Source organism: Lepisma saccharinum, unplaced genomic scaffold (assembly GCF_977018435.1).
Source record: "Lepisma saccharinum unplaced genomic scaffold, izLepSacc3.1 HAP1_SCAFFOLD_274, whole genome shotgun sequence".
Lineage (NCBI taxonomy): Eukaryota > Metazoa > Arthropoda > Insecta > Zygentoma > Lepismatidae > Lepisma > Lepisma saccharinum.
The window spans coordinates 19,780-163,958 of NW_028143028.1; positions in this window are offsets into that span (position 1 = coordinate 19,780).

Genomic DNA, 144,179 nt, shown 5'->3' on the forward strand with positions numbered 1-144,179 from the left:
TTAGGAGGAACAGCAGTGTTAAGTAAACGATCTCAGCTCGATCCCCAGGGAGGACCAAAAAATACTAAACAAACAAATTTAAAAAAAAATAAAATCCCAAAACAAGAAACTGACATCCCGGGAGCTTCCCTTCTGGAGATTTTTAATTTACTTAAGAAAGTTTATCTGATCAAATTAGATCAAATAAATGAATCACCGCTGGAAGCCAGTGGACTCCCTGGGAGTTGAGCTCGGGACTGAGATTAGAATTACAATTTAAGATTATAATTTAACAACATCTAATATATGTATGTTCATTGCGTTCAATTAACTTACACAAGTTGTACGCTTAGCATGCTTAAACATATTCTATTTTCTTATGTAATATTAATATGTTCATATTTCTTGTACTTTAAACATATATAATTTTAACAGGTGAAGGTAATAAAGGGATATTTTTAGTTTCATAAACATTAATCACTCCCGTTACATTGATGAAATAATTAAATAATAATGTAATAAAACAAAAAGTTCTTATAATTTAGTCATTTACGTTTTCTAAATTATAAGGTTATATGATGTTAATCTTATACTTGGAACAAATTGAAAAATTTTAACACCGCCAGTACCAGTCTAAAATAGTTAAATATACAATATGATATCAGACTTGATTTTCGTTGATATGACCCCTGGTAGTGAGACGGTCGTGATAGGATGCCATTTTATTTTAATTACGCTACACGTTATCCTATTTTTGTCATTTCCAACGAACTCGATGCAGGATACATAATGCACGGCCCTTAGAATAATGTAGAGACGCAACGAAAATAAAGCATCGTTCTTCACACGGACATTGCTCCTTGTCCGTCGTGATCCCTTGTCCCCTCCCTGGAATGCAGACGCTGCACTCTTGCATGGACGTGTGACAGATCAGCAGTTGTGCACGCGGCGGTAACTACCCTAAAGAATTCAATTACAAATACAAATATCACACTCCAAAATTTTGAATTTTATCTCTTCTTTCTTATTGAATGAATAGCAATCAGTGTGGGCGCAGGATGCGGCCTTTCTTTGGGCTCCCTGCTCTGGAATGCCAGACTGGGGTTCTGGACTTGTGAGTTGGGTTCTGTGGGTTTGATGAGGAAAATCATCTTGTATATCAAACCGCTCTGGAATGCCGGAACGGAATCCACTGCGACTCCAAGATTATGCATGCTTGTCTCACTGCCAGGGAAACGTTCTCGAGAATGTTATTGAAGACGTTCTTCATGATGTTGTTAAAATAATATTATTAATATTGTTATGTAATGTAATGTCACTCACGAGGTTCATGTCATCTGTTCTGGATCCAAGAAAAAAAATAATATCACATAAAGTATTGTATACATCAATTATATCATGTATATATTCCTTGTATAGCATTACAATTTATTATTATTATACCTATTTTAAAATGCAAATAGTAATAAATAGAAGAAATAAAGTCGGGGGAACCGTCAAATTCGGAGCAACTGACGTCCTGGTATATTCTTAGGAACCAGGATAATAAGACCATACCCCCGAATGTAGGAGGGAGAAGGCGGGCTTACTTCGGGGGTTCCCCCCCTTATTACATGTATTGACTAGCTGTATATTTGTGTATGATTGTTGTTTATAGTTGATAATTGTCTAAATTATATGATAATGCAAATTCAGTATGTAATGTAATAATGTAATAAAGGGAATTATTATTATTATTAGTAGTAGTATTCCCTAGCTTTCGTCCGGTACACATGCTCGCAAGGTAGGTGGGAAGCAGGGAAGCGACCAGTCCAGAGCGATTGTGAAGCAGAGCAGCCTTTAGAACGATGTGCGCGCAGCACCTCCTCCAGCGAGTTCGTGACTCTCGGCACCACCACTGTTGTCTCGTTCAATGCTCCCCACTTCCCTTGCCAGTATATAAGTCCCAGTAAGACTTAGCAAGAGCTGGAGTGTTGTTTTTCAATCTATATGGAATTTAAAATTTTAACGTTGAATTGTGTCTCAACTATAGTGAACAAATGAATATGTTAGACTCAGAATCAAAGACTACTGTAGCATCGAAAGTTCAAGTTCTCCAATATTAACATGTTGCAGAGGACGGTCAAACAAAAACTTACAGATCTTTTTAAAGCCAAGAATTTCCGTTTGTTTACATCTCCATGATGGTTAGAATCCAGTTTTGAACACTTTGTCAAGTCCCGACTACTTCTTCTGCACATAAATTGTATCAAAACTCACTTTTACAACTTATTTATTTATTCATAGATGTCGAGATCCAATCTAAGAAAATCGTGAGTTGCATTGGTGATTTAAAAATATACTCTACCTCAGTTCCTTTAGAATATTCCTTTTTGAACGTCGGACTCTTTCAAAATATGTGTTTTGTCAGTGAAAGAAAAATTGGATCTTTATCAAAATTCTTTACTTTTACTTTTTCCGGGAGAGTCCACCGCTATATCTTAATTGATGGAATGTATGGTAGGAATTTCAAACCACGAAAGGCAAGTGCAACTCAGGATCCCTTCAGAAGTGCTATTCCTGGATGAATTTATGATATATGCTTTTCCATGCAAATGTGCAGCGTATGCCTATGCAAATATGTTTTTCCATACGTTAAGAGAATTCTGGCTTGCTGCTGTTAACAACCAAGATATATTCCTATTCTTCATCCAATTTGAATCATATTCCAATGCCCATCAGATGTTTAATATCAAAAGATACGTTTGTCGCATAAAAGAGAGTAGCATTTCAACAGACCTCGAATTAAAACCCTGTAGAAAAGTTTGCATATTTCTTCTACGTCCAAATAATTATTCTGGAGATTTTTTCTCTCGTATTTGTCTTATTGATTGATTTCTGCAGCTAACTTTGTAAAATACAAAGGAAGCATACCGTACTAAAAAAATCCACAGGACGACCTTCAAGATGCAAATAAAACTATGTGAATATCACTTACGATTTTCAAGTAATTGATGATGAAATTTAGAGTTGCCATAGCTTAGGAACACCATATTAGCCAGCTACCAAGTTACAGACTGGTTCTTCCTGCATTACAAAATCCATGACAGTTACTCATTTCCGGAGTAGAAACATTAATTCATCCACTGCTTACCTGATATTCAGAACAAATAACAAGAATATTTTTTATCGTGTATCGTAACATATGAAGGTCACCCTTAAGTAAACGAAAAAGCATGTTCTTTCATTGATAATATTAACGTCAAACACGCAAGGTAACAAGTATTAGATTGGATAAAACTTGGCATGAGTAATGTATTTCCGTGTCAAACAATGACGGATGTCCTGCTAAGAAAGGTGGGCTGGGCAAACTTCACGAGGAAGAGATGCAAGACACTAGTTGTAATGCGGGGTTGCTGATAGGCAATAGTCTACCCTAGCTGAAAACAGTCACAGACAAACAGCGGTAAGATTGGCAGGAAAACTAGGCGGCTACTTATCGGGTGGCATGTTTCATTAGTAAATGATGTACAATTTCTGTTAAGATCATCTGACGTGGCGAAGTAGAACCGCCATTAAATAAGCTTAACTACGGTAATACGAAACTTTAGACTAAGCGACAATTATCTAAAGGAAGGAAAATTCCAACAGAACACAGAGAAATCTGATTCACATTTGGTCCTCCAAAGTGACGGGGCTTAAGTATCGGTCAGCACCCTCTTCTTGAAAAACACATCTCACTTAGGAAGCTCAAACGAAAGTAAACAGCTAGACTATTTTAAGACAAGTAAGATGAGTCAAAAGGACTACATATCTGTTATGTTGGAAACTACAAGGTTACTACAATATTTCAGCATATAAAAATGCAGGAAATAAAAATAATAAATGAAGAAAAAAATACATGTTACAGCATTATAAGAAATTCCATGGCAAATGGCAGGAAATCTAAAGAAAAAATAATTGATTATTTAGTTTACTATGGCTACCAAGCAAACGCAAAAGTTAGGAACTTGTTTCCTCGTATTAAAAGATTCAGAAAGGAGCACATTGAATGGAAATCAAAATCACGTGTTATTTACGATATTATACTAGAAAATATTTATGGTCCAACAGAATATAATGAATAAGATCAAAATGACCAGTTTTACTACGAATTGTAAGGGGTATTAGACAAAACCCCAAACTATGACGTCTTATCATTAGATGATTTCAATGCGAAGGTAGGTTATGAGAAAATATACTTGGAAGAAGGAAACAAATTTACACTTCATTCAGTATCAAATTGTAAGATAAATCCAGTAGACTTTATAAAATTCCATCAAGATGATAGAAATTTAATAAATCAAAATTCAGAAAAATATGATAAAAGGTATCTCATCACACAATTTCAACACTAAGAATCCATAAATGAAGGCTAACATTCCCTCATAAATTCACCACTAACTAAATATACCAATTAATGGTAATTGGAAGCACAAATAAATTAATACAATATGTCAGAGCAATAAGAGGTTCCAACTCTGATACAGTCCATTACGTAGTAAACGTAAAAGAAAGAGTAACTAAAATCCATTTAATTAAGCCAAAGAATAAAAGATTGAACAACTGTAACTTACCAGACAGAGGTAAAATATGTAAAAGTCAGAAAATATTTACTAGAAATTATACTAAGAAAATTAGGTTTCATTTGATTTTTTTTTTATTTTACTTCTGTGCCTCTTGGCTAATTTGCAAAGATGAGGATGAGTTATTAAGTGATTAAATTGATGAATGGACATTCAGAAACAAAGATGCCCGAGCTGGATTAGAACCCGGAACCCTTGGCGTCGCCAAGCCACCACTCAGCCACAGGGTCCGGCTACTAAGAAAATTGAAGACATTGAGAAGACGTCAAGTCTAATTCACGTCCAATAAAGTACAGCATGAGAAGCAAAGTAAACCATTTGATATGAGTCATCAAAAATTAGAAATTAATTCTGGGATGAAGATTATGCAGAAACGAAATAGCGTATTTAAGACATATACGTTAAAAAGAGCTAGAGCAGTAAATATTATTATTGTTTAAAAAGTTAACAAGACATATTTTCTCAGAAAACCACAGACGAAATAATTGTTGTAATATAAAGCAAATTAAATAATGAAGACAAGAAGGTAAAATGTCTAAAAAAAAATTATTTTTTTTTTCATTTTTAAAAAAATGCAACATCACAAATAATAATAATATTTATTGGAAACTTTTTAAAACGGTTTCCATCTCATCCTGAACCGTGAAATGAAGGATTTGGAAATCATTAAAAGTCTTGAAATCAATGAGGAAGAGAGAGATATAGTCCCAACTAATCACGAAGATAAAGAAGAAAGGAGTGCGTGGCTCAGTCGGTAACGCGTCTGACTACCATGTTCAAGGTCCCGGGTTCGATCCCCTGCCGGTTCAAATCTGGGAACTTTTCTAACGGTGGAAGCGGCCCCGGCGCCAACCCAGCGTCGAATAACATGGGTACCTGGGGTAAACTCTGTAAAGTCGGTCAGGGGCGTGATGCTGATCACATCACCCTCACTCACGACCGGATCAAGAAAGTGTGGGGCGTTACCCCCACACCCCCTATACGCCTTCATGGCGTGGTGCTATGCACAGGGGAACACTTTACCTTTATAAAGAAGAAAATAATTAAATTGATGCCGATGATCGAGTAATATTATTGAAGACCTCAAACGCAAACAAGGCAGGTATGTTTCATAATCCTTCTCGCGTATTTAAGAAGTGACTTACCTCGCATACCTGGATAATGGCGGATTCATAGAAGTTCTCGAAGTTCCATTCTGTAGAAGACAATGCCTTCGTATGGATCACAGTTATTCGTAAATTCGGTAGTCATATGTCATGGCGGGATAGTCAAGAGTCAGGCGGTTTGTCACTTACGAATGTCGAAAGTGAAGCGTTTATATGGGAGGAAAGGCAATTGCCTACGGTCAGGGAAAGAGTTGACGAGTGGATATTTTTAGATGAGGTATCCCCCTAAGAGAGGGAGGTTGTTTGTGGGTTAATTAATTTCGAGGTATCTAACATTATGGAGGGAGGTTGGAGTGGATTGTTTGATTGCGAGGTAGGAATGCCCCTGGAGGTAGAGGTGGGTTTTAACTGCTTAATTGCAAGAAAGTGTGGGGAACAGGGGTTACTGCTCCGTTGAAAAGAGATGGAAAATTCTATTAGGAATGTAAGGTAAGGTATTTAGAGTTTGCACAGAAGATCTGGAAGATCTAGAAGTTCTCTGGACTCATCTAAGCGAAGTTTAGTGAAGTTGCGGCATCTTATGGACTCTGCGGGCTGGCTATATCTCGCCGATGGTGTGTACCGTAGGGTTTGGATGGTGTGGCTGAATTGCCCAGAATTTTTGACGTTCTCTTATCACATTTTCGAACAGTTGTTCCACGTCCAAGTCCTCGTGGATCTGAGCGTTGGAGGTTCACCTGTCAGCTCCGTAGATGAACAGAAGAGCCCTGTTTTGGAACCTCTGAAGCACCTTGATGTTGAGGGGGGGGAACGCCCCTAAAATAGCTCCCGGGGATGAGTGGTGCCCGACCTAGGTCAACCGTCAACGGTACCGAAAGCGCATACCTCACCTCTGACACTAATGCACTCTCCAAGCACATTATTGCCTCCTGTTTGGTCTCTTGCGTAGGTACAATCTTCCCTCGGAATAGATTTAGTCAAGCCGGATTTCTCCCTTGGGGAAACCTTCATTCCATCCAGACGTGCACTAGTATGCAAATCTACCTACGTGGGACATCGAATATTAACTAAATCTGGTTTCAACCCTACGGAAAGAGGATTTTTATCAGACGGCGAAAATTAGACAGACAGAAAAAATACAAGATACCAAAAAGAGAAATGGAAGAGAATCTCCCAAGGAAAAAATCTGCAAGCAGACACAACCTCGGATGTCTTGGAATAACAGCTTCATCTAGATTCTTGTGTGTGAAAAAAAAACACGTTGAAGGGGGGGAAGCACACACCCTATGGGTTCCTATCCTTACTTGGGAGGATGGAGTAGGGAATTGGAAGGTCATGAAGGTAACGCCCGATGGCTGTCTGCAAATCTGTATGTTAGTTAGACCAACTCATTCGGATTTACAACCTTGTTTGAAAAACAAATAGCGAAAATGTATTTTGAAGTAAGGCCAAAAAAAGGCGCATCGGAACTTAACTCACGGAGACGTCTGTGTGAAAGGGAGGAGAATACGTTGCTTGGGATGTCTGTCCGTTTGAGAAAACTCGTCTGTTTCTACGGGCATTGTTACTTTTGCTCCGGATCGGGATTGGCTTTACTTGCCTCAGGGGCGAGTGGCTTTTCGTCAACCTATGTCCGTGACCGATGCCAGTTGGCTGTCTGATTTCTGTCCCCTTGCGAGGTATCGGTAGTAACCACACCATTGGTTGGTGTGGCTGCACTGCTACAGCGGGGTGCCAACCGCAAGCGTCACCGCGTGCCCCCAATGTGACACGGAAATTTTGTGTAATTTTGAATTTGGCTGTGCGATTAGTTGTTACCGTTAGTATCCACGCACGTGCTAACCCCGTTCCCGCAAAAAAGTTAAGACAAGGGGCCGCCGAAATTCCACGATGCTCGACTGCCCCGATTTCCGCCTGTTCGTACCTCCCGTCCTGGAATATCGGTGTTCTCGCTGCCTGCTGTCTGGTACTAGATTCAGTCATGTTCTCTATGAATTTCTGCTGTGCCGAAAAGTCCTTCCCCAAATTTAGATAGAGAGCATGTCCAACGCCGGTGCTCGGAGCCACCAGTACCTCGGCGTCGCAGCATGATGTTGGATAATAAACCTTTTCGCGAGCAAGGTCTCATCTCCAGGAAGCTATCAACTCGCAGCAAACCACTGCACGTAGTGACCTGTTCAGTGAAATGAGTCATGTGCAAAATAGGCAATAATTAGGCTGGAGAGTTGAATAAGCTAACCGATCTCTAATTACGCAAACGTATTGCAGCTTGATGTTGGTCTGTTGGGTGACGTCATATGTATTTGGTGTGGGAGTGGTCCGGTGAAGGTGGCGGGCCAATCAGGTTGCGTTTTATCCGACGTCCGCGCTCCCAGTCGACTATCGCTAACCGAGCTGTGTCCTGTCATCCTTTAACTCGAATACTTTGGGCTCGTTGAGCTTTTTGTGTACACCTCATCCAGTGTGGACAGCGGAGAAGTCGACGTAAGGATTTTCCAGACGCCATGGAAAAAATACAAGCTAAACGTTCAATTTGTTTTTCCTGACAAGGAAAACACCGGCTCTACCTCCACCTTTGAGCCTGAGATGCCTACTCCCCATGCGGGAGCCGCTTCCATTGATAATTCTGAAGAAGAGATGATCGATAAACTGACAATTCTGCAAAGAGAAACCATCCATAGTCGAGATCTTCAGACACGGACGATTCAGTCATCCCCAGCTCTGAGGGATTTCAACTGCCTAAGAAGACTTTTAGGGGGAAAAGGACCCCCCAACGGGTTAATTGGGCCGACCATCTTTAACAAGTTAGATAACAACTTTCCTGCAGAAAAGGACACAGATAAGATGTAGACGACCTCCCGTAAAGATGTTCCACCAGCAGTCAGACGACCTCCATGTTTCCTTTACGACGTGGAAAACAAATATACAACGGTGGCCAAGATAGTGCACCACCTCAAAGCGAGTCCCACAATCATACAAACAACAACTTGTTTTACTATTCAATGCAACATCAGCTAGGATTTTGAATGTTGTTGTTGTTGAGTTGGTGTTATAAGTCCACTTTATGCACAGTAAGGCTAATCGGGATTGGACCTACAGTTTAAAGTGGGATCCGAACCACTTGTGACCCCACCGGGTATCGAACCCGGGACCCCTTGATTACAAGGCAATGACACTACCACTGCGCCATGGGGGAGGCCCTAGCGAGGATTTCAACTCAGTCATAGCATGCTGCGTCTTTAACCACATCCAGATGGCCTACGGGCTTCCGAAACGAAAACGTACAGTCAAAGGTGTCATTGGGGGACTTTCTGTGGACACGCCCATCGCCGACATCCAGAGGGAGCTTACATCCTCGGGATTTAATGTCAAACGCATCAATATCCTTTCTCGAAGGGCTCGAGGCAATGTCAGAAGGCCCATGCTGCTGTTCCTCGTCTCTCTCTCCTGAGAGGAAAATCGGAAAGACTTTTCCAAGTTAACGGACATCGGTATCTTCAAGGTCACTTTGGAACCTTACCGTACGACCATCATACTGCAATGTTACCGTTGTCAACATCTGGGACACTCTTCAGACACTTGCCAAGCCACCGCTGCGTGAAATGTGCAGGGGAGCATCTATCAGCCTTCTGGAAGAAGAGGGGAGACAAGCATCCACCCGTTTGTGCCTGTGTGGAGGCGACCACCCAGCCAGTTGCCGATGTTGTCCGGTTTTTAAGGCAATGAAGTCAGCCAGAAACGTTCAGAAGTCCTCCCAGACATCTACATTGCAAACACTCCAGCAGCGTAGAAAAGACACTCTCCTGTTCCATCTCCAGATGACTTTGGTAAACTGACAAAGAGGGACGGAAAGACTATCCAGGGAATTCAACGACGGGAAGATCCACCCTCAGCTGACCGGGTAACACTTTACTATCCCAGAGGCAGATTTCTTCAAATTTACAGGAGAAAGTACTTTCGCAAATCATTTTCTGTAGCGTTGTTGATGTTCGGGAATATAGTTTTGATCCATTTTATGCGAATGCATGTGGTTTTCTACGAAAATCTATTTCCTACGCGATTTTGCTGCTGTTGCCATTTACTTTCTGCACGAGAGCACAATACGCTCTCGTATTGTCCGTATATGCTAAATTAAACAAAAGGAGTGCTAATGGAAACTAACCTAACAGGCCTAACCTGACCTAGTAGGCATACCTCATTACCGTGATGGTTCGTGGGGCTATCGTGAATTTTTGGGCTAACGTCAATGGTTTTTGGGGCTACCCGTGGATGGTTTTTTGGAAATAAGAAACAAGAAATATACATTATTTTCGTTAGAAATTCATTATTTCAACTAAAGAAATGTAATGGTTTTTGGGGCTACCCCTGGATGGTTTGTTGGAAATAAGGAACAAGAAATATACATTATTTTCGTTAGAAATTCATTATTTCACCTAAAGAAATGTTCCGCAATGCAGAATAGTACGTTAGCAATGTAAAAAATTGCGAAAGAAATCATTGATAGGTGTCTCCGGTATAGTAAAGTAGTACCGCTGACCGTCCTACCGTCAGCCATCAGCAAGGCACTTCCTCCTCCAACTACGGGAAAATCGAAACTGCACAATCTTTTTAGCAGAAAGGTCAACCACTGACAACCAGAAACGTGAAGGAGCGGCAACCCATCAATAAGTACTCTCCATAGCTGCCGGTAATCTTTCCTGACCGTGGCAGCAGTACACCACAGCGAGAACCAGCTCCTCGAAGGGAGGGTAGGAAGACAACACCTGCCCAAAATCTGCCAACCACCGGAGGACTGGGGACTGGATCTCCAATCACTCATCACTTTCCATCAAAGTGATTTCTTCAAGAAGTACCTGCCAATACTCAAAGAAGTACTAAGTCGTGTTGCTGCCGCGCCTGAAGGTCGTGGAATATAACTGCCATGGTCGAGTTTCTTCTCCAACTGCTGACTCACGGCGATCAATAGACGAACGACGCTTCATCAACAGATAAACACTTGCGCCTGGAACGAAAACGGACTATGGAATCAACGTCTTCTTTTGAGACAATTCTTGAACGATAGATGCTCCCCTGCACATCGTCATCATTTCGATCAATGAAACTCACCTAACCAACAAAATGCAGCTAAAACTACCAAACTACAACATCTACAGACAAGATAGAACCACGACTACCAAAGGAGGACTTGTCTTCCTGGTCAAGGCAGATATCCCGTCCAAGCAAATCACAGTCAACAACCTTCAACAACTTGAAGCCATAGCAGTGGAGATTTTCACGCCTCAATCAAGCTTCAATGTCGTCGCGGAATATATCAGAGCAACTGCCAAGTTGCAGGAGATGACTTCCGGACCATCTTCGACCTGGGTCCCAAAGTTGTCATTGGAGCGACCTCAACGCCAAGCATCCACTTTGGTATTCTCGAGTCAACAACCCTAGAGGAGATGCTCTTCTTCAGCTATCCAGACAACTCAACTTCACCGTTCAGGCACCGAGAGAGCCAACCTTCTTTCCGATGGCAAATGGTCTCCAAGATGTTCTAGATGTCGTAGTTACCAGATGACTCCTGTTTCAGTAGCAACCTATTGTCATAAACGCTCTGGACTCTGATCATGGCCCAATCATCTTTCGTCTCCATCATAAGCTCCTGACATCGCAGCGATCAACACGCAAAGATCCGACTACAGACTTAGACTTATAGAGAACTCTCCTGAACGACAACATCGACCTTTGAGACCATATTCGCAGTCCAACGGAGATCGAAAGAGCCGTACATCGCCTCACTGCAGCTATTACCACTACTAGCAGAGCAGCTACTACATTTCACACTCCGAAAGAACATCGAGCAGCCACAGATCCACGGCTCAACGTGCTGATACGCACAAAAAGATGGGCTCGTCGTAGATTTCAGACCACGAGATTCCAGGAGTATTGTCGTCTTCTGAATTTGACTTCTCGGAAGATACACAGACAATTAAATCGTGATACCATCCAAAAGTGGGACAACGCAATCACAAAGGCAGAATAACATCCTGAACGCTTCTTGACAATCTTCAGGAATCTACAAGGCAAACGGACATGTCCCAGGAGCCCAGTCTTGCACACTGTAATGGGAATGACATTCGAACCTCCTAGACAAGCAGAGGAATTCGCCATCAGTTAAGAGCAGCAGATGTCACCGGACGCAGAACCATAGAGGAAGTAGAGTTATGGGCAGAGGATTACTTCAATCACCTGATTATTATTCCAAACGCCTCTCTTCACTCCTCGACAAGTGGGGACATTCATATCCCAGACAAAAAATTCGTTAGGCAAGACAAGGTATAGTTCTATTAGCAAAAATATTAATTTTTTTTTTAATTTATGCTAATGGAACCTAACCTAACACGCCTAACCTAACCTCGTAGGCATTCCTCGTCTCGTAGGCATTCCTCGTCTGACGTCAATACAGAAGGTAGCAAAATTGTTGTGCGTAAAGGAAGATCATTAACGAATTAGGAAAGAAAGATGGTTCCGAATTGCTTTGTATAGACAATCACCGTGGTAAATTGCAAGGTTATTTTACAAGTTTTACACGTAAATGTACAATTTTAAGAAGTGACCGCCAAATATGAACTACAGATATGTCATCAGGACACCGAAATTAGTAAGTAGGCGAAATTTTATAGAAATTGGAGAGTGGTCCGGTATTGTAAACTCATGCCCAAAATTATACATGCCCCAGACGTACGTTCTCGTTCGACTGCAGGACGAGAGAACTCCAAAGCTCCAATCTCCCTCAGGGAAAGTGCCGGTCGTCGGCTACCCGCTGGCATCAAGCTTGGTACACGAAAACCTTCGACACTGAGGTATTTTCTTTTCAGGATTGCCTAAGTTAACGAGAAACTCAGCGAAAGAACGATTTGTCCATCGAAATTTTCTTAAAATGCCGGATGTCCTTCTTAGGGTAGAAAGCACACGTCGCTCAACGGCAAAAACGGCTCTTTTAATGACCAAAAAGCCGAAATATCCTAAGTTCTTTAGGGAAAAAAGAAAAATGATACCAAGTGCAACTGACGATAGAGTTTTCAACCCCTCCTTCTCAGGGGGGTATCTCTAAAACCGACAGCCGAAAGCTCAACCTTAGGAGAAAGGAGTGCGTGGACCTGGGCAAAGAAGCGGATGCTGAGTAAAGGGACAGAGGATAGCAAATGCTGATCAAACCAACGGGAAGGTGGCCCTCTATGTAGCCGCCATCCTCCCAAGAAAGTCTGCCGGGAGGTTGTGTCGCCCAGTAGCACTCCCGCACTGCTGTGCGCTCTTGGGCGTAGTGAAGCCATGTCTTTCCGTGTCACATTGGGGGCACGCGGTGACGCTTGCGGTTGGCACCCCGCTGTAGCAGTGCAGCCACACCAACCAATGGTGTGGTTACTACCGATACCTAGCAAGGGGACAGAAATCAGACAGCCAACTGGCATCGGTCACGGACATAGGTTGACGAGAAGCCACTCGGCCCTGAGGCAAGTAAAGCCAATCCCGATCCGGAGCAAAAGTAACAATTCCCGTAGAAACAGACGAGTTTTCTCAAACGGACAGACATCCCAAGCAACGTCTTCTCCTCCCTTTCACACAGACGTCTCCGTTAGTTAAGTTCCGATGCACCTTTTTTTGGCCTTACTTCAAAATACATTTTCGCTATTTGTTTTTCAAACAAGGTTGTAAATCCGAATGAATTGGTCCAACTAACATACAGATTTGCAGACAGCCATCGGGCGTTACCTTCATGACCTTCCAATTCCCTACTCCATCCTCCCAAGTAAGGATAGGAACCCATAGGGTGTGTGCTTCCCCCCTTCAACGTGTTTTTTTTCACACACAATAATCTAGATGAAGCTGTTATTCCAAGACATCAGAGGTTTTGTCTGCTTGCAGATTTTTTCCTCGGGAGCTTCTCTTCCATTTCTCTTTTTTGTCTCTTTTTTTTTTCTGTCTGTCCAATTTTCGCCGTCTGGTAAAAATCCTCTTCCCATAAGGTTGAAACCAGATTTAGTTAATATTCGATGTCCCACGTAGGTAGATTTGCATACTAGTGCATGCCTGCATGGAATGCAGGTTTCCCCAATTAAGAAATCCGTCTTGACTAAATCTATTCCGAGGAAAAGATTGTACCTAGGCAAAAGACAAAACATGAGGGTATAATGTGCTTGAAGAGAGCATTATTGTCCCAGGTTAGGTATGCACCTTTCGGTACGGTTGCCGGTTGACCTAGGTCGGGCACCACTCATCACCGCGAGCTCTTTACGGGGTGTTTTTTTGGGGGGTCCTGTCCAGTCACAGTTCGGGAAAAAGGACAACCTCAACAAGGACACAGGACACCACTCACCCCCGCGAGACCCTTGGGGGCGTGATTTTTCCTTTATTTTATTTTCCCTCCACTTAATTCCCTGAAGATGAGAGTGAAGTTAGCTCTCGAAAGCTCGCAAACCTTTCTGATATCACCTGGTTGATTGCTCGAGAAAACCTCTTCAATATTCGTCTCCAGTAAAGATTCAAGAATTGTTTCACTATAATTTGTGTATTTCAAAATATGGTCCTCAAGATTTATTAGAAAGTCCAGATAGGAATTAGCGGGGGATTTACAGAAAACAGATATTTTTTTTGCTTTTCTTATTAGTTGTTGCTATTGAATTAATTTATGTAAATTATCTAAATAACTTCCTTGAAACGAAAAGTATGTAGCCAGTAAATAATTTATAAAATGTCAGAATAATACTATATCGTGTATCTTTACAATATTTGAGCACGTGCATATAAAAAGTTGCTTTCTCAAAGTTCCGAATAAGTTTTTTAATGTATTTCACATACTCGTATATTGCGAAGCTGGCAGTTTGTAGGTTAACGAATTTGTAATAAGTTGTAATATATACAGCTTGTAATGATACACTTGTATGTTGAATTACATCTACTACATACGTGCTGTATAAAGAAACAAACTGTAGCAGTACTAAGTGAGGTGAGTGTACCCAGCTTATGGTTTTTATCAAAGTACAGACATAAATAATTGCAAAATATTATAAGACCTACTCAGATATGGTTGCGAAAGCACTAACTTCTCTCACTTCCGTAGTACGAACTGACAGTTTCAAAGTGTTTTTTTATATTGAGGAACGCAATTTGAACGTGCGAGAGCACACATTGTAGCCGAAAGTCACGTCGTTGAACGCGGTGTCTAACCGTGTAAAAAGCGTGGAGGAGAGACTTCGGGACTTTGAGAACCGCCTGCGGGACGTCGCCGGACAGCAGACACCCCTTGGTAGCACCGACACCGGAGTCCAGCCGGCGTTGCAAGATCTGAGCGCGGCCTTCCTAGATTTCAAAAAGGAGGCCGAGGAAACGCTGAAATCCGTGAAGTTGGACATCGTGGCTCTCAAGAGATCTTCGAACGAGATCGCCATGAAGATCGACGATCTGGAGATGTACTTCAGGAGGAACTGCCTCCTGTTGCACGGCATTCCCGAAACGACCGGCGAGAAGACGGACGAGCTCGTTCTTCAAGTGATCCGGAAGAACCTGAATATGCAGGACATCAGCATCGATCACATTGAACGTTCCCACCGCATCGGTCCCCAGAGGAGAACTTTGGCGGACGCTGTGAAATCCGGGAAGAGGCCCATCATCTTCCGCCTCTGCAGTTACGGCCGCTCGACATCAGGTGATGCAGAGGGCAAAGGACCAAAACGGTCCTAGGAACGTCTGGACCCAGGATGGAAGGATAATTATACTTCGTAACGACGATTATAAAATCTCGGTCACGACGATGGAGGACTTGCAAATCATCGGGTGAACGTAGAGGGGATAGGACAGCCTGCCTGATATATGGACATGAAAAAGCGCAGCGTCCATTTTGAAAATTGTGTTGTATATACATTGTGCAAGTTTCTTTTCTACATATATTTCTTATTTTTTGTGTTTCCGTGTTAGTGTATATGTTTATCTGTGTGTGTGTGTGCTTAAGTGTGTTGCAATGGGTTTTCAGTGTTCTGCAAACATCATCTCTTCTGCCGCCTTGGTAAGGAGACTTATAATTACTTACATAGCATGCCTTTCTGGATCATCCAATAAATTGATATCCAACTCTCTGCGATGGCTGGAACCGGTAATTTGGTCACTGTAAATTTGGCAACGCCCCCATCCAGCCCATTTGCGGAACTCCGAGACTTGTCCCTCTCCCCAGGAAGTGTGACCGACCCCTCCCCACCCCCTTCACGGCAGACGATTGTAAACTTTTTCCCCAAACACAGGTCAACTTTCGCCCCCGGAAACCTCAATATAGCACACATAAATGACCAGAGCGCTCTCAAACATTTCTTCGAGATTCAAAATATATTTTCCACGCTCGAACATATCGATGCTCATTTAATATCCGAAACGTGGCTGCAAGAGTCCCTCTCGAGCGATATGGTGCATGTGGGGGGATTTAAACTCTTTAGGAGAGACATGTTCTGAAAAAGGGGCGGGAAAGTAGCAATATATCTAAGGGAAGACATTAACGCAAAATAAATAGGAGAATCTCACGGAGAATATAACTATTCTCCTGAATTCCTCATACTCGAAGTCACCGTAAGACAACAAAAGGTTCTTTTGTCGGTAGTGTACCGACCTCCTTGCACTTCCCTCGTTAACATCGAAAATAAAATCGGGAATTTCTTGCCCAACTATGAACATTCGATAATTTTGGGGGACTTTAATATCGATCTCTGCTGCACAAAGAAAGAAGTCACGTCGCTCCGGGACGCGGTGTCTGCTCTGAACCTTTCCATCTGTCCTCTCGACCCAACTCACCACACTCCAACCTCTGAATCGTGGATCGACTTAATTCTCGTTTCCAGCCCATCACGCGTAGTAAGTCACGGGCAAACTCCAGTACCCGGAATCTCTTACCATGACATGATATTTTTATCTTATGAGCTGCGCGTTCCCAAGTACAAAGCCAAACTTGTATGTTACAGAGACATTAAAAACATAAACGATGCGCAATTATCTGCCGACGCAGCCATTCTCCCATGGCACTTAATCAGCATGTTTCCCACTCTCGACCAACAGGTGAATCTCCTAAACACTTTCATTCTCCGGCTGTATGACAAGCACGCCCCGGTGAAAAAGAAACGCGTCTCTTTCCCCCCTTGTCCGTGGTTGACGGACGACCTGCGGCAGCTCATGGCAGCCAGGGATCGAGCCTACGGCAAACATCGGAGGGACGTAAAGCGCGGCCAGTCGGCAAGTGGCAATTTGGAAAGTTTCATGGCCGGTTCGCTCAACACGCGTTAAATTTTAAAGAAGCGTTAAATCAAGTTAACGCCACATTAGCACATTGAGGCATTTCTCCAACCTTCGTTAAGGCTAACAGACCTCTAATGTCGTCGTTAAATCTAAAGGCACTCTTTTGCTTCATTAAAGTGCTCAACAGCGCGTTGTGTTGTGTCGGAAATAAGATGGCGATATTGGGTATGCCTGCTGTTGTGTTGAAAGGTTATCCCAAACCGATTTGAACACATTATTTGCATACCATCGCAAAACATACACTAGTTCGATTTCTTTCTACGGCAAAAATAATTTTCCCATTTCGTATTTCATATTATAAATTCGTACTGCAAATCAGAAATCACATGTAAGTTAAATGAGAAATATTGTATCAATGTACTTTTTAAAGTTTTGTCAATAATTGCATCGTGATCATCACACATTATTCAAATTTTATTAATTTTGCCTGTCGAGCCAAAAATATATGCTTATAGTTAATGATACGAACTTGATGTTTTTAAAATGCATATTGGGCTTCCACCTTCAATGCACTGTAACCATAAACACAAAATATCGCATGACTTTAAAAAATAATGTAACCTCCTTTACATATTTCAATTTGTATAAGGTGAAGTTATTCACCAAAATATTCGGTGTCGTCGTCTACGCCGTTTTCCAGTGGTTCACATAGAAAATGGAGAAAATCGTGGTTTCTTGTGTTTATGCTTATGTCTGCTTATAACTACCATTCCAATTTTATGTTGTTATTTAAACTGAAAAATGTCAGAAAACGTAAGAGATAAAATTAAAATGAAGCAACTGTCCTAGAAATAGGCAATACACGTCCTGTACTCTCATTTAATGTAAAATAAATTTGTGACATTACACAATGTAGCCTGCAATCTTTCATAGTAGGGAATTGTTCTTTCGAACTTTTCAAATTATTATCCACCTACTCCAATTAACATAATGGAAAAAAATGATTTTGCAGTGACGAGAATGCTCGACACAAATGTTCATCATTCTATATTCTGAATCACAAGCGGCTAGGGACAGCTGTAGCAAACTGGAGATGCTAAAACCACCAAACCTGACCTGTCTAACCTAACCAAGTACAGAAATAAAGAAAACCTGCCTAACCTATTTACTTATTTAGCTCGTAGCTGTACGTAAGTACTGTAGAATAAAACATGTTGTTTAATATAACGTGAGTCTTAATATTATCACATTATATATGCAGTATATTGAAAATGGGCTGACATATAACGGTGCAAATGGAAATTAAATCGTATTCATAACAAACTAAAAGAGCACAAAAATTGAAAAAAATAATCACCCGTTACATGTACGAGGTACATTTACGAACGACTACCATCTCATCATGTAATATAGCTTACATATGTTGTTTCATTAAGAAAAAAAGCTTGAGGTCCTAAGCAGTTTCAGGTATATAGTTTCGTGCATGGACATTGTAACATTTTGACATTGTGCAGTGACATAAAACACACTACCATCCATTCGGAAATTATCCTTGTACATACGTACAAGTGGTAATGATATTGTCTGAGTGCACTTGTTATATTTTTTACGAGTTATGATAAATTAAATGTGAAATATCATATTAATCAACCGTTCCATGTATAAGGTACATTTTCTGAATGACTACAATTTCATCACATAATGAATAACCAAACATATTGTAAAGAACCGTACTACACATGTATGTTTCATTAAGGAAAAAATCTTCAGGTCCTAAGCAGTTTAAAGGTGTTGTCGTTTCGTGCATGGAAATTGTAAGAGTATACATATTTGTTTGAAAAACACACTACCATCCATTCCGGAAAGTTTTCCTTGTACATAGCTACAAGTGGTAATGGTACTGTCTAACAGTGCACTTTTTTTTACCAGTTATGATAAATCAAATGTAAAATATATTAATCAACCGTTCCATGTACAAGGTACATTTTCTGAATGACTACAATTTCATCACATAATGAATAACCAAACACATTGTAGAGAACCGTGCTACACATGTATGTTTCATTAAGGAAAAAAGCTTCAGGTCCTAAGCAGTTTAAAGGTGTTGTCGTTTCGTGCATGGAAATTGTAAGAGTATACATATTTGTTTGAAAAACACACTACCATCCATTCGGAAATTTTTCCTTGTACATATGTACAAGTTGTAATGGTACTGTCTAACAGTGCACTTGTTTTTTGTTTTGTTTACCAGTTATGATAAATCAAATGAAAAATATATTAATCAACCGTTCCATGTACAAGGTACATTTTCTGAATGACTACAATTTCATCACATAATGAATAATCAAACATAATGTAAAGTACCGTACTACACATGTATGTTTCATTAAGAAAAAAGCTTAATCCTAAGCTGTTTCTGGTAATGTAGTTTCGTGCGTGGACATTGTAAAAGTATGCATATCTGTTTGTAAAACACACTACCACGCATTCGGAAATTATTCTTTGCACGGTACGTTCGTACAAGTGGTGAGGATACTGTCTAACAGTGTACTTGTCCTTTTTACCATTTATGATAAATCAAATATAAAATATCGTATTGTATTATATATATATTTTTTTTCTTTGAAAAATATTTGTACGAAACAAACACAACCATTCAGAAACGTCCCTTGTACATATGCATGAACGGTAATCATACTGGTAAACATTTTACGTGCCTTCTTTTTTTGTCAGTGATTATATGGAAACAGTAGATTTCTTGTTTGCAATGTCACATTCACATCAATGCCAATAGAAGTGACTTGCAATATTTACATATTATTTAATTGCCACGGCACAGTAAGTTAAGTTATGCATGGTGTACATTTCGTGAAATGTTCTCTTTTGTTGAGGAAAATTATTATAGCAAACACACGTTCATTTCCAACTTAAGGCCTCTTTTGCAATGCCATTAAATATAATTAAATTTATCAAACTTCAAACAGATTACCCTAACCTAGAACAGTAGTTTTTATTTATATATTTATGATCTTTTATTGGCAGTCGGTAGACACTCATTTAAATCTAACTTACGAAATTACAATGTAACTGTTAATGCTAATACATAACATTTTCGGTGTGCGGACGTAAATACCTAACTAACATTCATTTCTTAAACATATATTTATGTGTTACACATTACTTTATTTATTTTTGTTCCTGGGATTTCATACAAAAAAGCCCAAATTCGCTTACGCACAGTCTACTGTCCACGGTGCAACCAATGCATTTCTCGTATCAAAGTATGAGAATAGCAAGGCATCAAAGCAAAACGTCTCTAACATGTCGTTAGTTAACGGGCCTATAAAATCGCTTGAGCGAACATTAGAAGTTTAACAGGCTGCTAAGATTTTAGTGATGCGTTAACTATCAACTCGTTAAGAACGTTTTAAAGATGGTTGAGCGAACCGGGCATCAGAATATTACGATATCGCTGTAACCAAGAGGTCAGGAAAGCAAAGCGTCGATTCGCGAACGATCTTCTAAATTATGAGAAAAAGTCGGATGTTATTTGGAAAAAACTGAAAACTTTAGGTGTTGGTAAACAAAAAAGGAACGATCAATTAAACTTCTCCATAGAAACGTTGAACGAATATTTCAGCGAAGTTCAAACACTCGACAATAATGTAAGAGAAGAGACAATACGAACGATTTCAAACACCGTTCACAGCTCAGCACCTAAATTTTTCTTCTCGCCCATTCGGCCAGAACACGTTCAGTCAGCTCTCAATAAAATATATTGATTGATTGATTGATTGATTTGTTATTTTAAGTCCACTTTATGCACAGTAAGGCTAATTGGGACTGGACCTACAGTTTAAAGTGGGATTCGAACCACTTGTGCCTCCACCGGGTATCGAACCCGGGACCCCTTGATTACAAGGCGACGACGCTACCACTGCGCCATCGGGGAGGCTTTCAATAAAATATAATCCACCGCTCTGGGAATAGACGAAATCTCTGTTTTAATGATTAAAAAAAATATCCAGTATGTTCTCGTTCGTATAAAAGGCATTTTTAATTTCTCCCTGTCCTTCGGCATATTCCCGTCTATTTGGAAACTGGCTATGGTTCGCCCTTTGCCGAAAACAAACAAAGTTCTCAGCCTCGGCGACCACCGGCCAATAAGTATTCTTCCGGCTCTGTCCAAAGGTATCGAACACGTAGTCAGTAACCAAACGCGTAATATCTTATCACGAAACAATCTAATGAATCCCCTGCAATCGGGATTCCGGTGCAACCATAGCAACTGCACAGCCCTCATCAACGTGACGGACGACATAAGACACGCCATGGACATTAAAGAAGTAACTATTCTTGTATTTCTGGACTTTAGTAAAGCTTTTCAGACTATTGACCACGACATTCTGCTATCAAAGATATACTTCCTGTACAACTTCTCTGACCCAACCGTAGCTTGGTTCCGTTCGTATATTAATGAACGCCAACAATGCGTCTTCAACTCTGGTGAGAAATCGTCGTGGCGATCAATCAGCGCCGGTGTCCACCACGGACACTCCTCTTCTCTCTGTACATTAATCATATTCCTGACGCACTCGAACACTGCAAATATCTTATCTATGCAGATGATGTTCAGCAGTATTTGTCCTTTACTCCAAAGAATATTGAAAATTCAATTCGCGATATAAATTAAGATCTGAAAAAAAAACAATACTTGGTCAGCTAATCATGGGCTACTGATTAATCCCTTCAAAAACCCAACCTATTATTATATGTTCACAAAAAATGCTTTCCGCGTTTGAAATTTCGTCTCTCCCGCCCATAATGGTGTTAGGGAAAGCTATTAAATTAAGTAAAACAGCCAAAAATCTGGGCGTAATGTTTAATCAGCATCTCTCATGGTCAGATCACGTAAATTTAATTAGTAAAAGAGCCTTGACTGCATTACACGTGCTTGTTCGGCTTAAACATTTTCTACTCGTTAGCACTAAAATCAAACTGGTTGAAGCACTTGTTTTTCCACACTTCGATTACTGCGATTCCGAGCTACCAGATGATCTCCCTCAACGTCTTCAACGAGTACAAAACACCTGCGTCCGCTTTATTTTCGATCTGAAATATAGGGACCATTTATCCGTTTTCTTCACAAAGCTAAATTTGCTCAAATTAATTGATCGGCGAAAGGTACACAACCTCGCCCTTCTCTATAGGGCAATCAGTTGGAAGGAACCGGCTTATCTCTCGAGCAGATTCTCAATGTTTTCCGAATCACACAGCCTTGGCAACAGATCGCGAGGGAGAAATCAACTACTCATCCCCCTTCATAACTCAAATTTTTATTCAAATTCTTTCACCGTTTCTACTTCTCGTCTTTGGAACTCAGTGCCCCTCGAAATCTGGAACTTATCTTCAAAATATGTCTTTAAGATGAAATTAGAACATTTATTTATTGGGAAAAAAATACTTAGCACATTATATTGTAGTGATAAATTGAATACAGTTAAGCGCAGAAAAACCCTGAAAACCCTTATTCACCTTAATATTTCAAACCCTGACTACCGTCATGAATATGTGATTGTTTGTGTGTGTGTATGTGTATGTGTGGGTGTGTGTTTTGTTGTATGCTCGTGAGTATAGGTTAGGTTTTTATTCCCGTATGTATATTTTCTTATCATTTTTTTTGAAATTTTTTCTTTGTAACTTTATATTTCGCTTTCTATATTTTAATATTTACCTTTCTATGTAATGGTTTAAATTTTGTTGTAAACATGGTTAAGTGGTAAAAAAGGCTACATAGCCTTAACTTCGCCATGATAAACAAGACGCAATAAATAAATAAATAAACATGATGTGTTTTCTGCCTCGTTTCGAAGACGCAGACTGCAATTATATTTGCAATTTATATATTAGAAAATTCTGAACTAGCTCTATGCCGAATCAAGTTTGTTATAAAAAGCAGTCAAACCTCTATACTGAAGAGAAACAAAAATCTCCGGCAGATGAATATTCTTGAGCTACTTCGGTGACGTTTAGTAATCAACACATGATCTCTCGTGTTCGGGACAAGAGTTCCGAACTGGACAAAGGTGTCATTGGGTCTTTCGTTCTCGTATTTACTATTTGCCTGAAAGTTCAGCAAAATTACGTACAATGAGAGGAATAGAAATTCACAAGAATCTTCCCGGAAGTTCATTTAGATGCCAGAATTACGCATGTTTGCTACAAAACGTTGTTTCCAGGGTGAACTAAAAGTTGACATTTCGGTGCCTTCCGAAAATGTTAATCTTACATTTCAGTGTTGATATCAAGTTGGTACAATGAATGATAAATATGTACAATTTATGACGTGTACTCAATGGTTTCCTTTTCATTATATTTTTTCACGTTCCATTATAAGAATGCAAAGCAAAGAAACAAAATGAGAAAACGAATTCCCACACATGAAAAGCGAGTAAATTTCGAGGATTTGGCGATAACTCCGAGACCAGTACAAGAGCTGTTGGTCACGAGTTTGTAGTGGATGATCGCTTAGTGTGGAGAGCTGTCCATGACGAAGGACTTCACCCATATCACTATCAGAGGGAGCATCAACGGGTCTACAAGATTTTGGTAATCGAGTTGGAATTGTTACTTGGTTTTTAGATCAATATGCACTATTGCCCGACTTTCCATCAAGAATCCTTTTCACTGACGAGGCAATGTTCACGCCGGAAGGCATGTTTAACACGCACAATAGCCATATGTAGGCAAGAAGAAGTCCTTACTTAATATTCGCACATGGGCATCAATGTGTTGGCAGGCATCATTGACAACCATTTAGTTGGTCCCTATTTGCTGCCTGATCTTGTAAATGGTGATATATATCGTGTGCTTCTTCACCATACCTTGCCTGAGCTCCTTGAGGAAGTTCCGTTAAACATTCGACAGATAATGTGGTTACAGCACGACGGTGTACCTTTCAGAAATATTTTCAGTGCGTTGGATTGGTCGCGAAGGCATGGATGTTTGTGAGTGTCTATTTATTAATTTCATCACGCCATCACTCATCCCCATCTTCGCAAATTAGCCAAAAGTGGCACAAAAAGGGAAGTAAACTAATGCAAATCAATCAATCAATCAATCAATCAATCATTAAATTTAGAGAGACTTGAGACGAACACGATTAGCAATAACGCTAGCACAGATAAGAATAGTTTTCAAATACGTATATTGTAATAAGTCTGTGTGTTCGAAACGAGGCAGCAAACACATCATGTTTACATTTGTTCGTTCGTGGATTTCCCCTATCTCACGTGTCCCTTACAATAGTTGATATTGCATGATACAAGAAACACTCCGTGCTGATGTGGTTATCACATCTCGCTACGGCGCCAGATGTCTCGTGTTTAAATCCTGGACTAAACATTAGTAAAAAAGGAAAAAAAGTAAAGTGCTCCCCTGTGCTTAGCACGACGCCATGAAGGCGTATAGGGGGTGTGGGGGTAACGTCCCACACTTTCTTGATTAGGTCGTGATTGGGTGGTATGGTCAGCATCACGCCCCTGACCGTCTTTACCCCCCCAGGTACCCATGTTATTCGACGCTGGGTGGGCGCCGGGGCCGCTTCCAACGTTAGAAAAGTTCCCGGATTTGAACCGGCCGGGGATCGAACCCGGGACCTTTAGCATGGTAGTCAGACGCGTTACCGACTTTTTTTTAAAAAAAACTTTTATTTTATCAGCATATATACAAAATAGATCTGCTTTCTTACATAAATTCTGTTAAAAGTATGGTATAGAATTTTTAACATAGTAAGTAATATAGTAAGAGTCTATCTAATACAAGATTTTTGGCGTAAACATGCAGTTGTACCTGTAATACAAATATACGTTTCTTCTTATATAAAATACCTGTTTACACTTTCTCACCACAAGAATACAATTATTGTTGTCTAAACAACACTGAGGTAGTTTCCAAAATACTCATACATTTTTGGATATTGTAGCATTTTCCGTCTGGTTCTTTTTAAATACTGTGTGAACAAAATGCTATTGCTCTCATACTTTTTACAAAATACATAATATATTGTATTAGCTATTAACCAAATTACTGCATTGTTTTTCTTTTCTGGAAAATATTTGAAATCTGGTCTTGTACACATCGACGGTTGAAAGTACTGGGGTGCTGTTCGACATATTTGTCCTAGATATGTCGTTAGACATTGCCAAATTCCCTGTGCTCCATTACATGTTACTATTCTATGTTCAGTGGTGTCTATCTCTCCACATATGTGTGCATTTATTAGTTGTTAGCCTATTGATATTATGTAAGCGTTCATTAGTTGGTATAATATCATGAATTACTTAATTTGTACCAAACACTATACACTGATGTATCCAGAAATTTCTTATTTAAATTTTTCCAAATATTTTGCCATCTGTTATTGGGATTTTTTTTTCAATGCAGAGAGTCGGTATCTGCAACTGTTTGTGAAACAGTGTATATAAGTATTGAGAGAGTTTTACATCATCACCTTTTGGCGGAAGCACCACATAACTGAATTCTTGCATCAAACTTCGTAGATATATCGTAATATAATTAAGCCTTGTTTCCATATTGAAACCAATAAGTTGCTGACCAAGGCAGTTTATTAAGGTAAAAACACTTAACACGTAACGTTTCGACCCTGTATCAGGGTCTTCCTCAGACGAAGAACTAAACTAAAATGATGAAATAAACTACACACAGAAATATTTCATACACATAGCAGGGTCACAAGCCACACAACAACAAATCAAAATTGACAGTCCTTATCTAGGAAGATTTCTACAAAGGAATTAAACATATCACCTCCTGACAGTTGTTGACTAATGGGTCTACTACACTGACAGGTGATTGGCAGGTCAAGATCAGCAAGAGTCTAAGAACCACCTGCTCACCACTCCCCCACCTCTCCTGCCTTTCTGGTTATGGGTGAATACCTCCTCCTCTGGTCTTCTTCTTTTCTCTTCTTTCTTCCTTCTTCATACTTCTTTTTTCCTTCATTCCTTTTCTTCATCCTTTCAACTTTCTCTAACACACTCTTCCATTCCTTGTTTATCTTGAGCCCTCCATTCCAATTCATGATGTCTTCTCCTTTCTTTTCTATTTCTTTGGCCTCCTTCCATTTTCTCACTAGTTCTCTCTTCTCTTTTCCTATTCGCTAGCCGAATCCCATTCAACTTCATGTCCTGTTTCTCTAGTGTGTTTGAATATGGCATACCTGTCTCTCTTCAATCTCACATCATCCATGTGTTGCTTTAACCTGTCTTTAAGTCTCTTCTTCGTTTCCCCTATATATACACTTTCACATCCTCTGCACTTCACCTCGTAGATAACCCCTTCCTCTTCCTCCTCTCTCTTTTCTTCATTCTTCTTGCTGGCTATACTTAAAATAGTGCGTCCTCCCTTCCTGTAAGTTCTTATACCCACTTTCCTCAGCACTTTGCATATCTTCTCTGTGGAATCGCCCATACTTCTTATACCAAACCATCTCTCTTTTCCTAGATAAGGACTGTCAATTTGATTTGTTGTTGTGTGGCTTGTGACCCTGCTATGTGTATGAAATCTTTCTGTGTGTAGTTTATTTCATCATTTTAGTTTAGTTCTTCGTCTGAGGAAGACCCTGATACAGGGTCGAAACGTTACGTGTTAAGTGTTTTTACCTTAATAAACTGCCTTGGTCAGCAACTTATTGGTTTCAATATGGAAACAAGGCTTAATTATATTACGATATATCTACGAAGTTTGATGTAAGAATTCAGTTATGTGGTGCTTCCGCCAAAAGGTGATGATGTAAAACTCTCTCAATACTTATATACACTGTTTCACAAACAGTTGCAGATACCGACTCTCTGCATTGAAAAAAAAATTCCCAATAACAGATGACAAAATATTTGGAAAAATTTAAATAAGAAATTTCTGGATACATCAGTGTATAGTGTTTGGTACAATACTCGTGGAACAATACTTGGTCAGCTAATCATGGGCTACTGATTAATCCCTTCAAAAACCCAACCTATTATTATATGTTCACAAAAAATGCTTTCCGCGTTTGAAATTTCGTCTCTCCCGCCCATAATGGTGTTAGGGAAAGCTATTAAATTAAGTAAAACAGCCAAAAATCTGGGCTTAATGTTTAATCAGCATCTCTCATGGTCAGATCACGTAAATTTAATTAGTAAAAGAGCCTTGACTGCATTACACGTGCTTGTTCGGCTTAAACATTTTCTACTCGTTAGCACTAAAATCAAACTGGTTGAAGCACTTGTTCTTCCACACTTCGATTACTGCGATTCCGAGCTACCAGATGATCTCCCTCAACGTCTTCAACGAGTACAAAACACCTGCGTCCGCTTTATTTTCGATCTGAAATATAGGGACCATTTATCCGTTTTCTTCACAAAGCTAAATTTGCTCAAATTAATTGATCGGCGAAAGGTACACAACCTCGCCCTTCTCTATAGGGCAATCAGTTGGAAGGAACCGGCTTATCTCTCGAGCAGATTCTCAATGTTTTCCGAATCACACAGCCTTGGCAACAGATCGCGAGGGAGAAATCAACTACTCATCCCCCTTCATAACTCAAATTTTTATTCAAATTCTTTCACCGTTTCTACTTCTCGTCTTTGGAACTCAGTGCCCTTCGAAATCTGGAACTTATCTTCAAAATATGTCTTTAAGAAGAAATTAGAACATTCATTTATTGGAAAAAAAATACTTAGCACATTATATTGTAGTGATAAATTGAATACAGTTAAGCGCAGAAAAACCCTGAAAACCCTTATTCACCTTAATATTTCAAACCCTGACTACCGTCATGAATATGTGATTGTTTGTGTGTGTGTATGTGTATGTGTGGGTGTGTGTTTTGTTGTATGCTCGTGAGTATAGGTTAGGTTTTTATTCCCGTATGTATTTTTTCTTATCATTTTTTTGTAATTTTTTTCTTTGTAACTTTATATTTCGCTTTCTATATTTTAATATTTACCTTTCTATGTAATGGTTTAAATTTTGTTGTAAACATGGTTAAGTGGTAAAAAAGGCTACATAGCCTTAACTTCGCCATGATAAACAAGACGCAATGAATAAATAAATAAACATGATGTGTTTTCTGCCTCGTTTCGAAGACGCAGACTGCAATTATATTTGCAATTTATATATTAGAAAATTCTGAACTAGCTCTATGCCGAATCAAGTTTGTTATAAAAAGCAGTCAAACCTCTATACTGAAGAGAAACAAAAATCTCCGGCAGATGAATATTCTTGAGCTACTTCGGTGACGTTTAGTAATCAACACATGATCTCTCGTGTTCGGGACAAGAGTTCCGAACTGGACAAAGGTGTCATTGGGTCTTTCGTTCTCGTATTTACTATTTGCCTGAAAGTTCAGCAAAATTACGTACAATGAGAGGAATAGAAATTCACAAGAATCTTCCCGGAAGTTCATTTAGATGCCAGAATTACGCATGTTTGCTACAAAACGTTGTTTCCAGGGTGAACTAAAAGTTGACATTTCGGTGCCTTCCGAAAATGTTAATCTTACATTTCAGTGTTGATATCAAGTTGGTACAATGAATGATAAATATGTACAATTTATGACGTGTACTCAATGGTTTCCTTTTCATTATATTTTTTCACGTTCCATTATAAGAATGCAAAGCAAAGAAACAAAATGAGAAAACGAATTCCCACACATGAAAAGCGAGTAAATTTCGAGGATTTGGCGATAACTCCGAGACCAGTACAAGAGCTGTTGGTCACGAGTTTGTAGTGGATGATCGCTTAGTGTGGAGAGCTGTCCATGACGAAGGACTTCACCCATATCACTATCAGAGGGAGCATCAACGGGTCTACAAGATTTTGGTAATCGAGTTGGAATTGTAACTTGGTTTTTAGATCAATATGCACTATTGCCCGACTTTCCATCAAGAATCCTTTTCACTGACGAGGCAATGTTCACGCCGGAAGGCATGTTTAACACGCACAATAGCCATATGTAGGCAAGAAGAAGTCCTTACTTAATATTCGCACATGGGCATCAATGTGTTGGCAGGCATCATTGACAACCATTTAGTTGGTCCCTATTTGCTGCCTGATCTTGTAAATGGTGATATATATCGTGTGCTTCTTCACCATACCTTGCCTGAGCTCCTTGAGGAAGTTCCGTTAAACATTCGACAGATAATGTGGTTACAGCACGACGGTGTACCTTTCAGAAATATTTTCAGTGCGTTGGATTGGTCGCGAAGGCATGGATGTTTGTGAGTGTCTATTTATCAATTTCATCACGCCATCACTCATCCCCATCTTCGCAAATTAGCCAAAAGTGGCACAAAAAGGGAAGTAAACTAATGCAAATCAATCAATCAATCAATCATTAAATTTAAAGAGACTCGAGACGAACACGATTAGCAATAACGCTAGCACAGATAAGAATAGTTTTCAAATACGTATATTGTAATAAGTCTGTGTGTTCGAAACAAGGCAGCAAACACATCATGTTTACATTTGTTCGTTCGTGGATTTCCCCTATCTCACGTGTCCCTTACAATAGTTGATATTGCACGATACAAGAAACACTCCGTGCTGATGTGGTTATCACATCTCGCTACGGCGCCAGATGTCTCGTGTTTAAATCCTGGACTAGACATTAGTAAAAAAGGAAAAAAAGTAAAGTGCTCCCCTGTGCTTAGCACGACGCCATGAAGGCGTATAGGGGGTGTGGGGGTAACGTCCCACACTTTCTTGATTAGGTCGTGATTGGGTGGTATGGTCAGCATCACGCCCCTGACCGTCTTTACCCCCCCAGGTACCCATGTTATTCGACGCTGGGTGGGCGCCGGGGCCGCTTCCAACGTTAGAAAAGTTCCCGGATTTGAACCGGCCGGGGATCGAACCCGGGACCTTTAGCATGGTAGTCAGACGCGTTACCGACTTTTTTTTAAAAAAAACTTTTATTTTATCAGCATATATACAAAATAGATCTGCTTTCTTACATAAATTCTGTTAAAAGTATTGTATAGAATTTTTAACATAGTAAGTAATATAGTAAGAGTCTATCTAATACAAGATTTTTGGCGTAAACATGCAGTTGTACCTGTAATACAAATATACGTTTCTTCTTATATAAAATACCTGTTTACACTTTCTCACCACAAGAATACAATTATTGTTGTCTAAACAACACTGAGGTAGTTTCCAAAATACTCATACATTTTTGGATATTGTAGCATTTTCCGTCTGGTTCTTTTTAAATACTGTGTGAACAAAATGCTATTGCTCTCATACATTTTACAAAATACATAATATATTGTATTAGCTATTAACCAAATTACTGCATTGTTTTTCTTTTCTGGAAAATATTTGAAATCTGGTCTTGTACACATCGACGGTTGAAAGTACTGGGGTGCTGTTCGACATATTTGTCCTAGATATGTCGTTAGACATTGCCAAATTCCCTGTGCTCCATTACATGTTACTATTCTATGTTCAGTGGTGTCTATCTCTCCACATATGTGTGCATTTATTAGTTGTTAGTCTATTGATATTATGTAAGCGTTCATTAGTTGGTATAATATCATGAATTACTTAATTTGTACCAAACACTATACACTGATGTATCCAGAAATTTCTTATTTAAATTTTTCCAAATATTTTGCCATCTGTTATTGGGATTTTTTTTTTCAATGCAGAGAGTCGGTATCTGCAACTGTTTGTGAAACAGTGTATATAAGTATTGAGAGAGTTTTACATCATCACCTTTTGGCGGAAGCACCACATAACTGAATTCTTGCATCAAACTTCGTAGATATATCGTAATATAATTAAGCCTTGTTTCCATATTGAAACCAATAAGTTGCTGACCAAGGCAGTTTATTAAGGTAAAAACACTTAACACGTAACGTTTCGACCCTGTATCAGGGTCTTCCTCAGACGAAGAACTAAACTAAAATGATGAAATAAACTACACACAGAAAGATTTCATACACATAGCAGGGTCACAAGCCACACAACAACAAATCAAAATTGACAGTCCTTATCTAGGAAGATTTCTACAAAGGAATTAAACATATCACCTCCTGACAGTTGTTGACTAATGGGTCTACTACACTGACAGGTGATTGGCAGGTCAAGATCAGCAAGAGTCTAAGAACCACCTGCTCACCACTCCCCCACCTCTCCTGCCTTTCTGGTTATGGGTGAATACCTCCTCCTCTGGTCTTCTTCTTTTCTCTTCTTTCTTCCTTCTTCATACTTCTTTTTTCCTTCATTCCTTTTCTTCATCCTTTCAACTTTCTCTAACACACTCTTCCATTCCTTGTTTATCTTGAGCCCTCCATTCCAATTCATGATGTCTTCTCCTTTCTTTTCTATTTCTTTGGCCTCCTTCCATTTTCTCACTAGTTCTCTCTTCTCTTTTCCTATTCGCCTAGCCGAATCCCATTCAACTTCATGTCCTGTTTCTCTAGTGTGTTTGAATATGGCATACCTGTCTCTCTTCAATCTCACATCATCCATGTGTTGCTTTAACCTGTCTTTAAGTCTCTTCTTCGTTTCCCCTATATATACACTTTCACATCCTCTGCACTTCACCTCGTAGATAACCCCTTCCTCTTCCTCCTCTCTCTTTTCTTCATTCTTCTTGCTGGCTATACTTAAAATAGTGCGTCCTCCCTTCCTGTAAGTTCTTATACCCACTTTCCTCAGCACTTTGCATATCTTCTCTGTGGAATCGCCCATACTTCTTATACCAAACCATCTCTCTTTTCCTAGATAAGGACTGTCAATTTGATTTGTTGTTGTGTGGCTTGTGACCCTGCTATGTGTATGAAATCTTTCTGTGTGTAGTTTATTTCATCATTTTAGTTTAGTTCTTCGTCTGAGGAAGACCCTGATACAGGGTCGAAACGTTACGTGTTAAGTGTTTTTACCTTAATAAACTGCCTTGGTCAGCAACTTATTGGTTTCAATATGGAAACAAGGCTTAATTATATTACGATATATCTACGAAGTTTGATGTAAGAATTCAGTTATGTGGTGCTTCCGCCAAAAGGTGATGATGTAAAACTCTCTCAATACTTATATACACTGTTTCACAAACAGTTGCAGATACCGACTCTCTGCATTGAAAAAAAAATTCCCAATAACAGATGGCAAAATATTTGGAAAAATTTAAATAAGAAATTTCTGGATACATCAGTGTATAGTGTTTGGTACAATACTCGTGGAACAATACTTGGTCAGCTAATCATGGGCTACTGATTAATCCCTTCAAAAACCCAACCTATTATTATATGTTCACAAAAAATGCTTTCCGCGTTTGAAATTTCGTCTCTCCCGCCCATAATGGTGTTAGGGAAAGCTATTAAATTAAGTAAAACAGCCAAAAATCTGGGCGTAATGTTTAATCAGCATCTCTCATGGTCAGATCACGTAAATTTAATTAGTAAAAGAGCCTTGACTGCATTACACGTGCTTGTTCGGCTTAAACATTTTCTACTCGTTAGCACTAAAATCAAACTGGTTGAAGCACTTGTTTTTCCACACTTCGATTACTGCGATTCCGAGCTACCAGATGATCTCCCTCAACGTCTTCAACGAGTACAAAACACCTGCGTCCGCTTTATTTTCGATCTGAAATATAGGGACCATTTATCCGTTTTCTTCACAAAGCTAAATTTGCTCAAATTAATTGATCGGCGAAAGGTACACAACCTCGCCCTTCTCTATAGGGCAATCAGTTGGAAGGAACCGGCTTATCTCTCGAGCAGATTCTCAATGTTTTCCGAATCACACAGCCTTGGCAACAGATCGCGAGGGAGAACTCAACTACTCATCCCCCTTCATAACTCAAATTTTTATTCAAATTCTTTCACCGTTTCTACTTCTCGTCTTTGGAACTCAGTGCCCCTCGAAATCTGGAACTTATCTTCAAAATATGTCTTTAAGAAGAAATTAGAACATTTATTTATTGGGAAAAAAATACTTAGCACATTATATTGTAGTGATAAATTGAATACAGTTAAGCGCAGAAAAACCCTGAAAACCCTTATTCACCTTAATATTTCAAACCCTGACTACCGTCATGAATATGTGATTGTTTGTGTGTGTGTATGTGTATGTGTGGGTGTGTGTTTTGTTGTATGCTCGTGAGTATAGGTTAGGTTTTTATTCCCGTATGTATTTTTTCTTATCATTTTTTTGTAATTTTTTTCTTTGTAACTTTATATTTCGCTTTCTATATTTTAATATTTACCTTTCTATGTAATGGTTTAAATTTTGTTGTAAACATGGTTAAGTGGTAAAAAAGGCTACATAGCCTTAACTTCGCCATGATAAACAAGACGCAATGAATAAATAAATAAACATGATGTGTTTTCTGCCTCGTTTCGAAGACGCAGACTGCAATTATATTTGCAATTTATATATTAGAAAATTCTGAACTAGCTCTATGCCGAATCAAGTTTGTTATAAAAAGCAGTCAAACCTCTATACTGAAGAGAAACAAAAATCTCCGGCAGATGAATATTCTTGAGCTACTTCGGTGACGTTTAGTAATCAACACATGATCTCTCGTGTTCGGGACAAGAGTTCCGAACTGGACAAAGGTGTCATTGGGTCTTTCGTTCTCGTATTTACTATTTGCCTGAAAGTTCAGCAAAATTACGTACAATGAGAGGAATAGAAATTCACAAGAATCTTCCCGGAAGTTCATTTAGATGCCAGAATTACGCATGTTTGCTACAAAACGTTGTTTCCAGGGTGAACTAAAAGTTGACATTTCGGTGCCTTCCGAAAATGTTAATCTTACATTTCAGTGTTGATATCAAGTTGGTACAATGAATGATAAATATGTACAATTTATGACGTGTACTCAATGGTTTCCTTTTCATTATATTTTTTCACGTTCCATTATAAGAATGCAAAGCAAAGAAACAAAATGAGAAAACGAATTCCCACACATGAAAAGCGAGTAAATTTCGAGGATTTGGCGATAACTCCGAGACCAGTACAAGAGCTGTTGGTCACGAGTTTGTAGTGGATGATCGCTTAGTGTGGAGAGCTGTCCATGACGAAGGACTTCACCCATATCACTATCAGAGGGAGCATCAACGGGTCTACAAGATTTTGGTAATCGAGTTGGAATTGTTACTTGGTTTTTAGATCAATATGCACTATTGCCCGACTTTCCATCAAGAATCCTTTTCACTGACGAGGCAATGTTCACGCCGGAAGGCATGTTTAACACGCACAATAGCCATATGTAGGCAAGAAGAAGTCCTTACTTAATATTCGCACATGGGCATCAATGTGTTGGCAGGCATCATTGACAACCATTTAGTTGGTCCCTATTTGCTGCCTGATCTTGTAAATGGTGATATATATCGTGTGCTTCTTCACCATACCTTGCCTGAGCTCCTTGAGGAAGTTCCGTTAAACATTCGACAGATAATGTGGTTACAGCACGACGGTGTACCTTTCAGAAATATTTTCAGTGCGTTGGATTGGTCGCGAAGGCATGGATGTTTGTGAGTGTCTATTTATTAATTTCATCACGCCATCACTCATCCCCATCTTCGCAAATTAGCCAAAAGTGGCACAAAAAGGGAAGTAAACTAATGCAAATCAATCAATCAATCAATCAATCAATCATTAAATTTAGAGAGACTTGAGACGAACACGATTAGCAATAACGCTAGCACAGATAAGAATAGTTTTCAAATACGTATATTGTAATAAGTCTGTGTGTTCGAAACGAGGCAGCAAACACATCATGTTTACATTTGTTCGTTCGTGGATTTCCCCTATCTCACGTGTCCCTTACAATAGTTGATATTGCATGATACAAGAAACACTCCGTGCTGATGTGGTTATCACATCTCGCTACGGCGCCAGATGTCTCGTGATTAAATCCTGGACTAGACATTAGTAAAAAAGGAAAAAAAAGTAAAGAGCTCCCCTGTGCTTAGCACGACGCCATGAAGGCGTATAGGGGGTGTGGGGGTAACGTCCCACACTTTCTTGATTAGGTCGTGATTGGGTGGTATGGTCAGCATCACGCCCCTGACCGTCTTTACCCCCCCAGGTACCCATGTTATTCGACGCTGGGTGGGCGCCGGGGCCGCTTCCAACGTTAGAAAAGTTCCCGGATTTGAACCGGCCGGGGATCGAACCCGGGACCTTTAGCATGGTAGTCAGACGCGTTACCGACTTTTTTTTAAAAAAAACTTTTATTTTATCAGCATATATACAAAATAGATCTGCTTTCTTACATAAATTCTGTTAAAAGTATTGTATAGAATTTTTAACATAGTAAGTAATATAGTAAGAGTCTATCTAATACAAGATTTTTGGCGTAAACATGCAGTTGTACCTGTAATACAAATATACGTTTCTTCTTATATAAAATACCTGTTTACACTTTCTCACCACAAGAATACAATTATTGTTGTCTAAACAACACTGAGGTAGTTTCCAAAATACTCATACATTTTTGGATATTGTAGCATTTTCCGTCTGGTTCTTTTTAAATACTGTGTGAACAAAATGCTATTGCTCTCATACATTTTACAAAATACATAATATATTGTATTAGCTATTAACCAAATTACTGCATTGTTTTTCTTTTCTGGAAAATATTTGAAATCTGGTCTTGTACACATCGACGGTTGAAAGTACTGGGGTGCTGTTCGACATATTTGTCCTAGATATGTCGTTAGACATTGCCAAATTCCCTGTGCTCCATTACATGTTACTATTCTATGTTCAGTGGTGTCTATCTCTCCACATATGTGTGCATTTATTAGTTGTTAGTCTATTGATATTATGTAAGCGTTCATTAGTTGGTATAATATCATGAATTACTTAATTTGTACCAAACACTATACACTGATGTATCCAGAAATTTCTTATTTAAATTTTTCCAAATATTTTGCCATCTGTTATTGGGAATTTTTTTTTCAATGCAGAGAGTCGGTATCTGCAACTGTTTGTGAAACAGTGTATATAAGTATTGAGAGAGTTTTACATCATCACCTTTTGGCGGAAGCACCACATAACTGAATTCTTGCATCAAACTTCGTAGATATATCGTAATATAATTAAGCCTTGTTTCCATATTGAAACCAATAAGTTGCTGACCAAGGCAGTTTATTAAGGTAAAAACACTTAACACGTAACGTTTCGACCCTGTATCAGGGTCTTCCTCAGACGAAGAACTAAACTAAAATGATGAAATAAACTACACACAGAAAGATTTCATACACATAGCAGGGTCACAAGCCACACAACAACAAATCAAAATTGACAGTCCTTATCTAGGAAGATTTCTACAAAGGAATTAAACATATCACCTCCTGACAGTTGTTGACTAATGGGTCTACTACACTGACAGGTGATTGGCAGGTCAAGATCAGCAAGAGTCTAAGAACCACCTGCTCACCACTCCCCCACCTCTCCTGCCTTTCTGGTTATGGGTGAATACCTCCTCCTCTGGTCTTCTTCTTTTCTCTTCTTTCTTCCTTCTTCATACTTCTTTTTTCCTTCATTCCTTTTCTTCATCCTTTCAACTTTCTCTAACACACTCTTCCATTCCTTGTTTATCTTGAGCCCTCCATTCCAATTCATGATGTCTTCTCCTTTCTTTTCTATTTCTTTGGCCTCCTTCCATTTTCTCACTAGTTCTCTCTTCTCTTTTCCTATTCGCCTAGCCGAATCCCATTCAACTTCATGTCCTGTTTCTCTAGTGTGTTTGAATATGGCATTCCTGTCTCTCTTCAATCTCACATCTTCCATGTGTTGCTTTAACCTGTCTTTAAGTCTCTTCTTCGTTTCCCCTATATATACACTTTCACATCCTCTGCACTTCACCTCGTAGATAACCCCTTCCTCTTCCTCCTCTCTCTTTTCTTCATTCTTCTTGCTGGCTATACTTAAAATAGTGCGTCCTCCCTTCCTGTAAGTTCTTATACCCACTTTCCTCAGCACTTTGCATATCTTCTCTATGGCATCGCCCATACTTCTTATACCAAACCATCTCTCTTTTTCTTTTTCTTCCTTCTCTTCCAGTCCTCTCTCTTTTATCTCTTTCCTTCTTCTGTTGATGTTGTGTCTGTCTTTCTTTTCATAGCCATTCTCTTCTAGTTGTTCCCACAGGCTATTAATCTTGGTTTCTTCTTCCCCTTTCTCTGTGCATATCTTCTTTATTCGGTCTTCCATATTCCTTATAAAATTACGTTTAATTCCATCACCCACATCACTTCGTTTGTGGCAGTACACTCCTGTCGAACACTTCTTTTGATACCATGTAGCCACTATCCCCATTCCTCTCTTCTTTTTCATCTCAATATCCAAGAAATTTAATGTTCCTTCCTGTTCCGTTTCGAGCTCAAGGAATATCCCTGCTTTCTCATCTTCTACTTCTTTAACAAGCTTACTCAGCTGCCTTTTTGTTCCTTTCCATATCCCAAAACAATCATCCACATATCTACAAAATAGACTTAACTTATCTCCTCCTTTCACTATCACTTCCTTCTCCCATTCATTCATAACTAATTCCGCCAGCACAGGGCTCAAGCAAGAGCCTATATTTAGACCTTCACTAATCTTGATGATTTTACTCCCCACTCTGCTGTAGCTATTGTCCCAAATGGTTTCCAGCGCTTGTACCACTCTCTCACTATCCCATTCTCCTATAATGCTTTTCCCAACTTTTTTCCTCACTATATACACTACGTGTCCCCTTTTGATGCTCGGGAACACGAACACAGAGAAAGGGGAAGAAGAAACCAAGATTAATAGCCGGTGGGAACAACTAGAAGAGAATGGCTATGAAAAGAAAGACAGACACAACATCAACAGAAGAAGGAAAGAGATAAAAGAGAGAGGACTGGAAGAGAAGGAAGAAAAAGAAAAAGAGAGATGGTTTGGTATAAGAAGTATGGGCGATGCCACAGAGAAGATATGCAAAGTGCTGAGGAAAGTGGGTATAAGAACTTACAGGAAGGGAGGACGCACTATTTTAAGTATAGCCAGCAAGAAGAATGAAGAAAAGAGAGAGGAGGAAGAGGAAGGGGTTATCTACGAGGTGAAGTGCAGAGGATGTGAAAGTGTATATATAGGGGAAACGAAGAAGAGACTTAAAGACAGGTTAAAGCAACACATGGAAGATGTGAGATTGAAGAGAGACAGGAATGCCATATTCAAACACACTAGAGAAACAGGACATGAAGTTGAATGGGATTCGGCTAGGCGAATAGGAAAAGAGAAGAGAGAACTAGTGAGAAAATGGAAGGAGGCCAAAGAAATTGAAAAGAAAGGAGAAGACATCATGAATTGGAATGGAGGGCTCAAGATAAACAAGGAATGGAAGAGTGTGTTAGAGAAAGTTGAAAGGATGAAGAAAAGGAATGAAGGAAAAAAGAAGTATGAAGAAGGAAGAAAGAAGAGAAAAGAAGAAGACCAGAGGAGGAGGTATTCACCCATAACCAGAAAGGCAGGAGAGGTGGGGGAGTGGTGAGCAGGTGGTTCTTAGACTCTTGCTGATCTTGACCTGCCAATCACCTGTCAGTGTAGTAGACCCATTAGTCAACAACTGTCAGGAGGTGATATGTTTAATTCCTTTGTAGAAATCTTCCTAGATAAGGACTGTCAATTTTGATTTGTTGTTGTGTGGCTTGTGACCCTGCTATGTGTATGAAATCTTTCTGTGTGTAGTTTATTTCATCATTTTAGTTTAGTTCTTCGTCTGAGGAAGACCCTGATACAGGGTCGAAACGTTACGTGTTAAGTGTTTTTACCTTAATAAACTGCCTTGGTCAGCAACTTATTGGTAGATATATCGGTCCTTTTTTCAATCTGCGTAGATCTGGCGGATTTTGGGGTGGAAATTCCTCCGTCCATACCTGAATCCATAATGATGTAATGGAGTCTTCAATGCCATAGAGCGTATAGGATCTTGCCAGGAATAGGGATTTGCATTTGATCTCAATATTTGTGAGCTCCAATCCTCCTTTTAGTTTCATTTGCCATAGATTTGATAGTGGTATTCGAAAAAAATGTCCATACCAGATAAACCAACCAATTGCTAAATTCATTATTCTGAGGTATTTTTGATTGATTGGGATCACTTGGGCCGTATAGTTTATTTTACTAAACATGTATGTTTGCAAAAACCACACCCGTTGTATCATGTTCAACTGTCTGCTGCGCATTTGATAACATTGTATGCGCATGTCTCTCGCTATGTTTTGCCAATTGGATTCTAACATTTGTTCCTCGTCCTTGTGAAAAATTATTCCTAATATTTTAATTTCCTGTACATATGGTATCCCTACATCTGGATATTTTTGAGCCCATGTGCCAAAGGGTAGCGCCTTTGATTTTTCAACATTTATTTTGGCCCCACTAGCAAGGCAGTATATATGTATCGCTGTCATCATTTTTTGCATTTGCTCGTTTGTGGTGATACAAGCAGATAGATCATCTGCAAAAGCAAACACTTGGTTTTCTTTAAAGGTGTGTATCGCGTCAGGAGTAGTTTTCCTGGTATATTGCAGCAAAGGAACCAGGGTAAAAGCAAACAAGAGCATACTTAGTGGATAGCCTTGCCGAATTGATCTTGTTATATTTATTGGAGACGGCAGGAATCCATTGACCATTATCCGAGGTATTGCTTGTTGATAGAAACCTTTCAAAATATGAATAAATTTCTCACTGAATCCATATGCCTTTAGTACCTCAAACAGGTAGTCATGCGACACTAAATCAAACGCTTTTTTGAAATCAAAAGCAAGCACACATGCATCAAGTTTCTGCACCATATAATAGGATATCAGATCGCGAATCCCTCCAACTGCACTGAATATGTTATGCTTTTTGCCAATGCATGTTTGTTTCTCACTGAGTATCCGTGGAAAAACTAACTTTAACCTATTTGCTAAGATCTTTGCCATTAATTTATAGTCACAATTTAGTAATGTTATTGGTATGTAGTATTCTACTTGTTTTGCGTGTGATTTTTTCGGTATCAATATGATGATACCTTCATTTTGAACAACTTTTCTATTTTTAAAGGCATCTTGTATGATTTTGATTAGTTCATATTTTATAATCTCAAAAAACTGTAAATGGGGCCTCCCCGATGGCGCAGTGGTAGCGTCCTCGCCTTGTAATCAAGGGGTCCCGGGTTCGATACCCGGTGGAGGCACAAGTGGTTCGGATTCCACTTTAAACTGTAGGTCCAGTCCCGATTAGCCTTACTGTGCATAAAGTGGACTTAAAACACCAACTCAAACCAAACCAAAAAACTGTAAATAAAACTTGTAACCAATACCATCTTTTCCTGGTGCTCCTTTAAGTTTGCATGTTCGTAACGCTTCATATACTTCTTCTATTGTTACTTCAGTATCTAAAAGTTGTCTATCCTCTTCTTGTAAACCATTGTTTAGCGAATTCAGTGTGGTCTCTCTTGCTTCTGCTTCCCCCTCCCCGGTCTGATAAAGCTCCCCATAATAGTCATAAAATGTCCGCATGATTCGTGGCTGACACACATGCGAATCTCCACCTGAATCCACAAGATTCTCGATCATGAGTGTCTTTTGTTGTTTTTGCATTTGTACATAGTGATACATCGAAGCTCTTTCATCTTGAATTAAATTTTTGGAATTGGTTCTTATTGCTATGCCTTCCATTTGTTGCCTCTGGAGTGTTAAGATTTTGGCTTTATACTGCTCTATGGCTTGGTAATTTTTGGTGACATCTCTCCCTTGACATACCTCGTTCAAACACTGGTAATAAAAGTTGATCAATCCGTTTCTGTCTTTTGCATTTTCTTTTCCATACCAGCAAAAAAGTTTTTAATTTTGGTTTTACATATCGAACCCACCAGCCATTATGATTACTGTAATACTTTTGTTGTTTACACCAGTCGACCCATTTTTGTGCAAATATTTCAGTGATATGTGGAAGCTCTAATAACTGTATATTTAGCTTCCAATATGAAGGACCCCTGACTAGTTTTGTTTCTTCCAGGTTTATTGCCATTTTTACTGCCATATGATCAGTAAAGGGCGCTGGCAATGCTTCTATGGATGTTATATTTTTTATTTGATCTGTATTTGTATATAACCTATCGATTCTCAATCCAGATTTATTATTAAAATATGTAAATATTATATCCTGTCTCTTCTGTAACCAAACATCTTTCAAATGCAATTCTTCAATTAATATTGCAAGGGCTGGACTCTTTTGATAAGCTCCTAAACAATCGCTGGGATTTAATACCTGATTAAAATCACCCCCAAGTATTATTTTAGATTCATTTAACGGTAGCAAATATAAAATGTCCTGATTATAAAATTGTTCACGTGACTGTCTATTTTGATTGCCTGATGGGGCATAAATATTCACAATAGTATAGTTGGTACTTTGAAAGCTAATGCCTCTCCCATCTACTAACGTTTTTTACATTATTAATGGTTAGGCCGTTTCTAACAAGTGTTGCTGTCCCACGGCCATTGATACCAATATTAACTATGGCGTCGTAACCATATATTGATGGAAAGTCACACATACAAACTTCCTGCAAAAACAATACGTCTATGGAGTGTACCCGTACAAATTCTTCTAACATTTTACATTTTACAGGCGAAAAGATTCCATTAATATTAATAGTACATATTCTGGTGGTATATACCATTAATAAATGAATAATGTAGCACACAATTAATAGTACTTTCCGATCGTCCCTCATAGATTTGAAAAAAAATATACAAATAACAAATGAAATTTCCCTTTTTAGGGTTTACTTATTCTGTTCATTACTCTATTCATACCTCCTACCTCTCTCACTGATCTCCTCTTCGCTACTGTGTTCTCGCTACCTTTCGAAGTATTCTTCGTCCGTTTTTTTTTGCACCCATCTGCTGAGACGTTTTCCACTTTGACACTGAAGTGGCACTTCCGTCACTTTCTTCTTCTGTATTAAATTCACTTTCAAACTCACAGTGATTTCAAAGGTCCCTTGTCCTCCTCTTTTGGGACGTGTTCCTTTGCCGCTGGGATGGGAGGAAGATCAGCTGAGTTCCCTTCGTCCTGCATCTGGGCATCCTGAGTAGTAGTATTGATGATATTAAGAGCGCACTTAAAGCGTACAAATAAAGAGCTCATATGATTAAACAGCCCGATTTGGCTACACTTAAAACAATGTCAAGAGGGGCATATACCCCAATTCTTCAAGTGTGATATGCTCTTAATCCCAAGAACCCTGAATCCTAGTGTACAAATGAAGAGCTCATATGCCCGATTTGGCTACACTTAAAACAATGTCAAGAGGGGCATATACCCCAATCGGCCATGTGTGTACATATTTAAATCTAAAGAATTTTGAGCCCTAGTGTACAAATGAAGAATCATACAGTGTACATATGAAGAGCTCATATGATTAAACAGCCCGATTTGGCTACACTTAAAACAATGTCAAGAGGGGCATATACCCCAATCGGCCATGTGTACATATTTAAATCTAAAGAATTTTGAGCTCTAGTGTACAAATGAAGAACCCCCCCTCAGATTGATTCGGCCAAGTGTGCAAAGGCTGAATCTCTCAGTTTGTTGTCCATAAACTTGTCAAAAATATGCCCCTCTTGATATTGTTTTGGCTACACCTAAAACTAAGCCAAAAATGCTCATAAAAGCCACCCTCACCCACCCATACCCACTTATATTTACTTCCGGTCCGGTAATATGCAGAGACTTTCTAGAATTGCTCTGTGACTCTCTCATTTCTTACATCATAAACATATGATTTTTCACCTATAAGAATAACACTACATATGGTGTCATCAGGGAGTGTATCGTGGAATTCACAGATAATTTTAATGTTTGTCCTGTCATTAACCACAACTTGTTTCCTTTTTGAAGTGTTGATGACAAACATGGGTCTCTGTGCTTTGAATTCATCTGGTGAGTAATACATGTCAGTATTGCCAGTAGTGACCCTTTTGTATGCTGTAAATGCTTCATATAATTTAGAAAATCATCCTTGGACATGTTTAAATTATAATTTTCTCTAGGAAACACCTCATTTCTGCCATTTTTAAGATATATGTTCTTGATGTTGCAGTTATCAAATTTACTTGAATTTTTTTCCTGACTATTGTGTCTTCCAGTCTGAAACAGTACCACCACAAAATCTGGCATGTCATATTGTATACTGGAGAATGAATTTGTAGCATCAAACTCATAACCCCAATCGGCCATGTGTGTACATATTTAAATCTAAAGAATTTTGAGCCCTAGTGTACAAATGAAGAATCATACAGCGTACAAATGAAGAGCTCATATGATTAAACAGCCCGATTTGGCAACACTTAAAACAATGTCAAGAGGGGCATATACCCCAATCGGCCATGTGTACATATTTAAATCTAAAGAATTTTGAGCTCTAGTGTACAAATGAAGAACCCCCCCTCAGATTGATTCGGCCAAGTGTGCAAAGGCTGAATCTCTCAGTTTGTTGTCCATAAACTTGTCAAAAATATACCCCTCTTGATATTGTTTTGACTACACCTAAAACTAAGCCAAAATACTCATATTCTCATGCTCTACAACTTACAGATCAATACAATAGAGGATTACTTGGACAGGGTCAGGCTGCAAATTGAAGTTTCATGTTCTTTCTAATCTTTGATCAGTTTCATGTCCCGGCCAGCAATAAATTATGTACGCCTGGGCGATTTTATATGGTAGCATGCATGAGATAGAATCTACACAGCTAAAAGGGGGAATTATTGATATGTCTGTGTTTTTTCAGGGAAAATTCCCTTTGCATGATAGCATGTATGGGCCTGCATGCCATTGACTCCAATTCACTGGAAGAGCATAAAACTTCAATTAATATTTCTGTATAATAGAAGGAAATTCTTAGTAAAAAAACATTACCCTTTTGCATGTTGTCATGTATGCCTGAACCCAATTCAGGTTTTGCCTTGTTCTGATAATATATACACGAGTGAGACTTACAGAATATTCATTGCACAGTTCAAAATCCAATGTTGACTGTATTTAGCTGATATAGAGCTCATAAATCCTGGGTTCTGATACTCAATAGAATGTGGACATAGTCTCATGGCTTATATGCTTTATAATCAAAAGCTTCTGGAATTGAGGCCACCCATGTGGAAGTGTTAATATTGCTGCCATGTAAACAAGAGCTCTGGGTTTGAAACCTGGTAAAATGTGTAGGCCTCCTCATGGAGAAGTGTTAATATTGCTGCCTTGTAAACAAGAGCTCTAGGTTTGAGGCCTGATAAAATGTATAAGATTGAAATACATGTGGCAGAATAATATCCCCACACGTGAGATTTTGAGAATATTCACTGCTAGCTGATAAACAGCTGAGGTTTGAAACCTGGTAAAGTGTGTTGTACAACAGCATAATAGAGCAAAATTATTTTATATTGGGGATCACCAGAGCCTAGTTACTGCTGTTGTCTGGGTATAAAAGCATCAGCTCAGCCACTAACTGCTGTTATAATTGTTTTGGCATATTGTCCATAGTTCTGTTTTTTTGGACCAAGAAATTTTATATAAATAAACAATAAAAATGCCAAACTTGAAATATTGCAATCAATGCAATAAAAATATATCTAGTTCTAATTGGGCTAGGCACCGGTTTAATTGTGACCGTAAGAAATGCAGAAAGGCTACTAAATTGTGCCCAAGATGCCATAAAATATTAAGCAAGGCATATTACAAAAGGCATAAGTGTACTTGTTATGTACAGTCATCAACATTGCCCCCACAACAATCTTCATCTGGTCTGAAAAGGAAGCATGAAACACCTGTTAATGCTAGAGCAGCAAAGCAGCCACGCTATGAACCCATCCATAGCAGTTTTGCTGGCCAACTTAGGGATCACTGTTTTGTATCAGAGCCAAGATGTGACATTGAAATTTTTTTGAACAGTATAAATCCTGATGTGCAGGCAATTCTAAATGCACAAAATGGCTTTTATAAGCTTTCCCTGAAATTGTTTACACAATATAAGAAACCAAATGGCACAAAATTTACACAGCCCCACATAACAGAAACTGTAGCTGTATATTCAAATGCAAATTTAGACAAAATAATAAGCAGTTTGACAGATCAATTGAATATTAAAAACTCTGAGTTTGAAGCAAAAGAATCAGGATGGAGCCTATGCGGATCTCCACACAAGCTCTACGTTAATATTTCTGAATTCAGCCCATTACAAGGTTCCACATATGTGCCTTTACCTGCCAATATTAAAAACAAAAAAGCCGTGGTTAACATAAAAAATAATGATGAGAAATGTTTTCTGTGGTGTATTTTAGCTGCTTTGTATCCAGTTTTAAGGGATCCTCAGAGAATAACTTATTATAAAAAACATGAACATGATTTTGATGATGCTATGGAGGGCTTAGAATATCCAATGTCTGTTCAGAATATTGATAAATTTGAAAAAAAGGCCAAGGATATCAATGGTAAACAATTATCTATTAATGTTTTTATTTGTTCTACTGGCCGTGGCAATTGCTTGATAGCACTTCTCAGAATCAGTACACTTGATGATGATTCCGCTGTTCCGATTGATCTGCTCTTAATTGAAGGGGATGACACACACCATTACACTCTGATACACAGTCTTGAAGCTTTAGTAAGAAAACAACTTGACAAATTTAATAGAATATTTAAGTTGTGCCGAAGATGTTTAACTGTATTTGATGGTCAAAAAATGGTAAATGGGGTTCGTGAATGTAACACAGAAATTGCAAAAAACAAGTTAATTGAACATTTAAAATACTGTGGCAATCATAAACCTGTTCATATGGTGATGCCTAATCCAAGTGAAAATGCCAAATTCAAAAAATTTGAAGCCTTGTTGGAACACCCAGCATATATAGTCTGTGATTTTGAATCAAACCTCAAACCCCTTGCATTATGCAGCCCAGATCCTGATGAATCTTCAATTACATCATACCAGCTACATAAACCTTCTAGTTTTTATTATGTTGTTGTACAGGATGGTGTTGTTAGTGAAGAATATTTATACATGGGACCAGATGCCATCAAAGAATTTGCACATAGAATAGAAAATGAATGCCATAACATAGCATCTAATATCTTATTAAAATCAAAACCTATGTTGCCTTTAACAGAGAAACAGATATAAGATTTTAACAATGCAGAAAAATGGCCGGTATGTGATTCTGAATTTTCAGATACAAATATCAAGGTGAAACACCATTATCATACAGATGGTAAATTCAAAATGGCCCTGTATAATAGCTGTAATATTAAAATCCAGACACCAAAATTTGTCCCCATATTTTGCCATGGTGCATCCAATTACGATTTTCATCATTTGATCAAGTACGAGGGGTTTGACAAGCAGAATTTAAATATTTTAGCATAAAATAATCAGAAATATATTGCTATTAGCAAGATAATTAAAGTTAATGGTGTTCCAATTCACTTAAGATTTCTTGATTCCTACAGAATTCTGTCTGCTAGCCTGGCTACACTGGCCAGTCAATTATCTGATGATCAATTCAAAATCACATGTGCTATGTTTCCAAATCAGGACCTGAAATTAATTAGGCGGAAGGGTGTATATCCATATGATTATGTTACAGATTTTTCTAAATTTGATGAGTGTTCTCTGCCACCACAACAAGAGTTCTACAGCAAAATCAGAGCATCTGGAATTACTGATGAAGATTATCACCATGCCCAGTTGATGTGGAACAATTTAAAATGCCAGACATTTGGTGATTATCACAAGGCATATTTAAAACTTGATGTCACTCTCTTAGCTGATATACTTCAGGCATTTAGAAAATCTTACATGGAAAATTATAAGCTGGACCCAATGTATTTTTACAGTGCACCAGGCCTAGCATGGTCTGCAATGTTTTTAAACACTAAAATGCAATTGGATCTGATCCAGGATCAGGATATGTATCTGTTTATGGAGCAATGTATAAGAGGGGGCATGGTGCAATGTTCTCAGAGATATGCCAGAGCCAACAACAAATATATATTAATGATTATGATCCAGCCCTGCCATCAAATTTTATACTGTATGTAGATGCCAACAGCCTCTATGGTTATGCTATGATGGATAAATTGCCATATGCAGGGCTTGAGTGGGTTGAAGATTTCAATATTGAAGATCTTCAGGATTTTGATGACAGTGACTATGGCCATTTCTTAGAAGTTGATCTGACAATTCCTGATGATTTACACAACACATTTTCTGATCTGCCCCCAATTCCTGAGGTTAAGTGTTCACGTGGCTCTAAACAGAAGATATTGATGATGCCTCTAGAGCCAAAACAGGATTATGTCATATATTAGAAAAACCTCCAGTTCCTAATGAATCATGGTGTTCAAGTGACCAAAGTTGGCAAAGTTTTGAGGTTCAGGCACTCAAGATGGTTGAAACCATATATTGATACAAACACAGAGCTTCGAACATCTGCAATGAGCCAATTTGATAAAACCTTGTTTAAATTAATGGTTAATTCTGTGTATGGCAAAACCATAGAAAATGTCAGAAAACATACTGATGTTAAAATAATTACTGACCCCAGCCTGAGCAAAAAAATGATTGCAAAGCCTAATTTCAATTATAGAAGGATTTATGATGAAAATATGGCACTCTTCAACATGAAAAAAAACAAAGATTAAGTTTGATAAGCCTATTTATGTAGGGGCTGTGATATTGGAATTGGCCAAATTACACATGCTGGATCTCTATTATAATGTGTTGAAGCCTATTTATAGTGATTGTGTAAAACTGATGTACATGGACACAGATAGCTTTATTCTTGATATTCAGACAGAAGATGTCTATCAAGATATGTCACAGCCTGCATTGCTTGAATATTTTGATACCAGTGAACATAGGAAGATTCAACCCCACAACAAAAAGGTGCCTGGCAAGTTAAAAGATGAGACACTTGGTGATGTTATTGTGGCATTTGCTGGATTAAGGGCCAAGATGTACAGCTTTGAAACATGTAGTGGTGTTGTTGCCAAAAAGGCCAAGGGTATTGGCAGAGTAACTGTTGACAAAGAGCTTGAATTTGAAGATTATGAAGATTGTCTCAAAACCCAGAGTTCAATCAGAACATCAGAATGCAGAATTCTGAGTAAAGATCACTTGTTGACTACAAATGTTGTAAGAAAAGTGGCCCTGGACCCACATAATGATAAGAGATGCATTTTGTCATGTGGCATACACACTCTACCATGGGGTCATTGTGATTTGAAAAATGGCAACAATGCCCAATTACAGAGCATGGTTTGAAATAAATAAACATGCCTATGAACTTATTTGGGTTCAAAAAACAGGCTATTATGGACCTGCCAACACCAGCACCCTCTCCTGATATAATATCTAAACTAAGTGCTTTGTTAGTCATTCATCTGAACAGCATACTTACAGATGTTGATGATAAAACAGGTAAAACATTGTACATATTTAACAATAATTTAAATCATTACCAATTACCTGTATGTGGTCAATTACAATTTATTTCAACCCCCAAGGGTAATGTCAAGATTTCAATAGTGAGAAGTATTTATGGAATTAAGCACTCAAACATGGTTTCTGGCACTGTATATACTGTTTCTGCTGGTGATTGTTTATATATTGAGGTCCCAGGATCCTATGTCAAGCTTATATATTTTTTATAGAATTAATATTTAGATATTCAATAATAAATAACCACTAAAACGAAAAATGCCAAATGATATATTTGGCCATACAAGGCATGAAGATCACAGTGATGAGATTCTTATGCTTGATGTCAGAGTCAAAAAATTAAGAAGTGATTTACAAGCTTTACAAACCACATTCAATGCCGGTCTTCAACTAGAAATTACAAATATACAATCACAATGCATGGACCCTCTTCTTAAAATTGACTCAGAACTCAAAGTGCTGCTTGAGAAATATACTGACCTGGCAACATTGGATAATTTTCAACGTTTAGAGGAGGCTGTAGCAGCTCTTCAAGCCAAATTTAAGACTCAGGCTACAAACTCTGAGCAATTGAAACAACAATTGGAAGAGCAGATTAATAATGTCCAGGCACAGCTCCAAACAATTGTCAAAAGCATAAAATCACAAGAAGATTTTGATCTAGTGGTTTCCACTCTCAAAGAACAGATTCAATCACCGGAGATTCCTAATCTGGGCCCTCTAAACAATGCCATAGCTGAGGTTAAAGAAAAAATTGAGACACTTGAAAATTTTATGAACAACTTGCCATCTTCTGATGCTTTGAGTGCTATAACTCGGAGTGTTGCCAACATCAAGCTGCAACTTGAAACATATGAATATTTTGGAAAAATTCAGAGTACCATAACCCATCTTGAAGGTACCATAGCAGCAGTGCAAAGTGATTTGAAAAATGTACAAGAATCTCTAGAATCCCGCTTGCTTGTTATTTTAGATACCCTTGTCTGTGTCCAGCAACATATCACAGAACTTGAAAACCTCAACACTGAATCTGAGCTATCTCATTTTCATCACTTGATCGATGATATCCAAACAAAACTTGAAATTTTACAACAATCAACACCCACTCAGGCAGACATAACCCTGCTCCAAGATGCTATGCGTGGTGTGGTTGATGCTTCTGAATTAAATGATGTGAAATTGGCACTTGAATCTTTGCAGAATACTGTATCAAATCTGCCTACATCACAGGAACTTAAAAATATTAAGAGAGCTGTGAATCGCATATTGAAATCAGAAGATATCAAGAATATCCAGACAGAGATCAAACAACTCACTCAGACAGTGGCCACTCTACCAACCAATCAACATATTAATGAACTGCATGCCCTGTTTGAGGATATCAGAAGACAAGTCCATGATCTTACTGCTCAAAATTCAAAATTGGCAGTTGTTGAAAATTTACAGCAAATTGTAGCTAATATCAAGCAACAGCTAGGGACCATGGAATCCAATCAAGCAAATGGTTTGTCTGTTTTTGCCACCCAGCTTCAAGAGATTGTGCAACAATACAAAAAACTTGTTGTTGACATAAAGATCAAGCCAGGCCATGATGATGTTGTTAGGACTATCAATGAGCACCTTGAATCTGTAACAAGTAGATTGCTTACAGCAGAAAAAGAAATAACTGGCATAATCGAGAATCCTAAGCATACAGTAATTCTTGAATTGTACAGTATCCCCAACAAAGAATATGATTCATCATTTACACCAGTTGGCAAAATATATATGCTGTCTCCTGCACAATTTTATTACCAGTTTTTTGTTGGGGCACACTCAGACCAATCAAGATCAAATATTGGCTTCAACCACAGGCACACCACTACCCTACCTTATCAATAACCAATGCTGACAACAAAGCAAAAGTCACCAGTGTAGAGTTAGAGGATTTTACAGACCCCAATACATTAGAAACATATTATGCTGAAGATGATGGCTCTCTGGAATTTTATATACAAATAGGAGACAAACTGTATTTAGAAAATCCTGTAGTATCAGCTGCTGAACACCCTATAGTTGCAATATTCTTGTTTACATATTATGTCTAGACAAATTATTATTGATGAATTACACAGACAAGCCAGACATAATTATAAGAGACTGCCAGTATTTACAAAAGGCATAGATGATTTATGGCAGTGTGACTTGGTTGAGATGGCAAGTGGACAGCTGAAAAACTTAGACAAGATCAACAAGGGCTACAAGTATCTACTTACTGTCATAGATACATTTTCAAAATTTGCCTGGTCTGTGCCACTCAAATCCAAGACTGGAAAATGTGTTACAGAAGCCTTCAGGACAATCATCAATCAGAGTGAAAAATCACCGCGCTATTTGCAAACAGATAATGGCAAAGAATTCTATAATTCTGTGTTCCAACAATTTATTAAAACCAGTCAATACAACATTACTCGAGTTACAGTGATTTCAAGGCCTCAATTGTAGAGAGATTCAACAAGACCCTAAAAAATCATATGTATAAACAATTTACACTTCAAGGTAATTATAAATGGCTTAATATTCTTCCAGAACTTCTACATAAATATAACAACTCGGTCCATTCCACAATCAACATGAAACCCACTGAGGTAACTTCATCTGATGAGCAAAAATTGATCAGTACTGTTTATTATCCTAGATACCAGCCAACAACAAGAAAAGCCAAATACAAGGTGGGTGATCAAGTAAGAATTAGCAAATATAAGCACTTATTCAAAAAAGGCTTTACAAGAAACTGGAGCACTGAATTATTTACAGTGGTTCAAATTAAACCTGGGACCCGATACACATATATAATAAAAGGTCACCGAGGAGAAATTCTCAAAGGCATGTTTTATGAAGAAGAACTCAGCAAAACTAAGCAGCCTGACACATATCTCATAGAAAAAATCATCCGCAGAAAAGGCAACAAGATACTTGTCAAATGGCGAGGACTTCCAGAACACAGCTGGATCGAGGCAGACAAAGTGATACTATGAACACCTGGGATGTTATAAAGAGACTGCCAGAGCCTGAACAGCAGAATAAAAGAAATGGAATGCTGCAGCCTGATAATATTAGATGTCTTATTGTTGGGCCATCGGCTTGTGGTAAAACTACACTAATGATTGATAACTTTTTATTGGCACCCAACTGGTTAGACTGGAAAAACAGGCACTTGTATGTCTTCTCTAAGAGCTTGGAACAATTAAAATATCAGCAGCTGATGAAGCTATATGATGGACTGGATATTGCCACTTTTGAATCAGATGTTAAGCCACTCCATTAATGTCTCGATAATTCTGTTTTTGTGTTTGATGATATTATACTGGATAATCAAAACAAGGTTAGAAACTTTTTTACACAGGGGCGGAACATAAACATTGATTGCTTCTACCTGGCACAGACTTTTTCTAAAATTCCGAAGCAGCTGATCCGAGACAACAGCAATTTTATATGTGTGTTTCATCAAGATCGTACCAACCTCAAACACATACATGATAAATATGTAGGTGGGGACTTGAGCTACAATGATTTTTCTAAGTTTTGCAGTAGGTGCTGGAATCAAGACAGTTATGGCTTTGTCACAATTGATATGACAAGGAAACCCAATAGTGGCTAATACAGAAATAAAATCAACAATTTTCTAGACATTAAAACATATATAAATAACCATGAAAAGGCCAATTATTGATGATCTTACATTAAGAGATTATCTTGTAAAAAGATTTAAAGGATATAAATCAGAGAACCGAGGAATCTATGAACAACACAAGCAAACAGAACAGCCTATTATTGATGCTATTAGTGAATTAGGTAAAAATATCAAAACTGTTACAGAGCAAAATCAAAATTTGATCACAGAGCTTGTACCTGTAGCTGCTCGGAACATATTAGGTTATCCAATCACCCCACTTTCTAGTATTCATACACCTAGTTATAGTCCTGTTGCTCCTCGAAGAATTGAAGCTACTCAGGATCCTATTGAATTGCGTCTTCTTGCTCAAAAATATTTAAGCACACCTAAAGACAACAAAGATGAGGTCTTTGGCTTATATGCTGACACAGAGCGTGATGGTAGCATCATACATAGAATTGGCAATTTCAGAGTAACATTTATGGGAGATGATCTGATTGTATATTCAGAATTTCATCTTGGATAAAGAGGTGGTTTTGTTAAATGTCCTGGCACACCTGGATTGTGGGAACTGATGACTCGGAAGAGACCTGGCAGCTATACAGATCAAGATTATGAGCATTACAAAGAAATATTAATAAAATCATATGCTCTATACCAGAACAATGATCCCACACAAAAAAGAGTCAAGTCTAGCAGTGGAGCAAAATATAACAATTTAATCAAGCCCATATGGTCACAGATCAAGACAGGTAGTGGAATCAAACAATACAACACACTGCCTATGGAATTTGTGTGGGTTGATGATGTCAGGAAACTTGTAGATAAGTTGCTGGTGATAGCTGGGGAGGAAAATGCTGGCAACCACAATTTTTACAATGAAAAGGTTGGAATTATGGACATGATAATCACCAAATTGTCTAATTTTATAGTGAATGACACTAAGGGGATTGGATATCTTATAAAAATTATTAATACTCTACCACCTAAATTTTGAAATATTTCTGAGGGGCTGGTGGTTAATGACATCATAAACAAGCTGCTATTTGAACTACATATTCCAGGCTATCAGTATTGTGGTCCAGGCACAAAACTAGATCATAGATTAAACAGAGGTGATCCTGGCGTTAATCCGCTAGATGCTGCTTGTAGAGACCATGACATAGCATACAACACACATTCTGATCTTGACAAGAGACATGTGGCAGACAAAAAATTAGAAGAGGCTGCATTTGGTAGATTTGTAAGCAAAGATGCTTCTTTAAGTGAGAGAATAGCAGCATTGGGGACCACCATAGCTATGAACACCAAACAAAAACTGGGGTGGGGGTTGTGATTATATATATAATAAACCTAGGATGAAGGCCAAGTGTGTTATGTATTAGATACCTTATGCAGGTCTAAATCTCTTAAAACTATTAATAGTCTTTTAACAAAAAAGCAGCGGAAGAAAAAAATTCTTGTCTTGCCAAGGGCCATGGAATGAAATTGTTTCTTAGTACCCCCCAATTAAAAAAAAATACAACAATCTAGAAAAAAATCACATGTGGGTGGATTTATATTTACTATCCCGGCCATCTTAGCAGCTTTGGGGGCTGTTGGGAGCTTGGCTGGGGGATCAGCTGCTATAGCAAAAACAGTAATAGATGCCAAGAAGAATAAGGCAGAATTAGATGAATTGAAGCGCCATAATCTGGCCATGGAGAAACAAGGCAAAGGTGTTAAGAGAGCCATGAATAAGTTTAAAAAAAAACAAGAACCGCTTACAAACCAAGATATTGAAGCTTTAATCAAGCCACTGGGCATCAAAAATTTTAGAGGTGTGTACATGTCTGATTCTTTACCAGAACAACCACTCAACAAAGAGTGTGGCATAGTTAATTTGTATAAGTACAAAAATCAGGGCACTCACTGGATCTGATATCTTAAATATTTAAAAGATGAGGCATTTGTGTTTGATTCATTTGGAGGTATTGCACCTGAAAATTTAGTAAAATATCTAAAACCAACTAATCTTTATTACAATAATGCCCGTGTTCAAAATTTCAAAGATGTTATTTGTGGACATCTGTGTTTATCTGTTCTTAGATATCTGTCTCAAATAAATAAACCATCAATTGAAGATTTTCAAAAGACCTTGTGGTATTTAAAACATCATGGGGGTATTCCATCTCACCAGCCAAAATTCAATATTGAAACTTAGATTACATGATGATATAGTGTATCCCAAAACAATAGCTCTCAGAGCATTTTATGGCATGTACTTGATCCCTAATATTACACACCACAACAACAAGATTCCAGTTGGTGACCAAAACATTGTCATCACTCCAGGGCAATATAATCTATCTACTCTAAATGCTCAGTTACCCAGAGGTATAGTTTTAACTCAAAATTCTGTCACTCACAGAGTAGAGATTGTATCTGCTACAGAAACAGTGGATCTGGATACTATAGGAGAGCTGTTAGGCTTTGAGAACAACACAAAACTTGAACCAGCCATCAAACACACTGCTATTAATATACCTAAATTCTTAGCCGTAGAGACTCTGAATATTCACTGTAATGTGGCCGAGGGTATGATTACCAAATCAAATGGCATAGGCACTCACAAACAAACTGGCATCATTGCAACATTCAAACCTAACTTTGAATTTATGGAGCCCATCATCTACACTCCATCACCAACATTATATTTTCCTGTGTGCCATAATAGAATAGATTACATTGAGTTGATGGTCACTAATGAAAAAGAAGAATTAGTTGACTTTGCTGGAGCCACAACAACTGCAATCATAGAAATTAATATTTAAATAAAAATACATACAAAAAAATGAAAAATATTGAGTTATGAGCTACAATCATTCCCCCCAAACAGGAGGACCTTTGCAAATTTAAATCAACCCAACACAGAGATTGAGGTTGATCTTGATGTAGGAGATGGCTTTATACACCCCCACAGAGCAGATCTATACATCAAATTTGATGTTGTAAAGCTCGATGGTACAGATTATCAGGCAAATTCAAATATAAGATTGATAGACAATTTTGTGCCAAATCTGTTCCCTGAAATTGAGATCAGAAAACATGGTGTTGTTATAAAAAGAGTAGATTACCCTGGTATTACCTCTACAGCTTTGGCCACATTAAAGTTATCCAAAACCGAGGCTTCTTACTACAAAATAGGTGGATTTGATGCTGGTGATAAAATAATATCTAAGAGCCACACTGAGCTGTTTGTTATGCGCCCGTTGCCAGGATTCTTCTCAGATTACAAAGATATTATGTGGAAGGGTGGTTTAAGAATCACATTTAGAAGAGCTGCCAATGATAATAATGCTTTGATGAGGTACAGTACATTAAACTCTACAGGGGAAGCTCTGCCTAATACCCTACCTGATGAGGGCAAGTGCCTTATTCAGACTATGGAGCTAAGAATTCCAGTAGTTGAATATGAAGCCAGCTATGCTCTTAAATACAATGCAGATATTCTAAAAAATCCACAGATTCCTCTGCAATTTACAATTTTATACATATCAATGTGTGAAGAAGCCTGCCACTGGTAGCTATTATGAGTTTGATGCTACAAATTCATTCTCCAGTATACAATATGACATGCCAGATTTTGTGGTGGTGCTGTTTCAGACTGGAAGACACAATAGTCAGGAAAAAAATTCAAGTAAATTTGATAACTGCAACATCAAGAACATATATCTTAAAAATGGCAGAAATGAGGTGTTTCCTAGAGAAAATTATAATTTAAACATGTCCAAGGATGATTTTCTTAAATTATATGAAGCATTTACAGCATACAAAAGGGTCACTACTGGCAATACTGACATGTATTACTCACCAGATGAATTCAAAGCACAGAGACCCATGTTTGTCATCAACACTTCAAAAAGGAAACAAGTTGTGGTTAATGACAGGACAAACATTAAAATTATCTGTGAATTCCACGATACACTCCCTGACGACACCATATGTAGTGTTATTCTTATAGGTGAAAAATCATATGTTTATGATGTAAGAAATGAGAGAGTCACAGAGCAATTCTAGAAAGTCTCTGCATATTACCGGACCGGAAGTAAATATAAGTGGGTGTGGGTGGGTGAGGGTGGCTTTTATGAGCATTTTTGGCTTAGTTTTAGGTGTAGCCAAAACAATATCAAGAGGGGCATATTTTTGACAAGTTTATGGACAACAAACTGAGAGATTCAGCCTTTGCACACTTGGCCGAATCAATCTGAGGGGGGGTTCTTCCTTTGTACACTAGAGCTCAAAATTCTTTAGATTTAAATATGTACACATGGCCGATTGGGGTATATGCCCCTCTTGACATTGTTTTAAGTGTAGCCAAATCGGGCTGTTTAATCATATGAGCTCTTCATTTGTACGCTGTATGATTCTTCATTTGTACACTAGGGCTCAAAATTCTTTAGATTTAAATATGTACACACACGGCCGATTGGGGTATATGCCCCTCTTGACATTGTTTTAAGTGTAGCCAAATCGGGCATATGAGCTCTTCATTTGTACACTAGGATTCAGGGTTCTTGGGATTAAGAGCATATCACACTTAAAGAATTGGGGTATATGCCCCTCTTGACATTGTTTTAAGTGTAGCCAAATCGGGCTGTTTAATCATATGAGCTCTTCATTTGTACGCTTTAAGTGCGCTCATAATATCATCAATACTACTACTATCCTGCATTTCTTCACTTTCTTTTTCGTCTTGTTTGTCTAGGTGGGAAGTTCCCGGTTGTTTTGTGTCTATCGATAATATTTTCTGGTTGTGTTCTTCCCTTGCGGTCGCCATATTTACCTGTGGTAACATTTCCACCGAGCGGATGTCACTTGGCACATTTTTTATCCCCTTATCTTTCTTTTGTTCTTTTATCACCTTTTGTAGACCTTCCGACTTGTTTTGATTATTATCTAGTTGGAACTAATTGTTCGCGTTCGAGGAACTCCCCTTTTCCACTATTGTATCACTATAATTTCTCTCTCGGTTTTTATTCACACGAAGTGTTGTTATCTGACGACTATCACATTGCCAGCTATCGTGTCCTTCTTTTCCACACGCCCTGCACGTTCTCGGCTGTCCGTCGTATATCACATGGCACTGGTGAGATTTTACTATAATGAACGACGGAATCGTTTTTTTAGTTCCATTTTCACTATTCTCACCCCGTTGTAAACTTGATATTTAAAGTTTTCTGACCACGTTTCTTTGTCTATACATTCCACCTTCCCAAATTCCGTCATTTTTTCTTTCACACAGTCATCATCTAATTCTAGTGGTACGTTAAACACTCTTACCCCTTTTCTTTCCCTCCCTGCATCACTCAAAAGCACTTTTACAGTTTCACCATTATCATAACAAAAGTTTGTTTCCGGACCACACGTCTCTAATATTCGCGTCATTATTGCTTTTCTGATACATTTTACGAAAACACATCGAAAATGCGTAGGTATTTGTATTCCCAAGATCTCATCTACGTGGGGTTGAAATTGTCCATGTATAAAGTCATGAATTTCTCGCGCCGACGGCCTCGGTGCCCCGAACGGAAAACGTATCTGGATGGTATTTTGTCTAATGATATTCATCTTTTTACTATTCTAAAGAACTTTTCCAATTCTACTTACTCGCCAGCCAACTGCACCAAACGCCACAAGCAACACGCACACGGCATATTTTGCCTAAGGGGCTTATGTCATGAAGAAAATTTATGTCAATGAGTGAGTGCGTGAGTAAGTTGTAGAATTGGGCACGGCCATCTTGAAAGTCCGGAGCCTTCAATTTGTCAAAACTGTAAACCGTGACATCAGCAGGTCGAAAATGAACGTTTGAAGTAGAAAAAATATTTTCTGTAACCAAATCATCCCGTTAACACTTTATTCACTCAATTTTATTCGCTAGTGAACTCAACGTTATTTTATTTTCTTGTTGATTAAGTAAAGCAGTATGTTATTAAATTGTTAAATATGCATTGGATTTTCTAAGGTGCATACCAGTATTTCATGCAGCTTTCCGTACTCATCGCATCTGGTGAATAATCAAATTTAATTAACATCCAGTATTGATGTCATTAAGAGTTTTAATTATCACGCAAAATTAATCGGCGACGTTCAAGAACTATAACCATGGAATAGAGGCAGACTAATTTAATTATGTTTATGCAAAGAGAAAATTCTGGACTCAAAAAGGTTTTGTGCATGAGAGATCATGTTTTAAGCAATGAAGCTTTAAAGCCATTGTTTCAAGTACAAGGATGAAACTACAACACTGAAAGAAAATTTAATTAAACTCTTAAGAATATAACACTTAAGAGTCCTAACAAAAACAGTAGACCACAAAATCACTCATTCCATCACTGCAACATCTCCGTGAAAACAACATATATATATATATATATATATATATATATATATATATATATATATATATGTGTGTGTGTGTGTGTGTGTGTGTGTGTGTGTGTGTGTGTGTGTGTGTGTGTGTGTGTGTGTGTGTGTGTGATGGTGTGTGGGTGTGTGTGTGTGTGTATTTGTTAAATATCTTCTAATGTTATTCCGAAATGCTAGTAAAGAAAATAAGGGCAAACACACACGTTATTCAAAAGCTCGATGCTGAGTATGAAATGAAATATTAGCCTTGAGTTTTCTGCTTATTTCCAGTTATTTAATCGAAAATTTCTATTTCTAATGTCACTGTATGTGTTCCAGCTGCCTCGTAATGCCAATCTTATGTCCAGATTTTCAAAAAGTAAAACAACATAGAAAACATTATGTTCATTCCATTTTTTTCGTAATTATCAACATCACTTTTGCTCTTCACCCCATATTTTTTTGTTTGATTTTTAAACCGGCTTAATATCGTTGTCAATTTTAATGACTACGGCCTCCATTGGGATAAAGAATTCCGTGGATTGGGATCTTATAAATACCATACTCGCCCATCGTCGACGTGGCCATTGACCGAGCCTTGTGCTCTCCAATGCAATACATTAGGCCACGTTGTATCCGCTCTCGCGTTATGGCTCCTCAATGCTCTTAATGATTTTGAAAAGATTTGCATGTTGTATTGGATGAAGATAAACGAATTAGTACTTTTGTTTATTTGAAAAGTTAAGAAAGTAACGTTATGTGTGTACGTGCTATAATATTGAACAAATATTCATCATAGTACTGTCTATTTTCATTATAATCAGCTGGGTAAATACTGTCAGTTTCAAAATAGTTAGTTACATGTTTTATGTGAAAGAATTCAATAGCGATACTCAATTGGAAAAGCAATATTTCCTTCTTTTGTCAATTTTATCTTTTTAAGAATTATTGTAAAATAATTATTTATTGCTATCCCCCTTAAATTCACACCTTTAATCTGTAATACAAATTCTTGGACTTATATTTCTAAAAGTGAAAACAACCTTTCTTTATTTTCCCGATCAGCCGCAGTTTCCATGTTCAACAACAAACATGGCAAACACGACAATGTAACATCTTTAAATATTTCATTAACATACATAAGATGTATGGACTCACTTTTCATATGTAAATGTCACTCTTGTCTGATGCACGTCTTCAAATTAGGAATGAATCATCTGCATTGATGATAATCGTGATGATTATAAAAATATTGGAAAGCACAAAAAAATCTAAAGTGGGTCATTCTAAAAAATGTAAGGTAGAAATGAGATGATTGCACAAAAAATTTAAAATGTTCAAAATTTGTAAAAATAATAATTTATTCTGTCCTTAAATAACTTAATCAAATGCTATATTTGGTCAAAATATTTGTTCCAAGTTCATTAGAAAATTAAAAGCCCACGGAATGGGCATAATTGTCCACGGCGTGCATATAAATGTCAGTAAAAGGGACCGACATATCCATAGAGTAGATTTTAAAGTCCTTGGAATGGATGGCTGTCCTTTTTCCTTTTTAACCATTAAATTCCCGGAAGAAAATGCAGATGTAAATTACCACTGGGGCCAATCGGACCCCATGAATTAAAAATCAATATATAACTGGATTTTTCTTCTAGGTAAAAGAGAAATATAGTAGTTAAAAACAAACTATGTTTCATAAAAAATCTTCAGTTCCGTTTCATCCATTTCGTTCTACCGATTAAACTCTCCGGCCATCTGCGGTTGTCCATTTCCATATTAATTTCAGCAAAAGTGCCCGAAAAAACAATAGGATGGCAGATGATCTAGAGCTACTTTCTCTCTTTGCAAAGCGCGAAGGTCCCACCTTTTCACTAAAAATGTTTCTACTTGGCGTTTTACCTTGAACCGCTGTATGTGGTTGGGTATAACAAATTTCAACACTTTTTGAAACATAGGGTCTGTCTTCATTACCTGATGTGCTTAGTTCATCCAATGTCTCCTGTTCATTATAATTTACAACTATACACCTATCACTGTCACTGTCACTGTCACTCCACTCCAAAATAACTTCATCAAGTGCATTGTCGTCATCTGAGGGTATGTACTCACTGTCTTCTTCAGAATCCTCACTATCCTTCCGACGACGCAACTCAGCAACTAGTTCACATGTAAGGTACTTCTGCCCTTTCCACTCATCGTCAACACACAAAAACGCTACGGAAACACAAGTTACTTCCAAACACACACTTCCGTTACGTCTTTTATATTGAATTTTGAGACTTACTTAAAGGAACAAGCCGGACCCTATGGCCGAGTGTTTAGCACACCGTGCTGCGACGACAAGAGTTCAGGGTTCGAATTCCGCTCGGGCTTGGTTGTTTGTGAATGTTCATTCATCAATTTCATAATTTCATCACTCATCCCCATCTTCGAAAATTAGCCAAGATGTACAAAAGGCGAAGTAAAATAAACTAAATCAATCAATCAATCAATTAAAGGAACAAAATTAGCACATCGTCAACTACAGTATGTATTTTACATTCACTTTGAACAGCCAAGAGACGAAAGCGAAAAACACTACAATCATGGGGTCCATTGAAAGAAAATATTAACGAAAAATAAGAAAAGTAAGGGCCTAACATGTAATTCGTGATAAATCAATACGAATCAGCCAGCAACTGTCAAAATTAGTCATGGGGTCCATTGGACCCCACTTGGAGTTTAAGGGTTAAGCAAACAAACATTTTCTGTACATAACCTTTTCCTTGGTGATTAGTAGACTTGAAATGTATTTCTTTTCAATCATCAATTTCTTTTCGATATCCGTTAGAATCTCTTTCCACGGAGTGGCCACCCACGGATGAGACATTTCTATTGTGGATATTGGTCACATGTAATGTTCCTATAGCAATTCGGATAATCTCTATTTTCCGCATTATCGGTTGTACTCTCGATCCTAAAAATACATCAACTCAGAACGTTAATATCTCTCAATTATTATGGTTAATGAAGTGGTATGTTTTCTGGCTTTGCGGTTGCGTGATTTTACCCTGATCCCGATCAGGATATAATTTGACTGTAGTTATAATATTTAACACATGTTTTCGTGTTTACATGAAGAGGGCGGAAACCTAACATGAAGGTATTCAGTGAGCTCCACTGCCATGGAGTTTTCTTATTATGTAATTAGGGACTGTGTGTTTCGTTATTATATCATTAAGTTGGTATTATTGTTATTATTTGGTACTTTCACCTACAATTAAATTAGAACAGCAATGTCATTCTACGGAAACAGTAGAATTATTTCAAGATTTGTAATAGCCGTCCAAAACATACTTCAGGCTACTATTTAGTGCTGATCAAACAAATATACATTTAGTGATATTTTAGTGACAGGTACTAATAATTCCATGCGCACTTCATACGTAAGAGATGAGTGTGTCTCATCGTTCATCATTGTTATTCATTGTAACATATAGATTCTAACATGTTAATGTAAAAGAATGAGTTCAGTTTAACCTGTATTTTCTGGCGATTTCAGTAAACAATTGAATACTAAACTTGGTGCCACAATAATTAAAACACTGTTTTCCACTTTAAACTGTGAAATGTGCCATGCTTTATAATGTGACTCGCGTACTTTCGACGTGGCCTTTGGCCACGTCTTGTACGCTCGCATGAGTAACCTTCGGCCACGTTGTGGACGCAATCACGTTATACTGTAGATGGGCTTCCTCAATGATCTTAATGACTTTGAAAATATCTGCATGTTGTATTGGATGAAGGGAAACAAGTGTATAAGATTGCTAATTTGAAAAGTTTAGAAAATAACTTTATGTGTGTACTCTAATATTGCATAAATATTCAACACATTATTGTCTATTTTCATAATAATAAACTGGGTAAATATTGTCAGTTTCAAAATAGTTAAGATATTTCATATAAACGAAATGAATGGCGACACTATGTTGGAAAAGTAGTATATACGTCTTTGTCATTTTCACATTTTTAAACGTAGTTGAAAAATAATGGTTTTCCGTCATTCCCATCAAATTCCTACCTCTCCTCTGTAATAAATTATGATGCTCATGTTTTGAATTTCCAAAAGTCTAGCATAATTCCCTTACAGTAGTTTTCGGCTTGAAAATAAACTTTCTTTAAGTTCCCTAGCAACGTCCGTTTCCATGGACACCAACAAGCACGGCATGCTCTAAAGAACTGTTTGTTAACATTTAGTTAAAACAAGCACGATGTACATATTTTCGCATTGAGTATAACAATATATACGTAATTGTATATGGGCTGAAACTCCTTATTATGTAGATGTCACCCTTGTTTGAGCCACCTTTTTCAAAGCCAGGAGTTGATTCATCTGTGTGTTGTAGATCTGTGAGAAATATAATGTATCTCGACAATTAAGAATTGAAGGAAACAATGTGTGCAAAAGAAATGCCCGTGGCAACGGTTGCTAAGGACGTGAGAAAAGGGCATTTTCACCCTTAAGGAAGGGCCGATTGAGAGATTTTTGAATTTTCTCGGCCTTTTGGGACGATTTCATGGCGGGTCGTAATCGGGCGTTTTTCGCCTCCGGGGCTTCCTTCATGGAGAACATTTATGTCAGTGAGTCAGTGAGTGAGTGGTGGGATTGGGGCTTTATATATATTGGACTCGCGTACTTTCGACGTGGCCTTTGGCCACGTCTTGTACGCTCGCATGCGTGACCTTCGGCCACGTTGTGGGCGCAATCATGTTATAGATGAGGTTCTTCATAGATCTTAATGACTTTGAAAATGTCTGCATGTTGAATTGGATGATGGGGAACATATGTATAAGTTTGAAAAGTTTAGAAAGTAACTTTATGTGTGTATGGGCTCTAATAAGGTACAAATATTCAAACTATTATTGTCTATTTTCTTAATAATGAACTGATTAAGTAATAACCGTTTCAACATAAGTAGTTCGATGTTTTGCTTAAACGAATTGAATAGCGACTAAATTGAAAATGCAATATTTACGTATTTTGTTATTTTCACATTTCTTAACGTAATTGGATAATAACTGTTTTCTGTCATTCCCCTCAAATTCCTACCTTGCCTCTGTAATAAATTTTGATGCTCGTATTTTGAAATTGGAAAAGTCTAGCATAATTTCCTTGCAGTAATTTTCGGGGTGAAAATAAACTTTCTTTAAGTTCCCTAGCAACGTCCGTTTCCATGGACAACAACAGGCACGGCAAGCTCTAAGGAATTGCATGTCATTATACCCCCTAAACATTTAGTTAAAACAAGCACGATGTAGATATTTACGCATTGAGTATAACGTAATTGTATCTGGGCTGAAACTCCTTATTATGTAGATGTCACCCTTGTTTCTGGCACCTTTTCAAAGCCAGGAGTTGATTCATCTGTGTGCTATTGATCTGTGAGAAATATAATGTATCTCGACAATTAAGAATTGAAGGAAACAATGTGTGCAAAAGAAATGCCCGTGGCAACGGTTGCTAAGGACGTGAAAAAAGGGCATTTTCACCCTTAAGGAAGGGCGAATTGAGCGATTTTTGAATTTTCTCGGTCTTTTGGGACGATTTCATGGGGGGTCGTAATCGGGCGTTTTTCGCCTCCGGGGCTTCCTTCATGGAGAACATTTATGTCAGTGAGTGAGTGAGTGGTGGGATTGGGGCTATATATATATTGGATAAACGTAAAAAGTGGCTGGTAGCCACCTAAGTAGTTCAAAGGGCGTGTAAATAGGTCACTAGTGTGCACGTTCTTACGGGCTGATGTGCGGAACGATGCGATTTCCCAACACTTTTGCTTTTGGCACTTACAACGTTTACCACTTTTAGTCCTCAATTATCAGTAGAATCTTTCCCTTATTACCATTTGTGGTTTGAGTGTTATCGAAACTCACCTCCCTCCTTGCGTTCCAATTCGGAGGTTGGGGCGATTATTTTGTTCGGTCCGATCAATAAAGAAAACTTCATTATTATATATTATCGTCTTTCGTGCGACATTTAGGTTTGTGTCAACAAACTGATTTCTTTTTCGACAAGCTGAGAGAGAATCGATAGGCTATGTTTCATGAGTCACAGTGTTTCCAATGATAAAATCTCCCGGCCATGTTCGAAGCAAATAAATAGTACCAGTAGGAATAGGCTTATTTTTCTGGCTCTTGTTCCTATCTTTTCAACCAGTTTGACTATCATATGCGTTTCGATTTTACTACACTTCCATCTTCTAAGGTCACTTATGAAGGGAGGTGGGGTTAGAGAATATCTCGATTCTCGTGTAGTTTCATTTAGTGACTCAAAAACGTTCGAACTAAAATAAACATGTATTAATATTTCCATATCTTCTTTTTTTTTCTTTCTTACTTGTTCAAGTTTCACATCGTAGGTTGTCAAGGGATGGAATTTGTGTTTACTCTTACCAACATGTGTTACTTCATCTACCTTGAGATGCTCCTTCATTAGTTACACATCTTACCAGCTTTTATTAGTCTCATAAGCATCTCACGAGTGTTTCTATAGCCAGACAAAAATAGGAAACAGAGCATATGCGTTAGTTTTCGTCAATCAATAATCTATAAGGAACCGATTACTAGTCTAGGGTAACATAGGATGAATCGGGTAAAAAAATCAAACAAGCTAAATATTTCTCATAATTTCATTAACATTTAAAATTATCTGAAATATGGGTATAAAGCCATCCTTCAAATATGACTTCCAGTAACTAATAATTTGTTCAGTTCTCTTAATTTTTTTCAATTATTTCTTTAAACTTCAGCTCTGCATGACCCTATTTACCCTTAAAATGTTGGGTATATCGGATCACATATTTTAAAATTTCTTTCTGTATGTCCTCCTCATTCCACGAAGTTTACTATTCACTTGTATATTTCAACATCCATAGGAGACAAATTAATTTAGAAAATTCTTTCCGCAAATATGGACAAATCATGCGTTGTGGATACACTGCATCAACGCCAAAGATGGCGGTAAATCTTATGATCTCTTCTACAACAACGAAATACCATGTTATGCACAAATGAATCTTAAATAATGGAACGTGGTAAAGTACAACACTAATGAATTCACATAGCCATTTTTCAAAAACAGTTTTTCTCGTCTAGTTACATGTAACAATAGTATTATTTGTAGTTTTCGTCAGGTACAAATAAAACATTTCATGGTAACTTCTACTTTCAACAGATACTACAAGTTCAAAACTTCACTGCCAGATCGAAACATTTCCTTCAGTTCTTTTGGTTGCGTGTAGGGATGGAAAATCTCAAAAGTGACCCAATTCACCCTAAATTATCCTATATGTAGATCCCTTTCATTTTTCATAAAATGCTGCTAATACAGCAGTTTTGGAAATAAAACAATTTTACCACATTTCTCTTGAAACGGTAGGGAGTCTGAAAAAAACACTGTGTTTTTCGCGTTGCCTTTGGTATATGGACACGCGTAAGACAGTCCCAGGCCCTTTATACACAGATTTGTAACAAGGAAAACTTGAATTACCTACAATCCAATATCTGATTTACTCACACGTACAAATACTCAGTTCCGTTCTGGCAGCAATTACAAAGTGCTCCCCACTAACTACAACATACCTTTCACGCTGACGAAACTTGGACACCACTCGTCACAAAACTATGTGATTGACTGAGTGGTATAATTCTGTGCTTGCTAGATGTTCAGAACCGAATAGTACCTGTAACGACCGCCATGTTAGGCACATTCCAGTCTTATATTGGCAATTATCTTATTAGTATACTTTCAAGATAGAACTTGGATTAAATTATTTATACTTAATTGTTTTCATAATTCATGTATAGATTTACGTTTTATCTTATGTTATAATATTATTCGCGTATTTCTGCAGCATTTATTCAGAATTTATAGGCAAATAATCAAATAATATATGCAACGTTTTCATGTTTTTTAAATCCAAAATGACGCAAATTTTGTTATTTAAGCACAAGTTAAATACAATTCCTCTTAATATCGATTTTTGTTCAACAGTGTACAATATTGAAGTAATTTGTCTTCGTTGTAAACTAAATCTTTATTTAATCATTTTTATGTGCAAGGGCAAATATGAATTATTTGATAAAATCAGTATATTATTTCTATATCGTTTAATATTGTAATATTATAGCAAAGTATTTTTCCCTCGTTTTCAATCAAATATCGTTTTCCTATTTGCTGTTTATGTTAGGAGTGGGGAAACCACGCTACGTGTTTTTGGCGATGTAGAAACTTCCACTTTGGCATTTTTAATTGTTGCCAACCTGATCTTTAGCTTACTATCGCTAATTAACATTGAGGTGTTATATAAATTATCAGTTTTTCTTGTGTTATTTTATGTTCTGAGTTTGTATTGTAAGTTAGAACAATCTGTTATGCTGCGCCTAGTGCTTGCGGTATCCAGTTGAGGTCTTGCTATTAACTGTGAAGGCGGTGCGTGGACTCTCGCGTTAAATAAGTTGCTTATCACTGCCTAAGAGCTTGCATGACCCAACAAAATATAATTTTTAACTTGTGCGAATCAGTATGTACGTGCGCTATTTGCGATTAAAGATTTTGGACATGTTAATCATAAAGTATTTGAATTTTATTTACTATCACGTGTCGCAATTCTGTGGTTTCCTTCCTGGAGGAATGTGGATCGCCTTAATCCCGATCCCTGGGTGAGAACTGGTGCACCCAACTGACCAGCCGGAGCAAGGAGCGGTGTGTTGCCAATTCGTATCTTCATACCCTCGAGTTACGAGTGGTGGCACGTTGCATACCCAAAACTGCACTGTAAAAAAATACACTTCTTGTGTACTGAAGGTGTTGTAAAAGTGTACTTAAAGTGTTCTAGATGTGTGCGACCCGAAATGACGAAATTTTGTACACTTGTTGCACACTTTGAGGACACATTCAAAGTTTTGTGCACTTCTTCAACGCTTTCTGTACACTTTTGTTTAAAGTAAGTCTGTACACTTCTTGTGCACTTTGTAGCACATGATTTCATTTTGTGTTGTTGGTCATATCGATTGTTATTTTATACTTTTTTGATAAATAAATACCTTATGAACATAAATCAATTTCATTATATAAAGCAGTAACACACTTGAAAGCAAGCAACATTAAACAATAACAAAATATAACTATTTTCTTCCTGGAACACATGGAAATCGCATTGCATCATGAAACTCTCAATACTTTTTTGTTTAATGTACCAATTTGATAATTGGATAAATCTCATTAAAATTGAAGAAGGAGCAAGTTGAATGTTCCGAGAAAATTAATAGATTTTCTTAAATCGAACTATTCATCTTTAAAGCACACTAAAACAGATCGTTAGCTTCGGGGGGTTGGTTGTTGTTGGAAACTTGTCATCATCATTATTATGTAAAGCCACTTACTTCGCCTTACGGAATCGGGACGATGAGGAATTTAGAATAAATTCAAATTGCGGGAGTAACCGGAACAGACAATTTAGTCCGTGAATCAGTCTGTAAGTGCTCAACGACCATTGTGTCTGTATGTTTTTGTGTGAATATAGAAAAGAAATTTGCAGCATTAAAAAGAAGAACCAACCACAGAAGAAAAGAAGCAGTGAGTATCATTTTATCTTACTCTGGAATATAATGACTTATTTGTTTTAATGTACTGAAAAGTAACTAAATTTTGGTGTAATTTCAAAATAAAATCGTGATCTAAGAAAAGCACATGTATGACACTGTCTAATGCAACTTGAGGTTGCTTAACAACAATATAGCATTCTATTCTAATATCTTTATGAAATGTTTCAGAACGTATAGTTTCTTAGCAGCCATGGAACTATTTTCGCAAGAGTCACTACGCGATTTCCTTGCTACAAAATTGCAAAATTTAGGAATAAATCAGATATTTTTATTTGTTTTTGGTTGCAGATAATGTTACTTTGTAATGGTGAAAAAATAAAATGGAAGATGGTAAAGGATACAAAAATATGAAACTACCAAATTTATATTGCCAAAATTCAAACAATTTGGTTTCCATTTCGTTTGGCGGGGATAAAAACATCCTTGGCAAGTATAACAAAAAAAAATATTGTACCCGGATCTAATCACGGCAGCCCGACCCGTAGCTAGAGGGGGACAGGAGGGAAACTGTCCCCCCTGAGACCCTTCTCTCCCCCCATATGAAAAATCAAGGAAATGTTTTTCGTGATAACAATTACGAATTAGAAGATTGAGTTAAGATTGAATGAAGGAGAACGTTACGGAAACTATTTATGCATGGACGAAGCTTGTTGATTCGAACTAATGGGAAAACTTCAACCTTTACTGAAAAGCAAGCTTTGGTGTCCTTGACTTGACCATGTGTACCGAAACTTCCAAATGTTTGGAATGCCAGGATCGTTTGGGTCAAACTGAAGGCATCTTGTATATTGAACCCACTTGCAACCCCCCAAACAAGGTCCGTTGACCTGTGTTTGCCGCTCGCTTCGGGGAAAGTTGGCCCCCAACCATTTCCACATGTGGTTCCAACGCTGACGAGAGCCGTTGTTGAGGGACAGAAAGAGACTCATTCTTCTTTGCACATTGATGTGTTACGGATTTCTTAGTGTGTTGGAGAAACTTGGAGATATTTTCTCCAGAAACGAGTTGCAAGGTAAGTTTGAGTTTATTTACCTCATCTAACATTAAGTAAAACTCTGTCATGTCACGTCAGACTGACTTTCAATTTATAGTGGCATGATGGGGCCTCGACCGAAAGGAAGTAATTCCCACCATTTGCCGACAGTGGCGAGCCCAAAGGGGGTTGGTGGGGGTTATAAGCCTCCCCTTTTGGCCCAGTATTCCTAAAAAAGGAAAATCAAATGCAGGAAAAGATGCCAAAATGAGGGCTGACTACTAAAAAATGTTTACCTAAACCCCTGCTTTCGAAAATCCTAGGCACTCCACTGTTTCCCGATACCGATACCCACCGATACCGATGCCGATACTTGTATAATTCCAGTACAAAGTAACAAAGGTTAGTTACCAAGTCATACTAACTCGTCACATCACTAGGCACGTATCTAGAAATATATAATTTGGGGAGCCAGTCCGAACCAAGTGTCTCCGAAATATAGCCTAATAATAGAAGTGTTTCTATTTAATACGTTAATAATTATTTGAAACATGAAAATTAATTAATTAGTACTTAATTTCTCCGTTGCGTATGGAGTATTGTTGTATGTAACGACAGGCTAAGAAACGGAGGAAAGACAACGTTTATACTTATTTTGTTCTTTCTATATCTTGACTAAAAAATATTGTTATTACATAAATAGTAAAAAGGCGCTATAAAATGAGAGATAAAACAGCAAATATTTATCGTCTGGCTTACGTGTAGTTAAGACCGCTAATATTTGTGTAATAACAACAGTCATGGCAAGGAAATTTATGTCAAAGAAGTAAAAAAATTGAAATTTTATGAATACCAAAAAGAATGATGGTACGTCCATTTGATGAAAAGTGAAGTTCCTAGTAATTTTTTTATGTACATTATTGTAAGTGGTGGTGTACATAAATCTTTAGAAGGGTCTCTCCGATGGTGTTGCCGTCTCCTTGTAATCAATAGACCGCAGGTTCGATACTCAGTGGAGGCACATAGGGGTTCGGGTCCAACTTTAAAATGTAGGCCCAGTCCCGATTAAATTATATTTCTTAGTACTGTCATTCGGAACCGTATGTTCCCAATATAATCTCGGCGGAAATTATTGATTGATTTATTTGGTTTATTTTACTTAGCTTTTTGTGCCACTTTTTGGCTAATTTGCGAAGATGGGGATGAGTGATGTGATGAAATTTTGAATGAACACTCCCGAACATCCATGCCCATACCGGGATTCGAACCCTGACGTCGTAGTGCGATATGCTAACCACTCCGCCACGAGGCCAGGCTTTCGGTGGAAATAAATAGCCATCATTGGCCGATACTGCGGTGGGATTTCATCCAGTGTTTCTAGGAAAATCTATGGAACTTCCTGTGCTGGTCTCCTAATCTGCCACAAGGAAGGATGAACAAACTTTTAAAAAGGACAAATGTTGAAACGAGCTGTTGCCTTTGCCCGCTCTTATAGCCACTGAAAATCTTTGGTATCGGTAAAAGAAAATCAACCGATACTCACCGATGCTGATACCCTCTGTATCGGCTCAGCCCTAGTATATACCTACACAAAATAACACATTACAATTATTACTTCCATAGTACATAGTATTTTGAAACATTGCTCCTCCCCTACATTAACAAAATACATGGATTAGAGCATTGCATCGAAAACAAGAAAGGATTTCAAGATTTCATTGAAAGTAATAATTTGATTCATTGGTTGATTGCATTCGTTACTTCTCTTTCTGCCACTTTTCGCTAATCACGAAGATGAGGATGAGTGATAATAATAATGAGTGATGAAACTGGTGTAGGGACGCTCACAAGGAACACTCATGCCCAAACCTGGATTCGAACCGGCAAACTCTCGCGTCGCTAACCACTCTGCCGAGGAGATCGGCACGTGATAATTTGGCCAAACCTATACATTTATGTATTCTTCCGTGTGCGCCTCTGTATTTTTTTTTTATGTAATATGTACCTATAGATCTTGTTCATTCTTAAGGCGGGCACTCTACATGCTGGCAAGGGAAGTGGGGAGCGGGGAAGCGACCAATCCAGCACGACAAGAAACGTAGCAGCCTTTAGAACGAGGTGCGCGTAGTACTCCCTCCCTCCCGATCATATTTCTAATTGTAAGACAATACATTGTTAGGAAGACTTCTGAGTGGAAAAGCAAACAAGTCAACAAATATTTTGCACCTGTTAAAATTATTTCTGTAGCCCGTCAATTTCAAGTTAAGTGTGTATCTCCTTTCCATGTTGTTGATATTTTCTATTCTATTTCTGTTCCTGTATGAGATGAAATTTTTGTTTGGCAACGAAAAGATGCATGAAATGAAAAAAAAACTGAAGGAACTTGAATCATTCATTGTGTCAATTTATTTGCATATTTCTGTTTTTTTTTGTTTTTTTTGTAACACAGTATTTGACATAATACATTATTAATTTTTGGATTTTTGAAAAGTAAGAGATAAGCAATGATATAATATCAAGGGCAAAACTGGAATAAATTTCTAAACGCGAAGTTTTAAATTTAAATTTATTTAGAGGCCCAAAAGTTTCTGGAGTCTGCGTTTTCCTAAGAATTATTTAAAGCCTTGCAACATAGATTCCGAACCAAAATGTGTGATCAAAAAGTCTACAAAAATCCAAGTATGCATGTTGGTAGGAATCGTTAAAAAAAAAATCTTCTTTTTCACTGAACGTCCTGAGAATAATCCAGAACGTTTCTTCAGTACCATGAAAGCTATTTGAGGTGCTCTATTTAACATTAATTTTGTGCATTTTTTAAAAAACCAGATAAACTTAATGTATTGTGCGTTTCACAAAGGTGAAGATAAGAATTTCCATTCTAACAGCACATTCTTTATATTGTGTAATAACTGTGTATATTGACCCAAAATTTGAGATTTTTATATTTTTTTATTGGAGAGGATAATACAAGTTCATGAATAGAAGAATAGCATGCATTATCTAAATTAATTGTGATTATATTTTCCTCTTTCGTGTCATTATAATTTGCTAATATTACCTTTAACTTGTTGCATTTGTCTGATACAAATAAATTATTAAAAGTAATAATTGTCTGATTAGCTATATAGCAGAGTGGCTGGGGACAGTTGGTAGGAGTCCCTTTTGGCTAAATTCTCTTTGAAATAATACTCATCAATGCAGCAAAACTTGCCAAAATACAAGTCTGGCTGCTAAATAACAAATCATCATATGGCCATATTACCCTTTCCCACTTGGTTTTGGCCTATTGTTTCCTACTCAGGGACTTCCAGAACTATTACCTTTGCTACTTTTACAAATGTTATTATTGTTGATTACATTGGCATCATCTGTCCATCAACCATGTCAAAAATATGCTGAATAAAAAAATGTCTGGTATGTTTCATGGATAATTAATGTTATTGTTTTCTTGTGCAGCAACTACAGATAATAAATGGGTTTCTGGGCCTGTGGAGAGAAATGCAACACAGAGAAGAATGCCTGCTTCTGCGATGCACAAAAAGTGAGTGTATACAAGAAACTTCCAATGTTGTTGTAGTTTGCATTAGTTAGTTGGCACTGCAAATCTAAAATGTTACAAAATTTGCCATTGAACTAATAAAACATGCCTCCCTGGTGGCTGAGCACGTGATGTTTAATTCACTGTATTTCCCCCAAGAGTCCTAATTGAATCAAATTTCTAACCATAAATTACGCTTTTTTTTTTGTTTCATCCATATTGTATAAGCATGACCACATAACAATATAGAGTAATATATGAATCTGGGAAGAAATGAACCTTAGAAGAAGTTTTCATGGACAGAAACTGCTTTTCTAAACATGGTTTTATTTTGATATATGCAAACACTTTGTGTACGTATATATTTATATATTTATAGTTGCAATTTGTACATACTTATTGGTTATTTTTCAATTATACTACAGCATTATCTTTTCACTGAGTTAGTGTTTATTACTCCCAGTGTTGTGTGTTATATATTGTAACATAAGATTATAATGAAGTTTTTTTAAAATAATTGTTGTGCATTTGAATCACACATAAGCTCTTAAACGAATTAGAGTTACGTGTAATGTTATTTATATTTTGGACTACTACTAAGCATTTTTTTGGTTGATTTTAATATAACTTAATAATCAAATAATGTTTTCTATAAGAAACCTGGCATTTATGAATGTTATATGTACATATATTTCCAGGATGTATCAACTTATCAAGGTGTTACAAAGGGTTTCGAAAAAGAAGCACCCTACCTTGCGCTGCTCATGGAGGTAAAGGAAGTGAAAGATGTGGTCCTCGTTGCAGGTTTCTTCAAAGTGAGGGACGAAGAAAATCACTCCAGCCTGCTGACATTTTTACTTGCACTTGTTGGTGCATACTACGTTCTTGAAGTAGATTACCCCAAAGCGTGCACCCCTTTCATGGAAGTGTTGGGGTTTATTTTGTTGGGACATCAATACAAAATGTCTCGGAAGGCTACAATTTTCTGCCAAAAGTTTACAGATTGGCAAAGAGTGAATGTGTAGTTTGTAGCAATGTATGTTGATTGATTTATTTGGTGTTGTAAGTCCACCTTATGCACAATAAGGCTAATTGGGACTGGACCTACAGTTCAAAGTGGAATCCGAACCACTATGTGCCTCCACAGGGTATAGAACCCGGGACCCCTTGATTACAAGGCAACGGCGCTACCACTGCGCCATCGGGAAGGCTAGCAATGTATGTGTATGTGTGTGTGTGTGGTGTGGGTGTATAAACATATAAATGGAAAATACAACCTTTGCCTTGTAAAATATCTTTTTGTATAATTTTTCTCTATTAATTTCATATAATTACTCATACGTTGTCCATTGTCAAAGGCTTCCAGTAATTTTTCAGTGCTGGGTGTATATAGTTGAAGAATGTGTTTTTTTACCTCCTCCTTGACAATGTATTTTCAATTCTGTAGCATCTCACAAAATTTAAGGTTCACAGTTGAAAGTTTTTGCTTTTTCCTCCTTCAATTGTCAAGTTAAATGTGAGTCAACTGTATTTTTATGCTAGAAACTAATTATGAGTACTGAATTGCGATATATCTCATGTATGCAAGAAGTGTTTTCAATGTGTTCTGAAAGTGTCGCTCAAGTATTTTCACAAGTGTTCCAAATGTGTAAAGTGTACCAGAAGTGATCAAAAGTAGTTTCTGCAGCACACTTCTTACACACTTTTGGGACACCTTTATATTGGAAACACTTCTTGCACACTTCCTGTACACTTCATTTGCTGCACTTTTTGTACACTTCCTGTACACTTTTGAAGCACTTCCTGTACACTTCTTGTGCACATTATTGTGTACAAGAAGTGATCAAAAGTAGTTTCTAGGAAGTGTTCCAAAAGTGTTCCAAAAGTGTATTTTTTTACAGTGTGTATATCTCCAAACTAGTTTTTGTGTCTCAGTATTTGTCCTAATCATTAGTCATAACCCTATTAAAATGTATTTTCAGTGAGGTCACAAGTTTTCATCTGTTAAAGTTATTGTTTATATCCTTAGGAATTGTAATGTAGGGAGCAAATTGAAGGACAAATATATTGATAAATTTTACTCTCAAATAAAATATGCCTCCACCACTATACATGTATATACGTACTACACAATCATGCTAACATTATCCCGGTTTCGTCTATCGTGTTTCCGTAATTGTGAATGGTATCTGGATGTCAGGTAATTAACGTCCACCTGCTTCCTCAGATACCCCTTTCACGATTTTTTTTTACGGGAAACCCCATTTCCTATGGGGATTCCCTTCCGCATAGGTCCCACAGATCTCCCACAGTGCGTTTCTGGTAGAGCGCATAAGATTCCTTTATGATTTCTTTGGAACCGCCTTTCTAACTGCCATAGTGCTCATCCTACAGAGGTGTGAACTGCACTTTACCACACTTTCTGTGGTGTCTAGCTCCGACACTGAGCATCTCTCGGAAAGCTGGAAGAGGAACATTCGTCTGTGTTTGACACGATGTATCTCTGGTTTAATTTCTGACCATCATTAAGACCTATGATACAACCTGTATATGGGCTGGGACGTCTCTGAAATATATTCTACCCTGCGCAAGAGATTATATACCTTCTCCTGTGACCTATAACAAAAATGATAGACCAGATTAAAATATCAATTTTGATGACTAAGTTTCAGTTGCAGAAGTGAGTATGGTTGGTGGACTACAATGTGATCTTCCCAGCTAGATCAGAGGGATCCGCTGACCTATGACAGGTGCGGTCCTCCATTCGTATTGGGGGTTAGGCGTAGAGCTGACAACTCTGCACTGTAAAAAGACATGTCAAGAAACAGCAATATCAGGCCATGGATGTTCCAAGCTAAAATATTCCGGAGGTAAAATTGTCCCCCGTTCGGATCTCTGGGTGGGGACTACTTTGGGATGTCCCTGGACTAAAGATAAGATCTACATTAGGAATAATGAAATTAAATTATTCACGTGGAATGTTCTGAGCCTTTACCGGCCTGGGACATTTCAGTGTACAGTTAATGAGATAGTTAAGTATAAATTAGATGTAGTAGCTGTCCATGAAGTTAGGTGGCCAGAAGAAGGGAATTGTAAAACTAAAACTTATACTTTTTTCTATGGTGGTACTGAAAATCATAATTTTGGAACAGGCTTTTTCATAAATAATAGAATTATCTCGGCTCTTAAAACAGTAGAATATATTAATGATAGAATATCATATGCAGTTTTACAGCGTAGGTGGTGTAAAACTATTTTAATAAACATACATGCACCAACGGAAGATAAAGATGATAATACTAAAGATGATTTTTATACAGAGTTAGAACAAGTCTTTGATAAATTTTCTCAGTATGATATGAAAATTCTGTTAGGTGACTGTAATGCACAGATTGGCAAAGAAGAGACATTTAAACCCACGATTGGTAAAGAAAGTCTTCATGAATTAAGTAATGATAACTTTATAAGATTGATTACTTTTGCAACCTCAAAGAATTTAATTGTGAAAAGTACCACTTTAAACATAAATATATCCATAAATATAAATGGTCTTCTCCAGATGGTAAAACTCATAATCAGATAGATCATATTCTCATTGATAAGTGAAGGCATACTAGTATAATTGACGTTCGTACACATAGAGGTGCTGACTGAGCCAGTGACCATTATTTAGTAATTGCTAAATTAAGAGAAAGACTCGCAGTGATAAATCATAAGCAAAAAAATCTAAAAGTTCCAAAATTTAATACAGGAAACTTTGCTGATGAAATAATTAAGAAAGATTACCAAATTAAACTGTCAAATAGATTTGATGTTTTGCAGGATTTAAATGATGATGAAATTATAAATGAAACAGATGTAAATAATAATTGGGAGCACACACGTAATGCAATAGAATCAGCAGCTAAAGAAAGTATAGGATACCATAAACCAAGAACAAGTAAGCCATGGTTTGATAATGAATGTCATAATCTAATAGAAGTAAGGAATCAGGCTATACTTAAATCGTTAAATAACTCTGATGATACGAATACAAGCAATTATAATAGAATAAAGCGAGAAGTTAACCTCATGTTTATAAGTAAAAAAAGAGATTACTTGAAAGACAAAATTAACGAAATTGTAACAAACAGCAAAATAAAAAATATCAGACATTTATATAAAAGTGTAAATGAATTTAGAAAGGGGTGGCAACCTAAAGTAAACTTGATAAAAGATAAAGACGGTGATTCTCTTTCTGACCCAAGCGATATTCTAAATAGATGGAAGAACTACTTTAATGACCTTTTAAATGTCCATGTAGGAGATAAATCAGAAGTGAATGAATTACACACAGCAGAACCTTTAGTTCCAGAACCTAACTTGACTAAAGTTAAAGATGCTATTAAAAGGCTAAGAATAACAAAGCACTTGGCATTTATTTAATACCAGCTGAGTTAATTAAATATGGCGGAAATTCGATAATATGAAAATTTATAATTTAATTTGTTTAATATGGAATAAAGAAGAAATCCCTCAAGACTGGAAAGAATAAATAATTGTTCCTGTGTTTAAAAAAGGTGATAAAATGAACTGCAATAATTACCGTGGAATTTCTCTAATCTCAGCAACATATGAAATATTATCTAACATTCTTTTAACAAGACTAACCCCATATGCTAATGAAATTATAAGTGTTTATCAATGTGGATTTAATCGTAACAGATCAAATACAGATCAATTTTTTCACATCAGACAGACACTTGAAAAAAGTGGGAATATAATCAAAATGTCCATCAGCTATTCATTGATTTCCGAAAAGCATATGATTCGGTCAAAAGAGATAAATTATATAATATATTAGTCGAGTTTGGAATACCTAAGAAGCTTGTTAGTATGATGAAAGTATTTACCAGTGAAACAGAAAGTAAAATTGTGTGGGTGTTAATGTGTCTGACAAATTTACAATTCATGATGAGTTAATACAAGGAAATGCATTATCTCCATTGCTTCTTAATTTTGCCAAAGAATATGTTGTTTGAAAGGTAAAAGAAACTAACGAAGGACTAAAATTAAATGGTATGACTCAGTTGTTAGCATATGCAGATGATGTAGAATTATTAGGGGATGATATAAATACAATTAAGAATAATGCTAATATATTTTTCAAACTGCTAAAGAGATAGGTTTGGAAGTTAACAAAGAGAAAACTAAATACATGCTTACAGGCTGAAACCAAGTGTTAGGTAATGATCAAAATCTAATTATTGATAACAACTCGTTTGAACCAGTTTCCAAATTCAAATACCTAGGAGTAATATTAAAAAATGAAAATTATATTAAAGAGGAAATAAAAAAGTAGTCTTAAATCAGGAAATGCATGTTACGTCTCTCTTCATAAACTTTTGTCTTCTCGTTTAATATCTAAGAAATTAAAAGTTAAAATATACAAAACAGTAATTTTGCCTGTAGTATTATATGGGTGTGAAACTTGGTTCCTTACATTGAAAGAGGAACATAAATTGAGAATATTTGAAAATAAGATCCTTAGGAAAATATTTGGACTTAAAAGGAATGAGGAGACAGGTGAGTGGAGAAGGTTACATAATTTAGAACTACTTAATTTGTGTTCATGTCGAATAATTAAATCAAGAAGACTTAGGTGGGCAGGCCATGTGGCACGAATGGGAGAGGAGAGAGGAGTTCACAGGATTCTTGTTGGGAAACATGATAGTAAGAGACCTATAGGAAGGCCAAGACGAAGATGGAGGGACAACCTTGAGATGGACCTAAAGGAAATCAGTAGAGATGGAAAAGAGTATATAGATCTTGCTCAAGATAGTGACAGATGGAAGGCCTGTGTTGCTGTAGCCATGAACCTTCGGGTTTAAGAAGGCTAGAGAGTTAGTTAGTTAGATTAAAATGTAAAATTTGACGTTAGACATAGAGGATAATTGACGTTACATTATTTTTCAATGATATCAAAGAAGAAACAAGTTACAGCTGTTTGAGGTACCGACCTATTTCTCGCTATTTAAATCCATTCAATCTCACCAAAGCTCTACTTCAAGTCAGCCTATTCCTTTCTTCAATTCTAAATCTCCATTGCGTTTGAGATGTGTACACGTTTCTTGGAAGTTGTTAGTGGTATTATTTATCTATAATATATTAATGTGACTGTAAAATTTAAAGTGTATGCAAATTCACTGAGTGAAAATATAAAGCAAGTTCGCCTCCCGTTTTCTTCCTCTTTCCTGTGCAATCGGCACTCCACATGTTTACCACCAAGAGCAATTGGCTGATTGGAAAATTGATTACAATGAAATTAGAACTCGTACCTCCGCGACGTATTCACTAACATGAATTAATGAATTGTACCTTCCTTCCCTTACCTTACATGTCTTCGGTGCATCGACGTCATCCGTCTGAGTCTGCAGGGTGAGTGCAACCGGAAATAATTTTTCAATATATTTTAGTGTGGGTTGTGGTAAATAAAGTTCACCTATTTTCAACACCTAACGAGCTCTTAGATACTTTGGAGTTTTACGTCACGACTGATTACAGTTAGCACTTATGAATAAACGTTTGCTCCACTTCCTAGTTGCAGAACGCACGAAGTGAGTGGACGCATCGATCAGGAAGACGGAGATATCTTGTAGTTAATTGTAGTATGACATTTAATGATGATGGAATTATGCTTATGGGTAGAATCATCCATTACGTTACCCTAATTACTTCTAGAGAACGGGTGAAGGTTTTATTACAAAGAGGCTACTGACAAAACATATTATTCGTAGAGATATCAGCGCCTCATTTGGTATACTTTCCCAAATAAACCAGGAAACAACGCGTCCAAGTACATGTCCTAATCAACCATTTCTACCATATCCATAAATAACGAGAACTACATAGAAATGATTATGATAAACAATGTCAGATAGCAAGCAGAGTACGGTCCAGGTTTATGTAAGCACGCATTAGGCTCTCTATATTTCCCCTATCTTAATGAAATCCCTATTATTTCTATTGTTTTGTTTTCCCTTCGGTATTCTCCTACTTCACCGAACGTGTCTTGGGATTGCCATTGCGTGTGGTGTGTTATGAAGAATACAAAGCAACTCTAAGCTGCACACTACATTATAAGAAACAATGCCCACCACAATTTGTTTCTGCTTAAAACGACACACGTGTTTCTTCCTATCCTATATCTTATTAAGCAAATAATCAAGTGATGGTTCTTTTCTAAAAATCAACGAAATAAAATAAGATACACATGAAATATTGAGTTAGTGCATTTCATATTTTTATTGTGCGTTAAAAGATGTCGGCGTGCCTGGAATTAACGAATTGTTGCCTAGTAATTGGTTTAGTTTTGATTGTTGATTACAGTACACACGCCTGCGAAGATTTTGAGGCACGAAATATTTTATATGATATCAGGCAAATCAATTGTCCTGATGTCTGATATGGTATTAGTTTCGGCATATCACATACAGATTTTGTACAATTCCACGTTTTATTGATCGTGATGACGTAGCTGTATTAGTATTAGAAGCACTGCTTGTAGACCTGACATTAGTAGAACGATATCACCAGTTGGCATGGGTTTTGATGTTTCACAGACGACAGTGGAGGGGATTGAGTTCCTAAACTGTGGGAGCAAGGTGCCAAAAATGGGGGGGGGGGACAAAGGCAGTTTTCTTTCCCTTGGTAGATAATCTTTAGCATAGTGCTTGAACAAAAGTGGCAAAAAGTGGGGGGCAACCACCCTCCTGAGTCACTGCTCACTGTTGACTATTGTCTCTCAATAATTTCAGCATGCTGATTCCAAAAATTAAATCCATTTTGACCGACCACATCTAGTTTTTCAGAACAGCAACGTGTGAAATGCCTTAATTTTACAATAAAATGTGTAGCTTCATCATTTCCCCAATAGATAGCTCCGTTAAATGGTGTTAGAATATTGGTTTTCTTCAATACAAATCCTCCAATTTTGAACTACATATGCAGATAGAATAGTGAGCGTTTAATCTATCTTCAACGTTCAGAAGACTCATTGGATTGAAAATTGTATAGGTTTTGATTAAGTAAGATTCATTTTTGAAATCCCTCATAAACATTTATTTCACAAAATGTCAAAAATTTAATGTTTTATTATGGTGGGTTGATTGATTTTACTGACGTGGAGAAAAATCCTCACGTGATGGGGAAAAAAATATGTCATTTGCGTGATCAGCAATCAAAATACTGCCAAAATAACCTGTTGGTTTGTCAACAACTGGCATTTCCCTTGTTTACATTTATTTTGTTTCCTACTGTAACATGCCTAATGGAATGGCGAACATGTAGAATTTTGATTGTGAAATTGTGAAAATTCCTGACGTGATGGGGGAAAATGGACATAATTTCCGTGATCAGATTTCAAAATACTTACAGAATCACCTTTTTGTTTGTAAACATCTGGAATTTCCCTTCAATAAATCTAATTGTTGATGCTGAGTGTTAATGAAAAATCATTAAGTCGATAAATATTTCATGTAATTATTGTAATAAATCCTTACGTGATACGGGAAAATTGTACGCAGATTCGAATTCAGCAGACCAAAATTAGGTAATAACACGTATTTACTCTTATGCCGCAAAAACATTTTTTTTTTATCTCAGGCCTGTGCTATACTAATACTAGTATGACCAATCAAGAATGTCATGAAGTTTATATGTCGCTGGTTACCAATTTTTAAATTATTTGTAATTATTTAAGGCCGTTCTAAAAGTGATTTTGCGGTAATATACCATAACAGATGGCAGCACCGTTTGTCATGGCAACCGAGTGCCATGTTGCCAGATCATAATCAAGATAAGTACATACAGGTTGCTCGATCTTGGTATTTACTGATGGAAGATGACGTCATATTGATTAGTGGAATTTAGACAAAATTCGTAGGTGTACAGCAATGTTATTGATTTTTATGAGATCAGTTAGATAATCTCATCAGAAAAAGAACGAGTATTATCAGCACAGGAAAGTAGTAAAAATCCAAAATATTCTTAAATATTGACAAAAAAATAAAAGCAATCATGTGGTTAGTTCATACAGCAAACAGAGCAAGTAAGGATAACACAATTACGTTTGAGCAACTGCTGGGTTCACTACGAGATAATAGGTGGGTTTCACCTACGTCACAAATGTTGAATTATGACTTCGAGCAGCCAAGATTGAGGCCAGTTCTTGTAAGCATACGGAATTCAAGAGGCGGGCAGAAGATACTAACTCAGACATTCATGATTTAAAACAAACTTGCTGTTGCTGGAGATGTAACGAACGCCAGATGGTCAATATACCCTTGCAAATTACAATTAAAATAGGCTGCAAATATGGCGGCTGTGCCCATCATGACGCCATATGAAACCCATCTATTGATGATACTTACCGATAACCCATTTTGTACAACACTACTTGACGACATTTCTCGCTTTGATCAGAAATCTTTACTACATTTTCTTCATAAATTTGCAGGAGGAAGTTCAATATTTCTCATAGTTGCTCATTAGTCATTCTCCAGTCATTTGCCTTTTAATTATCCTTGATTGAGATCTTTGGACTTACTATTTCTGGAGTTATGTTTCATTCTTAAAATATTTTAAAGAAATATAACAATTTTGAAAAAAAATATTACATAAGAGCCCTGGGTCCACAATAGAAGTCAGTAAAACGTGTTTGTCCTAGGAATTTGCTTGCTTACGTGTGATTGTGATCGTTAATATTACCTCACAAGTTTCTTGTTTAGACATTTCAGGTTTAGATGATTGACAAAATAGATACCATTTGACACGTTCTTTGGTCAAATGAAAATGATATAACAACCAGAGCAAATAATAAGGTCACATGAAAGATTCGAAAACATACACGTGATGCCTCTCAGGGTGTAGGTGTAATATCTCTCTTCGTTGTTCAAACCAAATAAAAATCATAGTTAGGTTTAAAGTAAGAAAAAGGAAGTCTATTTTACTTCTTCGCAAACTAAATACTTATATTTCTAACATACAATCCATGTCACTCAAAGAAACTAAACTTCTTATAATTCAACTTGATCACTCTATTTCCAAAAACCGACAAACGACACTCCTAATTGCCATGGTAACAGCCCTTACAAGATAAGTATATACAGATTAGTCACTATCCTGACATTATCAGTGATGTGTAAATTACAGAAATTAAGACTAAAGAACAATAAACATTTGCACAAGAGAAAATATAATTAATAACAATAAATATTAATGCAATGGGAAAGGACGTATCAAGGAATTTGCTTGCTTACGTGTGATGGTGATCGTTTACATTACCTCACAATTTTCTTGGGTAGACATTTCAGGTTTACATGATTTCCAAAATAGATACCATTTTCCAAGAGAAAGGCAAAGAGAGTCGATTATTTTAGAAACCACGTAATGTATTCGTTTCAGTTTCGTAATATATGTTTCCAAAGTTGTTAAATTAAAAAGAATAAAGTTACAGACATAATAGATTTTCTACAGATGTCTCTTTTAAAGAAATTGATTGATTGATTTGCTTTACTTTACTTATCTTTTTGTGCCACTTTTGGCTAATTGCGAAGATAGGGATGAGTGATGATATGATGAAATTGATGAATGGACACTCAAAAACATCCATCCCCAGGTCAGGATTCCATCCTCTGACCGCTGGCGTCGTAGCGCGATGTGCTAACCACTCCGCCACGGGGCCGGCCTTTTAAAGAAATAAAAACATTAGCCTATTGAATAAATGCTGAATTTTCAAGGGCGCCCGTAGAAAAGGAGGCCAGGGAGCACTTGCTCCTCTACGATATCTGGAAAATCTTCATGTATTTCGAATAGCGAAATTGTAGTCTAAAAACATGATCGAGGTGTGCAATGAAATACATCGAGCTATGATATCTCTTTAAAAAAAAAAGTTCATTCACAAAGTGATTGATATTCATGGAAAGGAAGCAAGTCGAATTAAGGTTGCAGTTCCATAAGCGGATTCAAGTCTGAAGTTCAACACCACGGTATATTAAAATAAATTTCAATTATTTGAATTGCGAAACAATAAGGACAAGGTAAGAAATCTTACTCTACCCCACCCAAGAGCTAGAAGTGGAAATTCCTATCTCTGGAGGATGCTTCACCCAGTTTGGGGAAAGGTGAGCTGAAGCTTGTACGGGCAATATGGAGAACATGCAGTGGGTGGTGGGATTCCCAGGCCCGGATTTCCCAGTACGCCTCATAGGCCCGGACCTAGAGCGACACTTGGGTAAGGGCGGCACGATTGTGTGTTTTAAATTTATATATAAAAAAGTTAAAGTGTTCCCCTGTGCATAGCACGACGCCATGAAGGCGTATAGGGGGTGTGGGGGTAACGCCCCACACTTTCTTGATCCGGTCGTGAGTGGGAGTGATGTGATCAGCATCACGCCCCTGACCGCCTTTACCCCTCAGGGTTTCCCCCAGGTACCCATGTTGTTCAACGCTGGGTGTGCGCCGGGGCCGCTTCCAACGTTAGAGAAGTTCCCGGATTTGAACCGGACGGGGATCGAACCCCGGACCTTTAGTATGGTAGTCAGACGCATTACCGACTGAGCCACCGCGGCAATCCGTTTTAAATTTATAAGGAATACCTAATTCTTGGATTCCCTCTTTTCTTCTCCGGACACACCAATGGAATTACTTAATGTAGTTGTATTGTATATATAAGTTAACGAAGAATATTTCTTAAAAGAGATAGGCTAGTTTACTAATTTGTTGTTTTAATTACCAACGTTGTTGCTTCGAATGTGCAGTATTGTGCTGAGCCGGGTCGGCGATTACGGCAAGAACATGGAGCCTGCCACTTGCATTTGAAAGACAACACCAGCTTGGCTGCGTTCGAAGAACGCCGTTCTTTGTTACTGCCGGCATTGGCCGCATATCAAAAACATGTGATTCGCGTTGAATTGTTGAGAATTAAACTGTCGGCGCAAGCATTATTAAAAACGTTTCGCATTGTATTATTCTACTGTTAGTTGCTCCAGAATATTATTCAAGAAGTAGGTGGTGTGTCGCGTCTCGCGAGTGTCAGTGTCCGACATGCGTTTGTTTGGGTAAGTTGAGGAGAAACAAGAAAAGCAGGAAGCATTTCTTTAGAAGGTTCCGAAGAAATGTAATCAGGAAACAAGTTAGTAAAGTTCCGTTGATGAGCCCAGTGTGTGTTCTGTCAATTCTACAGATGTTTCTCATGCATCGAACGAATCCAATGTCATATCACTTCCTTACATATTTGTATGTAACTTTCAATTAATTAATACTTGATGCAGTTAATAGTAAAATTAGTAATACAGATTTTTTCCTTCTTGATAAACGGTATGGGGGCCGGCAGAGCTTGTTTGGCCTAGTGGCGGCAAAGAGGTAAATCCAGCCCTGAGGATGCAGCGAAAATTATTATAAAAGGAGAAGATTTATAGTATTTTCGTGGGATATCATCACTCCACGTTCTCCCCACTCTGAGCACTACTGCCAACCTGAGAAAAAATCCTTTTAGCGGCGTTAGCTGATATCCAGTCCTTCAAAGAAACGAATTAATTACATATCAAATGACAACTTTTTTAAGTAACACTAGCAGCAGCTAGTTTTTTTTTAAATTAGTAACTGTAATAAACTCAGTTCATTATTTCTAATGACTAGTAACTAAATTAAGTGTTAGTTTTAAAATTGCTTTTCTGAAGTTTTTGAATGCAAACGAATTTTCTTCAGCCGGAACATCGCAATATTATAAAGCTCATGCCGGACTGAAAGAAGGATGATTATTAAAATTGTAATAATAATAATAATAATAATAATTGTTTTTTTTTATTTTTGTTTTAAGTCCACTTTACGTTCACAAAGGCTAATTGGTAACTATATCTACAATGCAAAGTTATATTTCCATCACCAAAAACCAACAACTGCACGTGGCCCTACAATATATTTTTATTAGTAAACCTACGACACGAGTACATTCACATTCAATCTCCGACAATTTTCTTGGGAATACACAACTTCTTGGTTGATCAGCATTCCTACAAAAATATATTTTTCCAAACAACAATAAAAGCCTGATCTTCATTTTTATGTAAAAGAGATTAATGTTTAAACTTTATTACCCATATATTTTTATGTATATACATATACTAATTATAGGGTTACCAGATCTCTGTAAGGGAAATGTATGATAGTAAGTCAAACTGTAGGACATAAAACATTCTCAATAAATAATACATATTTCTATAGAACATGATAGAAAGTAGTTGTAAAATGACACTTTTCAGTTTTTGAAAAAAAGGAATTTTTAATGAATTTGGATGCAAAATTTCAAAACTTGCAATCATACTAATCAATGCACCTCTTACTACATGAGTTAAGTGGTACTTCTCAGAGAAGAATTTTTTTATGAAAATTTCAGATCTAGTCAAACTATAATTAATTTAGAATCGACAGTGGAACTCTTTGAAATTATAGGGACCAGTACCAATCATTTTGCAGACTTTAATTAAAGTAATTTCTCTCGTGAGTCTGTTGTGTTGATTGTAATGAAAAATTTCTCTCAACATTTGATTTATAACCTGTAATGGCAAACAAATGTTCAGCATTTACTAGGGTTATCAGATCGCTATAAGGGAAAAGTAGGACATAATGTCCCAAAATGTAGGACTTTATGTCCAAATGTATTGCACAACATTCGCAATAAATGATACATATTTCTGTAGAGCACGATAGATAGTAAATGACGCTTTTCAGCTATTAAAAAAATGAATTCGTAATGAATTCTTAAATGCAAAATTTCAAAACCTGTTATCAGACTTAACAATGCACCTCTTACTGTATGTTTTACCTGGTACTTCTCAGAGAAGACAATTTTTCTCAAAATTTCAGTTTTAGTCAAAATATATTTATGAGAGACTGGACAGGCAAACTCTCTGAAATTTCTCTATTACCTATATGGAGTAAAATTTACACACACATCTTAAACCGTAGGATTCAGAAATGGACAGAAATACTCGACAAAATATCACCACAACAAGAGGGTTTCAGGAAAGGGTACAGAACGTTAGACAACATATTCATATTACAAACACCCGTACAGAAGAAAATAAAACAGAAGCGGGGGAAATTATACCCATGTTTCATTGATTTTGAGAAAAGCATTCGATAAAGTTCATAGACATTTTGTGGGGAAAATTGCATGAGTAGGTAATGTCCGCGCACATGATCAGAGCACTGAAAACAATATATGCGAGGGTAGAATTCGGAGTAAGATGCGATGGGAACAAGTCTCGTCAATGCAGCCTTCGCTCAGGGGACTGAAACAAGGATGCATCCTATCACCAGTGCTATTCTCACTGTTCATAGATTGGGTAGAGCTGGAAATTAAAATGGACCAGGATTCTAAACCATGTATAGGAGTGCAAAGTATACCAGTCCTTATGTATGCAGACGACATAGTCATCTTGTACGAGACAATAGAGGGTTTACAAAGGGGCGCATCAAATATAAAATGAATGTAAACATTAAAGAAAATAAAAATATATTGCTTTCAAAAATGGCTACATATTTTGCAGACAGGAGACATGGACATATGGGGGATCTAATCGAGCGGGTTAAAATCTTCACATACCTGGGGGCAACACTCTCCATGACAGGGAGCTGGACACACCACATAAGAACAAGAGAAGCTAAAACAAAATTTACGATAGAACAAGTCATAAGGACAATAAATAAGGCACCTCAAATGCCTTTCTCGGTCATTCAACACTCTATTCATCAATAATATTAGGTACAATAAACTATGGAGTAGAACTGTGGGGCTTAAGCCTCCGTCATCCGCGTCCTCATAGCAGCAAAAACGTCCCGCGCGTGGCACTCAGTGCCGCCTCATCGAAACCAACGTTACTTACGTGAATTATTAATGCAAGTCTAGGTTGAATTACACTAGCACTTACTGTAAATCCGTGGAAATATACGCGAACGCAAACATGTCCATTTCGGACAATTTTATTAGCTATTAGAAGAAAAGTAAGCAAAAATTACCGAATCTCATTCAATTACAAACTTAGACTTTTGAAGCAATTGCATCAAAATATTATTCAAAAAGTAATTCAACCTTTTCCATTTAATCAAGGCACTAGAAAGTGTATTCACCATTCACAAACATATTAAAGTATTTTCCAAAAAATTCCAACGTATTTTTCAAGACGAATTGAAATCATGCAACATATATGGGCTTAGAAAGGAACTATTTGTTTCGAAATTCTCTGTCAAAATCTTTTTGAGTCGCAGAAAAAAAAACGAATGTAAAAATTTACCAAGAAACTTACAAAATATTTTAAAAATGTACATATCTCAATTTGTTTCTCGTACTCGTAAGAAAAGACGTACTGATTCAAATATAAGGAACCGAATGTTGTCACTTTTCAATATGGTTATTTTGATTTACATTTCATATGGGTACTGCAGGTTTCTGCAAAAATAATTTTCATTCCGAATAGCTTACTGTGGTTTTATTCTTCTTATTTCCTACAAATTCATGGCTGGCGTTCTGTGATCTAAGGTAGGAAATGTCCCGCTTGCGGTACTGAGTGGATGACCGATCACTTGAGGGGTGTATAATCAACGGAAAGAACGACAGAAAAAAGGCGCCAACGCATCTATATTTTCTGGGAAATAGTCAAGATAAGTTACCTGGTGCTTTCCCAACCATTATTCAACTGGTAAGGAAAATAATTCAAAATTTTAAAAAAGAAGTCACTTAGTGCCGCCGCCCGGGTAGCGGAGGGTTAAGGGGGCAACATAATTATAGGCATATAAACATAATTTTATAAGAGAGTAATTAATGGGCGTAAGCAGAGGCACGGCCAACTGTGGAATTTTCAAGGAATGGGGGTTGAACAGAGACACGGTATAAGCACGGATGAGGGTTGTTAAATATTGGATGCGATTATCACAAGAGGGTCAAACTACGCTGAGGGGACAATGTTTGGAAATTCAGACAAGGGAGGAAAAGTTTACAGCTCGTGTCTGGAAGTGAAAAACTTGTTATATAATATCGGAATGCGTTGGGTATGGGAAGAGAGAGGAAGTGGGGAAGGGCATCCCAACTGAAATGAAATCAGAGACAGGTTACTGGACATATATAGACAAGAAATAATAGCAGACTGCCAAACAAAGACCTCAATCAGGGAACATATAAGAGTAAGAGAATGGGGAAAGCGAAATTTATCGAGGTTGTAAGAAAAAATGAAAGATTTGCGCTGGCATGGTTCAGATTAGGCGGATGGAACTACTAAGAAAGCGAAACGAAGCAGCGGAAACGATATGTTATTTGTGCGATGGGGAGGAGACGGACGAGCATATAATACTGGACTTCCCTTCTACACGTGATCTAAGGGATAAATGGCTGAAAAACTTAACAGGGAGATAGGTGATAGAAGTGCTGGACGACAGAATAGAGATAAAGGAAGCGGGGCAGAAAGTGGGAGAATGCCTGGGAGAAGTAAGAGAATGGCGGGGAAAGTTATTTGAGAAGGCAGCGAAATGAGAGATTATGCTCCAGCCGAGTAATCTTTATAGTGTAAGTATATGTGTAAAGTAAAATGTATCCGTTTATGATGAGAGTGCAGGAAAAGAGAAGTGGGGCGAGGACGAAGGAAGAAGGACTGGAAGAAGAAATGTTGAGGGAGGGGAAGAATGTGTATATAGGGGACAAAGTGAGAGACAGCGCAAAAGAAAACTAAAGGTAAGAAAATATTGTAGAAAAATATCAAAACCATGTAGTGCATACAGCCTATGGCTCGCACAAAAATAAAATAAAAAAATATTTTCTATTCTATAGTGACCAGTACCAAACGTTTTACAGACTTTATGAAAAAAAATTCTGTCGTGAGTCCGTTGTGCTGATGGTAATGAAAGTAGTCTCTGAACATTTGCATTAGTAGAGTTGGTGTTTTCTGACATTTAATACAAGGAGAATACAAATACCCTTTTTGTGATAAATCTAATTACTCGTCGAAATCAATTGGAATGTGTTTCTCCATAGCTTCTTGAATGGTAAACCCCTTCCTACTGGAGACAATAGTGTGACATAGAGGGAGATATTGGTGAAAATCCTAACACCTTGTGGTCCAACTGTGAAGTAAAATATGAGCTGATCATAAGAGAAGAAAATAGAAGAAGCCATGACAAACAATATTTATGGGTATTTTGCCTTTCAACCATATTGAATGGCTTAGTAGTTCACTGTGGATGTTTTTTCCTATTCCCGGAAAAAATCTAGTTTCGAAAATACACCATGGAAACAACATTATGCCAGCATAGACACTTCTAGGTTGAAGTCACTGACCTTACCGTTTCCTTCAGACAATGCATTTACAGGGTTGCCACTGACCTGAAAATTGTGAGATACCTGGGAAAGTCAGGGAAACCGAAGTAAGAGTGAGATGGTCATTGACAACAGAGTAGGATGTTTAAATGCGTTCAAAATCTGGAAAAGACAGGGAATTAAATGATATCTTGCTTCCCAGGATTGGTATAGGAAAACATGTTTTGGGCTTTCTTCACAACAAGTTTCCTTGGGGGCTAATATTTCACATTTAATTTTCAATTTATTTTGAACGACGTTCAACAAAGTTCATATATTTCATTAGAACTTTCAAAGTTGAAGTAGGGCTTACAACACTAATTTATTACACAGTAATCTGGGAAGTGAATTAAAAATACTTTAAGAAGTCAGGAAAGTTGATTTTTCAAACTGGGTGTGGAACCTCATCTTTCACCAAACACACGTAAGTTTCATATCGTAGGCCATTTGGTTTGTTTGCATTTAAATAAGAAAGAATGCGTATCTGTTGTAATCTATACTTGCACTGAACAGGATTTCTATTTAGTCTATCTGTATTATCATGCGTTTTTGCTCTATGACAAAAATAAATGTCAATGTCTGGTCAACCGTGAATTTTTGTCATGTGGTTACATACACATGGTCCTCCTCCGTGGCAATGCGGTTTAAGACACCTTGCTTTGGACAGCGGCTGCGGGACGGCATGGGTTCGATCCCGAGTTCAGTCTCCGGGTATAGGGCCGGTGGCAACCCACCATCGTGAGGAAATTCGGGAGCTCCGAGTGAGTGAGCGTAATCCGGTCCCGAAGTCCTACAGCTGGGTGGTTGGTCGGGCCGACCACCCGTCGACTGCAGATCTCCACGCCCCACAGTGCTCAATTCTCTCAATCTAGCTGAAAAAAAAAATCATTTTTCAAATCTTGCATTCACGGCTAACTGCTACACAGGTGTGTTAGGAAATGTCCAGGGGTAATTCTGATGATTGTTTTTCATTTGAATTTGAACCGGAAGTTATGTTTAGATGGTCATGAACCTCGTATCCCTAGGCAACACGCGCAGAGGCATTTACTTCGCGAGTGGAGTAGCTCATGTTTAGACGCGTGCCGTATTGTCATTTATTGTTCGTAACTCACTGCGTTCATTGTAGTGGTAACGTGGGTATCTCTGCTGTGTTTGTGCGGGGTGTTTGTGTAGCATATCGTAAGTATTGTTTGCAATAATGATAAGTGAAAAATGGTGCTACAAAAGTATTATGTTATTCCCTGTCAAAACTTGACGAAGGATTACAAATAAAGTACCAAATAGTACACCCGTGTAATTTGCACATGTTGCTTAACGAACTTCCCGCTTGCGTAAAAGGTTAACACTACGTGCGCGTAGGTGCGCGAGTTACAACAGCGTATAGTTTTATTGCGTAGTGCTCCCTGTTCAGGCGGGAGTTGTTTGATGTATGGCTGCAGTCTTCTCCCCAAAACAGAAGCGAAGAACTGCACAGATTTGTTGTGGATAGATTGGGGATACACGATTGTCCTCCAGAAGTCGAAGAACGGATTGTCAGTGTAAATAAACTGTAAAGGTAAAGGTAAAGTGTTCCCCTGTGCATAGCACCACGCCATGAAGGCGTATAGGGGTGTGGGGGTAACGCCCCACACTTTCTTGATCCGGTCGTGAGTGGGGGTGATGTGATCAGCATCACGCCCCTAACCGCCTTTACCCCCCAGGGTTTTCCCCAGGTACCCATGTTATTCGACGCTGGGTGGGCGCCGGGGCCGCTTCCACCGTTAGAAAAGTTCCCGGATTTGAACCGGCCGGGGATCGAACCCGGAACCTTTAGCATGGTAGTCAGACGCATTACCGACTGAGCCACCGCGGTATTTTGTGAAAATTAGGGCCCGATGGTTGAAGAGTAACAGGCATAAAGACAGATTTTTGTGAGGTAACGCACAGTGGTTCAATGATCAAATCAGTTTTCCACCAGAGGTATACGGATGTATTCCTGGTACGTCCAGTGGATTTGGTCCAGGTCGTTATACGACGTTGTTCCAGGAGAGTGGCCCAAGGACGAAGTAGTTATGGTCCCGGATATAGGCCGATAAATCAATTGATTGGAAAAGATCGATGAAAGATGAATTGATGATAAAGGGCAGTGAACAAGCAAGCATTGTTTGTTTTTGGAGAGAGGCCAGAAATGGGCGGGGTTTGAGATATGGGTGAGAGTTTTGAATGGTTGTTTGGATGAGGAGATGATGACGTCATAGGTGTTTTATGTTTTTATTGGTTGAAGAGTTTTTTGATCCCGTAACAGGAAATTCCCGAGCTTGATTTCGACAGGAAATTACTGAGTCAGTTGAATGATGAATAAAATGTTGTCTGAGAAAGGTGAAAGGTTATAGACAAGAGGTTGAGGTTTAGAAAATGCTGTGTTAATCACGTGAAAATCACGTGATAGGAAATTGTTGATTCGGGTCGATTCTGAGAATTTCCCGCCAAAATCACGTGAAAGTCACGTGACCGGAAATTCCCTGCTCGGGTTAATTTTCGAGTGAACAAGCAGGCATTATTATTATTTGGCAGGGTTCGAAAAATGTGTGGAGTATGAGATAGAGGTTAAAAGGTTATAGATAACGGATGGGGAATGTTTTACTGTTGTTTTTTATTTTATTTATTATGTATGTTTTTCGGTACAGAGGTTGATTTAGGTTTTCGAACTTAATGACACATTCAGTATAGAGGTCAACAACCTGTCTATGAGAAGCTGGGAAAATGTTGCTGACTCATTTGATTCAAAGATCGTTGTATTAATTTAAGAATACAAGAAGTATTTATTTGGACATGTTTAAGGAAAATGACGTAATAGGAAGAAGGGTATATATATGTAGACGGTATAAAAGAACGAGAGTGTGTCACAATGGCAGAGTATTGCATAACGTTTCCGGAGAAAGCTCTGAATTTCTACGAGATAAGTTACGAAGAGTTTTGGGAAGTTATAGAATCCTGCGGCGATGTCGATACCGATCGTGAGGCTGTACAGCGAGTGTTGAAACATTTCCCGTTTATGTACGTAGAACTACGTGAAGCTCCATGGTGCGGATGTTACCTGATCAATAGATCGGGAGAAGCAGTCCGTCATTCCTGCGAGACGTTGAAGGAGATAGTGGAAAGAAAAAAGTTTACGGATGGGAGAACAGGATTTCCCAGTCACAAATGTTCGTGTGAACTCATTCAGAGGAAGGATGAAGATGAGATAGCTGAAGCTTTAAAACAAAGAGTGAAAGAGTGGCTCACCGTGTTAGTGAACAGAACTATTTTGTGGTGTACTACCTGCAACCGTTCTCTACTACGTAAATTAGAAGGACATCCCTGTTTTCCAGTGGTATCTTCGAATCGTCTTGGTTTTTCCAGATCTTTGTTCGGTAGTGATGTAGAAGATACTGTGCCGGTACCGTTATCACCAATACCTGGAACCCAATCACCTATTGTATCAGATTGTTTTTCTTTGGCTGATTTATGAAAGTGTTCAGTTACCCCTGCTACCGATTTTCGGGGCATTGTAATAACTACCTATCAGTCGATTCTCGATACAAAACTTACGAAAAGTGGCCTGTAGGATTACAACAGACACCTGAAGAGTTAGTGACTGCAGGATGTTACTATTCAGGCCACGGTGATAGAGTACTGTGTTCATATTGTTTTTATGGATTTTGCGATTGGACACCGGAAGATTGTCCTGTTATAGGACATCTGGCATCAGTGCCCCATTGTAGTTTTATACGAAGTGTTGCATTACTACATTATAAGGCCTAATGTAAATATTGTGCTAATAGAGAAAACTCTGCAAAAAGAGTTATTGAAAAAAATGGAGATTCTGTAATGATTTGTAAAATCTGTTTTTTGAATGCTTGCGATATAGTGTTTCTCCCGTGCAGACATTTTGTCAGTGGTCGATCCTGTGCCTCACAACTCGATAAGTGTGCTATATGTCGTGGATCTATTAAAAATACATTGACAGTGTTTACCTGTTGAACAATGGATGTATGTTTTTTGGACGTTCAAGGTTTACGAGGAAAAGACGGTGAATTTGTGTGGAAAGAAGTCGGAATATTGAAGTCTCCTTTTGAATGTACATTTGATTATTTAGTAAAACCTCCATACGGTCTACATTTGTTAAGTGAAAAATATCGTCGTGTGAATTATTGGCTCCGTGCAAACAAACACGGACTCACCTGGGAAAATGGTTGGGTACCGTATGAGAAGTTAGGAGATCTTTTATATTCTGTACTTGTAAATGAAAATGTGTAAGTTAAAGGTACAGAAAAAGCTAAATGGCTGGAAAAATGTATCGGAGAAAAACGTATGAGTACGTTAACCGTAGATAATATTGAAGAATTTGGGTGTCCAAAATTGGAGAGTGTGAAACTTTCGGTAGAGAAAAAGAAATGTAGAGAACATAGTGAATCAAAAAATGTGAACAAAACCTGTGCAGTTGAAAATGTTTGGAAAATGTACCATTTCTACTGTAATAGAGAAAAATAAAAAATGCTTAACCTTTTTTCAAATGTTTTATTTACAATTTAATAATATACATATAAAGATATACATTTACAGTAAATATACATAATGGATAATAAAGTTATTTATAATAACAATGAATGTCCAAGATTGTGTTGAAGATATATTTCAATCATCAATTCGTTGTACCAGAGAACGTGAAAATGGCTTATCAGATTTTCCGGTACTTCTTTTCTTTCTGAAAACATATTATTTTCGATACAATGCACAAAAGTCTGTATATGTGGCTGTAATTTATGATAACGTTCGTTCATTAATTTTCTTAAGGGTGTGAAAAGTTCACAAAAAAAAAATGTAATTCCGGGGGTGTAAAAGTAAAAGCATCCGGTGAGGAATGTTGATACATGGAAATACAACGTTTTCCGAAAAAAATTACAGCACTGACAGTAACATTCCCTGTGACGAGACAATTAAATCGTCGACCTGTTTCGATGTAATTAAGTACATCAGATTTCAAAACACACAATTCTCTGATCTGTGAAGAATTAATTCGTACGGATAATCTTCCTTGTTGCAAAAACTCCCATACCAGATTGAAATGTGTTTGTTTTTCGAATCCTTCTGCTACATATTTGGTTTCTTCGGTGTTCAGTAAATATATATTTGCAAGATAAAGATCCAAGCAGACATCTATGTTGTGCAGTTCCGAGCATTCGGTTTTATTTTGGGAAGAACTGTTTTCTTGACGTATTTTTATGAAATCACAATCCTTTGTCACATCCGGTTCACTCTCGATCGGTTCAGTTTTTATAACAGGAATCTCAATTTTGGTGGGGGGCAGACGTCTACGTTTTCTGCATCTAGAAACACCATCCTTTTGAGTAATACTGTCTAGAATCTGATCATGTTTTTCCATTGTAGAATTTTTGACCGGGTCCATGATGTTTTCACTAAAGGTGTCAAGATGATACTGAGAGTGAGCAGAATCATCATACATATTTTATATAGAAATCACCTTATACACTCCCGAACTGGTTTGATGGAACGACACACTTGTGCTCCTTTAGGACACTTTGAATGCGGTAAACATTTGAAGATCTGACGAAAACGGTGTAAAATATATTCATCTTTACTGACACCCGGTGGGAATATCCGGATGATATCCCTGGTTGTGACGTGATGTGCTTTATAATAAGCATATACACAACAGTTATGTCCGCAAGTTGTAGCAAATATTCCTTGTAAGGGGGTGTTATTGTGAGTCCAGACAGAGAAATGACGGTTCAAGAATGTTATGAATTCTGGGTAATAGGGGTGGAAACCGTATGAATCAAAATATTCTGCCTTATTGTTTTCGTCGAAATAGACAGCAACCCAGTGTGTTCCTTTGGAATCGGAAGTATCCGTGTTTGCGATTATCAAAGCAGGGGCGGAGAACGTTCGAGGCAGAAGATCTCTCGGGTAAACACCACAAAAAAATTGTTTTGGTGGAACAGTTGTGAGATAAAATATGTCTGATCTGTGATGTGTTCATGTCGGATACGTTTATAATAAAGTACACAAACACGGTAGTATTTTTCTATTACGATACAGGTAGGTTTCTGTGGCAGAAAACAGGAACACACCAAATTTGTAGAGTAAAATTGTTAGGTTTATTAGTGAAGGATAACACCTCTGTCTTTTGTCACATACAAGGCCACTTCGAATTCAGCATAGAGAAGACAGGTAACATTTTCCGACAGTTGTGGAGAAAACTGCATTTTTACTCCTAAGGTACCTTGTTCCTGTAGACTGATGTGTGTATCGTTTCCTGAAAAATCTGATGTAATGTCGTAAATCAGAAAAAATGATCCGTTTTCAAACATCTTCCTTGTTATCTGATGTCCATAATTATTGTGATGGATACCTGTGCCGGAAAAGAGAGTTTGGTAGGCACGTGTTACTAAACCGCCATTTCCTCCTGTACTGATTCGTAAAGGTTCAGAAGGTGTGAGCTCTCCATTTTTTCAAGATGGAAAGAAGATAGGTTAAAACTTCTAAAGTCGAACGGATTTTTTTTACTGTCTCGGAGAAAGCTGGCAGTGGATACCATAGTAAAAAGAATGACATTCGGAAAAGGACCTTGAAAAGCATTGTCGATAGAAATCTGCTGCGTTCCTGCAACGTAAGAGTATGCCTTGATAATACTTCTTGTGAACGGGTAATGTGCAGGAGCATAAGAAAGTCCTCTGTCTATAGCCAAACTGGTGCTAGGAGTAGGAATGACGTGATTTATTTCGAGAGCAGCTTTTAAAATTTTTATTTGTACGCTAGGTGAATCTTGATCTCCCCAGATATAAAATGCATCACGTGACTTGATAAGTTCGATACGTACTTCCACACCATTGAGTAGATATTTAGGAGGATTGAAAAAATCTATGTGGAGTTTTCCCATAAGTTCCATTTCGTCTGTTACTTCCATAGGATTTCCTGATGATGGAACGTACTGGAAAAAAAATTTCGGGTGGTGAAACCTTCGTTATTGGTTGTGATTTTATCTTGGTTTCCAGGTGTGTCCAGGTAGCATAAAGCATTAGTAAGATGTGTATTTGCAGCATCGGTACCGTAATTGAGAAGTACCTCAAAAATCGATTTGTATGCATAATTGTTGTTGAATGTGTTACAGATATACCGTTGATGGCAACGTTACATTGTGAAAATATAGTATTGAGGAGATAATTTACTACCCCACAATTTCTTGTGGTTGCATTATCGGTAGGCAAAGCACTCATACGACTCCCATCTTGTTTAACCATCTCCACCTGTAAACGAAGATAAACAGATTCAAGATCCAGAAAATATGTTGCTGTAGCAGGTATGAGAAATGGTATCACGTTCTGGTTATCGATGGATGCAATAGGTTTGTAGGTAACAGTGTAGGTTTTTTCGACATTTTGTTGAAAGTGTTTTTTCCGAAAAAGATCGAACTGTGAAATCATACACGTGTTGTCCTGCATCATTGTGTAAAAATATTTTTGACTTTGATATTCTGTTTGATTTTTCTGATCCTCGAGGTTCTAACACGGGTACCTGAATGTTTTAACATCGAATGAGTAGTTTTTCTTGTAATTCTTCTTTTCATACCCGAACCTGTCACAGAATCGATTTCTCGTTGTGCTCTATAGTTTCAAATTATCTGACCTAACAATGTTATAGTGTGAAAATATAGTATTGAGGAGAGAATTATTGGGCGGCAGAGCATTCATACGACTCCCATCTTGTTTAACCATCTTCAGCTGTAAACGAAAATAGACAGGTTCGAGAAATGAAATTAGATTTTGGTTATCGAAGGAAGCAATTGGTTTGTACGGAATAGTATGTTTTTTCTGAAAGAGGTCGAACTGTAAAATAATCCAAGTGCTGTTCTGTATCATCATGTAAAAATATCTCTGACTTTGATATTTTGTCTGATTTTTCTTTTACGTGTTTTCCTAGATTTCGATGATGTATTTACGGATGTACGTTTTTCTTGATTCTCGAGGTTCTAGCACTGGTACCTGAATATTTTAACACCGAATGGGTATTTTTTCTTGCAATTCTTCTTCTTATACCCGAACCTGTGAGATAATCGATTTTTTGTTGTGCTCTAGTTTTAAGATTCTGACCAGCTTCACGTATTCGCTGACGAACAATAGTTTTCGGAGTCTGCTGAGTTGTTGCAATATCTGTAACAATATTAGCACCAGTTTTTAAAGCTTCTTTTCCGATAGCTTTTGCACCACTCCAGAGAAGAGGTTTCACCATTCTGAAAAGTCCAGCAAAAAGATAACCTAATCCTCTTCCTTTCTGAATTCTGTTAGAACGAAAAATGGGTCCGATTCCTCCATGTATTTGGGTTGTGAAATATTCTGCTTCCGAATTCATGATGACTCATTCGTTTACCAATATAGACTGAGAAAATAGCGTTATGTCGGTTTTTTAAAAGGATTTTGTTTTTTTACGAAAATGTAAAACAGCGATAGTAGGAACGGAACCTTTTCTTCAAGGTAAAAAGTTTCCTTTATGATCGTTTAAGGTAATTTCTATTGTTTCGAAAGAACTTTTATCCAGAGAAACATAGTGAATCGGATTGAATGTGTGATGATCTACAGGTATCGTACATGTGGTATCTACTTCTGAACATTGTTTTCGAGTAAGACGTAAAAGACGTATCATTTCTTCACCGACCAACTGTTGTTTTACAATATCTGAATATACAAATATGTAAGGATTTTTATCGACAACGTTATTAGATATTACGTGCGAAGAATAGATAGATTTTAATATATCATATCTAAATTTAGCATAGTCGTCTGTTAAATCTATTGGTGTTATTGTATTGTCTACAGAAGCATCGGGTTCAGGTTCGAGCATTCCTGTTTCGGACAAGTGTTTATATACGGCAGCTTTAAAATAGAATCGAAGATGAGTAGGAATAGCTACATTTGCAGGGTTGGTTTTCAGGAAAAAAATAAGATCATCTATTGTATAAGTAGCTGCAGGAAAATAAAACGGTTGATCGTTAATATATAGTGTGTTATCTGTAGAAACAGGTGACTCGAATGAACTCCATTGCGGGTCAGCCAGAAGATGCCAGAATTTGTGAAGCACAGATTTTCGTATTTCTCGATTATCGGGAAGGGAAGTTACGATCGACGAAATCAAGTCGTCAACATTTGTATATGTTCGAACAGGAAATGTTAGTTGTCCTGAATCTGTTTCCAGAACGTTATCATAAAGAGTTGAATGACATAATTCTGCTAATCCGACTGCCCACAAATCTGGAGGCAGATCGATACGTTTTGCCAATTTTACAGTAAAATGAGGTAAAGTGTTGTTTGAAAAATATTTTTCTGATGAAGACGATGGGAGGTAGATATAGAAATTATCATCCATTCTGACTGAACAAGATATATATTGAGGTTTAATTGTTTGCTATCGGTTTTAGCGATGATGCCTTGATCCATGAATCAAAACTGGAGGGATAACCCAGCCAACGAACAAGGTATTCTTAATTTTTAACTTTACCTCGTGTTTTTAAAATTTTATCAATTTTATACTCTTCGTCAGGATTCCAATATACTTTCTGAACCTCATGTTTGTAAAATGTTCCTTTTACAGGTTCACCATTTAAGTCGTCTAATATGTAAACAGGTACCGGTTGTCGTTGAACGACGGAATGAATCTTAAAAAGTTCTCGTGACCACGATTGTTAGTATCATTTTTCAAAATGTCCTTTAACAACAGAAATTCGCACAATGTCCCCAACTTTCAAATCTGAAATTGCGTGTGAGATACGGTTGTTGTGTCTATTCAGATGTTTCCACACTGTGTAAACATTAGTTTCGTTTACATCTTGAGGTGCCATTCCTATGGAACTATGAATCGCAGTATTGTAACCTTTAAGAAGTTGAGGTAAAATATCTATGTAACTTCTTGTTTGTTTTGCTGTAAAATATTTCCACATTCGTTCTTTTAACGTTCTGTTAAAACGTTCCACTATACTTGCTTTTACAGGGTGGTTAATCGCGATCGAAAAGTCTACTTGTTCATTTTTCAAAAAATTCTAGAACACAGAATTCGTAAATTCTGTTTCTTGATCTGTTTGTAATGTGGCAGGGTTTCTTTTGCTTTGTTCAAAAATGGTTCTGAAAGCTTCGGTTACAGAATTACTTGTTTTATTTCTTAGGGGTAATGCATAAGCATATTTGGAAAATACATCAATCACTGTTAGGAGATACTTAAATCCGTCGTTATGTTTTTGTATCGATGTCATATCGTTAAGATCGGCTTCCCAGAGCATATCTATGTTCCATACATTATAATGGTTTCGAGGAAACCTTTTTCGTGCACTTTTGTGAAGAGTGTATGTTTCTTGGTGTATTAACCAATTTTTTACTGTATCACGAGATATATTCCTATCTCGTACAGCTTTCCATAAACTCTCCACAGATGAAAATGAGGCACTGTGTTGAGGATCTAGCAAGAATTTTATCATGTTTTCCTTTAGGGATTCCCATGATTGGTCTCTCTGTCTACGACTTTTTCTTAAAGGAATGAGTTTGTATGCATCAGGTGTTCTCAAAAATGGTGAAGTTTTTCTGGAAACACGTAAAACAATATTTTTCTTCTATTTTTTCGCAGGTTTTAGTTTACGAGACGGACCAGGAATCTCCGTTGATGACGATGACGATGAAAAATTTAAAGATTTGGGTCCTGAAGTATTTGTTCCTGATCTTTTTCGATTAGACGTTGGGCTGTAGATTGATACTCATCAATAATATTTTCTAACTGCTGTCTTGTATTACGTGGTAATGTTTCTACCAGGTTTGGAGGAAAATACGTTGATCCTGGAGAAATACTAGAATCACCATTATCCTGGATAATAGGAATCTCTAATGGTTCTTTCGATTTTCGACTCAACCATAAATACTCATCAAATTCTTGTCTATAAAGACACAATTTTTGTCATCTGGTATATTTTTCATTTTAAAAATTTCGTTCATTTTTTTATCCAGAATAGAAAATTTTTGATTTATAGACTGTTCGGAACCACGAATACGTGTCAATTGTTCTGGTAAAAGAACAATCATTTTTTTGTAAACAGGTGTCACTTTTAATATGAAATGAGAGTTCCGAGAAGACCTGATAGTAGAGATCCTAAAAGTAGGGGTAGAAACCCTCCTCTCTGAACAAGAATTTTTCTTCGTTTTTCGATATCTACTTTAGGTTTTACAAGTCTACGTAAAACAGTTTTGTAAGGTGTTAGACGACGTTTTACAGACGGTCGAAGTTTTATATTACCTTTTAAAACATTCAGACAATATTCACTGATAAAACGGATTGTTTTTTTCGGAGCACTTTTCAATAATGTTTCACGAACTTTTGTTGGGGAATTTTTCAATATGTGCAAAAAAGGTGAATGTGTTTTAAAAGAAATATTCTGTTTAGAACGTAAGTTGGTTCGTCTCTTCCTCGTTTTCTTCATCTCGAGGTTTCAGGCATTCCTGAAGAAGATATATGGTTGAATGATCTGTATTAAAAATATCTGTTTGATATCGTAAAGGATCCGGTGTTGACTGGGAAAGATCAATATACAAATAACTGTGAGGTTCCATTGTTGCATATATATATACTTTTTCTAGTTCCTTCATGCGATGAGGTTGAAGTTGTCGTGCAAAAACAGTAAATTGGTTCATATCTCGTGGATTTTTAAATATAACAAAATGTTTTACGTTCAAAGAAATATCTCTACAATTTTTTTCTTAGTGAAAAAGATTCTGTGTTATAAAAACAAATGAAATATTTTTGTGGTGACTACCTTTCGTAAAAAGGCCTGCAACTTTTTCTCCTTCAGCAACCATCATAAGATCATCTAGCACTATAAGGGTGGGAGTTTTTCCGTTCCATGATTGCCAATTAACAATTCCTTTATGATATTCCACATCACCGATATTTTTTGGGATACTATTTTCCTGATCGTAACACCATACTATTTTTAACATGTTTTTCGACAAAAGGAAACAAAGAATTAACAAGTTTTGTTACAAAAGTGGTTTTTCCACTTCCTGATGCTCCTCAAACCATCATCGTAAAAGGATGGGTAAGTTTAGGAAACATTTTATGTTAAGCAAAAATTTTTACAGATTTGTATCCAGGATATTGACAGAAAATGACGGTTTACCATACTATTGATACATTTTATATTTATTTTGTACAAGGTTATATAATACAAGAATACAATATAAAAACACTGGAACAAAAACTTGAACTTAGGACCTATAGGTTAAAACCTATTACAATACCTATTACAGATTAGGATTACAGACATATTTATAACCTAGTCTGTACGGTATCCGAAAGGAAATGATAAATGTTGGTGGTCAAAAAAACGTTTCATTAATACTGGCTGAAACAATTTCTTTTCATTTGTACTGATAACTTGAAACTGTTTTGTTCTTCTAATTCTAAAGATATTTTCTAATGTAACGTCAGATTTTTCATTGTTCATCATATCACACAAAGTATCAAAGTTGACCAATTTTGATGTGGAAGTGTTTAAAGTGACCCCTTTAACTTTACAGATATATTGGGGTTCAGATAGAGTTTTTTTAATTTTCATACTGTAACTTTTTGGTCCTGTTGTGACAAACTCATCTCAAATTGCATCGGGACCGAAATTACTCAATTCATCGGTGAGGTCTCCTAATTTATCACCTGTTCGGGATGATATTCCATTTCAGGACTTTCTATATAAATCACCGAATCTGTATCACAAAAACATTCTCTGTCATCCAATTTTTCAAGAAGTTCATACAGTTTCAAACGAGCATGACATGTCGTAAAAGCAGCAATAGGAACGTTTACTTTTCTGTTCAGGGTGATAGCCTCTTCAACATATTTCCAGTTTACTATAACAGTATCCTGATTGATAAATATAACTCCTCCAATAATTGTATTAAGGTCAGTCATTTTATTGAGAAAATCTTTCGACTCCTTGATAATTGATGTTTGGGAAAGGTTAATCGTTTACAAAATTTGCCCCATAAAGAATTAAGACAAAGTTTAGCCAAAGAACGTTTTCCAGGATTGATCTCAATATTGTCTTCCTCCAATAGAATTCCCTCTTTGTCAAAATAGTCCTGTAGGTATTTTTGTTTATCCGTTCTGTTTTGACACCAAGTAGGCCACCCACTAGCTTCCTGTTTTATTTTCAAAAAATGTGTTGACATTCTCAGCAAACAGTCCTCCAGTTTGTGTAACAGGATTGTACATAGATGTTTCATATTTCCACACTTCCGACATCTCCAACATTCTGTAACCTAAACTACAAGCTTTACGTACTTCTGCGATAACCCAAGTTCCTGAAAGTGCACGCTGTTCATCTGAATGTTCACAAATACCTTCACATTTTAGCGTGATAGCACATTCTTTACATAATACAAACATCAGTTTTCCATTTATTTTGGAGGGTAAAACAGGGTGGAGAAGCGTTGTAGGGGGGTAGAATTGTACATTTAACAAGTCCTTCCATGTTTAAAACCTCATCGACTGGAGGAACAGAATTTCCTAAAAATATAGTAGGATGTCTTACATGATACGTACAATATTTGTTCACATAATGGTAGAAACTTGTAAAATCGTTGTATTGTAATTTCTCATTTTCCTTGATTCTGTATTAAGTTCTGACTGTTTCACCTCTTCCACCATATAAGGTATCTCTCGGATTTAAAGGAATACAGCAGACAATAGGGTGTGGAGATAAATGTCTATCGAGTTCAGGATCAGTCTTTAATATTCTACCAAAATCGCATTCCCACATTGTGACAACACGGTATCCTTCAGAACGTAAAGCTGCAAGTTTACGACATGTTGTTTCGTATCTAAAAGCTGCAGTGTTTAGCATGTCACTATTGGTTTGGTCGTCATTTTCCTGGGTGTTTTCATCTTCCGTGATACCTTTAGGATACATATCCCTGTTTGTTGATATGCATCGTCTGCAACCGTGCCAGAAGCATCCAAGCGCTTCGTACACTGTATTTGTCTTCTCATGATATCCATCTACTTTATAACGTCCTCCTAAAACATATTTTTCACGAGTACGTCCACCGTGGAGAAGTATTATGTGATTCTGTTCTTCAACATAGGTCAACCATTTCAACGCAAATTTTGACATTTTATCTGCATGATGGTAACCTCCTTTAGGAATTATTCCAATAGTGTCAGCGGGAATAAATTTATGTCTGTTAATTAATGAGCACGCTGATGCTATAGTGATACAATTTCTAAAAATATCTATTTTACATATATCCAGAAAATTCTGTCTCAGTTTCAGACATCCTTGTCTTAACAGAGTAACATCTTTAATAAAATATTGGAGTAGTTCTGTTTTGTTGTTAAAATGCATATTCTTTTTGCATTCAGTATCATACCAAGACATGAAATTTGTTTGATTTTCAATTGTTTTCATATATTCATATCCGTATGCAGAAGGAGGAGGTGTAGATTTTATGTAATTTCGATTTTTGTATGTGTTCCACAAATGCGGATAATATCCTTTCTGTACTGGTAGACCGAACAGTTTTGAAAACCCTGCAAGATTCCTCTGAACGTAGTTAAGACTGTCGATAAAGTAGAGATTTTGGTACGTCATACTGATGATTTTTGATTTTGGTTCCATCCAATATTATACGAGGTCTCATCCCTTTTTCCAACATTTTTCTCAATATAAACGTGCAATCATAACCTCGTGCATTGTGTGCACAAATAGTTATATTGGAAAACTTATGTTGCAGTTCGAGATTGGAGAGAAAATTTCTACAGGATCATCCCAGAATATTAACTGTCTTGTACCACAAACAGTACATGAAACTGTTAAATCCTCTTTGTCATGACATGCATGGCAGGCTGTCTGTACCACGATAAGATTCGGAACATGAAGAAACGTTTTTTTCTTTATCACAGTACGGAATATCAGTATAACATTCGAAATCATAAAACACAAATAGAAATTTCGAATTCTGTTTAGATTTTGGAATAGACATGTAACACATGTGATTTATAGGTTTAACATAGTTACAGACAGTACAGTATTTCATGTTACACCTATGTACTTTCTCATACGAATTATTTGTGAGAACAATTCTAAAACATCGAGGACACTGTTGGATTTCACTACATACTGTACCGTTTCGAAATAGCGTAGAAACATGATTTGTAAAACATTTCTCATTTTTGAAAATCCTGTGACATGTTTGACATGTTTTATAAACTCCTGTTTCAGGTACACATGGAGGGATTGCACGGCACATGGAACACATTTGTTTGCACTGATGAATATGTGGTTTACGAAATATAAGTTCGTTACATCCCTGACATTCCTGTTTTGCTGCAAAAGCTCCCACACGGTTCACAATAACATCGTAATGCTGTCGAGTACTGTCGTATAGAAGATATATGTATTTGTAGACGTTCTCGACCTCTCCTTCAAAAAGAATATCTTTAACATCACGAAGGTTATTGTACACAGTGATTTTATATTCTGTAAGAACTTGTTGAAATTTTTTGAGTTCAGGAATTCCACTTCCGACACACTAATTGTCTGTTAGATTTACACCTGCTTTTCGCATTAGTTCAAAAACAGGTCTAAGAAGATTTATATTTTTTTATATTGTGTATACGATGGATCTTTATCTACATAGGCTTTCCCTATAACCAGAGCTTCAGCTAAACAAAGAGGGTTTTTTTCTATTTGGTACACTGACAACACTTCTCTTCAGTGTACTTAGTATATAACTTGGTAACAATAGGCACGCTTACCGTCTCCTCCTCCTCCGACAGGTATATCAACACGGTCAGCCCGTAAAATTAGACTGTCTGTACTTGAAAATGTTTTTGCACTTTGTAGTATTTTATGTATAACAGTCCATACCATATCACTATGTAACTGATCACTTCTATGCCATCCGATATAAATATATTTTACATTTGTGTCGGATATGTTAGATAGTATTAAACCTATTTTATCTCCGTCCTTAGCATTCTTTTTCACATAGGTAAGAAGGTTTTCAACACCTTGACGAATCCAACTGTGAGGGTCAACATTTTCTGGAGGATGTGAGAAACTGAATTCCACACGTTGTCCCTTGGAACGAAATTTAGGGTATTCACGTTCCTGAATATTGTGTAACAATATATTTCCTATGTGTTCACGAGGTATTGTATCACGTTTTCTTTTCTTACCTCTTCTATGTGATTCAGAAATATTCTGAGGTGACTGTTCAACTGTCGGTAAGGGGTCCTCTCTCCAAGACGGTCCAGGTAGAGGTTCCGGGTTTGGTCTGGATACGGCATTCCTTGAAGTTCCTTGAGATGATGCAGTATCGGATGTGTGGATATTCGGTGGCGATAATGCTCCTTTTCCGAAAAGTTCGGGTGTAGTTGTTGTTGTTACTGCCCGTAGTAATTGATCATAGTCTTCAACTAAAGAGACAGTCTCCTCTTCAATTATTCTTTGTGCAATGTACGCCAGCAGTTTTCGTAACTGGTCAGCTGTTTTGTAATACCCGTTACGATATAACACTAACAATTCGTCAGCAGATAACTGTAAGTCCATGATAGGAGGATAATAGCATTCCAGAAACTACTCACGAAAGAGGGTGTCTATGTTATATACCTCAGCATCACAATACTGATTCTAACGGTTTTACTGTCTGATTTATAAGTTTCCAGGAAATGAGTAACAATCTTTCTGGTATCTACGACCCCCTTTTTGTTTTAATGATTTGTCTAACGGTTTACTGGCTGTTTTGTAAACTTTCTAGAAATGTGTAACGGTTTCCTGGTTCTTATCTATAAACAAGGTTAAACTCTTTGATAATGAAAAGATATTTCTAATAAAATAGAACAACAATTGCAGAGATCGAATTGTTTGATAACCTAAAATTTGGCAAAATTTCAGAAAACCTAAACATTTCAAACGGGCATAGTCGCGTTGCTGATCGAGTTAGCCTGAAAACCGTTACAGATTTGGAATCTGCACATCGAGACTTTTTAGTATAGTGGTCGGAAGGGGAGTCTTCGATTGGTAACAAAGGAAGTAGGATACTGTTGATCCTAGAATGATGAAACCTTTTCCAATAGAAAGTGGACTTGACTCCGAGTTCAACGACCTATCGATCATCCTTCTATCTCAATTAGGCACGAAGATATAACGATTTGAAAATTTGCAAGAAAGAAAAGTTTAAAAAAATGAAAAAATAAAAAAAAAGGTCAAAGGTCGGGGTCAAAGGTCATTCATCATTTCCTGGGGGCCCGGGCCGGCCCCGGTTTTCAACATATGTACAGGAATAACTTTACCGATGGCTCTTAACCATTTTCCAAAGTGTCCGGGCCGGCCCTGGTTTTAACATACAGCGATAACTTCACCAAACGTTGTTCATCATTTCCTGGGGGCCCGGACTGGCCCTGGTTTTCAACATACGTACAGGAATAACTTTACCGATGGCTCTTAACCATTTCCCAAAGGTTCCGGACCGGCCCTGGTTTTCAACATGCAGTGATAACTTCACCAAACGTTATTCATCCATTCCTAGGGGCCCGGGCCGGCCCTGGTTTTCAATATACATACAGAAATAACTTTACGATGGTTATTCACCATTTCCCAAGGGTCCGGACCGGCCCTGGTTTTAACATGCAGTGATAACTTTACCAAACGTTGTTCATCATTTTTTAGGGGGCCCGGGCCGGCCCAGGTTTTCAACAAATATCATTTGACACAATACCCGGTTCCATATTTTTAAAGTGTCTGTTCTGTGTAGTTTCGTAAAAGATCGACCGCAAATAACCTCCTTAGGGTTTATTCTTCTTGTAAACCTTTAACCCTCATCTCAAAACTGTTGATTACAATTTCATCCTTAACTTTTAAACATTACGTCTACCGACATATTGAAACACAGAATTATAAACACCGGAGAATGAAAAAGATTCGAGAGTTTATCGACTCCTTCATTATTTCTCAATACTCTCAAATGTAACAGAGAATCACAGTGAAATTCTTCTCGAGACTGTTAATTGCTACGTAACCTCTAACCTTTAGAATGATACATAGAGATACTTTCAGAGAACGTCAAAACAGCTCGTAAAATATGTTTCCCACTAATTTCTACGTAACCTCTATAACCTTTAGAATGTCAAAACAACTTGTAAAATATGTTTCCTGATTCCCAATTATAATTTGACCGCTAACCTTTAAAAGATACACGGAGGATGTTACAAAATTTGGATCAAACTATACCGTCAATATATATGGAATATTTATAGCAGTTTTTCTTCACATTTACCGTCTGTAGCAGAACAGAAATGGAGAACGGAAACTTGGTAAGTAATTTGCATGTTTGTCTGTTTCAAACTTATTTTATGTAGAAAGACTAATCACAACTAGACCTACAGTTTACACCGGGGTTCGAATTGCTAGGCCTCCCCGATGACTCAGTGGTAACGTCGTCGTTTTGTAATCAAGGGTCCCGGGTTCGATTCCCGTGGAGGCACATTTCGGATCCCACTTTAAACTGTAGGTCCAGTTCCGAATAGCCTTACTGTGCAAAAGTGGACTTAAAACAACCAATCAAAATCGAGGGTTCGAATTGGTGTGTATTTTTGCCGGGTGTCAAACTCGGAACCTTAATTATGAGACATGTCACCATAGTGTCACATAGACCGGACCTACAGTTTTAAATAGGATTCGAACCATTTTTATGAAATAGCACATCCGGAACTCTGATTATAAAACAGCTATGTCACCAATGTATTATGAGAAAAACGTAACTAACATACAGGTATTTCATATTAATATAAAAATAACATATTTTCTGAATATATTTTATTATAAACATTTCATATCCATCTAGTTATATTTTACAATATATACAACACCGGTCTCTGCAATTATATACATTTCATTTACTAAATCACCTATGTATTTTCTCATTTAATTTTTCTTGTGTAGACAAACGAAAATCGGACAAAAGTATTAGTGTATTAGTGGTATTAGTATTTATTTGTCCAATTTTCTTTTCTTTAACAGTTCTGACATTTTACTCTCCATCTCCTTTTCATCGTTCTTTTTTGTCTCATCCGTTTTTTGTTTCCTACTATTTTTGAAAACCTCCATCATTTCGATACATACACGAAGGGATAAATGAGATGGCACATACTGTGCCTGTTTTACATTTTCCAAAAATCCCCAAATATTGGGGACGTGTTCTTTTTTTCTGATATGTAACTAAACATTTTAGTGAGCGTATCGATTTGGACTTCCATATCACGGCAGACCTCCTCCAGGTTCTTCATCAGGTTCTCTGCTAATCCATTCTCCTCGCAGAAATCTATGTAGCATGCGATCTGTCTCTCCACTTGGCGAGCTTGGACCTTGCTCCACAGATTCCTTCGTTCCCCGGAATGTTCTGTATATTTTAGATTCCCATGCAGTACATTGAATTCAAATGGTAGAAAAGCCATATCTGAAAATATAAAGAAAATATGTTAGATATATCGCACGTACACCTTGATTACAGTTATACATTTTTGTTTTAGAACAATCGGGGGTTGGCTCTTTTAGAAGCCTTCCTTCTGTATGTGGCTAACGACGATGTGCAGGAAGAAATCCGAAACCTGCAGAGGGCATTTCGCCGGTACACGGATGGAGTGGTAGGTGTCAACGTGGAGGAGCAGGCAGCCGGTGACCGTTTAGGCGGTGAATTGGAGGGCGTCGCACAACGTTTGGTGGAAATACTCCAGGGTATCGTTATCGAGAACAACGGATTCATCGCCAGGCGGGAACAGTTTAGGAGAGAGTTGGAGGCAGAGATCGACGGGATCCAGGAAAGGTGATTTATTTTTTTTCAATTATATCTATTAAATCATCACCTCCATGTATACAAATTCCGTAATTTTCAGATTTATGTGTGAATATGAAATATTATTATTCTAACTCCCTTCTTTTTATTCAGGCTCCGTCGTATCCACGAAGAACGAGCTGCTCGGTTCTTCGGGTTGTTGCCTTAAACTCTTCTGGAACTCGTCCGGAATGGTGCTGCTGCACCCCCACCTCCTACTGCTGCTGTGCCACCCCCTCCTGCCGCTGTGCCGGTTCCTCCCGACGTTGTGCCGGTCCCTCGTGTTGCTACGCCACCGTCCCCTGCTGCTACGCCACCTTCTCCTTCTGCGGCGTCACCGTCTCGTCCTGCTACGCTTTCTATTATTGATATCACCGATGAAGAGGATGGTGATTTATAACCTATCAATAGATATAGGTAATATTTTTTCTCACCTTTTATTTTTACACGTCTTCAACTTCTGATGTATCGGTCTCCTCGATGATGTCAGGGAATTCACTGCGAGGTGGGATCACAGTTCTGGTAATCTTTTCTCCTACTTTATGAAGGCTAGAAATAAAAAAAATATTTATTTCTTACATCATCTCGTAATAATGGATTGTAACAATAATCCGATAATTCTTGCATTAACATTACAAATGGTCTCTCCGATGGCGCAGTGGTAGCGTCGTTGCCTTGTAATCATGGGGCCCCGGGTTCGATACCCGGTGGAGACACATAGTGATTCGGATCCTACTTTAAACTGTAGGTCCAGTCCCGATTAACTTTACTGTGCATAAAGCGGACTTACAACACTAAACCAATCAATCAATGGATCAATCATTCAAAACATTACAACAACGTAATAATCTTGGCGCAGTGCTGGCGTCGTTGCCTTGTAATCAAGGCCAAGGGTTCGATAACCGGTATTAACCTTACTGTGCATAAAGTGGACTTAAAACATTAAATCAATCAATCAATGTTCGGATTCTATTTTAAGGTTAATACTGTGCATAAACGGACTTCAAACACTAAACCAATCAATCAATCGATCAATCAATCAAAACATTACAACAACGTAATAATCTACCATCATATACTTACTATGATATACCTGTTAGATCACCGATAGTATCTATTCGAAACTGGCTCCAAAAGGCAGTATCTGGAAGACGACGATGGCCACACAGGGTGCTCACTGTGATGTAAAAATAAACAGATCAATCGTCCTTATATACCTCATCCTCCCTGCTTATCACGCACCTATTTTCTCTGCGCATCTTCTCGCGCAAAGCGTCCAACGCCCACGTACCCCTCCTATCCTCTTCCCACCCCGGAATACTATACACACTATCCCCTTCCGCAAATTGTACTTTTTTCTATTTACTTTATTTACTCCCTTTTTCTCCACAACTTTTTCCTTTTTCTCTTCTCCCTCCATCGGTCGTTACCCTATACGGTCGTTACCCTATACGAACCACACATACAATGACGCCACTATCGATAAACACGCACAAACATTTCCAGCTAACATACAACGAACTTTATCTCTAACCTTTACACCTTCCACAATACCTCCTTTGTTCTACCCCACTTCCATATCACCCAACAGCCAAACACTCACATCCTGATTTCGTCATTTCAAACTCTCATCTGTAACCTTTCACCTTTCTCAGGCAACACTCTCACTCACCATCCCACGCCACCATCTCCCCATACCCCACAAACCAATCAAAACCCATCCCCATATCTCAAACCCCGCCCATTTCTGGCCGAACTCCAAAACAAACAATGCTTGCTTGTTCACTGCCCTTTATCATCAATTGATCTTTCATCGATCTTTTCCAATCAATTGATTTATCGGCCTATATCCGGGACCATAACTACTGACGAAGAACAAGGCAGCTGCAGATCCAGTGTCACAGTTCACAAGATTTTAGTACACGGTGCAGACATTTTCCGTCTTGCATCCTGCCTATCGGGCAGCTGTCATAGGACGTACAGGAGGTAAGACATAAGGAAATTAGGCAGTTCAGGGAAGGTCATAGCAACAAATGAAGATTTTCTGCGCATTCTGCTTGCGTCCTCGGATCCGGTAATACTCGCCGATAACTCCCAAACAAGAAGTCCGGTCTCCAAAGATGGGGCAGTTCCACCATACCAGCATCTGACAGTTCTGGGAGCAGCAGCGCGAGCGGAATGGATGAGGACACTGATTAAGATATGTACATACAATTCTATCATTGCAATCTAAATGTTTTGACTCAACACTGACCTGATGGGTAATCATCTCTTGTAATTCATATAATATTAGTAATATTAATTCATTTGAAGTGCATTTTTTTCATTTAATCATTTATTCTCTGTGCGATTAATAATATCATCTTACTAGTATCAACAAATGAAATATTAATTTCATATTTGTTAGTATCAATTATGTGACAGCTTTCCAGCTCATTACAACCACACAAATATGTTTTTTTTTATTCTAAAGTAATCTACGTCACTCTCGGTGGCAAAATTATTGCGCAGGAGTAACAGCAATACCAAGAATGGCTAAATATTATGAAATGAAGTTAATAAGATCAATGGAGGACAAGACAACTAGTCTTAGGAATTTTTTCCAGCTAGATTGTGAGAATTGAACACTGTGCGCCCCCCAAGTAGCCCGCGTAGGAGGGAGGCAGTCGGTAGGTAAGCCCTTGCCTAATATTGGGATGTAGCGCTATAGGGTTGCTTACATACACATGTGTTAGAAAATGCCGTTTCTATCATCGAAATAAGTAACACGTCATGGAGTACATAAATATTGCCTATAACCAAGCAGAAGTGAACAGAAGATTACACAATGATTTGTATTCTTTTCCGGTTTTGCATGTGCGTGTAATCCAACAGGCTGTGCGGGAATGAGACAAACTTTACAATCAATCCAGAAAATGTGTAAGGTATCAATATGCATATTATACACTATTTATTACCAATCATATAAAATAAATTTTCTTGTCTGAAAGAGAAAAAAGTGTTCTTCTTATTTCCTTGTATACTTCAATTCCTGCAAATTAGAATGCTTTAGAAGTTATTAAAATACGATATGATTCATTGATTGATTGAATTTTACTTTCCTTTTCTTCCACTCTTGGCTAATCACGAATAAGAGATGTATTATGACATGGTGTAATTGATGAAAGGACAGTCACAAACACAAATGCACAGCACAAAACACAGGCTACACAAAGGTTTATGGTCCTGAATCGAGTTGCCAGTGGCTCGTTAATATGCAATGTGCAGTATACATATATGTCGACGTGATGTTGATATTTGGGTAAGATCCGAAAGGGTCAACTCCTGCATTTCAGAATATATGAAAATTACAAATAACTATTATTCTCGATTAATATTTAGCCTAAAATTGAGGGTTACTTTATTAAATTTGTCAACATATGTGATATCATTGTAGAAACAAAAGTTGTTACAAATAAGAAATATGAAAATAAAAGTAAGACTTACTGTTTATATAGATTTTGTTAACGCAATATCTCACAACGTTACAGGCTCTTAAATTGTGAAATATGCAAGTGACGTAAGCAAATATTAAGCAAGAATTATATTTTTTAGAGATGCAATATCTGACGAAAACTCTTCTGATTAAGAAAATCAAGTTTTTAACAAGGTAAGTTACCGCAATAAGGCCCAACTAAGATTATTTAGCTTTAAAACTGTCAATTTAGAAGGATCGACAATTATTGTTAGAGGACATGAAACTTTATTACGTTGGTTACAGACTATCACTATATACTAGTCGTACAATTCCTCTAAATACAAAATAAAATGTGACGAAATTTTTTTGGAATGGCCTTATAATGTGCCCTATTTCACAATAAGGCCCGTGTAGCAACAATCAAAGTTTGATGGTAAATTCTTATAAAACTATGCTTCAAAGACCAGCAAAGAAATAAGATCAGATTCATCAGATTATTAACCACTTACGAGATAAAAGTCTAAGATTACAATTCAGTATCAGTACATATAGCAGCGAGGGCAAGTGAAAATGTTCTAGTCATGAGGAAGTATACCAGCACACTTCTCATGGCATCATGTTCCGCATACCACACCAGATGGCACGACATGCCGTTTCGTAATATTGCACTTCAGCATAATATAAGTACAACGGGAAACACTTTGTTGTTGTAATGGACACGGTTAATGTTAGATTCAGACCAAACATTATCCTACTGTCTACATTACATGAACATATATAAGACGAAATATGTGGTTGAAAGGTATGTGTTACTTTTTCGCAACAGCAACACAATTTCGGACTGCTCCAGTTCCGCGACGATTCATACCCCATACCTCATACAGCACACCAAGTCGCAGATATGTTTCTGAAATATTGCAATCTCTCATTTAGGTTTCTATCATTAGAGTTTCGTGTTGACGTTACAGGAAGCACCGCACGACTTGTTTCTGAAACATTACACTGTCTAGTTTCTTGAAAGTTTCATTGTCTAGTTTCATCTACGTGGCATATTGGATACATTTCAAATGGATATAACTGGTACATCTCTGCTACGTTCCTCGTTGGATTCCGTCTTTCACGCATGCGCGTGCCCAAGCGTACTCGGTAGCGTCTGGCCGCCATGGTACTTGGCAATCGGCATTCACGAAGCTATGTACTGACTGTATAACGAGTTGCAATCTGAGCGAATTGAAACGTTACTTCTTGGATAAAAGTCTACCTAAATTGCAGTGCTTTAAGTGGTAAGTTGATTACATTACATTATAGTGAGTCTGGTTAACTGAAACAAGTTATAATATATATCTGTTATATGTATGTATATGCACACTCCGCGTGTTGTGTTGTGCGTGAGAAGAAATGGAAGTAAAAATTGTTAAGTTTAAAGTCTGTGTTAATATACGTATATACATATATCGTTTTATTTGTTTAGATACATGGATGTAAATAAGCAGTGAACTTCTTACGCCCCATAAAACTAAAATCGTAGGGAAAGTTGCGCCCTTGTACGCAGTTCACATTTACAGTACAAAGGAAAGAAATTAATGGTAGAGACGGAAAGTACTTCTTTGTTGTTGAAGATATCTGCTTTTCGGTTACAGTATACCCTCCCCCCCACACCAAAATAATGCACCAAATTTGTTTTCCTAAAAACGTTCTCACTTCCTTGCGTATAGTGAAGACTCGTAGAATACTGCGAACTATGTAACTTCATTAAGTTGTTAGGTTTACAGCCTCTATGTAATAAAAATTACGGCTCAAATTCATAATGTACCTTTTTCATTTAGTTTCTTTTTATTTTATTAATAGTGTTTGCTACCCCTGCGATGGTGCTCAATTTTGAGCATCTTCTCTAGTAATCAGTTTGCTGTTCATCCCACGTGGAAGAAGAATACCTGTGATAAAATAATGTACAGTGTCTTTCCAAGATGCAGTAAATATTTTTGAATATTCCATTGTGTATTTTAATTTATGAAACAAATCATTTTGTGAATGCAGTGTGAAATGAATTCTGCTACAGCTGCAGGACATTCTTATCATTTATTTAATTTTCTAAAAAGCCAGCCCAAAAATACTATACAGCAAAAGATATGAGATATACAAATAAAAAGATATACAAATCTGCTTCAATGCAGCTTTTTCAGTTTATCAGTTGTTTTCCTATTATTTTCCTGAATGTTTAAAGTATTAATGGCTCCTCAGCGTATGAACCATGCTAAATTATATGTTGGCCAAATTCATCCAAATGCAATACCGTATCTGTCTAAAATATCTGGCTATGAAAATCTCATGTCAAAAGATCTGGTTTTGCTGCAGTGCCTATAGTCAAATCATTAGTGACCCAATTAATTTCCCATGGGAATGGAATGAAGGATTGTTCACTGTCGCAGTGCACAGGATTGGAAAGAAAGCAGGACATGACAAATATTTGTGTATATTTTATATTTTGAAAAAGGTAAAAATATTGTTTTTTTAAAAAAATGTTCTTTTCATTATGCAATAGTAGTCAATTAACTTTAATTAATTTCAGAGAATTTCAATACAATATACTCAATTCTTCCTTGTATGCTTCTTACATGCAAAAATTTGTTGTGTTAATTGTTCATCACTTGTGAAATTATGATTTGCCATGTTACCCTTTGCACTCTGTACATGGTTTATGAAGATTTAGTTGTTTGTGATGGTTTTTAGTAGATTTTGATATTCTGAAATCTGAAATCTATTATTGTGAAGTAAAGTATTTTGAAGTTACCTTAGCGTGCTACTTCACTGTGTAGAAGGCTTTGCGCAAGTGAATATAAAATCCAAAACGACTTTCCATAACAGCAGCTATCATTTTATGTAGTTAGGATTGCTAGCTTTGGTACTGATAGTTACTCTCGGCATGTTCTTTTGTTACTTTAATGTGTATAAAAACAGTTGATACTAACAAAAAGCAGTGGAAGTACTCCCAACAACATTGCAATTAATGTGTGCCATATTTTGAGATGAAATATCTCTGTTATTTGTCCTTGCTGTTTAACGCTGGAACCATTTTTATATTATGTAAAATATTTCAAATCTGTCAATTAAAATAGACTTTAATTCTCGAGGGGATACATTTACCACCATGTTTCCCCTACATAAGGAACTTACTGATAACCGAAGTGTAACAACATTTCAAAATTATAAGCTCTGTTGAAATGTAGAAGCTTTATTTTACAAGTTATTTTAAACAAGAATGACCAAATTTTCTTGCGGAAAAATATACTGTAGTTTTGTGGTGAGTTTTTGTGAGGTGGACCTACATGCAGATAACTGCTGTGTCAACGTGCTATGAAGCGGATGAAAAAATTCTGTTCGACACAATATTTTATTTTTAATTTATTCGCTAATTGAATTTTCATGCTTCTGTGTTCATGTTTTTTATTTTAAACTTACAATGCATATAAGAGGTCCAAAAATGCTTTTCCACAGCCTGTTTGCAATTACATTGCTTGCTAAAAATAGTCACACTCCCGAAAACTTACAATCAGAATTTGTGGAATGTACACTCAGATCAAGTGGCACATACTTAAACTGCCCTGCCCCATACATTGTGCCACTTTATGTGAACAGGAGTGTACAGTAAAATTTTAAAGTAATTTTGAAACTCAAAACTTATTACGTCAGCTCTTGTTTGGTGGAATATGCTAGCTATCAAGAATAATATTAGCCTACGTAAAAGTCTTTGATAGAGATAAAATGTGCATGGCAGTTGTAGTCAAAATTCTGTGAATATTTGCAATTATGGACAAATCAGACATTGTACTTGATTTTTTAAAAAAAACGTAGCCCTTTGGAAGTAACAACATGATATGACTGGTAGTGACACACAACATATATTATAACAGAATGACATAGTCAGGTGATAAAGCTGATGTCTTTTCGACCTGGCTTCATTATTCACCACGACATGAGAAATTATGAGATACAGGGTACTTTGGAAGAGATTTTTCATTCCAATTGTTTCATAATAGTTCTGAGTCAGGCAGTTAACATGCAGTGAACCCCCTCTAAAATTTACTGAGTGACAATGTCAGTATATTTTTGTAGGTTTATTTCCAATTATTTTCACTATTAATCACATCATGGGTATTTTTTCCCTCGACAAAGCAGTTACCCAGCTATGTTCATCATATCCCTTTTATTAATTTGCAGTAAAGTAATTCTATTGTGAATATGTTATGGATACTTTACATCAACCTCCCTTCCATGTACTACACACTGAACTGGATTTTACAGACTAGTGAGGCCCAGGCATCTAGACTCTCATCCAGTATAATTATCTGTAGGACTCATACGGTACTGTGCCATTCACTTGTGTTTGTGATTGTCCCTATATCACCATTCATCTTCACACTTAGCCACAAATGGCAGAAAATCCAAGTAAAATAATACATTTAAAGCAAAGAATTTTTCCTTCTATTTTAACTGACAGGTTTTATTTTAAAATTGTATATACAGTTTTAGAGGGAGTCTGCCCATTAGGACATAGCAAAACTGTCTTAATAAGCGGGATGTTCTTGATCCATTGTTTTCTCAATCTATAGTCCTCTGAGAGTGGTCTGTTACTATTTGTTCAATGATATATATAAAGTTTTGTTTCTGACAGGCTTCAGGTGCCATTGGGCCCAACAGAATTATATTGATTTAATTTTTGAATCAACATATTTGGATGTTTTACGTAATATAAAATTGGTTATGCATGCAGAAAATACAAGAAACTGATATTTTATCTCAAAATGGCTCGCATAAGTAAAAATCTGCCATCTCCGAGTATTTTCGCCACTTTTAATAGGAAAAACCAGTTGTATGAACACTCAAATAACAATAGAACGTGTACAATAACTTCAAACTTAGCACTCCTAACTTAACAAAAACATCAAAAATTGATATCGGCATTAAACCTAATAGTCCTATCCTAATGGTAATTTCACTTCTATTTTGTTTTTTTAAGTTTTCACTCCTTTGTGTTTTATTTGCTTTATTCTATGAAACAGTAAGCAACATCCCATCAGCTGCTGATGTGGAATGTCATGTTTGGTGCTATATATTTACTTGTGTAAAGCCTTCAGACTGTTCTGCTTCACGATTCGGTAACCTACATATTCGACTTCACAATGACACATGTCATGAAAGAAAGGGAAAGGTGGAATCCAAAGTTTTATATATCAACAAATAGGTAGTTTTTTATTACAGGGGAGAGTGCGCTGGAGTTATTAACGGCCTTATTTAATAACTCTTACAGAGCGATTTTACAATACCGGACACTTCCCAATGTCTTTCATATTTCGCTTACTTACTAGGTCTCGTAATCAGAATTTGCAGTTAAAATTTGGCGCTTACGTGTAGAGCTTGCAAAATAAGCAGGTCTGTGATCCCAACCAACACCCTTGATTTCTCAAGAAAACCAATGTTTATTGCAAGATTTTGTTTCAAATACTTAAAGAATGATATATACAGGGTGGCTCAAAAAGTCATTTAACACCCCTGGTCCAAGGCCACTGCAGCGCGCAACATGGAAATGGTGATGTCCAATCTTTATGAGACCAAGGGAGGACCACATTGACGCCACCCGCGCGGTTGGCCGACATCTTTGTGTACGCCATCTTGAATTCAACTTCAGAATTTTAAATGGGAAGGGGGCGATTAGATATACCAAATGAGGCTACAATTTTACGAGAAATGGAATGGTGAAGGCTTTTTCAACCTATCTTTAACTAGTAAAAACTTATAGCTGAATTTTTGTACCAATTTGCTCCTTTTCGAGGTGTTAGAAAAATTCCTTACAACATTTGTTTAGCGCATCCGTAATGCATCGAAATCAAAGTGATGTCTAGGGAGAGAAGTTCGCATGCCATTGCACACAATTTTAATCGGATATATCCATGAAGAGCTGTGCATTATGAATGGTTGTCGCGAACAATTTACATTGTGACGCTTCCATTGAATTAAAAGTCCTTCACAGTGACAAGGCTAATGTTTATGTTCATAAGGAAGTACATAAAAAGAATATGCGACCATTGTCATCTGATAACTAACTTTGGACAGAAACTGCTTCACAACGTTCCCATAGTGTTCTGGTGTTCCTCCCTATTGAGTAAAACTCTGTAAAAAGTACCTTCTTCCATAAGCAAGGATGAAAAAACATGTTTAGTTAACAAATCCAAGTAGCCCTAAGCATTTAAGGTTTCGTTGATGGAAAATTGACTAACCAATCGTGTTCCAAACAGCATGCCACACCATTAACTTACCAGCACTAACCATTCAGCTTTGATCTGTCGCAAATGGGTTATCAGATAAAAAGCATCGAATATTCTGTTTATGAACTTCCTTATCAACATAAACATTAGCCTTGTCACCGTGAAGGACTTTCAATTTAATGGAAGTGTCACACTGTAATTGTTCGCGACAACCATTCATAATGCGCAGCTCTTCATGGATATATCCGATTAAAACTTGTGCAATGGCAGGCGAACTTATCTCCCTAGATGTCACTTTCATCTCGATGTGTTACCGATGCGCTAAACAAATTTTAAGGCATTTTTCTAACACCTCAAAAAGGAGCAAATTGGTACAAGAATTCAGTCATATCTTTTACTTGTTAAAGATAAATAAAAAAAAACATTCACCACTGCATTTCTCGTGAAATTCTAGCCTGATTTGATATATCATATCGTTCCCTTCCCTTTTAAAATTCTGAAGTTGAATTCAAGATGGCCGCCAACCATACAGATGGCGTCATTGTGGTACCCCCTTGGCCTGGCAACGATTGGTCATCACCATTTCCACGTTGCGCGCTGCAGTGGCCTTGTACCGAGGTGTTAAGTGACTTTTTGAGCCACCCTGTATATTCCTAAAACCCGAAATTTTAACTATGTTAGCCTAACCTAACCTTTCCGTGCATGTTTCGTGGGGCTATCCGTGAATGGTTCTCGCATTGTAAAATCACAACCTTCTACATGTTATTTTGCAAGTTCTACACGTGACCGCCAAATTTTAACTTCAGATATGTCATTACGAGGCCTATATTATTGAATAAGCGAAATTTGAAAGAAAAATGCGTGAAGTGGCCGGTATTGTAAAATCATACCACTTTTACATTTTGTTATACTAAAAGTATATTCCATTTCACATAACAATCAAAAATAATTTCACATTTAGAATCTGCTGAGTAAAGCATAAATTTTATTTTGCAGAAACATCTTTGTGTAATGAATGGAAAGGGGAAGAAACGAACAAAACTCATCTATTCTGAAAGACACTTGCGCAGATTAGTTCAAAATGAAACCACAGACACCCTTGACAGACTTAGTGTACCACATACAACAGTTCATCCAGATCTTCACCAGTGTAAAAATAGAGACAGCTACCCAATATCTGTCCAAGACATGCAATCCCATTCCAGTAACCTTCACAATTTTAATAATACAAATAGCCACACAGATCCTGTGGAAGATATGCCATCTCATTCCAGTGACATGATATTTCCAAAATATGATGTAGATAACAATTTTAATATTAGATCTGTTGAGGATATTTCATTTTGTAATAATGTGGAGAGTGAAAAAAGTGAATCTGATGGAGGGAATGAATCTGACACTTCCAGTGAAATGGATGATGCCAATAGGACTTAGCAGTTTGGGCCCTTCAATTCAAAATACCCCAAAATGTTTTATCTGCAATTTTGTGCATATTGCAAAAGCATGCAGATAGTGAATTGCCAAAGGATGCCAGGACATTATTGAAAACACCTCGTAGAACTGACATTACGTGCATTGCTGGAGGGAAATATTATCATTTTGGTCTGAATGATGTGGTCAATCAAATTATACATATGCAAAAAACATTACAGCAACCAATTCACACAGTTCACTTGCTAATTAATATTGATGGACTGCCACTGTCAAGATCTTCATCATCTTGCTTATGGCCGATATTATGTTCAGATAGCACTATTAGAAAGGTTTTTCTTGTGGGAGTGTATCATGGAAATGACAAACCCAAGGATGCTAATAAATTCCTAGAGCAGTTTGTTAATGAGGCAGTATCATTAGTCAATGATGGCATCACAAGTGGCGATGATATTGTCAAAATTAATGTACATGCACTAATTTGTGATGCACCTGCGAAGTCATTTGTGCTCTCAGTAAAGGGACATAGTGGCTACAATAGCTGTACGAAGTGTGTCATTGAAGGCACATATTTAAAAGGTAGAGTATGTTTTCCTGAAGGAAATGGGGCCATCAGAGTCAGAACTGATGAAGAATTCCGGAGAAACGAGTAAGAAGATTTCCAAACTGCAGAAACTGTGTTACATTTGATACCGCATTTTGGACTATCGAATGTACCCCTTGATTACATGCACTTAGTGTGTCTAGGTGTAATGCGAAAGTTGCTGTATTTGTGGATGTTTGGGCCATTTTCAGTGAGAGTCGCTGGAAATGACATCAATAGAATTTCCGAGAAACTTGTTTCATTGCGAGAAACCACACCTGCAGATTTTGTAAGGAAACCGCGGCCATTGTTAGAGGTTAAGAACTGGAAGGCAACAGAGTTTCGGCAATTTTTGAATATAGAGGTCCAGTTTGCCTGAAAAATGTTTTGAGAAAGGATGTATATCTCAACTTACTCACACTGCATGTTGCCATCTCAATCTTGTGTAGCTGCAGCTTAACTCTTGACCCCAGGAACATTCAGTATGCTGAAACTTTACTGCAACATATTGTTACATCTTTTGCTATACTATATGGGAAAGAGTACGTATCTCATAACATTCATAACTTGCTACATTTGGCTACAGATGTGAGGAAATTTGGATCACTTGATAAATTTAGTTCATTTCCCTTTGAAAATTATTTATAGTTTCTCAAAAAATCTATTAGGAAGCATGATAAACCACTGGAACAGCTAGTAAGAAGATATTTGGAATTAAATGTTCTGGAATCTCAAACTTTCAAACCTAATGCAAAAAACCCACATTCTTCACAGCCTCACAATGAAGGCCCCATCATTGGAGACCATTAAAAAAATACAGCCCAATATAAAACATATAGTTGCTATCTGTACTCAATAGTTTCCAGTGATAAGAAGAACAACAGTTGCCAATTACAAGATGGAACATTTGTTTCTGCTGTAAATTTCATGGAGTCTGAAGATGGGTCATATCTCATGGGAAATAAGTTAATACCTGAAGGAACTCTTTTTACCTTACCCTGTGAATCCTCTAGAATTGGTGTGTGGATTGTGAGGTACACGCCAGAATTATGCTGCTGGCCTATTTCAAATGTAAAGGCCAAATTAAGGTGCATGCCATACAAACACAAATATATTGTGTTTCCACTACGCCACACTTAGTTTGTGAAGTGTCGTATTCAGTGACTGCTTCTATTTATTTATTTTTGTCGGTATTTTATATTCAGTTCCTCCTTGTGTTATGTTAAGATTTTGTGTGATATCCATTAGCAACATTTGTGTATTTTTTCTTTTTTTCTAATGGTATGTCTATAATATTTAATTGAGTCTACTTTTATTTGTTCATAATATCGTATGACTACTCTTTTATTGTTCATTTGTGCTTGTATTGAAGTATAGATCATTTCGGAATGAAGCTAATATGTTACTTAAGTGAATTATTTTCCAACGTTGTGAATCCTCCAGGATCAGTGGCGATTGTGAGGTATTCACTAGAATTATGCTGCTGGCCTGCTTCAAGTAGAAAGCCCAAATTATGGTGCATTCCACATAAACACAAATATAATGCATTTCTACTATGCCACACTTGGTTTTCTACAGTATAATATTCAGTGACTGCTATTATTTTTTTTTAGTTATTGGTATTTTAAATTCATTTCCTCCCTGTGTTTCGTAAGGATTTTGTGTAATATCCATTAGCAACATTTGTGTGGTTTTTTTTTTTCTAATGGTCCCAGTCAACACACTAACGTTGCCACAACGTTGTATGAATGTTGTATTTATGATGAATGTTGTATGTTGCGGAACAACGTTGTGCCAACGTTGAAACAACGTTACAAAAATACATTCCGCTGAATGCGCTTTAGTTTGGAGGGTCGCCACCATGAGCGCCACAATCGTCAGATCGCAGTGTTTTGCTTAATCTGAATTTGTATGTGAACTGTACAGTTGTTCGAAGCAGTAATCGAAGTTAAGTATTGAGGTGAGTGTACATTTATTTTAATACTGTTTTCTTACATTTGTACTTGTCACAGCCCCCTCATAACTTTGGTCATAGTTTTTGTTCTTTCTTTGGATATAGAGGGGAGACTGAACCTGGTTGCCTAACAACGTATTGCAAGCAGTTTTCACATAGCTACCGACGTTAAAAAAATATAACCGTAAGTTTGTACACTTAAAAATATCTTGGAAATTTTTATGTTTGTAAGGAAAATTAATACAAAGAGGGGTCAAAAGGAAATTAAGCGACAGCCTAAGCTAACAACAAAGGCAAGAAATCGAAGACCGCGTGTTCACTGCCATAAGTACTACCAATAAGGCAATTACTGGAATGGTTCTACGAATTTCAAATGCGTACTATAAAAATAATGTGGTTTTGGGGACATGTAGCGATGTATCATCCAGGTATTTTTGCGAAATTTTGTTTTTGCTATATAGTTTGAGCTCGTATAAGACATTGTCCAAAGGTTTTTGTACCATCAAAATCGTATTTACGAACCTATGGCGTTCCGAAATATATATAGAAAAGTGGTGATCTGTTCATCATAATTTTTTTTTACGTTTTATATATTTAATACTGAGAGACCGAACCTGGCTGCCTAACCTATCAACAAGGGCAAAAGTTTCAAATAAATATGGGGTACGATCAGGCAGATTAAACACTTGAATTTCTGGAATTTCTTTTTTATCCGATGTTACGGTTTTGTTGTATTAAGGCCTCACCGAAAGTTTTAGAATGGGGAAACTCGTATTTACGCAGATACGGATGTTCCGAAATATACCCGCAAGTAGGAAATTTTAAACTTTTCATCACAAATTTTGAATGCTTTGCATAGATTTGAATAGAGAGAGAGAGAATAAACCTGGCTGCTAACCTAACAATGAAGGAAAGAAACTGAAATTAACATGTCTACAAGGATTATTGAAGTACGGTGTGTCAGATGAAATGTTAGTTTTTATTTTGGGGCTTTTGCGAAAATAATCGTTGATAAACAGGTGAATTTCGATTTTTCCCTGGTTAGGTTAGGCAGCCAGGTTCAGTGTCTGTCTATTAAAAAATAAGATTGTTGAGAAGATATCATAAAATTTTATATGTGTCAACAATAATAGTTTTTTGCAAATGCAGTGTTCGATTTTTTTATAATCTCTCTTTTTTTTTAAATATATAGTTAAGAACATTTCCCATAAAAGCGGTTCTGTGCACCTCTAAAATAATCATTGTAAACAATTGTATTTCAATAGTTGTTCCCTCGTGTTAGGTTAGGCATTCAAGTTTAGTTTCTCTCTGTGCACAATTATGCAAAACCTTCAATTTAATATTTACAGCATTGTTTTGTTTGTAGATTCAAAGTAAAGTGATAAAAATTTTCTTAAGAATAATGTTTACAACCAGGACTGGACTGTAGATTCGTAGTACAGTGATTTCTTATGCCAAGTTTGCTAAATGTACAATGTGAAGAAATCTTGCAATTGATTTTGTAATCATTGAGAATATCAATTTAACATTTAAAGTTTATTTAGATGACATATAGAAAATTGAATCAGATGACACTTTTTTTGGTACTGCCCATTATGCACCTCCTGTCCATTTGAGAAATTTTTGTTCCCTCCATAGATTTAATGTTTTTGAGACATTATCAACTAAGAAGTTTGTTTCTAAGGAAATATCACTGGAATTTTAAAATTGGATTCATTTCAATTCAGGATAGAGTATATGTGACACAGTAACTTGTTTGAATAATGTTTGTTTCATTACACCTATGTGTATTTCAGAGGTTTCAAAACTTTTCCAGCTGCCCCCTTTTTTAGATGGGAATGCTCCACATGTAATGATCTCCCTCTCACTTTTCGAATCTAAAAAGATAAGTTCGATGTACAAAAAGATGCACATAGGAATAATGTATAAATTGCATACATTGAGAAAACATTTTTAAATTTTCTTATTACAGAAAATTGTGAGGTAAAAAAAGGTAAAGTGCTCCCCTGTGCTAAGCACCACGCCATGTTATAATTTCATTGCACCCTGATAATATCAAAGTCCCAGGCCAGATTTTCTTAAAATTAATATTTCACAAATGTAATGATTTTTCTTGTTCATGATGCAAAATTGACATGTCGAAACCATGTATTTTCCCCTGATATTTTACAGTGCTTGGATAAACTGTAAATGTTGTATACTTTTTCCCTAAGTAGCTACTTGAAAACATGGGTTTCCATCTTCAGATAACTGCCTGAAATATAATTATTTCTTGACACTGAACAAGCCAGTCATTGAACTTGCGTATCATTAGACATATTATTTTAGTTATTTAAATGCATGGAAATGCAGTATACAATGTGTTCATTTAATTTCTTATTTCTCTTACAAATGTAAATAAATAAATAAAATAGAAAAAAAAACACCTTCCAAAGATGAGGACTCAGTAACAGTTTAGTATATCGGAAACACATTAAAATCGGATATTTTGTGTTTCGCATGGTCTGTACTTACCAATTGTGTATTGCGGAGCATAGTTCAAGGTGCCATTATGCTTTTTACACGAAAATAAACACAATTTTACACATACAGGGTGATTTCTTTGATTCCTTTCCTCTCTTCCGCAACACACAATATGGCGGCCACATGCAGTGTTTCCAACCTTCTTCACCGAAAAATACCTACTATCGTGTTCGTCACCGGTGGAAATTGTACATTATGCATGGGTAGCTGATGGATAGCCCCACGAGCCATTCACGTATAGCCCCACGAATCATTTCCAATAAGGTTAGGTTAGGCAAGCATAGTGAAAAAAAGGGGTTGGAAACACTGACAAGGGCGTATGTCATGAAACGTATGCTGCATTGGGTTTAGGTATGGGAGGCAAATGGAAACAATGGCATTTGTGTGTCGGTGAGATATTTCTGTTTAAAAATACTAGATTTCCCAGTCAAATATATTCCACGATGAAAGAAAATACCTTGACGAATGTCGTAAACCTTAGACGAACTCATTTCCGTAAGTAGTTTCTTCTGTAAAAATGAAGAAATGTGTTTCCGATATACGAAACTGTTACCGAGGACTCTATGAGAGCATGGTACAGAAACTGTTGATAAGACTGTATGACCAATTATTTTCTTCTCTTCTGCCTTGTACAGCTTGCAATCATGAGTCCTACAAAACGACAAGCCCAACAAGTTTATAAGGATAACTCGGGAATGAGGTTAAAATTTCGAAGGGCAGCAAAGATAGCCAAAACAGACTTGGAAAACTTGTATGAAAGAGCATCAGTAAATATACAGTTATCAAAAATCTCACCAATAAGTTATCCACTTTCATCAGCATCCAGTTCTTTACCAAGTGCAAACACTGACTGCAGTAATCCCAATACCTTTACACAAAATCCAATTGTTGCTGAAACTCACATTACAGTGGAAAGTGAGAGCAGTGATTCTGAATATGATGACGAAGTATATAGTACCATGGATAACAAATCTGATGATACAATGCATCCGCTGGAAGAATTATTGCGAATGTGGGTGGTGGAAAATAATGTACCCCTGCTTCATGTCTCAAAACTTTTAAAAATCCTGCAAAAGTACCATAATGACTTGCCTTTAGATGCTCGTACACTTTTGCGTACACCACAGATTAGAAGAGCAGAACCTACTGTAACACCTGCATTAAATGGAAACTTCCAATACTTTGGCATTGAACGAAATTTACTTCTGAGAATGCCACTCTTGCCATCAAACTTCAGTGAGAAACATTTACATCTTGCATTTAATATTGATGGTATCCCAATCTCTAAGAGCAGCAGCACACAATTCTGGCCTATTCTGTGCACAATAGATGAAGACAAAGAACAAAGTCCATTAGTTGTTGCGCTGTTTGTAGGCAACAGCAAGCCACATCCTATGTCAGAGTACTTAGCAAAATTCATAGAAGAATTATCATCAATTGTAGAAAATGGGTTTCTGTACAACAATATGCACATTAAAGTAATCATACGAGCTTTCATATGTGATGCTCCTGCTAAAAGCTTTTTAAGATGCGTCAAAGGGCATACTGGTTACTATTCATGTGACAAGTGTGAAGAGAAAGGTACCTACTATAATAATCGTGTCTGTTTTCTGAATGTTGAAAATTTATCTTTAAGGACTAATGAAAGTTTCATAAACATGACACAGAAGGATCATCATACTTCCATATCACCACTTTGTGCTTTATCGCAGTTAGACTTGATACAGAATTTCCCCTTGGATTACATGCACCTGGTGTACCTGGGAGTTATGAGGAAGTTCCTTTGCTTGTGGGTGAAAGGGAAACCTGCAACATACAAGCTATCATTTCATCAAGTACAAGAAGTATCTTCATATTTGAAAGAATGTGGCAAGACATTTCCATCAGAATTTGGAAGAAAGCCGAGAAGCTTGGCTCATCTTGATAGGTGGAAAGCTACGGAATTCCACCAATTTCTATTGTACATAGGACATACAGCATTAGAAGGTGTATTGAAAGAAACCCACTATGAACATTTTTTGATGTTCCATGTAGCCATGTCAATTTTAGTGCAAAACAGATCAAGTGATTTGATGAACTTTGCATCTGAGTTGCTGAAGATCTTCGTCAAAAATGCTATCATTTTATATGGAAAGGACATTGCAGTGTATAATGTTCATTGCTTATTGCATTTAGCAGAAGACGGCAAATTCCATGGAGGCATTAACAGAATATCAGCCTTTAAATATGAATCTTACCTGGGTAAACTGAAAAAGCTTGTACGTTCTCCGCATCGTCCATTGGAACAAGTTGCGAATAGACTGAAAGAACAGGAAATACTAACAAAATCTAAAGTTCAAAATCTTCATTCACCATTGAACACTTTGGTAGATGAACAGAGTCATATCCAGCTGACAAGACAGCATAACGATGGTCCATTACCTGCAGAATACTGCTCATATTATCAATATCGAAATTTGTTTGACTCCAAATTGCATTTACAGTTAAATGTAACGAACAAAGACAATTGCTGTGTGTTTGTCGACAATACATATGGCATAATAGTAAACATAATCAGCAGATGTGAAAGCAGGAACTGTAATCCATCAACCATATATGTGTGTGTACAGAAATTTAAAACGTTCAGTAGTGTATATAACTATCTAGTGGACTCTATTTCATATTTTGGTGATTGTTTAGCTGCACACATCTCAAGGACTGTTCTTGTGATACCCTTCACATCTGTTAAAAATAAGTGTGTCAAGTTACCAATGAGCCAAGCAGATACATACAGATTACTTCCATTTAGGCAGTAGGTTGCAGTTGGTTCAACTTTTTCTTTCTTTCTGGAGTTTAAACAGGTTTTGTAACAATACAAATCCTTAACAATAAGTAATCTGCAACTGGATGTATGGTATTTCATTTTCATTCTTTTTAAAAGTGAGAGTTTTAAACCTGCTGAGATAAAATAAAGTTTGTTGGATGTGCATAAACTCATGACGAGAGCTCCAAATTTTTTCCAGAGTCAGGAAAATGTACTACATAGTACTTTTTGAAGAAGAGAATACAGTTCAGGTAGTCCCTGAATGTTGGTTAAAATCCCTGAAGGAGTGTTATTGGCCCCCATCTACTACAAAAAACGTGACAAAACTTATAAAGACAATGGCTGAAGCAAACAGTATATTCATGGCCCATAATATTCAAAGTTTTGGCTGTGATGGTAAGAGAAAGTATATATTTTTCTTATTACAGTAACTTAAATATATAGGATGTGCCTGCAGAATAAAAAGAAACATTATAATCTCTATATTTTTAAATGTGGTTTAAAATTTTGACCTTGAAATAGAAAATTTAGTGTTCTTTTGTTAAATTTCCATTACAGCCTTGCGTTTTATTTTAATTTTAAGTCTCTTAACTAATAAAAAAAATAATAGTATATAAAATTGTATTGAAATTTTGACCAAAACTCCAGTGGCATAGCCATGAAATCATTGAGATCTGAAAATTTAGTTACACAAATAGAGGATAAAGTAAATTAAGGGGGGGTCAATATTTTTTATACTTTCATTCAAAATTATGAAATCCTCTTTGTGTATGGAATTCATCTTTTAATACTTTCAGAGGAGTACAACATGGCTGTACATAAATCAAGGACAGCAGAGGATACTTCCAACCTTAGCAGTTGTTCCACTGAAAATGGGCTCCCCAAGAAGAGAACCATAAGGAAGCCCTTTTGGTCGGAATCTCCAAGTTCATCTTCAGATGATGAACAAATTAGGCCAAAAGTCAGGTACATTTTCCTTTTATATATTAGTTACTCTATTGCATATATACTCTATAGTTCTCCTCCATGGGCGAGTGGTCAAAGGCATTCAGCTTTGGGCCCTGGCTGCAGTCTCCCTGAGAACGGTTTCGGCCCATTTGTATAGGACCGGTTGCAACCTACCATCGTGAGGAAATTGGGAACCAATCAAGAAATAGCGTAATGTTGGCCTCTGAAGCCAACTACAATGGCTGCGAGTCATTGAGCTGGCCACTCGACACCCCACTTCTGGTTGTAGAACTCCACGACATGGGAGGACCGTGGGAGGCAGACCAGCAGTCGAATGGCAGGTGCACGGTCCCTCTGGGCCTTATCGCAGGCTATTTTATTATTATTATTATTATATATATTTATTCTATACCTCCAAAGCTCATTCATGAATTAGGTCCCACAAAAAGAGACCTACATGTGTTATTATGTGCCTGTTCAACCAAATTTCAGTAACCTGCAAACTTTACTTCAACACTAAAGCATACAGCAGCAAATGGAAATCCGCACAGTGCTTCCACTCGTTCAAGTGCGCTTCCATTTGCTCTCCCAATTAAAAGTGAAGAGGAATTGAATATTGTGGAAGATTTCTTAAGATCGGAGGAAAATAAAGAAGTTTTGGTAAGTAAATCATAAATGTCATATTTGAAATATGTGAGGTCAAATAAAAACCTTCCAAATCATACTGTGATACACATAAATTTTGGTTCGGAACTCATTAGCTGTCACGATAGGGCATTTCTGCCACTTTGACTTGATTAACCTAAAAGCAGTAGCTACTACTACAACAAGAAGCTGGAGAGAATTAATCTATTACAATAATTATAAATGCCCTTTTTGTGTAATTAATAGAGGCACATATTTTTGGTAAATAGAAAAGGAAAATTTCGGTACAAAAACAGTCGATTTTGGGTTCAAAAGCGGTAAATAACATAAAATTTCGGTGTTATGGCGGTGAATGATCACATCAAAAGTGCTATATAAAATGACATTTTGTTTTTTCAATTGTGAATATAATCCTAAATTTGATTTAAAAACTGCACTTATTACACAAAATAAACTTACCCATTCTAATAGCACATTTATATAGTTACCAGAGTATTAAGTTTATTCCTGTGTAAAGCGGTCCATTTTTGCTTCTCAAATATTTACAGCAGAATTAATCAATTTTCCGTGAATTGCATAACTCACAGGATACTTCAGACCGGAAAGTGTCGCGTCGGTATATAAACAGTAAATTTCGTGTTTGAGAGTACATTTCGCATTTTGCGGTACATTTCGCATTATTTCGTGACAAAACAGGGTAGAAAAATGCGCCTCACACCTTTCAGAAACATGAAAAATGAACAATACAGCATGTTATTTCATATTTCGTGTTTTCATCAAAAACTAAATTTGCATGCCTCTAGTAATTAAATGTCAGGATGTGTACCTTTTGCTCAAAGTAATTTTTATCAATATTAATCTTTCTCTGAAAACAATCTTAATTTTATTTTCAGATTTCACATTTCAAAAGAATTGGTGGGAAGTGTTCAGCTGAAACACTTCAGCGAATTATGAAGAAATGTTTAACCAACCAGGTAGTCAGTGCATTCTCGTTCACGGGAAGAAAGGGGAAGAGAAGCTTCAGTTCCCTGGGACTATGCAGATGTGTGTTTGGTATGTTAGAGAATTTTTAAAGATACTTGAATTTGTATCGATTGTGTCCTTAGTAATTTTTAGACGCATCAAAAATTTAAGTGCTGAAATTTCTAAAATGCTTTAAACTTTCACGGCAAGATTTTACACAAGTAGACAGTATATTTTAACACCACATTCATTGACTGCATAGTGGAATTTTTTTTTATATCAGCATTAAATTTCAAAGAAGTGATTGATTTTGTGATTTTCGAACACTTTAAAGCATATGAAAACCAAAGCGTCTTCAGTTGTGGAGGTAAGGACTGTATTTCACCCTCAATTTCTTCTTTTTGCGTTCACAATTTGTACATTTTTAAATTGTAAAAGGATACAATGTACTGGAATTTCTTCCTTTGAAGGTGGGAAACCCAGTCACCAGTGATTTTTTTTATCTCGATAGATGATATAAATTATGCTGTCAGTGTTTTTTAAGAAATAATATTTAAGATATAATTTATACTTGTAACTGAGCACATAATTCAACTCATGATATATTTTAAAATGAAGTCTTTATGTGAGAAAAAGTTAATTTTGGTAATATAAAAACAATTAATTAAATCTAAGATCTGTATACTTACTTGTGGTGTCGAAAATGGGGTGACTTTGTTGACAACGTAGCAACACGCCCAATAGGGGTGAAGCGGTGAATCGACAAAGTGTCTTTTAATGTGCTTTTCATTTTCAATGCCTTTTATCATGAAACTGTTTTAACCTCTTAAACTTTGCTTCAAAATGAACCACAAGATGTGAATTCTTTTATGAAGTAATCACCATTTTGAAACATTTATGAAAAATACATATTTTCGACACACCAAAGCTCTTTGACTTATGCTTACAATTTGTAATGCGCCACATGCAGGAAATATCATATTCTTACCTTGTTTCAACAACAACAGTGTATCCGTGGCATTTTGAATTAAAAATAAAATTAACAATAAAAACACATACGCTAAAATACTTTTAACCTCACCTCACCTGATGATGTCCCCTTGGACGAGGACGAAACGTTATGGTTTAATTTAAACTTGTGTGTGCTTTTATTGTTAACTCTTTGACTTAGTTGATGTACATGCTGTGATTATGAATATTTCAATAAGGTTTTGTGATTATTTTTCAAATGACCGACTTTTATTCTTTGTGCACTTTTTAATTCAATCGTTCTATATTTCAGAATCTTTAGAAATAACTGAAGTCGAATTCAACAAAGGCATGGGAGACTGGCTTCGTTTTGCACCTGCAAGGATGAGAAATTAGACTCAACATTAGAACCATGCTTGCAATGGGAACTGCAATTTTTTTTTGTTATTTTATTATATATCATATAACCAGATTGTATCTTGACGAATAGCATTTAAAGGCAAGAGCGATTTTTAAATAAATATTTAACAAATTGAAAGATTTTTTTTTACAATTCGCATCCATTTCCCTTCAATGATTGTGCAAATGAGATACATCTACACTAATTGTAGAGGTGTGCAGGAACATCTCTTGTTAAATCCCTGTATGGTTGATAACTATCCCTCTGTGACAGGGATTCTTAATGTAAGGTATGCATACCCATTGGAGCTATGTGATGGGAGCTCAAAAAATCCAAATTTATAAAAATTATGCCAATTGTGGAACTATTGAGCTCTCGCGACATGCCCAATGTTGTTTGCCACTTTTTGTGTATCAATGTGTGTATTTTTTTGCATACAAAATTTGATTGTATGACTGTGTGTGTGTGTTTGTTTTACTCTCATTATGTTATAACTAACCCCCAAGGGATAATGTTATTATTGTCCTACGTGGCTTAGCTGCCAAATAGTTTAAATTGAAGTCCTTTGGCGTTCACCTCTTCGGTAGCTAAGCCAGGCGAGATAACCATATTTTAAATATGCATTGTTATATTCATAAATTATAGAAGCAGCAAGGTAATGTTGCAAAAACGCTACCTTGTTGACTGGGGTGTGTGTATAATATTGAATCGAGTCTACTTTTATTTGTACATAATATCCTATGACTACTCTTTTATTGTTCATTTGTGCTTGTATTGAAGTATAGATCATTTCGGAATGAAGCTAATATGTTACTTAAAGGAATTATTTTCCTACGTTGTGAATCCTCCAGGATCAGTGGCGATTGTGAGGTATTCACCAGAATTATGCTGCTGGCCTGCTTCAAGTAGAAAGCCCAAATTATGGTGCATTCCACATAAACACAAATATAATGCATTTCTACTAGGCCACACTTAGTTTTGGGCAGTATAATATTCAATGACTGCGTTATTAATTTTTTTTAAATTATTGGTATTTTATATTTAGTGTCTCCCCATGTTTTGTGAGTATTTTGTTTACTGTTCAGTACCTACTTTTGTGTTGTTTTTTATTCATTGATTTTGATATTATGGGCACTTCAGTTATATTTGTCCATCACACAATACGGGAATATACCCCTTAACTAAAAAAATAAATGCTCATAGACTTGTAACAAGAAAATAGAATATATCTGTTCAATTTTTTAAAACTAATTCATTGCTTATCATGGGCTTAAATTATGCTGTCTTAGAGTATGAATATATCCTTACTTATTGTTAGCTGAGGCTGTAAAAGTGGCACTCAGCACACAGAAGGGCAGACACAGTCCGACAAAGGATTCATTGACTTATTTATTTTACTCTGCATTTGTGCCACTTTTGGCATGAAATTGATGAAGGGACACTCACAAATTACACTCATGCCCTGGCCGGGATTCGAATTTGAAACCAGTTACATTTGCCATAGGTCCAAGGCCAAAGTCTTGTTGGCCTGTAACATTGAAGTTACTATGTGGAAGTGAGGTTGACTTTCGGGTACTTTTTTTTTGCCCAATGGCATATCTGTAATAGAGCCTACTTTTATGTAAATATTATTCTATGTATGACTACTCTTCTATTTGTTATTTATGCTTGTATAAGAGTATTATTTAGTGCCTGCTAGTGTGTTCATTAATTAGTTTTTAATATTTTGGTATTGACTGCTTGTGTTGAACTATTGGCGTTTCACTATTGTAATTGGTATGGGTGTGTGTGCCCTTCTAATGTGGGAACATGAGGTCATTAGAAAACACTGAACTATTATATATTGGTGAATTAGAAGAACAAAATATTAAGGATTGGAACTCTATATAAAGGACAAAGTAAAACATTTAAGAACTCAAACTAACATGCCTTTATATAGACTTCCGAACGTCTCAGTACACACGAAATATGAGCAGGACAACCCTTCCCCAACCTTCACTCCCAGATGATTATCCTAGCATTTGAGACCAGCTTCCAGTGTTGACAATCTGCAAGAATACAATTTGTAGGGTGCAGTATATGGAAGTGTGCTCCAAATGTAAGTGCCTTTGGTAATGTCGTTTTCATTTCTTTATTATTGGTTGCGTGAACAACATAAGGAACTTCACAAATTTGTATTAATATGTGCCTAAACTAAGTAACTAAAAATGGAGAGTTGTATTATAGAGGAACATGAAGAAATTCACGATCATTCTATTTAATGATGGGCTGCAGATGGTTCCCTCCAGCTGGTTGCTTGAAGATGGAAGAAAGTCATATTGGCCAACATACACCACTCAAATCCGAATCAAAAAGCTATTGCAGCTGAAGAACCCCCATCTCCAGATTGGATTATCCATCCAGTTTTAAGAATTTTTGGGTCTGCAGGTGAGAATTAAAACTAGCATGGGCACTAATGAAATGTCTTACAAATTTTTATTTTTTAAAATACATAAATTGTGCTGCAGTGAACATTCTAGTTACACAATTTGTGTGATCCTGTTTAATTTTGTAGTTCAGTATATTTAATAGCTCATTCCTTCTTGGATAACATTTCTTATTGATTTTAATAAATTGTAACATCTACTTCACGAATTGACTTTCCACTGACATTAAATCAGTGTTGCTTGTCGTACAAACTACAATAAGAAGGTAGTATTAAAGTTGTGCATGTTTGTGTGAATATATACAAATAACATTCAGTATAATAAGATTTACAAGAATAATTTACTGAGGTAGTGTTGACCTCCATAATTAAATCCCCATATTAGAGATTTCAGTAATGATTTAAGGTCAGGGATTTGACAAATAACTATGATTTAGAACTTCTTCAAACATTTATCTTCTCACTTGGTGGCGAAACCATGGCAAATAATGTTTTATTTTCTCCAGATGACCACAAAATTGGTATGCAGAAGTTAAAACTAGCAGAACAAGTCTCTGATATTGAAAGCTGCCCCTCTGACCAGGGAGGGTTAAGAAGAGTGAGACCAAGACACACAAATAGTCAACAGATATTAAATTCATTAGATGAATCAAATTGTGGTTTTGTGCCACCCAAGAAGAAATTACCACAATTTCCAAAACCTCTGTCTGCGACTCCTGCAGATGTTTTGCCAGAATCAAGTCCAGACAGTATTTCACAGTCCTTGCTGCATGTTTTTACAGAACCAGAGGTGATCCTTGCAGAGGCATCCATTGGTGAAAATGGGATGCTTCAACTAGATGCAAGTTTGAATAAGGATTTCCAAAAAGGTAATCATGGTGTAATTTAGTTTCTCTTTTTTTGTAAATTTATAGGAAATGTACAGGGTGCTAACCCTTGATTTGTACATTTTATCCAGTAGTGTGCACCTAAGTTTTACAGGAGTAAGCTTCCTCAATCTTTGTTATCTATAAATATTGAAACACCTCAGTTCCTCATTTTAACATCTGTATTTAGGCTCACTGAAATTCCAAGCAGAATGTTGCAGGCTGTACCTCACAACAGTGCAGTACATACAGTTTGTAAGGTTAATTTTATGGTGTTGTTCAAAATTCCTTTAACAAAATGAATCTAGTGTGCACACACATTTATTCTGTTAACAAAATGATACTTCTTTGTCAATCTTCACTGTCAACCATTAAATATTGATCTTTAATATTAATATATTTTAGTCTTCCTTGTATGCTCTGCACAATTGAATGAGTTAAATTATTTTCCCTCATGCTGAGGCATGTTTGGGTTAGGCCAGCCGTCAGTAGGTAGGCCATGGCCTGAAAGGGCTGTTGCGTCATGGGTTATTATTATTATGAATTATATTACAATCCTTATTTGTGAGGAAGCTTGTGATATTTTGTACTACAAATTTGTATCTTTAACTTGCAGATTTTGGAAAGGAAGTTCTGAGAAAGTTGAACCAAATATACAGTGAGGTTCATGTAATAAATAATATATTGTCTAATTTAGTGGACAATTCAAACAAACGGAAAGAAGATGAAAACAACATCCATCAACCAGGGGAACTTGAGCTCCCACTCATGTCAGATTACCCAATTAACTGAAGTGGAAAATTTATTGCAGAATCCAAAATTCCTTGAAAAACTGGTAAAATTTTTTGAACAACTGCCAATTTATAATGAATGTTGAATTGCAGTGTGGTTGGTGACATGAATCTTAGATACTTCTACAGTGTGTATAGGATGCCCTTATCATTTTTGTAAAATTTACTTTAAAAAAATGTCACGAAGAATTCATTTTCTGCTTAATATATGCACCTACAAATGTTAATATCCCTACTTAGCATAGAATAGCCCAAAATCATTTTTGGTGAATCTTTTCTTTCATTAACTAATCTAATGGCTTCACTTCAAAACTGAAGGTGCTGTTAACTATCCATATTGAGTTAAAACAATTTGTGCTTGAACTTCTACTATCTGAACAGTGCCAATTCATCCATGAACATTATTCTCTGTGTGTATGTGTCTGTTGGTGTGGAGGTGGGTACATGCATTTTACATTGCACGTTTCTGCCAAGAAGGTAAAATTTCTATTTTTTTCTATTGCAGATAAATACTTTGAAGGGTATTGGGGGATCAGATTTGTATGCAATCACTGTTACATCCTGAAAAGGTTGATGACAAATGAGGTGGCACTGCAGTACAGCTGGGCGGGAGCAAAGAAGAAGAAGCCTTTTAGGGATCTAAATCTCTTCAGAGCAATAATTGGTAAGTATTCCTTCATTTGTCATTGATTCAATCATAATAGGTGGTATTGAACAAAATCTAACCACAAGGGTGCTACTAGGTTCATGTTCTTCTGCATTAGCTGTATTTTAGGGTAATGTTTTAATAGTAAAGTCCAGATGTGGTGGTTTTGTTTATCATCAGTGCTCAATGCCTCTATCATCTCTGTACCTATCATTGAGTGGGCTATAATTTTCAGTAATTTTAAGGCTATTTTAGATTCCGGCACTTCTATTTTTTTTTACGTTATGGTTACCAAATTTTGCCTGTGTTAACTAAAGGACAACGAAGAGAGGAGAATTTAAGTTGGCTGGTAATTCATGAATAGGAAAACACAATTTCTAGAACTTTGTTTTGATTTGATTTGTCGTTTAATGTCCACTTTACGCACAGTAAGGCTGATCAGGACTAGACCTACAGTTTAAAGTGAGATCCGAGCCACTTCTCCCTCAACCGGGTATCGAACCCGGGATGCCTTGATTACTACACCACCGGGGAGGCCTCTAGCACATTGTTATTTCCAAATGTAGTTTTAAGGCCTTGATGGAATGCTTACTTTAACAAGTATTGTCTTTTATTTGTGGTTGTATTGAATGATTTTTCTCTGCCTGAGAAGTGCTATAAAAATCTTTTTAATGAAATTGGTATACACAATAGACAAAAATGGAAAAGCAACACATTACATTCATTTTATATGTTTCTGGCCCTATTGGTGGAATTGTTATCACATTGCACTATGATGCCAGGGCTCCTGGGTTGAAATCCCGGCCTGGGCATGGATGTTTGCGAGTGTCCATTCATCAATTTCATTATTCATCCCCATCTTTGCAAATTAGCCAAAAGTGGGACAAAAAAATGCAGCAATTCAATCCATCATTTTATATGTGGTGTTGGCACAGCAGTATTGTCATATGAAATCTTAGGCAGTGGGAGTACATTCAGATTTCTGTGATAGTTTTCAATTTACTGTTGTTCGTAATTTTATAACTAGTTAGACAAACACAATTTTTTTTGTATAAAATATTATTGCTTCAACTATGGGTTTAAATTATGGAAAGTTTCTCAACATTGAATTTCAATTTAAATACAATTGAATTACTGATATAATTCTTTATAATTTCTTCTAGGAAGGTTCGCCAGCATAGTCCACACACAACTGAGCAGGAAGTGGCTAATGTTGTGTCAAAGTGGCTTGTACAGGCCAAACTGAGGAGAGATAGGGAAAGTGAGTAAGTAATAATGCTGTGTAATGGAAAGTGAACTAATTTGAATTTTTTGCTGATCATGAAAAGTCACATACATTGATCCAAGTTAACATATTTACACTGCATTATAGAAAAAAATAGCTACAACGAATTTAGAATGAGATTTTCTGGATTCATGATTGTGCTGTAAAACTATCTAGTATCAGATTTGCTAAGTGTAATGGCACACATAACAAGAATGTTATGTTAGATTCGCGGACATTTTTACATTGTTGAAACATACCTGAAACATCACAGTAATGTTTCGCAATGTTGCTGCAATGCTACAATGTTTCAGGAGTTACGTATCCGTAACATATCTGAAACCATGTTGTGCTGTATGGGACAGCACAACATGATTTCAGATATTTTACGGATACGTAACTCGTGAAGGATTGTAACATTGCAGCAACATTGCGAAACATTACTGTGGTGTTTCGGGTATGTTTCAGCAATGAAAAAAAATGTTCGCGAGTCTAACATAACATTCGCAATGTTACAGAAACGTGACATTGCAACATTGCAGAAAAGTGTCAATGTAACATTGCAGAAACATGTCAGGAGAACATTACAGATACATTTCCGTAAGGTTTTGTGATATTCAGTTACATTACAGTAATATTATTTAACATTATTCCCATACAACACAACATGGTTTCAGATATAATACGGATACGTAACTAGTGAAACATTGTAACACTGCGAAACATTAGTGATGTTTCAGCAATGTAAAAATGTCCGCGAATATAACATAACATTCGTAATGTTACAGAAACATGTCAGTGTAACATTACAGATACATTTTCGTAAGGTTTTGTGATATTTTAGCTATATTACAGTGATATTATTTTACATTACGGTTATATTGAATTGAATCAGTAGTGTATTCATGAGTGGCATATTTAAGGGGCTTATTGGGTTTATGCCTCTTTATTTCAATATTAATTTGTAAATCATTCCTGAAAATAAAATTCACAATGATTGAAACCTAATTAGGAATTATATAATTATATTTATTTTACCTCTCCTCAAATTACAAGGTATCTTAATTGCTACAATTATTCTCTAGGAGATAAAAAGTGCATAAAAGTACGAAATACACATTCATTCACACCAGACAACAGTTACAACTAAAAAAAAATGAAAAATGCTTGTACTTGCCACCAAATCCTAAACTACTTTAAAATTTGTATCAAGTTTTACACGCAATAATAAAGCACTCTGTGGTTTGTTGCACCCTGTCACAAAGAAGGAGGGATTTGATGGATGTGATCAGCGTAATGCTACCGTCCCCTTTATCAATAGATGAGAGGCTGGAAGCATATAGAGCATTTTAGTGTTGTATGAATTTCATTCATGATTCTATGAGCCACGGTCATATCAAAATTCTACTCTAATGTCATATCTGTATGAATGAAAGCATTTTTCCTGGACAGAATACTGGAAAATAAATATCAATTCACAAGTGCAAAGTGGAGACAAGCTAAGCTTAGTAATTTTTAGTCAGTAACAATACGAATAATATAATTTAATAATAACTAATAACACAGGCCTGCGAAATTGAAGTTGTTGACAAATACAAGAGACGTGTTTGCTGAGTTTTATGTTATTGGGTGTGCTGATTTCGAAAATGACCTCCATTTTTTTCCATCACGTCAGGATTTTTTGTACAATCGATATCGATATTTTTGCTAAAATCCTATGTGAAAAGGAATTTTCGCGAACAATTTTACGTGCACTATCTGGCAACAGTGGATTTTATCCATTTAAATCTATGTAAAATCGATGCTTGGTGATGCAAATTGATATATTAGCAATCGACTTTGTTTTTTATAGGTTTAAATGGAAGAAAACCACTGTTGCCAGATCGCACGAGCTGCCTCTGGTCGAGAGAAAAACGCAAAGTTCCCTTGCGTTTACACTTTTAACATCCCATTATGGTGAAGTTTCTAGAAAAAAAACACCAACGTATTATGTTCATTTGTGTTTATTAAGGTAACGTACATAAAATAGACGATTGACCACGAGGAGCAATGTATGTGTACATGAACGTTTGACACAAATTGTAAACTGAACAAACAACAAAACCAAACACAAACAAAGTTTATATTCACGTACGTACCCTTTTGCCTTTGAAACTTTTTGACGTTCTTCTTTTATGTGTAATCTCAGGCCTCTCTCGTGTTAACATCCAACAGTAGTCGGCGAGCATGTTCTTGTTCCATCGTCCTTGATATTTGCGCTCCATATCTTTAATATCTTGGTGGAACCTTTCACCCTGTTCTTCGCTGACTGCTCCTAAATATTCGGGGAAATAGTCCACATGTGAGTGAAGGAAATGTAGTTTGACACTCATGGAACAACTCAACGCTTGAAATTTGTCCAGCATATTCATAACAATTGCTTTATAGTCAGGATCCTTGTAATTCCCCAGAAATTTACTGACCACATCTTTGAAGGTAATCCAAGCTTCTTTCTCCTTTGTTGTCATGCTAGTCTCAAAGTCTTTATCCTTCATGAGCTTGCGGATATCTGGACCAACAAAATTCCCTCTGTCAACTGGGCTGCGGATAAACCTGGAAATTTTTTTCACAGGTATTTCAAACAATCGCCATCTTTTGGAATAGCCTTGACAAATTGCTTCATTACACCTAATTTGATATGCAACGGGGGTAACAATAGTTTTTTTGGGTCAACTAAGCTGTTCCGAATCACATTCTTGGTGCCTGGTTCAAGATTTTGTCTTTTAGTCCATTCTTTCTTGACCCAATGTTGAGTCTTTGCACGGCTGTCTCACTCACAAATGAAACATGGGAACTTTGTATATCCGCCTTGTTGACCAAGAAGCATGGAGATAACTTTCAAATCACCGCAAATGGTCCAACCGTGGTCGGCATATTTTATTGTGTTGAGGACGAGAGCCAGGTTTTCATAGCGTTCCTGTAAATGTACCGAGTGTACAACTGGTACAGTTGCATACTGGCTTCCGTGATGAAGAAGGACAGCTGTCAGGCTCCTTGTCGATGAATCTATAAACAGCCTCCATTGATTTTTATCGTAGGTGATATTAAATTTGCTCATCAATCCGGGAACATCAGAACAATAGACCAGGTTCTCCGCTTCCTCAAAGTACTGAACAAAGTCTTTTTCTCGATTCCTGTACCAATAAAACGTGGTTCCTTTGGCCAATAAATGTTTTTTCTTTCAATCTGGAGCCCAAAAATTCAGCTGCCTCTTTCGAAAGGCCCAGATCTCTAGTCAGATCATTAAGTTCAATTTGAGAAAAGGGCTGAGGTGAATAGCCTCAGAATAGCCAGAGGGCTTATATTCGGTATCGGAGCCTTGACCGTCTGGATGTTCCTAGTCTGAAGACTGAAGAGATGACTGGTAATTCAGTTGGAGTCAAAGGCACTGGCACATCAGGTCCATGAGGAACGGGGCGTATGGCCGATAGAATGTTCTCAGGGAGGGAAGCTATTCCATGCCGAAACAACATATTTATGGTAAATATTCATACAAATCCACGTACAATTAAATTTTTCAAGAAAACGTGACGTGATAGACATTTTCCTTTATTTTTTTTAACTCAGCACCACAAAATACATAAAAATCACGTATCACTTCCCTTGTATTTTTTTCACCGCAGGCCTGTGTAATTTATAAATCAATAAGAAGTGTTGACATTCTCTATAATATTCAATTTGCAGTGAGTATCAGAGGTTGTGGTTACTAGCTAGAAAAAATAATTATCTTAATGTTACTTGTCAGCAGTTCCCATTGAATTTTTACTTCAAATATATAATTATATGTTCTCATATCTATTATTTTTTAATCATTTATATTTCACACATCTTTGACTTTCAACGTTATGGTGATTAGGATGGGTTGGTTATTTTCAGAATACATTGAGAAATTGAACTAAGCTCCTTGAAATCAAGGGATTTCTTGTACGAAAGTCTGGTAGAAGCACTTTGCAGTGAATCGGATCCCATTTTGAATTTTAGGTCCAGTCCCCATTAGCCTATTTGTGCATAAAGTGGACTTAAAATGTCAATTCAAAGAACCAAGAAAATATAAATAAGCATACTTTGACACATTTTTATACACCACCCAGTAATCAGACAATATCCATGTCACCATTGAACTCTAAAAATTGGATATGAATCACTTCAAAGATAAATTATTATAAAAAAAATATTTTTTCATAAAATATATTCTTTATTTGTAGAAATTTCTCAAAATACAATTGCTTCTCTAAGAAGCATTTCTTTGCAGGATTTACGTTATAACCTCATGTTGGAATGCAGTAATATTCAATTTTTCATGAAAGGAAATATTGCCATATAATATCAATCCTGGTCAGAATTTTCATTTCAAAAAACAATATTTTGCACAAGTAAAATAAACATCATAGCCTAGAAGAAAATTGCAAAGCAACATAAAGGATTTACATTACTCATGTCAGCACCATACAGTTTTTTAATAAAAGTAACCTCGGTGAATGCCGTAAAACCAATTGAATTTTGGGAAAAAATAATTGCTTTTACTTCATATTATTTGTTCAGAACTAGAAACAAGATTTTTAGTGAATCCTCAATATGTTATGAAACACCCAAATCGTTAATATTAATGAAAATCAATGTTGTCGTAAGCTTCTTTAGAAAATTCATTGACATTCCACAGAAAAGAAATCATGTTTCATCTTTCTATTAACATGCCATATTAAATACAACATCTGCAACTTGTGCAATCGTGCAGTATCAAAAATACATTTTAACTCTTTATTTGATTTTTGTCAATAATCTATAATTCTACTACCCAATTACGAAGATATGATTATTGAATGAATAGTTAGCGTAACAAGAAATAAATATTACCAATTTATTACCTCTTGAAACTTAATAATAAGAATTGAAACACAAATGACCTAAACATAGTATATTAAACTTGTATTGTTTCATAGTTTTGAATTATCGTAACGTGAATACCAAATTTTGTCCAAAAATTGTATTTTTTGCGAAATAAATTAACCTTAAATCAGTCATAAAATACCTTATTACTGCTACATCTGCATAAAAACTAATTGTTGGAGTCATAAACATCTTAGCCTTGAAGAGAGTTGCAAAGCAACATCAAGAATTTACATTCTTCATGTCAGCACCATATAGTTTATTTATAAGAGTAACTTCGGAGAATGCCGTAAAACCGATTGAATTTTGGAAAAAGAAATTGCTATCACCTCATATTATTTGCTCAGAACTAACA